At 36.2% G+C, this 144,179-nt stretch overlaps 10 protein-coding genes, 1 long non-coding RNA gene and 2 pseudogenes across 13 annotated transcripts; 9 read left to right on the top strand and 4 right to left on the bottom strand.

Annotated features, from left to right (window-relative positions):
- Window positions 1-2,823: 2,823 nt before the first annotated feature.
- On the bottom strand, window positions 2,824-7,270 carry LOC137708235 (polypyrimidine tract-binding protein homolog 1-like). Of its 2 annotated transcripts, none has more exons than XM_068447268.1 (10): window positions 6,919-7,264; window positions 6,404-6,613; window positions 5,895-5,957; window positions 5,736-5,809; window positions 5,528-5,623; window positions 4,418-4,475; window positions 4,205-4,309; window positions 4,036-4,117; window positions 3,837-3,949; window positions 2,824-3,611 (listed from the first exon to the last, which is right to left on the bottom strand). In XM_068447268.1, exons 1-10 carry the CDS (start codon window positions 7,099-7,101, stop codon window positions 3,141-3,143), a joined length of 1,455 nt encoding a protein of 484 aa, XP_068303369.1. In that variant the 5' UTR covers window positions 7,102-7,264; the 3' UTR covers window positions 2,824-3,140. The 2 variants fall into 2 exon arrangements, with proteins under 2 accessions (XP_068303369.1, XP_068303370.1); XM_068447269.1 differs by having other exon boundaries at window positions 3,304-3,611; window positions 3,884-3,949; window positions 6,919-7,270.
- A 762-nt stretch (window positions 7,271-8,032) lies between these two features.
- On the top strand, window positions 8,033-12,715 carry LOC137707986 (RNA-binding KH domain-containing protein RCF3-like). Of its 2 annotated transcripts, XM_068446947.1 has the most exons (10): window positions 8,033-8,160; window positions 8,273-8,890; window positions 9,337-9,762; window positions 9,850-10,107; window positions 10,260-10,526; window positions 10,644-10,711; window positions 11,104-11,164; window positions 11,325-11,762; window positions 11,943-12,344; window positions 12,434-12,715. In XM_068446947.1, the coding sequence occupies exons 2-7, from the start codon at window positions 8,279-8,281 to the stop codon at window positions 11,147-11,149; spliced, it is 1,677 nt and encodes a 558-aa protein (XP_068303048.1). In that variant the 5' UTR covers window positions 8,033-8,160; window positions 8,273-8,278; the 3' UTR covers window positions 11,150-11,164; window positions 11,325-11,762; window positions 11,943-12,344; window positions 12,434-12,715. The 2 variants fall into 2 exon arrangements, with proteins under 2 accessions (XP_068303048.1, XP_068303047.1); XM_068446946.1 differs by having other exon boundaries at window positions 11,325-12,344.
- An 11,921-nt stretch (window positions 12,716-24,636) lies between these two features.
- LOC137749409 (casparian strip membrane protein 1-like) lies at window positions 24,637-25,404 on the top strand. Its single transcript, XM_068489504.1, has 3 exons — window positions 24,637-24,878; window positions 24,972-25,095; window positions 25,189-25,404. Exons 1-3 carry the CDS (start codon window positions 24,637-24,639, stop codon window positions 25,402-25,404), a joined length of 582 nt encoding a protein of 193 aa, XP_068345605.1.
- Window positions 25,405-41,476: 16,072 nt separating this feature from the next.
- On the top strand, window positions 41,477-43,215 carry LOC137708505 (NAC domain-containing protein 100-like). The gene is made up of 3 exons (XM_068447597.1): window positions 41,477-41,931; window positions 42,033-42,310; window positions 42,406-43,215. Exons 1-3 carry the CDS (start codon window positions 41,745-41,747, stop codon window positions 43,006-43,008), a joined length of 1,068 nt encoding a protein of 355 aa, XP_068303698.1. The 5' UTR covers window positions 41,477-41,744; the 3' UTR covers window positions 43,009-43,215.
- Window positions 43,216-72,582: 29,367 nt separating this feature from the next.
- Window positions 72,583-75,057, top strand: LOC137708465 (transcription factor MYB16-like). Its single transcript, XM_068447547.1, has 3 exons — window positions 72,583-72,838; window positions 72,964-73,093; window positions 73,844-75,057. Exons 1-3 carry the CDS (start codon window positions 72,706-72,708, stop codon window positions 74,748-74,750), a joined length of 1,170 nt encoding a protein of 389 aa, XP_068303648.1. The 5' UTR covers window positions 72,583-72,705; the 3' UTR covers window positions 74,751-75,057.
- A 4,980-nt stretch (window positions 75,058-80,037) lies between these two features.
- LOC137709420 (uncharacterized) lies at window positions 80,038-81,695 on the bottom strand. Its single transcript, XR_011064858.1, has 2 exons — window positions 81,602-81,695; window positions 80,038-80,263 (listed from the first exon to the last, which is right to left on the bottom strand). It is a non-coding gene; the product is annotated as an uncharacterized lncRNA (long non-coding RNA).
- A 3,792-nt stretch (window positions 81,696-85,487) lies between these two features.
- On the top strand, window positions 85,488-89,328 carry LOC137749550 (cystathionine gamma-synthase 1, chloroplastic-like). The gene is made up of 11 exons (XM_068489659.1): window positions 85,488-86,028; window positions 86,182-86,285; window positions 86,532-86,605; window positions 86,712-86,880; window positions 87,016-87,075; window positions 87,173-87,376; window positions 87,476-87,562; window positions 87,770-87,877; window positions 88,038-88,133; window positions 88,213-88,331; window positions 88,884-89,328. Exons 1-11 carry the CDS (start codon window positions 85,602-85,604, stop codon window positions 89,005-89,007), a joined length of 1,572 nt encoding a protein of 523 aa, XP_068345760.1. The 5' UTR covers window positions 85,488-85,601; the 3' UTR covers window positions 89,008-89,328.
- A 562-nt stretch (window positions 89,329-89,890) lies between these two features.
- LOC137709339 (SPX domain-containing protein 4-like) lies at window positions 89,891-92,683 on the top strand. Its single transcript, XM_068448427.1, has 3 exons — window positions 89,891-90,674; window positions 91,679-91,844; window positions 91,971-92,683. The coding sequence occupies exons 1-3, from the start codon at window positions 90,354-90,356 to the stop codon at window positions 92,447-92,449; spliced, it is 966 nt and encodes a 321-aa protein (XP_068304528.1). The 5' UTR covers window positions 89,891-90,353; the 3' UTR covers window positions 92,450-92,683.
- A 3,328-nt stretch (window positions 92,684-96,011) lies between these two features.
- Window positions 96,012-103,342, top strand: LOC137749279 (SPX domain-containing protein 4-like; annotated as a pseudogene).
- A 1,568-nt stretch (window positions 103,343-104,910) lies between these two features.
- LOC137707891 (phosphate transporter PHO1 homolog 9-like) lies at window positions 104,911-108,791 on the bottom strand. Its single transcript, XM_068446827.1, has 12 exons — window positions 108,048-108,791; window positions 107,418-107,751; window positions 107,214-107,334; window positions 106,978-107,107; window positions 106,752-106,872; window positions 106,386-106,644; window positions 106,193-106,297; window positions 106,050-106,094; window positions 105,818-105,967; window positions 105,470-105,748; window positions 105,234-105,373; window positions 104,911-105,140 (listed from the first exon to the last, which is right to left on the bottom strand). Exons 1-12 carry the CDS (start codon window positions 108,604-108,606, stop codon window positions 105,041-105,043), a joined length of 2,343 nt encoding a protein of 780 aa, XP_068302928.1. The 5' UTR covers window positions 108,607-108,791; the 3' UTR covers window positions 104,911-105,040.
- A 4,554-nt stretch (window positions 108,792-113,345) lies between these two features.
- Window positions 113,346-115,818, top strand: LOC137708740 (transmembrane emp24 domain-containing protein p24delta9-like). Its single transcript, XM_068447888.1, has 4 exons — window positions 113,346-113,709; window positions 114,008-114,217; window positions 114,791-114,867; window positions 115,438-115,818. Exons 1-4 carry the CDS (start codon window positions 113,506-113,508, stop codon window positions 115,580-115,582), a joined length of 636 nt encoding a protein of 211 aa, XP_068303989.1. The 5' UTR covers window positions 113,346-113,505; the 3' UTR covers window positions 115,583-115,818.
- Window positions 115,819-116,247: 429 nt separating this feature from the next.
- LOC137749145 (pentatricopeptide repeat-containing protein At5g48910-like) lies at window positions 116,248-118,016 on the top strand (annotated as a pseudogene).
- A 5,310-nt stretch (window positions 118,017-123,326) lies between these two features.
- On the bottom strand, window positions 123,327-124,940 carry LOC137709257 (uncharacterized). Its single transcript, XM_068448349.1, has 4 exons — window positions 124,637-124,940; window positions 124,338-124,421; window positions 123,579-124,052; window positions 123,327-123,481 (listed from the first exon to the last, which is right to left on the bottom strand). The coding sequence occupies exons 1-4, from the start codon at window positions 124,938-124,940 to the stop codon at window positions 123,327-123,329; spliced, it is 1,017 nt and encodes a 338-aa protein (XP_068304450.1).
- Window positions 124,941-144,179: the final 19,239 nt, after the last annotated feature.

Genomic DNA, 144,179 nt, shown 5'->3' with positions numbered 1-144,179 from the left:
ATTATGTAGAGAGAGAGGGAGACAAACCATGATTTGCATGTTAGTAGGTGTATATGATTGTGCATGTATCTTTCTTGAGTGACACATCAAAAACATAATTACGCTTCTTCGTTATTAGTTAATAACGTAAGCATGCTGCATTAGACCCTTGATTACAGTCCTAACTAAGCCATCAAGTTAGACCACATTAGACCATATCATAATTAGTTATTAGTCCAATGCACAGCTAAATACATTCAGAAAATTCATTGCTGCAGTTAATTATTGTTCTAGCTCTGACCGGGCATATGACGTCTGGTTAGCCGGATGAAATCGAGTAATATATAAACACAAAACGTGTATGTTCAATCTCCTTCATTGTCTTTCATTTTCATCACCACAAAGGTAAATTACCACATTCTTTGGAGCTACCATTTCTAACTGATTTCTAAGTTCTGTTAATTCTTAGAATTGGATCCTACTATGAGGTAATTGATCCGATTTTCATTCCTTCCCATTTTTATTAAGTTTTAAGTTTGTTACTCTGTCATTCATGATAAGTAAACATGTCATTAGTCACTTTCTTATTTACTTTCTTACTTACATGCTCAAGCTTATTGTACCCATAACAAGTGCTGGAATTTTGACCAACTCATTCTTGGCCTAATTTATCTAAGCTTTCTAAGTTCGGATTCCTCCTCTCAATCGATATATATATATATATATATTTAATTAACTTTTGATAACAGACTTCTTGCAAACTTTTAACTTGGCATGTGGTACGACATCACCAGCCAACATGGAGGAACCGTTACTTTAGACAATGCTGCATTGTAAATTAGAAGGACCTGAACGTAACATATGTTATAAGTGAAATAACTTTTCTCAATTATTTGGAGTTATTTTGGTGGACCATGTATGAGGTTGCAAAGGACAACCACCACCTAATTGACAGCATATGAATGCTTGACAGATTAAGGAAATGTGGTACTTAGAATTGAAAGCTGTTTGATGTACGACGGAATTGGATCCTCTCTGGATTCACTTTGTAGGGATTTTAAGAATTCTCATGTTCTAATCGTTTATCGTACATCGTGCAGTTAATTTTTATTATATATTATTTATGTTTAATTTTAAATAAAAAAAGTTAAATGATTTCTGACTGCACGATACACAATAAATGGTTAATATGTGAAGATCCTAAGGATCCCCACAAAGTGGATCTATATGGGATCCAATTCCATGTATGACTTCTTCTCAAAACTTTTCACTATTGATTAATTAAACATTTATAATAAGCTTTTTAGTCAAAATGGTTTCGGAGACTAATATAACTTACCATTTGTTCCTTGATATTTAAAATCAATAGAAGTAGTTCTTGAGATTGTCCAACGTCAATCATTTTGGTTCTTTTGTAAAAACTTCCGTTAAATTGAAGAAACCATCAGCTCAAGTGAAGAGGTTGATCTGACAAAAATACCCTCAATTTAACAGAGATTTTTCACGGAATGATCAAAATGATTAACAATGGACAATCTCAAAGACCAAAATGAGTACTTACTCTACTCTCAACGACCATTTTGGCTAAAAAACCTAAAAATGGATGGTGATTTATGCGCTTCATTTTCACTTTCTACACCTTCATTTGTTGTTTTTGACTACTGAATTGAATAATCGAAAAGAAATTTAATAAACAAAATGATAAGAAAAGGTGCAGAATATTATAATATAATTGGATCTCCAATTTAATCACTTCCGTAATAATATAATTGTCTTTCAAATAAAAAGATACACATCACAATACTAAAACAAATTGGATCTCCAACTGTGTCTAGCTACCGATTATATTAGTATGATCATCATCAATGGGGATTGACAGTCTGCAATATACTAATTACTTGTAACTCTACAGAAGCACTAAGTCAAGATTTGCCATGTTCCTGAGATGATAAGCATCTGCTGCCGACATAGACAAAGGCACATGTTTTCTCTTTCTCCCACTTCTCCATGAAAATGCAATGAAAGAAAATGACATCCATGTATATATGAAGATGAAAACACAGACTTCGATTTTTAGTTAAAGGCAAAGACTGACAAAGATTACAACTAATGAAAAAACAACCGTATGAATCTCATACTGTATAGCCACAAAACGAATGCTGGCTGTGTTTGATTAATCTTGGCATATCTCGAGGCATCCGGGAAAGAAACATAGTGGAATGTTTGAGATCCGAGAGCTCTCCAGTCACCATCGCGGCAAAATCTTAGGCACGATCAGCGTATGTCACTTTGTGCTCATCGCTCGGAGAGATAGGCACGAGGCATATGACATCCGGTTGCATTTAAGTTTTTCTCCTCTATCGGGTTTGATTATGTTTGGAGGCGGACAGTTGGCAGCTCTCATACTCCACTGTCTGAATCACATGGTAACTCACATGCCCTACTGGTACAGTGAGAAGGTTGTTCGTGTTGAGTTGAACCAGAAGCCTGCACAGCTCTCTTGTTTTAAACGAAGTAGGCCAACCCTGAAGTCGACCTTTCATTACAGACTTTGCACGAGCGTGGTGCTGTCCATGTCTCTTTTTTTCCTCCTACACACTCTACTCAATTTTAGGCCGTTAGATTGAATAAATTGAAAAAAATCAAACAACATAAATTAACAGAAGGTGTAAGAAATAAAAAGAATGTGTGGATAGCATCACTCTTTGCAGTATACTATTACTTTGGTTGAACTTTCCATATGGTTCGTGAAAATGATTTCCCTGCTCAACAGCACCGGATGTCACCGTTGCAGCCCAAACTAATCGTGCACTAGAGATTAAAAAACACGACAGACAGTGCATGATTGGTTTAAAAAATCGTCACAATAGAATCCCAAGAATAAGCAAGTTTAAGGAACCATCAAATTGTTGTTGAGCATATTAAAACCGTACCAGGACTTACGAGGGTGCGGATACACAAAAATGTATTGGAAAACAATACATATGGCCTATTCAAACTAAAACCACAAGAAGGGGTTCCAATCAAAGCAGGGGCAGTGCTGAGTTTCCAACACTGCAAACTGAATTCGGGGTTTAAAGTTTAACGTCCGGACACATTCCCGACCAAAAAACACAAAAGATGAGACCGGCAAGACCCAGCATTCTTTGAAATACTACATCCTATTGGCCGTAGTAGGATGGTGAGGCACCAGGAGGCCGAACCCCTGGAGATGAAGCACCACCACCAGGTCGCACATTGGGTGGAACGCCTGGCTGAGACATTCCCCTAGAACCCATACCTGAAGAAGTTGGGCCTGATTGGATAGGCGAAGAACCCGCTGGCATTGCTGCAGAGGCATATACAGGACCAGACGATGCTTGGTATGGTTGACCAGGAAAGGTGCTAGGAGACGAACCAAACGTTGATATGCCTCCCTGCATGGCTGGATCCCATGATGGGGATTGTCCTGGAGGACCTGGAGGAGCTTGGGCCTGCACAGAAGTTGCACCACTGTACTCATTGCCATGGTACATCGGAGCAGCCTGAGGATTCTGCCAAGCTCCTGGAGGAGGAGGGTAACCAGCAACTTGTTGTGCCGCAAGTAAACTAGCATCTGGGATTGTGTAGTCCCTACTTTTGTCGCTATACGCCTGCAAGTAAAAATAAATACAAGCAATCAAAATCTCAGGAAAGATATTTTAGTAATGCATTGAGATAATCAGATGGAAAAGTAGGTGTCAAGAAGCATACATTTTAAGGACCAAATCGTTTTTTGACCAAGAATAGATCCACTTATTCCTCCAAAGATATCTTTACATTTTCCTTCTTATTTTTATTCTCATGAACGGTTTTAACTCAAAAACTCATATTTATACCTTTACATTGAGATCAGTATGACGAGAGTATGATAGATGAAGCTTACAATAGCCACCATCATATATGCAGTGTCCCTCTAGAGCTTCTCTGGCAACTGCTGCAGTATTGAGATCTGAAAATAACAACTCACAAGTCAGCCACAGTCGAATTCTCAAAGATCAGTGACAAATCAAAAAGTCGTACTGAAAGAGGAAATACCAGGGTATTGAACTAATGCTTGTGTTTGGCCATTCTTCTCAAATATAGCAATTTTTTGGACAGTGCCAAACGCAGAGAACACCTGTAGCATATAAGAAAGGATCATGATATCTATAAATCCTCTTAGTACTCTGAGCACTAAAAAGGCATGAAAGGTATAAATCCTAACCGTGTGAATAACATCCACAGTGACAGCATACTGCATATTTTCAATTGAAGCAAGAAGCACGTTACTCTCCACCTCTTTCCTCTTTCCATCAGGACCTACAGTAGGCTGGAGATGGAAATAAAGTCAGAGCAATGTTGGCCTTATCGCTTACGTAGTAATACCCAATACTGCATAATACATATTAAAAAGAATGTTCTAAAGCCAAGAAGAAACCTGCATAATTCCCTCTATTGCAGTAGGATTTACAGGAAGGTGCGGATTTGTATAGTCCCTGCAGGATCAATGCAACCAAAATCATACTTATTAAGCCACAACTACATGCACAAACTGATGCGAGAGTCTAAAAAACTGCCTAAGATCAGAAACACATTTAAAAAGCCAATTTGAAACCCAAATAAAAAAGGTATATAGTGTTTCACCAAATAAAAAAAGAAAGGAAGATATCGAATAGAAGAACACTTATCAAGAATGAACTTTGATGAGCTCTGTGGAAGTATTATTTAATCACCTTATTGTCCTTAACATTTAACATATTACTCAATTCATTAAATACTGGAAGGATTAAATCGCCAATTAACCTGCTTTAGTAGAAAAAGAGGGTTCTCTAAAATACAATATAGATAGTTCCAAATTATAGATGTTACGTGCAATGAATAAGAATATTTATGACATGTAAGTTTTTACATTTCTCTTTTGGCATGTAAGTTTTTACATTTCTTTTTTGTAACTGTGCATTAGCCTCTAAACACTTTGTGTTAGAAGCATACTACCAATAAATTTATGTCAAATTTAAATAAAAGTGATTATTTCTAATGATCATGAGAAGAAGGTAAACACATTTTCACCATGCATTAACAGTGTCAGTAATATTTGTTGTCTAGCAGTATCTTATTCCAAATCTAATAATTTAGTATAAAGAAAGTATGTTGCAAATATATGACATTGACAATATGCTGGACAAGAAGCCATCCCACCAAGAAAAATGTGATGACAAAAAAAATAGAAGGTATTGTATAGCGTGTGATAGTGTAAGATGAAGACTGAATACAGTGCTAATTTGGTACATTTCCGCAATAATAAATACATAAAGGGTACTATATAAGATCAAGGAATTACTAAATGGCCATGACAACACATCTGTGTTCTGGCTACCAAGCTTCACTAACCCCTAGATGACAAAAAGCACACACACCAATTAGCAATTGATTTAACATGCAATAAAATCAGCGAAGGAGTGTAGCAATCGTCACAATCTGACACAGAAGAGTGAAGCGAGTATAAAAACCAGAAATAGATTATTGACCTGTTGGGTCTGTTTCTTACCTGCTTCGGTGAGACTGGAACTTGATGTTCAGATCGGTATGTGCAGAATATGAAATACGTAAGTTGCATGAACCGACGTTCTCCGGAAGCAAGTACCTGAATGCAAAGCATTACATGTCAAAATTAGCAACAATATACACTTTCCCAGATGTACTGATATCAATGAGAAAATGACGGTGGGAGGAGGGAACGTATGTAGTGTGCTTGCCTGGGTATACTTCTTCCATCCAACGCATTCCTTGCCATAGATGCGGTGACAGCATCACTGAACTGAATCAATGCCTGCAAAATTAAAATGAGAGAATAAGCATGAAGCATCTGGAGTACAAATCATATGCAATACTAAGAAAGATCATCCAATACACACCTGGAAGCCTGCTGCTTTTTCAAAAGTAGCAATCTTGTGCACAAACCCGAAAGCAGAGAACACCTGAAAAATGATTCAGTTCATCATAAACATATTACATTGATATAACAGGAAACAAGACAACAGCAGAAACCCTCCCAGATGAAAATACCAAGGGCAGCAAAAAAATTCTGAACAGATGAGTTATAAGTGCAGAATGACACCTGTGCATATATGCGTGACCTTACAAAGGAGTATGACGTACATGATAATAATTCCAAACTGCTTCCAACGAAGTAATTTAAATAAGAGACAAAACCTTCTGTAATTCAACTGATTTCAGTAAAAACGAAAAAAGTAACATGTGTTATACAAAAAAAAAAAAATACAATTTGAACGTTTATACAGAATCCCATGACGTAGAAAACACCTCAGCATATCATGATCTCTAGACATGGATCAGGCAGGTTGAAACAAAGTTTTGCAACTTATTAGAAGATATGTCCAAATGTGGGCCAAAAAGCACTTACCAAGTGAATAACATCAATGCTCACATCGCCAGCTTCAACACCCTCAATGGTTACCAACAAGACATTTCCGGGCACATCTCCCGGACTTTTGTTGTTGACAATTTCGTGTCTATTTGAATACTGAATGTAAACGGTTTTACCACGGACCTGCGCAGGCTCCGAGGATGAAGCATAATACGAAACCATATTGATGGCCTGGTTTAGGTCTGACTGTAAAATAAAAAACCACATTCATCAACATATAAACATTGCCAGATGCGAAAGATATAAAAACTAAAATCCTTACAAGAAATAAGCATATTCATACATATTAGGCAGCAAACTGGATAACCCTGAAGCTAGACTTCATTAAAATTCTGAATTTTTTTCGTAAATCTAGTAAAATTCACACAAATTAGGCAGCTAACAATAAAACCCTCAAGCTAAAAGTCATAAATTCTGGAAAATTCAATAAATTTATTAACATCCAATATACAACACTGAAATTAGAAATGAGAAAAGTAAGAGAGGCGTACGAATTCGACGAAGGCCTGATTGCGATTAGCGCCGACATTACATTTGGTGTTGACGATCTTGCCGAAGGGTTTGCAGAGCTCGATGAGCTCCTCCTCGGCGCACTCCCACGGGAGGTTACGGAGGTGGAGCACCTTCGACGGCGTCTGCGTGTACCGGAACTGCGGCGTCCCCGATGTCGACATAGGGCGGAGATTGGGTGGGCCAAGTTGGGGGTTGGGCGTTAGGGTTAGGGGAAGAGAGAGAGATTAGAGAGGGATTGGGGTGTTTTGGCCGTCGAGAAAGTGTGGGAGTCGATTGGATTGGGTAGAAACTGGGGACGTCAGGTGGGAGGATTATAATTGATAAGAGACAACTCACACTGCGTCATCTCCTCACGAAGGATAAATTTTTCGATGTAACCGAAACACAATTTGAAATGTAAAATGTATTATTACAATTAATGTATTGTATTAATTTTTTGACACACTGAATTTTACTTTTTTATGAACGCGATTTTAGTTGGCAGAGGGGTTTAAAAATCATTTTGTTTGGGAGAAAATTGCTAATTATCTTTTTTAATTTGTAAGAGCTGGTGGCTCAGTTGAATACAAGTATTTATCCTAAACTCTCGTCTTGAATTAAATTTTTTATCACAAGGTTCATAAAATACAAGTTGCTTAAATGAAACAAAAGTGACGAAACAAAGGTAGTTTACATTTTATACTGGCTAATTTTTTATCTTGCAATATATTTTTTTATGTGCAAATGACACGTAACACTAAAACTACCGCCACATGAAAAACAAATTTCTTCGATATTGCATAATATTAAATAATACAAAAATGCATGATCGAGATTAAGAATATAAAAAATTACAAAATTTTTAATTTAACGGTTAAATTATTAATAATATTAAATGATACGTAATATTGAGAACACATATTTGTAAGTGGTCATTTACTATAGTGATGGAAAGCAGTTGAGCCGTTAATGGTATGGGTTTGGATCATATAAATAATTAATTTAATATCTAATTTAACAAATTTATCGTTCGGTTAAAAAAAAAAAATGACACATAACTTAAAATTAGTTGTTTTATTTTCCTCACAAGAGGAAGGGTCCAAAGTGTGTATAGTAAGGCTGAGTATATAACAAAAGAAAAAGAAGGGGCGGTCAAAACCCTAGAAATCTAAATCTAAGATTCCAAAACGCAGAGACAGCATAATCTGGCAGTTCGATCGATATCTCTCTCCGTTCAAAAGGTACTCGATTTTCTTCTCCAATTTAGGGTTCCTGTATATCCAATTTTGCTAAATTAGAGTTGAATCAGATTTCGCACTGATTTTGTTTGTTGATTGAATGATTGGGAAATAGATAGCGATGGCAGGTCAGAGAAATAGTTACGGAAAACGTTCTCATTCGCAGTCGGAGTACGCCGACAACGGCGGCGGAGGAGGAAACAAAAGGAGAAATCCCGGCGAGGAAAGGGAGCAATTCATCATCGATGCGGAGGACACGGTGTACCGGTACTTGTGCCCAGTGAAGAAGATTGGGAGCATAATTGGGAGAGGAGGAGAGATTGTGAAGCAGCTGAGGGGGGACACCAAGTCCAAGATTCGAATTGGGGAGACGGTGCCGGGCAGCGAGGAGCGGGTTGTTACTATTTACAGTGCGAGCGATGAGACGAATGGGTTCGAAGATGGCGGGACGTGTGTGGCTCCGGCTCAGGACGCTCTGTTCAGGGTCCATGATAGGGTGATTGCTGAGGACACGCATAATAATAACGAGGAGGAGGCGGACGGTGGCAGTAGTGGTGGCGGGGGGCACCATGTGATTGTGCGGCTTCTTGTGCCGTCTGATCAGATCGGTTGCATTATTGGGAAAGGAGGGCAGATTGTTCAGAACATTCGGAGTGAAACCGGTGCACAGATTCGGATTCTCAAGGATGACCATCTGCCTGCTTGTGCCTTGAACTCTGATGAGCTTGTGCAGGTATATTGAATAAGTTTTTGAACTTTTTAATGAATTTTTGAACTTTTCCTGTTTCTTGCATACGGATATGTCTTAAATTTATGATTCGATTCGGGTTTTTTGGTGCTTTTGTCTTTAATGGGTAAATTTCTAGGTAGCATTTCAACATCTTACCTGAAGAGAGTAATGCTCTGCATGTTCTTATTGGTCTATATCGTACTTTCTGTAATGTTAATTTGCACGATTCCACTCTTTGGACCCTTAACCTTACATGCTTGTAAAATGTGTGATGTTTATTTCTTTTTCCTTAATAAGTGGTCAGGGTTTGATGGAGCATGCTATGTTAGAATGTGAGATGTGGAATTGTTGAGAAATCTTTGGAGTCACTTTGTGCAAATTGTTTGTTTTCTAGGTACTGGAAATTCTTTTCATATGTATGCTTATTAAGTTATTGATCATGGATTCAGATATCTGGGGAAGCTCCACTAGTCAAGAAGGCTCTTTTTCAAATTGCATCTCGCCTTCATGATAATCCATCACGATCTCAGCATTTACTTACTTCTTCGGTGCCTATGTATCCTGGTGGTTCACTCATGGGTCCATCTGGTGGTCCCCCACTAATGGGAATTGCTCCAATGATGGGTCCTTATGGAGGGGGGTACAAAGGTGATGTTGGAGACTGGTCACGCTCCTTGTACTCAGCTCCAAGAGATGAAGCATCCTCGAAAGAATTTTCTATTCGCTTGGTTTGTCCAACTGCGAATATTGGAGGTGTGATTGGAAAGGGTGGTACCATAATTAACCAAATCAGACAGGATTCGGGGGCTGTTATTAAGGTTGATAGTTCAGCTACTGAAGGAGATGATTGCTTAATTAATGTATCAGCAAAAGAGGTGAATTACTGCTCCATTTGTTTTTTGCGTGGAGTTGTATCGGTGGAGGATTTACATCATCGTTTTTTTTAACATGTACCATTACAGTTCTTTGAAGACTCATTCTCAGCAACCATTGAAGCAGCAGTGCGTTTGCAACCCAGATGCAGTGAAAAAGTAGAAAGAGATTCAGGAATTATCTCATTCACAACCCGCCTACTTGTTCCAACGTCACGAATTGGCTGCCTAATTGGGAAAGGTGGGGCTATTGTAACTGAGATGAGGAGACTTACCAAAGCTAATATTCGCATACTTTCTAAGGAAAATCTTCCCAAAATTGCATCTGAAGATGATGAGATGGTGCAGGTAAAGTCTTTTTCATCATGCCTCTGGATTTTCCTGACTGTTGTATTTTCTCTTGTCATTTTGAAATTTTTTCTCTTTGATAATGTGTTTAGAGTTTCCTTGATTTGGCTCGTATCATACAGATATTGACAATTTTGTGTTTCATTTTACAGATTTCTGGAGAACTTGATATTGTTAAGGATGCTCTTATACAAGTAGTTACCAGATTAAGAGCAAACCTTTTCGACAGGGAAGGTGGAGTGCCTGGATTCCTGCCAGTTTTGCCTTATCTTCCTGTGTCAGCAGATGGTCCAGATGGTCCAAATTATGATAGTAGGGATGGTAAAAGACATGGTCGTGGGCATTCTTATTCTGCTGGCTATGGTGGCTCAAGTGATTTTGCTGCTAATGACAGTTATGGAAGTTATGGTGGTTCACAGGTATATTTTTACTGCTATTTTTAGACTTTTCTTCTAAGAATAAGGTGACTAATTTTCACTTTACAAAGTTTTTCTTCTTTTTCACTTGACAACACTTTTTCTTCAAATCATATGTAGATTGGTGGTAGCGGCAGCGCTTATGGAGCCTACGGGGGTTATTCTTCCGGGCGGAGTGGTAGTTCTGGGTAAAACTTTCTTCCATTGTCTTTTCATTCTTGAATTGCCTCTTCTTAGTTTCATATCCTCCCCTCCTTTTTTTTCAAATTTTTTTTGTGTTCTGTTGCTCTTTTTGTGCAAATATATATCAAGTAGCTAGCTGTATCCCCAATTTTAGGTGACAACTTCACAGTTAGTGTAGAACCTCAAGTTGGATATTCATAAAATTCTAAATCTGGGACTTTGTGGTAACACTTAACGGATTTTAGACACAAATATCTCTGAATAGAGTTATCTGGGTTTGTTCATGAGCACAGTAGGCTTCTAATCTCGGGTTTAATAATTAAGTAGCCTGTTTCTTTTTTTCCACAAATGCTGTTCTTGAAACGCATTAATCCTGATTTGAAGCTTATGATATCAGGTTATCTAGCCAGAATCCTGTTTCTCGGAGGAGAAACTATGTTTAATGATGGTACCAGCAGGTAGACTATGGTTGTCTTTTGAGATTTTCACGTCTGTTGTTATAACTGGCATTACCCCTTGGCCAGTCATTTGATAATCATAACCTATCCAATCTCCCTGTATATAAAATTCTGATGCTTATGTTTTCCCTTTTTTGCCTTTCCCATCCCATCGAAACAGCTGAGTTCTATGAAGCCTGAAGCTAGCCTACTGTCTGCCTAAACCGGAAGATGAACCAGCATATGACATAGTCATGGCCCACCTTGACGAATCTACTTATAAGTCCAAGAAACCAAAATTACCAAGCTTCCCTAGAACCTATATACCAGCATGCCCGCCCATGTTGCTGTTTTTCCTGTTACACTTTTACGTTATGAAGCCATGTTTCTTCAATGTTACCTCTGTATTTGTGCTTCTCAGCTATGTAGTTTGATTACTTTGTTGTTTTAATTTTTATGTTGTTGATCTTGAAAACTTAACCACTTACTTTGTGATGTAGCAGATTGTCGTATCATCTGACTGCCGGCATTTATGATCCATCTGTATCATTTTTATTATGATTTTGGTTTACAGCGAATGTTTCTGAAATCCATCTGCATTAAAATAACTTTTTTTGAGGTCTACCAATCCGAAATTAGTTCTGATTTAAAAGTGTGAATTGTTCATATACCATACAAACGCACGCTCACACACAATTTTTCTTTTTGAGGTCTACCAATCCGAAATTAGTTCTGATTTAAAAGTGTGAATTGTTCATATACCATACAAACGCACGCTCACACAATTTTTCTTTTTGAGGTCTACCAATCCGAAATTAGTTACGGGTTTTTAAGTAAGAATTTGTGTATTTTGCATATACCAAACACATATATTAATGCTAATAGAGCAGGATGTGTAATTGAAGCTGAATCTCAACACGACTACGGTAGCTGTGTGCCTGGTGGTGTTCGTGTTGAACACCAAATTTAACTGCCATGCATCAAACACTCTGCCATCCCGGGAAATTTTTGGTTGAACACCAAATTTAACTGCAAGTTTTCTGTTAAGTTCTGCTGCTGCCAGTTTTGTTCATGTTCAGGTAAGTTCGGAGTTTCTTTCAATGTTATGTTAAGTACAAATTTGATGGATGCTGGAGCTTCAGATCTTACTTTTGAAGGGCATGACGGAAATTTGTGGGGTTGAAACTCGATGATTCAAGTGGTAGGTTGATTTACTATGTTGTGCTGCTCATGTCACTGTCTAGCTATGGTTAAAAGTGATCTAAGTCTCTTGTATGGCGCATTTGGCAGGTTCTATTTCTGCCCGTTGGCATGATCGCGATACAAGAATTGATTGTTACAAACACGATTTAAGAAGCATATATACTCAGAGTACATAGTCTGATTGGCAGCTTTTTGCATATTAGTTGTACTTAGTGGCACTGGTTGGAATTAACTTTTGCGTTTGTTTTTCTCTTTGGAGGAAAGGGGATGTGTGCTGGTTGTATACATGTTGGGGCGACGCCCGTCTGCTTTTAACCAGAATGGATTAAGTTTCTTGGAAATGCAGTTTTGATATATTTCCTTTGTTTACACTTTGCTGCTCATGTAGTTCAGTTTATGGGTTGGTGAGATGTGTTTTGAAGCCATTGCTTGCTTTCTGCCCTTTGGGTTTTTATCACAAGTGTCTGAAAGGAAATCAAGAAATTGCCTTATCAGTGTTTATTATTACAACCTCTGGATGTCTCAGTATTTAGAAGGTAAGTACCCATCAGACCGGAAATAGGTACCACTAGATCGAGAGCTAGATGATGACTTTACTTGCACAAAATAAAAATTGCAGGAATGCTGTTGAGTACATATAGTGATGACCCTCTTGCAGAACATGATGGTGACGCTGAGGTAAACGTCCTTCAACTTTAAGGCGTCAATTTGGTGCAAAGTTTGGACTAAAATGTTATATTTGGGTCTAAATATTGTTGAATAAAGCAAAAAGTTCTACATCGACCTTCTCACAAAACATATATCAAATGGTTCAACTTTTCATTGCGCCGAGTTCTTTAGAATAAAACTCCACACCTCTTTGGGTCATATGTGGTTAGTTGGGGATAATATCGGTGTTGGATTATTTGACCCGTCTTTTTGAAATTTTAACATGCTATTAGAGTGGGTATTTAGATTAGATCTGAATTATTGGGTTCACCTACAAACATCACTGATGTAGTTCCACGCATAACTATTCCAAACTGGTCGAACGTGAGGGGCATGTTGAACAAAGCAAATAGTCCCACATTGGCCATCACACGAAACCAAGTTAGAACTTATATCAAATAGTTCAACTTCAATTGCACTAAGGTCTTTCAGGATAAAATCTCACATCTCTTGGAAAACAGGTGGTTAAGTTGAGAACAATATTAGTATTGAAGCCATTTGGCAGATCTTTCTGAAACTTTAACAAATATAATTTCAATTGAATTTTGATGGTCAAAACATGAATAAAACTTCCAAGTTTACATTTACTTTTATGCACTTAAGATCCTGAATTTGATTCTCTCTTCCTAATATTGCATTTATAAAGATAAATTTGGGGCTCACGCAAGTGAAATTTGATCTTTAATATAACATTTGAGTTTTGATTACAATTCTCAGCCAATTTGTTAAAACTTAAATTGGAATTCTTAATTTATAAAAGCCCCAAAAAAAGAAGTTTTCAGTTTTTTTTTTCCAGGGATCTAGACCTAGTGAGTCCTTGAATTCTATAACGCCCTTTAATTCTAGCATTTCATATTGAATACACAAAAATCTAATTTTTGCTTGTTGATATTAATCAAACAAAAACTCAAACAAATCCAAAAACTCAATTTCTAAAAACCCCCCACAAACAAAAAGTCGCTATTGACCCGGAAACTTGTAGGGTTTGACGGAGTGAGAGTTGTGATGTCGTCGCGGCGGTGGCGGAGGAGCTTAGGAGAGGAGATAGGTGGAGGCGTGGAGCATCTGGTGTTGGCCTGGGGGTCGGTTGGGTGGGGTTAGCCAATTTGCCAATTTGGGAATTGGAATTGTAAAAGTGAATGAAATGGGATTGGGAGGTCGGGGTGGGGGAACGAAGATCCTCCAATTACATCTGTTCATCTTATGTCGTACGACTAGAAATTATAGTAAATCTTTTTATTTAAAATTAAATATAAACAGTATTTGATGAAAACTAACCGTACAATGTACATGAATAGATATGATTGAATGATTTCCGAGATCTTCACAAAAAGGATCCAAAAAGATCATTCGGCGAGTGGAAATAGTCATTCCAACATCTCTTCCTTTTTTTGAATTAAAAAGGGTGAGGATCTCGTGGCTTATCAAAAAGGATGAGTTTTTATTTTATTTTTCAAACGGCTTGGCTCAAAAGAGTCAAAACAACGTCGTTTTAATGAAATCATTTAAAATGAAAGTATTCTTCTCTTTAAACTGCAATGCAGCTGTCGCTGCTTTTCTCCTCCAAACTTGAGCGGTCTTAGGAGGTTCTCACAACTATTTATATGTGCTTTCGAGTGGTCCTGATCCTGAAGCCACCTAGACCCTCTAATAGATCCGTCCTGGTTAGGGGTAGATAAGTATTTCTCGACTTGGTCAAAATGGAACCCCAACCGTAAAACTTAGGTCGGGATGTGGCCTTACCCAAATCCAGTAAATTAACGCACCTCACCTAACCGATTCCTAACCAGTAGTACACGTTCTGAAGAGAGCCATACCAATTAATCTGAAAGCATATCAAATCCCTAGAAGTAATGCCATGACTTAAATGGTGTTGTGAGAAAAAGCGGTCAGAGATAGCAAACTTTAAGGGTGATGGGTATGGATCTTTAAGGCTTCAATATCTCTTTGGTTTATGCACCCATGCAAAAGTCACATCCAAAGTCTTAAGAACGGAGATGGATTATCTGCCCTTCCATTTTCATACTTTTTTCATGCTTTTCTGTGATGTGTAATCACAGTTAAGTCACGTCAATATTTTAACTGTGACCACATAAACAGGAAGGGATGTGGAGAGTATAAAAATGAGAAGACAGACAATCCGTCTCCCTTAAGAACCCTCTAAATTACTTATTTTCTTGCTCAGATCCTATTGGACTTTCCTAAGGATCCTAGGGATTCTGTAATCATGTCCGTTTATTGTACATTGTGCGGTCAATTTTCGTTATGTATTATTTATATTTGAATTTTAAAATTTAAATGATTTCTGACAATACGATATATCATGAACGAATACGATTACGGGATCCTAGTTTCTTAGAAAAAGGACCCGGATCGGTCAGTTCTAGGGTTGCTCTGCTTGTGCAACAGCTGACACCATTAATACTTGGGACTGTTTGGATACAGAGAAAAGCACTTTGTCCAATTTCTTAATACGTGCAGCTAGCCAACTACTAGACAGTAGATTCTAGGGTTTGCTCTATATTTATGCTTGGCTCATATCTTATTCGTCCAAACACTGCCAATCGGACTTTGTAGTCCAATCGGCTTCTTCTTCTCTACCTGTTTCTAACAGCTTCCTTGTTTGGGAAATTTGCTTGTTTTCTTGTTGAAATAAGTAGAGGGGTTTTGTTTCCGTTTTCTGCTTGGGAATGTTGTCCTTCTCCTTTGGGAAAAAAACCCTAAATTCCTGCCTCTGTTTCTTGAGTTTCTTGCAGTTAAATCTACTTTGATTGGTTGACTTTTGGGAAAGTCCGCCCCTCTTTCGCTTTGCTGCCAAACATATACTCTTCATTTGTACTGTAAAACTTCATATTATTCTGGGTATATGGTATTTTTCATCTTAAGTCTTGCATGTGGGAATGAGGTATGCAGTGCAGCCAAGGATGACTTGCCGGCAGCAATGTTCAGTTACAATATTATGTATCAACCCAAATCTTGTATACATATATATATATATATATATATCTATATGTACATTGCATATTTATGGGATGTATCATGTATGCTGATATCATCTCATGCATATATACATGATACAGAAAGATACATGATCTTGTGACAATGAGATGATCGGCAAGTCATCTCTGGCTACATTTTTGCCTCCTTTTCTCATGCTAGATTGATACGATGAAGATAACAACCCTGATCTGGACCACCGTATATGCATGAAGTGATGGTAGTTGTAGTCATGAGAGCGTGACCTCAAATTTGAAGGGTTAGTTTATCTATTTTTATGGAAATCTCGTTTATTTCTTTATGTATTTAGCATTATTTTTTTTATTTAGATATTTGGGCATAGTCACATTAACTAGAGTATATACGCTTTCCTTATGCACTCAAGTTCGCATATCTCCATCATAAATTTGATTGAATTTCGGTAGAATATCGCTTGTATTAGGTAAGGGAAAACATCATTCTTTCATCTAATCTTTCCCAAACTTTGCTGATGGAAGTCGCCAGCTTGCATATATCCGATTTCCTGTGAGTTTACTTGAAACTTTCTGCTTCTTATGTTCGATGTTTTAAAACTTTCTACATGATACAGAAGTTGGATAGTATATGGAGCTTTACTGTCCAACTATCCTCTCTTTCTGCATTCACTAGGTATTATCACAGATAACTGCAACTTGAAGGAAATGTCCTTGTCTGCTAAGTTGATGCTTTATTTATTTTAGGGCAATTTCGTGTATATATAAACAGGTCGTGTGTAGCTTATGATAAATGGTGAATGTGAGGTAGTTGGGATTGGTTAACTTTTCTCATAACGTGAACGTGTTACCATATTTTTGCATAATCTATGAAAAAAAGGTCACTTTTGGAGAAATATTGGAGAAATTTGATTCAAAGTATTTAATCAACCGATGATTTGGAGAAATACTGGGGATTCATAATTAGGAGATTATTACATTGGGAGTCGTCGACCAAACCTTGGTATGGCGATTTTTGGGAGAAAACTAATGTATCAGTCCTCACAAAAATGGTGCTAAGGTCCGCTCACACCCACCTGTTGCATAATTTGATCAAAGCGGTACGAAAACAAGGTAGGTTAGGCAAATTAACCTTGTACTATTTAAGTAGGCTTAATTACCAAGTAAATGTAAGCTGGTTGTCTTAATGTGTCGTTCTTGTTATATTCAAGTTCGAATCTCTCATTGTATTAAAGTTCAAATCGCTCTTTTATAAATAACTTGAAATAACGACTTGTTTAAGGGGAAAAAAATATCTTTTAGAAGAACATATATTATTTTCGCCATGGTCTCATGCCATACAATAGTTATGTAATCTATGTTGGCCTCTAAATATGAAGATCTATGGGCCCTTTTTGCACTCGTTCTCTCTTAAATGTATCTTTCTATAGTTTTAAGCTAAATAAATTAAAAGGAAAACTAATAAAAATGACTGGAAAACTTTAAGTTTTAACGATAAGGACAAAATAAAGGGTAAAGTGAATAGTATCAAAATTGATATTAAGTGTAAAAATATGGTTTTTCGTTAAAGTGAATAGTATCGAGATATTTTTGTTAAAGTTCCCTAAATCAAAAGGAAAATTATTTCCTTTAAATAAATTGGAAGCAAGTTATTTTCTCAAAAAAGTATTCCCATTTGCACTTATGCAGCTTTGATTTGCATCATAATTGACATATAGAAAAAAGAAACATACATATTACATATAACAAAAGCCCAATCCAAATAACTACTATGAAACAAACTCTAGATCATACAAATCTCCAAGAAAAATTTGTGTGAACCATATCAATTACAAAACCGTAATGGGAAACGAAGGAAGAAATTAAGACCGATAGATGGGGTTAGCTAAAGAGATATGAGACCTTCCCTGACCAGCAATCCAAACATGAGAACAAAGAGGCCGACTCCGATGCACTGAGTTGGAGAGACGAGAGTCTGAGAATAAGCAGACAAGGTCACTGCTGCACCAACTATTCCAATCAAAAAAGCACTCGACTTCGGATCCATTTTTTTACCTTTTCTGTTAATAACTTGGGAGGAATGAGAGAAGACACTTTTTGATGAACTTCAACGCTGATATAGTTCAAGATTTTGGTGGATGATTAGAGTTTAAGAGCAACTGAGGTCAACTCTTACGGTTTTTGCATCTCAAGGGCAATGCTTGCCCCTTGATGCTCTCTGAGAGTTCCACAAGTCAACCCCTTAGGTGGATCATCGATAACTAATCACACAGGTGGCTAATTTTTAAACATGATATAAAATTTAGCTCATTTTTCAATATTTTTCAGAATTGAGTCCATTTTTTAATGTTATATTCGGTTTGGATAGTGATTTTTCACACTTTTGTTTTTTTTCATTTTGCATTTCTCTTTATTGATGTCTATTGAGTCGTCTATGATTTATTCAAATCAAAGAATATTAATTAAAAAGAGAACCGTGGTAGAGTTACACGAAGGACACGTCGGTACAGCTGCCCTACTAGAGTAGCTCTCAACGATGTGGGAAAGTTGGGTTTGAAGCTAGTAAGGTTGAGTCTTTGTTGGGAATTTTCAAGTGGGTTAGGGGTTGCTTAGAGAAGTTGAATTCTTGCTTTCCACAATGGAAAACAAAGAAATTGTATTGAGTGTTCATGTTCTTAGTGATTTGATTGAAGGGTTTGTTACTTGTGAATCAGAAGGGGCCGTTTGGATGTATGATAGAGTGAGGCAGCAATTAGTCCCTAATTAAGGAAATGAAGAAACCCCAGTTGGCTTTTTCAAGGTTGTTGGTGTTGGAAATTTTGAGTAGAAAAATTTATTGTCCCACATTGGTCATTCCCAAAAGGTTTCCTCACTTTATAAGACTTTGTCTCTTATAAAAAGTGATTGGAGTAATAGGTTTTGGAGATTAAAATTGGGCTCACCCTTGGGATTGGGCTTTAGGGTTTACTAATTAATTAATTAATTAATAAATAATATATATATATATATAATTAATTAATTACCAAAACAATGGCACGAGATATTTGATCATACTTTGTTGACACATGGGTTCAAAATAAATGAATCTGATAAATGTGTCTACATTAAGAGTAATGATAAAACTTTCTTTATTGTCTGCTTGTATGTGGATGGTATGCTCATAATGGGAAACGATAAAGATGTAATAAACGAAAAAAAAGAAAATGTTGAATTCGAATTTTGACATGAAAGACTTAGGTCAAGCCGATGTCATTTTAGGAATTCAAATTAAGAGAAATAGTGAAGGGTATGTCCTTACACAATCCCATTATGCATAAAAAATATTACGAAGGTTTGGTCAAGTTGATTGCAAACTTGTTGCAACTCCTTTTGATGTTGGATGCAAGTTGGAGAAAAATAAAGGCAATGTCATATCTCAACTTGAATATTCTTAAGTAATTGGAAGTCTAATGTACTTGATGAATTCAACTAGGCCCGACTTAGCTTATGCAGTAAGTAGGCTTAGTAGATATACAAGTAATCAGGCATAAGCGCATTGGGATGCTTTAGTAAGAGTGTTAAGGTATTTGAAAAATACACTTAACTACGGATTACACTACACTAAGTATCCACCTGTTGTAGAAGGCTTCGGTGATGCCAATTGGATTTCTGACACTACGGAATCCAAGTCGACAAATGGATATGTTTTTACCTTAGGAGGTGCAGCAATATCTTGGAAATCCTCTAAACGGAAATGTATAGCTCGTTCCACCATGGAGTCCGAGTTTATAGCTTTAGATTTGGCTGACGACGAAGCCGAATGGCTCAAACATTTTCTGGAGGATATTCCAGTGTGGCCAAAGCTTGTAACTGCTATATGTATACATTATGACAGTATGACCGCACAATCAATGGCCAAAAGTCATGTATACAATGGAAAGTCGCAACACATCAGGCGTCGGCATGATACTCTTAAGAAGTTGCTCTCCAATGGAATAATATCCATTGATTATGTAAAGTCAAAGGAACATATAGCTGATCCTTTGACAAAAGGCCTACCAAGAGAGCAAATATTATTTACATCGAGAAGAATGAGTCTCAAGCCAATTCAATGAATCAAACTAGGCGGAAACCTAACCTAGCTAATTGGAGATCCCATGGTCTAGGTTCAATAGGCAAACTAGTTGAGTTTAATTCAAACGTTGAACACACAACTTACCCATTCTTATGATAAAATGTGTGTTGTCTGTTGAGTTTAAGGGGTTATGTTTTATACATTTAATGACATTAATATCTTGTTATCAAGAGGAATATGGTAGACTATTCTTAATTAATGTCACCTATATAGGAGTAAATGGGGCCGCATTTATGAGAAATGAAATGGCTAAATTCTCTAAAACTCCTACAAAATCCGAGATATATTCAGGGCCAAAATGAACACAACCGTATGAATTGACGTGTGGCAGATATGATATGTGTGTAGCATATTGTCTCGGTTTACTATTGCGGTGAACACTTCAAGATCTTCCACATCCACTGCGTCACCAGGTAAACCCGATATGTTTTCACTAGGGAAAGTTCAAGTCCAAAAGACACTTCACCCGATACATATCATGTCTATTCTCTCTCAGTTTTTGGCAGCCTAGTCATACATTTGCATTCAAATGTGGGGTGTTGTTGAAAATTTTGAGTAGAAATTTCATTGTCCCACATTGGCCATTCCCAAAAGGTTTCCTCACTTTATAAGGCTTTGTCCCTTATAGAAAGTGATTGGAGTGATAAGCTTTGGAGAATAAAATTGGGCTCACCGTTGGAGTTGGGTTTTGGGGTGTACTAATTAATTGATAATTAATTAATAATTAATATATATAATTAATTATCAAAAGATGGGTTTTGGGGTGTACTAATTAGTTTATAATTAATTAATAATTAATATATATAATTAATTTGGCTCTTGGGCTCTGAAAATTAAATTCTTTAATTAATTATTTTTTTAATTAATTTCGAATTTAATTAAATTATTTTTTATTTGAATAGACACATCTTTTCAGATGAAGTTTGAAATCAAAAAACACAGAGAGCACAGCACCTTTCTGAAAAGATGTCTCCCAACAGTCACATCTCATTCTCATACCTGTTGCGAACAGGCATAATCCCACTATATATACATCCATCTGCATGACATTTAGAACACAGAAAATACAATTCTTCTTCTATAATCCAAAACTTCTGTACTGAGAGAACCACATAGAAATTCGCCAGAAGTCAAGTTTTCCGGTGTTGGAATTCTGACTTGATCGTTGAATTCTGGTGATTCAGACGTCCGTAGAACTACAAGTACTAAGTAGGGATGAAATTTCTATTTCAAGGACATTGCGGTACGCAAGCCTCGATCTTCAATATTTATGTTCAATATTATTTCATTGTTCATACTCTGTTAATTTCCTATTCGCATTTATTATTTATTAGCATATATAATTATATCACAGATTGTTGACATATATCCAACAGTTGGGTTATGGTGGAATTAGGTGTCGATTTGGGAGGTTTGAAGGTGCGTACAGTTGAGAAAATCATTGGATTGCTTTGCAAGGATGGAAAGATACAGGAAGCAAGAAATCTTGTGAAGAAGGCTATGGCTTTTGAGCTCAGGCCTAGCAACTCAGTTCTTTTATGACATTAGTTGTGGTTATTGTGAGAAGGATTTTGATGATCTGGTTGAGTTTCTATGCCGAAATCAAGTGTGCACCTGATGTTCAGGCTGGGAAAAAGATTATCCGTTCTCTATGTACCAGTTTCGGAACAAGAAGGGCCGAACTATATATGCGAGAATGAGAACATTTAGGCTTCAGTCCTGTTGGGTTAACCTTCGGGTGCTTCTCATGATTATGAATGGAAAATCGCAGGTATACAGCACATCAAGAGATAGCCCGAATTCTTAATGAAATTCAAAAGTTGTTGATTCTGCGTATGTAGTGAGTAGGGCAAGATGCAGTTGTACGTACAACATAGCAAGCACTAGTGTGTGGATGGAGTAGAAAGATAAGCGAGAGCTGGCTTGTTTTTCCAGCATGCAGGCGCAGCTTTCGGGGGGTCAAGGATATTATAAACTAGAAAAGCTTACCAACTCGAGTGAAAAAAACCGACCCAGATATATAACATTGTTGTGGAACACGGTGGGGAATTTGGAAAATTGTTAAATGGAAAAGCGTCAAAGGTTTAGATCCAACATCCAAGATTGTATAATTAGGTTTAATGGAGTAGGGAAACTTTGATGATAAATGGGTTCTTTAGATATAGACCCTTGAAACTCCTATTTTCCAAATAAAAACCCATCTAAATTTAAACATTTAAATAAAACCCAAATTTCAAATAGCCTACCATGTAGACAAATATATGACCAACTATTACAATACAATTACAACTTATGCCATAGAATCCTAATTTGGTCAATAAATGTTATTACTCATCCTAATTATGATGAGCAATTAAATCCATATGGATATTTTACCTTTCTTGTATCATAAATATTAGCAACATATATAAATTAATTTACCAAATTTAAAAGAGAAAGACAATCTTGTACGGAAAAAATAATATTGTTTGAATTATGTAATTACCTACATACAAATTAATTTGCCTACTTATAAAATATTATACTAATAAACCTGCATTTTGAATCATGTAATTACCTACATACAAATATTATACTAATTTACCAACATTTAAATTAATTTACCTACTTATAAAATATTATACTAATTTACCTACATTTAAATTAATTTACCTACTTATTAATATTATACTAATTTACCTACTTATTAATATTATACTAATTTACCTACATTTAAATTAATTTACCTATTCCAAAAAAAAAAATTAGTGATATTAGATAATGTTCGAATGTTGTGGGTTTGTGCTTGTAGGCAATTAAATAAACTTTTAATCTAATGCACATAAATCATGTAGGTAAATTAGACCATTTTGAAAGTAAACTAGACCCTTTAAATTTTGGTTTGATGTAATAGGTAAATTAGACTATTTTGTAGGTAAGAATTGTGCGGAACATATAGCTTTTGTTTTGTGTATTAGGGATTGGAATATTAGCCGAAGCTGTTTTAGGTTTATTGTTGTGTTGGTAGGTAAATTAACTTATATATGTAATGCACAAAATTATGAAATTAGTATTATTATTTTTCAATTGGCACGTTATAACAATTTGAAAGTTAATACATTGAATATACAATGAATGGCATGAATTATTTTGTAAAATATATAAAATTAATTAAATGGATATAACAAGTAACTGATCCAAAAACCCCATCCAAATATTAATAGGGGTAGTTTAGGCATTCAAAAAATACACAATTTGAAAAGTCAAACTGAATTAAAGAATTTGTTTAATTGGAGGGTAGTCAATGGCCTTTATTCAAGAAAACAAAAGGAGATGAGTTTTAGTAGAGGAAAATATAGTTTCAAGGGGTAATATCAAATTTTCAGTAAATCTTATTATGGTTGTAAAAATGTAGTAAAGTATTTATTATTATTGCCTTTTTTTTATATACAAAGTCATGCTCTTCTAAGGTCCTCTTTTGAGGACATTTGAGGACCAAATGAAAAGTATCACAAGATTACATAAATATTTAGTTCTAAAAGCTTAAAATATTTGACAACTTTATAATGTAAAACAAGAAAATGTGTTTTTTTAATGATTTATGAATTTCAAGTTGGTTTTACTTTGTTAAGTTGTCAAATAGTTTAAGCTTTTGGATCTAAACTAATCTAATTTTGTGGCTAATATGTATTAGGTCCTCATAAGTCCTCAAAATGAAGCCTTAGCAGAGCAGGATTGTTTTTATACAAGCGATAGTAGGAAGAGAGAATTGAAATTAGGACTTTGAACACAGAGGTAAATACTCTTAATTCCGAAAAAATGATTAAATTTAATTTATGATGGGTATATGGAGAGTTTTTTCTATGTGTCAGGAACACAATTCACTACAGCAAGTATCGTAATACAAGTGGTTGAAAAAAAAAATTCAAGTATCCAACCACTTGTATTATAACACTAGGTATACTGAACTGTGTTCCCACCACACCGAAATTTCCGCAAGTCAAGTCTCAAAATCTTATATCATATACATGTTTCCAATTTGGTCGTGATTCACTTTGCCAAATTGGGGTCAAAGTTGGTGCAGTTGGAAGTGTGTGGTGACCTCTTTTATTTGGTATATCAGAGCAAGTACGAGAGCAGGTAATACACTTCACAATTCATGGATCCGTCCGCCAAAGAAGAATTTTTGGGAGCTTTAGTACTGTTCACTTTAACGAAAAATCACATTTTTATACTAAAAAATCAATTTTTATATTATTCACCTTACCCTTTATTTTGTCATTATATTAAAACTCAAAGTTTTCAAGCCATTTTCATTAGTTTCCTGAAATTTCTCAATTTTTATGAATCTTTTCAGGTCCTGATGCAAACGTAGAGAGAGACTTTATGTGTTTACTGCATGCATATAAACACCCCTTCGACTCCTGTTCCAAGCACAACAATTAGCTTCCACAACTCGGGTTTCCAAAACCGATTAAAAACCGCGAATTTAATCCAGCACGAAAAACATTTGGAGAAACATGAAGGCAGGAGCAGCTATTGAGCTTGGTCATGGTGAGTCCAACTCCAAAGGGATAGCTTCAACCACTGCAAGCGCAGGGGTGAATCGAGGAGCATCTATCCTCGACTTCATTCTGCGTATAATTGCGTTTCTTGGGACATTGGTGAGCGCAATCGCCATGGGAACCACCCGGGAAAGGCTTCCTTTCTTCACTCAGTTCCTTCAGTTCAGGGCTGAGTACGATGATCTTCCCACATTCACGTATGTTTCCTCACCACCAACTTTTCTGTGCTCATAAAATAGTAGACCTTCTAATGCATAAACTAATGAAGTTTAATCTTCTTACAATAACAGGTTTTTCATGGTTGCGAATTCCATTGTGTGCGCCTATCTGGTGTTTTCTCTAGCCCTTTCCGTCTTCCACATCATACGAAGCAATGCTAAGAAGAGCAGGATTATCTTGATCTTCTTCGACACGGTAATACCTCATTAAGATTTTGCGAGTTTACATCGTACTATCCATTACGCTTAAAGTTCGCTTAACGAAAGTGAGTTTTGTACCGCTGTGCAGGCAATGCTTGCTCTTCTGATGGCAGGTGCTTCTGCAGCAGCAGCTATTGTGTACTTAGCACACAAGGGAAATGCCAAGGCGAATTGGTTTGCTATTTGCCAACAATTCAACGCCTTCTGTGAGCGTATCTCTGGCTCTTTGATCGGATCTTTTGTTGGAGTTGTTGTGTTCATGCTCTTAATCTTGCTGTCAGCTGCGGCCCTCTCTAAGCGCTGAGCGTTTAACACATGCTTCGTGCGTCAGTTTGTTGATTCACTTGACAGAGTGAATTTGCGTGACTCGTGTGTCATCTAAGATGTTTGTTTTTCCATTTGATACAAAATGTATATTGTGTTAATGTATTCCATTTTCTTTCCTTGCTCAATTCGACTGTGAATTCGGGTTTGTGTAACTATTTCAATCTGCTATATTGCATGCAGTCTATCATTTTATTTGGACACAAAATGTTGCTCTTAGAACGAACTAAAATGAATGCAAACGAAGACCGGTAGCCAAGAAGGGTTCAAACTCATTTACAAATCATATCAGAACTTTAAGAAGCAAAACTTTCTATTAGAACTACTATATTGGTCACACTTGTTTAACAATTTCGAATACACTGGGTCAACAATCTGAGGCTTAAATCCACGGTGTTTTTAACGGGATTTCGTGCTATTAACGTCCACTTTGCAGATTTTGTGGAACTACATACCACGACTCCAGCATGAAAAATAAACATGATTAACAACCTAACTATTACTCCTACAACTCAGGGATTCTCCTGTAGACTAGGTAAACAAGTCTCCTAACTACATGCAACCACTTTATTGAAAAATAAATAATCTAAAGATAAATCTTAACACCCTCCCTTAAACTGATTTCTACAGAAAAACAGTTTAGGATTGATCTTCATCTTCACTTTACTCTTGTGCGAGTCCCTCCCTTGAACAATCTCCAAGCATACTTCTAAGCTTCTCGAACACTGATTGTTTGAGAGGTATTGTCATGAGATCAGCAGCTTGATCTTCACTCTTACAGAACTGCAACTCAATCACACCATCTTTGCATAGATCACGCAAGAAATGGTATCTAACATCGATATGTTTGCTTCTTCCATGCATAATTGGATTCCTGGAAAGCTTGATTACTGAAACATTATCACAATAAATTGTTGTTGAATCTTGTTGCTGGTTACCAAGAACTTCTAGCATTCTTCTCAACCAAATAGCTTGGTAGGAACATGAAGCAGCTACCACGAACTCAGCTTCAGTAGTGGATAATGTCACAATTTGCTGCTTCTTCGAGGACTATGAAACTGCACCTGAAGTTATTAAAAACACATTTTCAGAAGTGCTTTTACGATCATCAATATCACATGCGTAATCACTGTCAGTAAAACCAATGAAAACTTGACTTTCTTCCTTTCTTATAAAGAATCTCAGAGTTAGTTGTGTCTTTCAAGTAACGAAAGACTCTTTTGGCGCCCTGAGATGCATCTCAGTGGTATTCTCTATATATATCGACTTATCACGCAAAATGCATGATATCATACCTCGTGGAAGTTAGATACATCAAACTTCCAACTATAGGTTTGAAATAAGTGTTGTCAACTCTCTCCCTATTAGGATCTTTACTCAACTTTAATCCTTACCTCTGCTAGAGTTCCAATTGGATTGCAGTTCAGCATTTGAAACCTTTCCAATACTTCCAAAACATTTTTTTTTTTTGGCAAATAAAAATACCAGTTGCTGATTGTACTACTTCTATGCCAAGAAAGTAGTGCATCAGTCCCAAGTCACTCATATCAAACTCTTTCATCATACACTTCTTAAAATCATCATACATATCAACACCACTTCCATTATAAATTGGATCGTCAACATAAAGGCATACAATGAGCATTTTACCTTCATCACCAACCTTAATGTACAAAGTATGCTCATATGGACACTTTTGGAAGCCTTGTTTGACAAAGTATGCATCTACACGGCTGTACCAAGCTCGTGGTGCTTGTTTCAACCCATAAAGTGCCTTCTTCAACCTTACAACCTTCTTCTCTTTACCTTGCTACATAGCTTGGAGGTTGATCGACAAACACTTGTTCTTGCAATTCACCATGTAAAAAGGCAGATTTCACATCTAATTGAAAAATAGGCCAGGAGTTTTAAGCAGCTAGAGAGATTACCAAATGAATTGTGTCTTGCCTTGCAAATGGGGCAAACACTTCTTTGAAATCAGCACCATATTCTTGCTTGTATCCCTTTGCTAGTAAATAGGCCTTGTGCTTGTCCACCTCGCCTTTCTCATTCAATTTGGTTTTAAGAACCCACTTCACACCAATAGTCTTTTGACCCTTAGGCAAATTAGTAATCTCCCATGTATCATTTTTCACAATTGACTTAATTTCAACATCCATTGCCTTTATCCATTTTTGAGTCCTCAACTGCTTCCTCAAAGGCGAAAGGAGTATAAGCTGCAAACAAAGCAAAGTATACAGTAGTATCATTATCAAAGAGTTCATCTTCACTTACATAATCAATCATCCAAAATGGTCTCTTCCTTGTACGTTGAATTTGAGGTGGTTTTGCATCTGCAGGTTGAGCATTTTCTGGTGGGATTTTGTCAGGCTCAAAAGATTGCTCAATCCTATCGTCTGTTGCATCAAAGTTAGTTGGAATTTAATGCTACTGCTTATCTTTGCAAGACCAAACCCCCGTATTTTCTTCATCAAAAACCACATATCTGATGGTAATTACCTTCTTAGTAGTTGGGTTGAACAATTTGTAGGCTTTGGAGTGTTCACTAACTCTAAGAAAGACACACTTTGCACCCTTGTTGTCGAACTTCTTCATTTCTTCGTCTGGAATATGTGCATATGCTATGCTCGCAAACACTTTAAAGTGATCCATGGAGGGTTTCTGTCCACTCCAAGCTTCCTCAGGTGTCATGTTTTTAATAGAAAAAGTAGGGCACCTGTTCAAAACTTGAATGGACCATAAAACTATTTCAAGCCAAAAACTTTTAGGAACTCCTCCATTAACTAACAAGTTTATGACCATGTTAAGAATGGTTCGATATTTTTCTCTCAGATACACCATTTAGTTGGGGTGTATATGAAGCAGTGAGTTGCCTTCGAATCCTTTGCTCATCACAAAAAACTTCAAACTCTTTTGGGCAATATTTACCACCATGATCAGTTCGAAGGGTTTTGATCATTCTTCCAATTTCATTCTTAACAAGTGTCTTGAAGCTTTTAAATGTATTAAAAGTCTCTAATTTTTCCTATAAAAAATACACCTATGGCTTTCTATTGAAGTCATCAATAAAAAAAATCTTCTTACCATTCGATACTAGATTGATTGGACCACATATGCCTTCATGCACAACTCCAGTAGGTTTTGAGCTTTCTAAGCCTTTCCTTTGGGAAATTGATCACGATGTTGTTTGCTAACAACACACTCTTCACAGACTTCAAATGGAGGTGTGATCATGGGAATGCCATTCACCATTTGCTATTGATGCAGTGTCCTCAAGCCATTGAAATTCAAATGGCTATATCGAAAGTGCCACAGCCATGATGAATCATCTTTCTTAGCCATCAAACAAGTTTGGACAGTCTTGATCTTCAGCGGAAAAAATCTGTTTTGGCTCATTTGAACCATAGTAATGGCACCCCTTACAGGATCATATATCTCATATGCATCGTTCTAAGGAGTTATTATATAACCCTTTTCTTGTAACTGTCCAACGCTTAACAAATTTGTTTTCAAACTAGGCACATAAAACGCATTTGAAATTGTTTCAACAAAATCATTCTTAGTCCTATTCTTAGCCCGTATAAGTCACAGTAATTCGAAAGTTTTCATTCAGAAATGAAAAGGATGACTTACAACCACTCATATGAATGTTGCAACTTGTGTCTACATACCACACTTCTGAATCGATCTCCTCATTGACGTGGAAAGCCATCCAAAGTGTCTCATCATCCTTCTTTTCAGCAAAGTTGGACTTCTCTCCTTTCTCTTTGTCTTTTGGCAACTTTGTGTAGCATTCATTACGATAATGCCCTCCACACCTGTAGCACTCAATGTTAGACTTGTCAACTTGTCCTTTTCCTTTATTCTGAGAGTGATCATCATGTCTCTTAGAACTTTAGTGTTATCTGTGTCCATCTCGATTGCCTCGACCACATCTTCCTCTACCTCTACCTCGACCTCTTCCTCTTGAACTTGAGGATTTAGAAAAGGTAGAAGCTTTCAGAGCTTGTTCTTATGAGTTGACACGTTCTGTGGTGCCACGATTCAGCTGTTGCTCATGACCAACAAGGAGCTTCTGAGCTCATCAATCGACATCTCTGCAGTGTTGTTTGACTCTTTAATATAGCAAACGATGTAGTTGATCTTTGGAGCTATAGGTTTCAGGATCTTATCTACAATGGAGCCATTATCAAGCTTGTCACCATGAATTCATATTTTGTTTGCAATCTCCATGGTCCTTGCGAAATACTCGATGACAGACTCTCCATTCTTCATTTGAAGAGTCTCAAGTATCGTTTTAGGGCCTGAAGCTGTGCACGCTTCACTCTTGCTGACCCTTGGTACTTTTTCTTCATGGATTCCCAAATGTTCTTGGAAGTATCCTCCTGAAGAATAGTCTCCAATATCGCATGATCAATTGATTAGAATAGGTAATTCTTTATCTTCAAATCCTTCAACTTCAACTCTTCAAGCTTCCGTTGCTGTGCAGCCGTAATTGTACTTTCTTTGGGTATAGTATATCACGTTTCCACAAGATCCCAATACTTTTTGGACCTTACAAAATTCTTCATCAACATGCTCCAATGATCGTAGTGACCGTCGAAGCATGGAATCGCTGGCTGAACGAAGTTCTCCGCTCGCTTGTCAGATGCCATGGATGCTTGCTACTGCAAGGACAAAAGCTACTGCTTCTGTGTGAGATTCTCAACACATGCCTAGTAAGGGCTCTAATGTCAAATGTTGGTTAAACTTTTTGAAACTGTAAACTTAAGCTTGCTGATAAAGAGATGGCTTAAGCTTGCTGATAAAGAGATGGCTAAGAAGCTCTGAATTTCATTAATTCAACTTTGAATGAGAAATTACAACTTAAATAAGAAAAACAAGTCTACTGCTGCAACCAACATAATGTCCACTTTGCAGCTTTTGTGGAACTACATACCACGACTCCGACATGAAAAATAAACATGATTAACAACCTAACCATGACTCCTACAACTTAGGAATTCTCTTGTAGACTAGGTAAACAGGTCTCCTAACTACGTGCAACCACTTTATTGAAAAATAAATAATCTAAAGATAAATGTTAACAAAAAGACTCAAAAACATTGTCACTTCATCAGGCTTTTCTCCCAGATTTCTCTCATCTCGTCAAACATGTGCAATGCCTGCTCATTTGAGGCGCAGAGTACATAACCAGCAATCATTGCATTCCAAGTCACGTCTCTTTCGGAACCTCATCAAAGAGCTTCCTTGCACTCTCCATCTTCTTGCATATCCTGCTGTCAAGGGTGACCACGGCACAACCCCCTCTTCGCCGAGTCATCAAAAAGCGCGCTTGCCAACGTGTTCGACTCGAAGCTGAACCTCACAACCTTCCCATGAATCCCCATTCCCATGTTAACCCAAGAAAGCTTAGTGCAGGATTTTCCATCTGGGTATACAGTAAAACCGCATTTAAAGGGTTTTGGCTCTGAGCTGAGCCTCTGATCATGGTGTTCCACATGAAGGTGTCTGGTTCAGACCCATGATCGAATGGCATACTTTACGGTGCCTGAAATCTCCATGGCGCTGCAGAATATGAGTTCTCGTATGGCGGAATAGTTCGAATTGAAGCCGTTGACCACCATGGAGCCGTAGACTTGCTTGAGAGCTCGGAGGTTGGTGCATTTTAGCCATAGGCTTGACCGTTAGTGGCGGTTGGCGCTCCTGTCGTTTGGTCTCCTTCGGATCATTACACGTAGCTCCGCCGCTAGGACTCCTGGGAGGAAGCCCAAACTCAAATTAAAAGGAGAATGGGCTGAAATGGGCTTTAAGCTCAAATTTTCGGCCCATCTAATTTAGAATGGACCATCAAACTATAATTTTAGGCTCAAATTATTGAAACGGAGCAACGCACAATGAGAAAGAGTAAGAGTTTAAATAGTTGGAATAGTTGTGGTAGAAATTTTATGTGCGTTAAAGCATAAATTTTGTATTAGTAGTGTTGATATTTGAAACCGCAGGAGATCAATAACTCGTCAATATGTTTTGCTACTAATATATTATCAATAATTTATGGGCATCATATCAACCATCTACGTAATAACTGGTTTGTGTGTTTGAGCTATATGTTTCATCATCGTAGTTGTCAGCATCACCATGGCAAGACCTAGTTATTTGTATCATTTGTGAGTGTTGTATAATATAGGGTAGAAGTGGAAATGGATTGTCTTAAAGTATACCAATTTATATTTTTGTGTTATGTTCATATCAATCGATGAGTTGATTAACATGCAAAATGATACAAAAGTTTTTTTTTTTTTTTTTTTGGTCCAAATACAAAAATAATAATCTAATAATACGATAATAGTTGGACAATGTTAGCTACGTTCTTAACATGTTCGCATCAAATTTTTCATGCAAGTTTCGAACTATATATTATGTCGTCTAGAATTGTCACTCTTAATATAAACGGTAACGTGCACTTTGTTCATGGTCCTTGTGTGTTTCAAACAATAATTAAATCAAGCACAAATAATTGTGAAAAAAAAAAAATCAACTTAGGTGGTAACAAATCTATGAAATAATAACCCTACAACTGCCTCCTACATAAGAAATTGTTTCAAATCTATCCCCAAGAATCTAACATGATAATTTCGTCAACGATACAGTCATGATCATCCCGATTTCTCAACAAAAACATGTTCTTGATAAATAATTTTAAAAGAAGAAATAATGTTGCATTTTTTAAGAGCAAATAAGAAGAAAGGAAAGAAAAAGAAGATCTGCGGCCTCCCCCGGATACCATATATAATTTGTTCAAATAAAATATAAGGTACTTCTGATAGCTATCACATCTTAAAGAATAGAATAAATATATTTAATTAGCGATGTTTATGTCACAGAAGACTAGTCATTGGTATATAGTTATAAATATTATCTTTCAACAATATTATATGAGGAATATATCTCTCGTTTCAACGTATTTTTAAAAATAACTTAAAGTTTTTTTGTTAAAATTATTTTTTGATTCCAAAAGCATTTTAAGTGTTTTTTTTTCTCATAATTTACTTGTATTTTTGTTAATGATTAGTTCCAAAAACACTTCAAGTATTTTCAGTCATTTTAAAAACACTTCCAAACGAGCATATAGATGCTATAATTCTCAAATAGATAGTTGGAGACGGTCACTACCAAAATGTCCCCTCACTTTATAAGGCTTTGTTCCTTATAGAAAGTGATTCGAGTGATGGATCATGAAGCATAAAATTGGACTCAACCTTGGGGTTGGACTTTGGGGTGTACTAATTAATTGATAATTATTTTTATATCAACATACATCTTTTCAAATAAAGTTTGAAGTGATGAAAGAATGCCAAAGAGCAAAGCACCCCTTTGAGAAGATGGCTTCCAATAGACGCATCTCATTCTCATACTTGTTGAAATAGGCATGAACCTATTATATATACATCCATCTGCATAGTATTTAGTACACATAAATGTAAAATTCTTCTTATACAATCCCAAACATTCATACTTAGAGAACCACAAGGAAATTCTCCAGAAGTCAAGTTTTCCAGTGCTGGAATTCTGACTTAGATCGTTGAATCCTAGTGAAGCAGACGTCTGTAGCACTACAAGCACTGAATAAGGATGAAATTTTTATTTCAAGGACATTGCGGTACGCAAGCCTCGATCTTCAATTTATCTATTTAATATTATTTCATTTTTGTTCTTACTTTGTTAAGATATTTATTCACATTTATTATTTATTAGCATATATAAATTTATCATTGATTGTTGATATTTATCTAACAATAAGTGGGTGGTAAATTTCACTGTAGCATTTGTGTCTCGTCAATGTCGTCACACTGTTGGCAGAGTACGAAACAGTACATCTAATAAAGGTATTTGATAATGTTATAACTTCTAACTGGTGTATTGTCCGCACCACCATAGTTAGTTTAGTGGTTAAAAACGAATTTTGTATTTTTATTCTATATTGTATATTTGGGGTTCAATTAATTTATGACGCTGATGAATCACTCGGTGATAGTCAGAAAGATGTTGAAATGTCTTTATGAATTTTTCCGGTCTTGAAAAATGTAGACAACAGTGATAAAACTATTAGCCGATCCCCTTTTTCGAAAGAAAGAAAGCCGGTTTATTGTCTGATTGTGGACCTGTGGTCCTAACCCTTCTCTTTGTATCCTGCGTTTCCACAACTCTCGCAAAGATAAGCTTTTAGGTTTTTGATGTGCCCCATGCACTCAAAGATAAGTGAGAATTAAGTGGAACAACTTGCTTCAACTTGCTTCCACTTTCGATTAAGCAACTCAAAAGCATCCGATAAGCTTTTGCCGATTTGTTTGTGAATTGCTTGAATTTGGTCTGATTAAGGAGAGGGACTTTGAATCATGTTCCCAATAGTTCTAATTAGTCTGTATAAATATCCCAAATCGTTTGATTTAGGTGCACTAATTCCATCATTAGCCCAAGTTTGATCACCAATAAGCCTATAGTTAGATACCTAAATTAATTAGAGTGCCCTTAATCTAGACAAGATCAATTATCAACAACTAATTAAATCTGACATTTGAGGTCTAGCTAGATGCCATGCCAATTATTCCTCTTTGAAAAGAAAAAAAGAAGCGAATGCATATGGTAACTAGAAATATGTGATGAAAAGAAGCTATTAGTCATATTGCAAAGAAGTTTTCGGCGTCAATACATACATATCTGGCACATTCCGATCGAAATCAAGGCGTGCTGGCCATCACGCGAATGTGACGTAGCCATGTGCACAGTGCGGAAGCAATAATAATATAAAATACGAAGAAATAAAAACCAAACTAACTAGAGCACTAAATAAGATAAGGTGCAAAACGAAATAAGTGTGAATTCACAACCAGAGCACAAGTAGCCTAAGTGCAGTCCAGCAAGACAAATACTAATTATACAACACCCAAAGGTGACCATACAATGGTAGTAATCTGTCAGAGCTGTCGTGGATTCCTCGCAAGCCACCAAAAAGCACTCCTTACTAGAACTTGGAGGGGCGCCAAAACAGAAAGTGTAAGTGAGCAAAAACAAAGCTTTTAAAAACCATTTCAATTATCAAATATTGTAACCCCTCGCCGTAAAACCTGTATAATTTCCTAGAAAATAGAATATATAACTATACCACAACCATGCTCAGAATAGAAAAATTCACAAATATGCCATGTCGAATATCTCAGCAATAAAATATGTAAGCCATGTGATATAAATCAATGCAAATGATATGTCAACCGGAGTCACCTAACGTGACCTGTATGGTTGAATCTAGAGCTTATCCATCTAGCCGGAGTTACCTAACGTGACCTATACGGCTCAAATCCACATCTCATCAAATACACTTGCACACGAGTCAAAACCACCTAAAGTGGTATGTATGATAAGACTGGGTGTAAATAAATACGCTCAAGTGCTACGATCACGTGAAGACTGTGCGAATAATCGTGGTTCACCTACGAGTCGGAACCACCTATACTGATCTGTACGACAAGATTGTGCACCTAACTTGGATCCAAGGTGAGCGTATGGTGCGGGAGGTGAACATCACGTGAAAGACTATGCCCTAACTCTGGGTGGGAGCACTAACACCGAGGTGCAGGTTTATGAACTCTCAACACATCTCACATAATCCTCAATTACTTTAACAATCTACAACTCACCTGGTACTTACCTGAGCGTCCACCACGTCAAATCACAATATGCACACTATATTAATTCAATGATCTACGTATAAATCAATATGCATGGCATTTCTAAAAATAATTTCATTTAAATCGATTTTCTGGGAAAAATCTCAAGTATATAGGTATATACGAAAAACCAAAAGCCCACTCATTGGTATGTGGAAGGGTCATAGCCCCCAAGCCTCGATTGACTACACTCGTCCTAAGGATAGGTCTCACCTATATGCGAAACAATTATATAAATGTTAATTTAAAGCACATAAACGAAACTAGCTAATAACTTCTCATACATTGCTCAAATGAGGTGTTTGAATATACCAACGTGATCTAATCAACACCACAAACATCCCTATATTTTTAAAATAATTTTTGGACCATCCACGTGCCGACAAGGGCACGGCCAGATGCGCCCCCACACACGGCCAACCCTGACGGCAACTTAACTGCCATTAGGAATATTACGTGGAATATTCCGTTAAACATACCTGACGCCGTTAATCGCCGTTAGGAATATTCCGTCAATTGGACCTAATTGGACCTATCTATTTTTCTTCCTAACTTTTTGGACCTAATTGGAAGTAAAATTTTGTTGATTTTGTTTGGTTGCCAACTGGACCACATGCACACACACACATCCAATCTCGTTGCCCCTCTCTCTCTCCTCCCTCTCGATTTTTTTTTCCATTCGTCTGTACACTCGTACGGTCATCTTCTCAACTCTCGTCATCTCTCACAGATCGAGGTGTTTAAGACCACCATTGTTTGGTCACCTTTGGGTGTTGTATAAGTAGCATTTGTCCTGTTGGACTGCACTTAGGCTACTTGTGCTTTGGTTGTGAATTCACACGTACGTGCTCCAGTTAGTTTGGTTTTTATTTATTCGCATTTTTATATTATTATTTCTTCCGCACTGTGCACATGGCTACGTCACCTTCGCGAGACGACCAGCACGCCTTGATTTTGGTCGGGGTGTGTTAGTTTGAAAATAGATGGGTCCAAAAGCTTAGCCCATTTACACACACAACCACACAACGTTCAAGAGCAAAATCGTCATTTCACGTTATTGATAAAAATCATTCGGGACGGGCTGTCACAACCTACCCCCTTTAAGAAAATTTCGTCCCCGAAATTCACACAACAAATACAAACTATTAGTAATCATAAAACAAGCGTGGATACATCTCTTTCATACGCTCCTCTGTCTCCCAAGTAACCTCTTCCACCGAGTGATTTCTCCACAAAACTTTCACTAAACGCACAGTCTAATTTCTCAAAACCTTATCTTTCCAATCTAGAATAGTCACTACATCCTCAACCTTTGGAAATTAATCCAGATTTGACTTATAATGAAGAGCCAATGACTATTTTGGATTGGAAAGATAAGGTTATGAGAAATTAGATCGTGCGTTTAGTGAAAGTTTTGTGGAGAAATCACTCGGTGGAAGAGGCTACTTGGGAGACAGAGGAGCCTTGATTTCGGTCAGGGTGTATCATATCAATCGTGTCGCTCATTCATATTTTAAAACGTAAATTAAAACGTAACAGTATAATTATCGTACTAAAAATTGTATGTTAAAGGTAGAAAGTTGTATTTATGTCATTTTAGTCAATGTAGAAAGTTGTATAATTTCACTCAACATATCATTAATATTTCATCTTACCTTTAGTAGACTAATCTTATTGGTGGTGAGGAGTACTTAGAATAAATTGAACTGTGTGTTATAATTTTTTTAATAAAAAAACTCCCAAATTATATAGCTCGTTTGAAAGTGTTTTTAAAATAATCGAAAGCGTTATAGAGAAAATATTTTTGAGTTTCAAAAGCACATGAAGTGCTTCCTGAAAGTACTTCAAGTGCTTTTGAAACATTTTCGTTTTTGCTGATAATTGGTTTTAAAAATTATTTTTACCAAAAGTATTTTTAATCACTTTAAAAGTACTTCCAAACGAGTCCAAAGGTTATGATTAACACCCAAAAAAAAAAAAAAAAAAAACCATTTTGAGGTAATGATTTGGCACACAAATATTACCCCAATGATTGAAACCCAAATTTCTATGCCTCCATCCAAAGTCTTAGTCAATGGAAGAATAAAATGAATTAATAAACAATAAGAGAGCAGTTAGGCAGCTGTAGCCTCCTCTTATTTATTATTTTTTATTGCCTAACCTACTTTTTTTAAATTTAATAAAAAATAATTAATAATGTAATCACATTATCATAAACGGATTTGGATCGGCTTCGGACCTTAATGTCCGGAGCCTAAGAAGCAATTCATCTGGGCCGTATAAATTGAATCTAACGGTTTTTTTTTAACTCATTTTCTTGGCCCACCACACAAAACCAACGACTTTGATTTCTTTTACACACCAATTAACAGTCCAAATGAATTGATATCTAGCATTCAGACACTAAGGTCCGTAGCGGATCCAATTCCATAAAATACCATACCTTCACTTGGTCAACATTTTCTGCGAACCGCATTAACCCACGTGTCAATCTCAGTCGTGGCCTCTTGTCGGAGTGGAGGAAGCAGGACCCACAAATGCCAACACAGCACCTATGGTCAACGTAGCTTAATTTAGGTTTGGCACAAACTTTTCCTCTCAGCCAATCAGAACTTGCCAAGTTTATGAGTTTGGTTGCTTTTCAGTGGGCAACGGCGGCACAGTCAAATTTTTTTTTTTTCTGGACGGCGGATGGTAGATATTAATATTGACCGGACGATCAAACATGAGCCGTCCGATCATGAAGGTTGCCGAGATGATTGGAAACCCTAAGTTATACTACTATGTCCCACGCACTTTGTTAATTTTTGTCAATTAATTTTCTGCAATTTATTCGATTTTATAAGCAAAAATTGAGAAGAGTGTTTGAGAGATAAAAAACCAGTGTTTGGATAGTACCATCCAAAAAAAAGCTATTTGTTAACTAAAAACTAATGAAAATACCGTTATACCCTTCCATTCATAATTAGAAGAAGTATAGTGATATTGACACACTCCTTTTTGCTTCTCACACACCCTTGTTAATTTTTGTCTATTGATCTTCTTCGATTAATTCGATCTGACAATCAAAAATTAACAAAGATGTATGAAAGGTAAAATGAGTGTGTGAATAACATCATCCTAAAAGAAAATATTAGAAAAAAAATCATAGCCAATAAGTAATTTCGCATAAAAAATTTTGCTCTTTTGTTTTCTTTTACAAACATGTCATCAAAACACGCCTCTAAATTTTAAAAATAAAAATAAAATTATCTCACTCTCATGTTCTCTTTTTCTTCCCGTCTCTCTTTTACATTTCTTTTCAACTTCTTTCTCTTTCAGATATATATATTTTTTTCTTTTTAAATCTTTAATAGATGAAGTCCCTACCCCTACGCTTTCAACTACATTATTAAAATATTTCCTGAAAAGGAAAGCGTTTAATTTCTTATCAAGATTAATCAAGAACGTAAAAGGTTAATTAATTATATAGTTATTGAAAACCAGGCACGGGATGGAAATCAACGCAGCTGCTAATGATGCCAAATTTTGCTGCTTTGTTTGTTGGCATTGAGGATGTAACAAAATGCACGTGCATGTTTGATTTCCATATGATAATAACCTGACTAAATCAAACACTATTAATTAAAAGGGTAGTTTGGATTAGGTATTTGCAAATTAGATGAGGAATCGTTTTTTTTTTCCAAACCTAAGTACTAAACAATACATAGTACAGAAAAATTTGACGAAAAACACACGAGCTAGTACCACAATGCATTATTACGTGTGAACGTGGGTTTCTGATACGCTTGTAGTCAAGATATTGAAAGTGGATTTGTTATTATGATCTATGTGTTTTCAACCTTATTAATTGTATGACCTTGGTGTTTACACCTGCACCACATAAAAACGGTTATAAGCTATTACCAATGTTGAATTATGTTAGCATCAATCTCGGACGCTCCATTCGTTTCAGGAAAATGTTGAGCCCATGGTCGTATATGCCCCATCCATGTGCCTTAGGTGAACCCAGAAATAATTGATAACTATGAAACCCACACTTAAATTTCTGTGAAACCAGCTAGCTGGCTAGTTGGGACCCTATACACTACATATAGTTTCTCAAGGCAAAGCCATAGGTCCTTTTTTTTTAGCTTATTTATTTGTTGGAGGCTTTTTAATCAAAATGATCATTCAAACTGACATAATTCCTTATTCTGATGTCTAACAATGAAAATCGTTAAAAGTGATCCTTGAATTTGTCCAGTGTAAATCATTTTGGTCATTCTGTGAAATATCTGTCAGTATCCTCATTAAATGAAGGTGTTGGTTTGACAATAATACCCTTGAAAAATAGTCATATGATCATTCACGTGACAATTTAATGAGAATCAGAAACTATTTTGACTTAAAAGCCTTTGCTCAATGACAATAGATCTTGTTGGCAGAAGTTAATCTTTGGATGGGTGCATTTGAGGTAATAGCATAATTACTAAAACTAGTTTGAAAAGTTCAGTGGTTTGATGCACCACCCTTTTTTTTCTTTTTTCTTTTTTTTCTTTTTAAATTGACTGCCTATTTCACGAATTGAATGTGACTTTGTCGGTTTTTGGTTGATGGAATTGGACCGTAAATTGCAACATTTGTTATGGAATTGTTCTTGTCTTCAATGTTAGTAATTTGGTTTTAGTTGTAGTTACGTGTGATATTACATGAGTAATTTGACTGTGAAAGGAATTCATGCGCTTCATATTTAAGTTAATTCTAAGTTACGTCAGCATTAAACAGTTGACTAGATGTAAAAATTGAGAGAATAGTTAAATTAGCATAATTATGAACGCAATATGAGAAAATTTGCGTGTTCTCATTTTGGAAAATGACTCCAAACCTTAAGTTGTAAAATGAGGTTAGTCCTAATGTATTTGGTAATTCATCTTTACAAGCGATTCATTACTTACCCGTTTGGGGTGATATTCCTTATATTTTCATGTAATTTTTTTCAATCAACGAAAACTTTTAGTTTGGAGCCCCAAATATAAGGCAAAAGAAGTGCACGCAAGGGCTATAACTTCATGATTTTTGGCTAATTCAAGTTGGAGCAAGTTCCTCGATGCATCATCGTTATATATACAACCAAACACATGAGTCGACTATATACCTACCTGAAATATGCATTACCACACTGAGAGATGGTCACCGTTCACACCTAGCTCGCATATATTGGTAAAGAAGTTTTGTCTACTTGTCCAACAGACCGTCCCCTTTATTGCCAAAAACAAAAATGTTGCAAATAGAAAATAATTATTTTGTTTTTTTAGTACTTTAATGTTCGTTTTGATAATTGTTTTGTTTTTCGCTTTTATTTATATTGTGTTAAGAGTTATAAGAGGAATATGTGGGAGAAATGAGAGATGAAAAAAGTAGATTAAAGAATAAAGACTAAATTACGTAGCGCTGGAGTGCAGAGATTGTCCTACATTACTCAGTAGGAGTCTCTTGGGTGAAATAGTGAAAGCAAAAAGTTAGTGTACGTTTTTGCCAACCAACGAGTGCTCAAACCAACCAAGCAACTTTTACTTTTATAGGACGTGACTCGGATTTTTGACATATTGTACCTTTGAGACTACGAACAGAGTTTTGAATGACTTATTTTGAAAATTACCGTTAAATACCGAACTTTATAAGCATTTGCACTATATTGCAGCCCCCAAGTTTAATGGGTTGTTTTGCCTGTGGCAAGGGCGGTGAGAGTCCATGCAAAAGAAGTGAAAAATAAACTGAATTGGTTCTCAAATGACCTTGAATTAATTACTTTTTTTTTAGTGATAAAATTCTAATCCATCGGCCGGAAGGCATGCTCAAGCGAGGGCTATTTGGTCAATTTGACAAAAAGAGAGTTCATGAAGCGTTTCATCTTCTCAAGTGTCTTCTTATGCTGAGATCTTAATGTGTCATTTACATGCCAAAGAGAAATAGAACTCTTGCACCATTTAGATGACTTTAGTTAAACAAAAATAACTAACACAGTGACTTTGGTCTCTGAATCTTTCCCCACCTATAGTCAATTAATTACATGTTCAAAAGTCAATTAATTACGGATTACAGATTAGAGTTGAATTTAAGGAAATAATTCTTAATCATATTTTTGATATGCAAACCATCTCCAAAGTCAAGAACCAGGGAAGGATTACAGAAGAGTTAAAAAGGGAGAGCTGAATGTTTGAAACTATCCACCAAGTTGCCTTACAACCCACGCTTCCTCTCCCTCTCTCTCTCTCTCTCTCTCTCTCTCTCTCTCTTTCCCCACCAGTATTTAAGGAGGTTCTGAACCTTTCCACACATTTTTTTTTCAAACATCTTTCAATCTCTCTCAGTGAAATCAGAAGCTTTTCAGTTTCACATCTTTTTCCTCCCTTCTTTATCTCATATAATATCTAGTATTCAAGCTTTTGGTAGCTATAAATCCGTTTGTGATTCATAGTTCGGTAGGATTTTCGTGTCGATTTCTCGAATTTAGAGCTTGTTGGTGAAAACCCAATTGAGATTCAGAAAGGGGTTTTCAGGTTATTAGTTGATTTCAGTGTCAGAAATAGGGTTTTAGTGGAAATTTGAAGAAATGGAAAATACTTCTGGGTTTATTATGGAAGATGAGAAGATGGAACTTCCTCCGGGGTTCCGATTTCATCCAACGGATGAAGAGCTCGTAAGTCACTACCTATCCCCCAAAGTTCTTGACAACTTCTTCTGTGCTAGAGCAATTGGCGAGGTGGATTTGAACAAGTGTGAGCCTTGGGATTTGCCTTGTAAGTCCTTTGATTACACCAAACCATATGGTCCTCTGTTTTTCTCTCTTTATTTTTCAATCTTTATCCAATTTTTTTTTCTTGTTTTTTGTTTTATAAAGGGAAGGCAAAAATGGGAGAAAAGGAATGGTACTTCTTCTGTGTGAAAGACAGAAAATACCCAACTGGTCTGAGAACAAACCGGGCAACGGAGGCCGGGTACTGGAAAGCCACAGGCAAAGATAAGGAGATTTACAAGGCCAAAACCCTGGTTGGAATGAAGAAAACTCTGGTTTTCTACACAGGAAGAGCCCCAAAAGGTGTGAAGACCAATTGGGTCATGCATGAATACAGATTGGAGGGCGAAAGCTCTACCCATAATCTCCCCAAAACTGCGAAGGTATCAATCAAAATCTTGCTCTACTTTCCTCTGTTTTTCAATCGATTTTTTCTCGGATTATTTGTTAATGATATCTGTTTGTGTTTGGTTTTCAGAATGAGTGGGTGATTTGCAGAATTTTCCAAAAGAGTAGCGGTGGGAAGAAGACTCATATTTCAGGGTTGCTGAGGCCGAGCCCCTTCGGGAACGAATTGCGCCCTTCTTTACTCCCGCCATTAATGGATTCCCCAGCCTACAACAGCGACGCTAGAACAACAGCCACCGCCTGCGAAACCTCGCACGTGTCCTGCTTTTCTGATCCAGCGGAGGATCAGAAGACTGAGGACGACATTATGGACAGCTTCAACAACAGCTACAACCACCAACACCACCACCACCACCACAACAACATTCATTTCGCTTCTTCATCACGTTCGAATCCCTCTGCTCATTTGAACTCTTTTTATTCCAACCAAATCCCACCAAACATTGGACTATTGCACCACCAAAACTCAGTTTTGATGCAGGACCCGTCCTTATTGACGATGTTAGTTGAAAACCATGCACCAAACTTGAGGCGTAGTGCAAAAATAGAGTTCTCACCGGACACAGGGCTGAGCATCGATGCTTCCTCAGTGGTTTCAAACAGAGAAATGGTACAGGACGATCCATCGTACTCGTCCGCTCCGATAGAACTCGATGGCCTCTGGAATTATTGAACTCGAAGGTCGAATATAATGACGAATTAAGAGAAGATTTTTCAGGGATGCATAATTAATTGGTACTTAATTATTGTGTAATTTGTATAGGAGCTCTCCATTGAATTATTGAAGAACCAAGGAAGTGCAACTCGTTGTAATTTGCAGGGATTGTAAAGATGTTCATAAGGAATTTTACATAAGAACAAACATTGACGGGCTTGGAAATTGATATTCCGATTGAATTGTTCATGCGGATTACTTTATTAATTTTGATTTTTTTCTAGATGATAACAAAGAAAAACAATTCATGGAGTGAATACGACGGATTTGTGATAGTGGCCGCGATATCTTAAGTTGATCTGTCATCCCCGGTTGTGGCATTCCAAGTCACATATCGTCACCAATTGCCTCTGTTTTGTGTGATAAATTTCTCTGTTTGTGCTAGATATGATATTTGGTAGATTAGTTACATAGTAGCAAGTTGGCAAGTGTGACATGCATTGTGTTCTCTATTTTCAAGTTCATTGGTTAGGCTTAGGCCACCAACCAAGAGTTCTACTCGATGAAATAACAAATGAAAACTTACAGGATAATGCTAGAAAGATAAAAAATTTAAACTAAATTTGCAAACTAGCTGATGTGACACCAATTAAAAATAAGCACGGATCCAAAACTATCAGATAATGCATCAAAAGCAATAACATCTTTCTGAGCTTTTCAACAAAAAAATTTGCATGCGGTACAATATCCTAGTAGATAGTGTGTAGGGTTCCTGCCATATGTCTCGGGTTCAAAACTTTGTCATCTTCTTAATTATTGCAATAGTTTCGAATCATCCCCTCCTCTTAATAATAATAAAATTGAAAAGAAAAAAGCATAAAGAAATTCAGTTAAGCTTATTTTTCTTTTACTCTATTTTCATTTGTGGATGTATACTGTATAGATTCATTTTTTTCTCAACATTTAAAAAACATTTAATTAAAATAAAGGTAAATTACATAAAACTACTTCAATTATGGGTCGAACCACAATCTCATACCTCATATTTTAAACATTGCAATGTTACACCTCAACTTATGAATTCGTTGCAATGTCTGACCTTCGTTAAATTTTCTGTCCATTTGGCTGTTAGCTGCTGATGTGGCAGGCAGCGGACCCACTCACTCACTCATCCAATTGGAATAAAAAAATTAATAATTTATTAGATTAAAATTAATTTTAAAAAAATAAAATAAACTTTATCTCCTTCGTGTTCGTCCCCTTCATTTCTTCGTGTTCGTCCCCTTCATTTCCTCATCTTCATCCTCCTATTTCCTAACCCTAACCCTAGTTGCAGAACCCATTTCTTCTTCCGAGCCCAAACCCCTAAACAACAGTAGCAACCCGAATACGATTTCGAAAATTTCCTCCTCCGCGACGCCGCGCTAGCAAGCGGTGGATCCTATGTCAACCTTACGCGGCCGTTCGTCTCAAGCTCCGATCTTTTCCTCTGCAGAAAACCCTTTAAATTTGTCAATGGGAATCTCAGCAACTCACCCGTCATTTTCCACCGAATTCGCACTCTTGATGATGCCTGGCAGCGGCGACGACCTCTTGGTCGTCTTTGCTCCCGGAGATTTCGGGTCTAGATTATCGGGTAAGGGTCCATTGGGATTAACAGTGAGAATCGGTTTGTGGGTTTTGAATTTGATACTGAGATTGAGTGAAGGTAGGAAGAGGAGATGAGAATGAAGGGACGAACAAGGAGAAAGAGGTTTTTTTTCCCTTAATTAATTATTTTTTAAAGGAAATGGTTATTGACATTTTAAAAAACTCATTCTACAGTACTGATAAATGTATTTTTCTTTCTAAATATAGAAAGTTTGCAGTGTAGAATGAGAAATTTGAAGTGCCAATAATAATTCCGTTTTTAAATACAAAATTAATAATTTATTATTCCAGTTGATGAAGGAGTGGGTCTCGTTCTTACTACGTTATTATTTAAAAACCAAATTGACAGAAAATTTAACAGAGGTTTGATATTGCAACGAATTCGTAAATTAAGGTATGAGATTGTAATGTTTAAAATATAAGGTATGCAATTGTAGTTCGATGTAAAATTGAGTTGGTTTTGTGTAATTTACCCTAAAAATAATTAAGGACCTTAATGATATGGTGTCCCATCAAATTACTTTTTTTGGTGTCCCATCAAATTACTTGAATCCAATTACAAAAGCCAAAATTTGATATAAATGACCTGTAAGACTAAATACATGTGACCCACCTTTTATTATTATTTTTTATTTATCTTTGGACCAGAGGATTTTGGTATATATGATTTGCAGAGTATTACATGTACGACCCACCTTTTATTATTATTATTTTTGTTTATCTTTTGAGGAGGGAATTTGAATTTGGGATTAATCTCTTCCAACATTGTAAATACGAAAAACCAAGAGATTATCAATAAGACTCATGTACCTGAATAGGTTATGATCAGCAACTTTGGCGGCAAATCCACATAGGAGTCAGCGTATGCAATCGCATCCACTCTTTATAATTGCAATTGATGACAGAGGCAGATTCTCTGCCTTCTCATTTCTCGTGTCTTCCTATTTTGTGTAGTCACGGTTAAATCACGTCAACATTTTATTTTTATTTTTATAGAGATAATAAGATAAAAAGAAATAGTAATATAGAATGTTGATGTGACTTAATTGTGATCAAACAGGAGGGCACAGGAAGTTGGAGGACAGACAATCTACCGCCATTGATGACATTGTTCAAGATTTTTTATTATTCTTTTTAAAATAACTTGATTTAAGTCATATTATGAGGACAAGATGTTTTACAAAACGTCTAAAAGAGGTTGTAATGATTAGAGACATTGTTGGTAGCCGCAGGCGACTAACAACAGTGACACGCGAATCTCATCTTGTATTTGAGAAGAGAAATTCACGAATCTATCGTTGATCAATTATGTGATTAATAAATATATCATGCACAAAACGTTTACATATTATATTGGAAGGTAGTATATGAAATTTAAATATTTTGTTCATGCGTAGTTGCATACGTATAGAGAGCTACAAGCTTAGCATTATAATCTTTTAGATTATATATTAAAGTATGAATATATATTTATAATATGTGTATTTTATAGCAGTTAAACATTGAAGTCTTGAAATATGCATGTAGGCAATTTATATTGCTCGACCTCCACATCATAACGTGTATGACCTTAATATTCCCAGTTGATCAAGTTGATATGAACACTTTTTGTCATATTTGAGACTCATTTTTTTTGAGGAGTGACATAAGACATAACTGTTTCTTTATACCATGACACGAGGAGGACGGCATCATCACGTCAGCGTGTGATACTTTCATTTAAAATTCGACACATGAACAATTTTCACAGTTGGATTTAAAATTTCTTTTACTCTTTGAAAAGAAAATAAAATAAAATAAACAATGCCGAGCATACACTTCCTTCCACGGCAAAGCTCCACCCCTCACTCCCACTGCCTGTCATGGCTGCTGCCCCTCCCTAATTCTGTAAGAGGCCCAAATTTTTTCCGCTTATTTTCTTATCTGATCGCAGCAATTTATTGGGTGTTCTCCATTTTACTTTTTGGGAATGAGAGAGATTGTTTATGGTATTCAAAAAGAAAGAAAGTGATCTGGAGTTTAAACCAGATGAACCTTACAAATTTTCTAGTTAAACCAGATGGCACATGGTAAATTTTGAATGGAAGTATCACGGCTAATGTGGTGCTACCGTATTACCAAATAGTTGTCATCCCTAAAACATCCACATACGAAATTAGATATATATCATAATTTGGTATCCAACAGTAATTATGTATATAGAAATAGGTCTCTTTCTTTATTCTGATAATCTGCTATATCTTTATAGAAAGTTCATTCCCTTTCAGTTTCTCTTTTTTTTTTTTTTTTTCCTTTAATTAATTTGTTTTAGATTTCATAGGCTGCATAAAGGAATTATAATAATATGATAGGAAATGAGTTAGGAATATGTAAATTGTATTAAGGGTTTGAATTCCTTGAAGACATTATGTTATAATAAGGAGCATATGTGATTTACCAGTTGTACAACTGCTGGATGATAGGATAGGAAAATGAGTTAGGAATTATGTAAATTGTGTTAAGGGTTTGAATTCCTTCAAGATAGTGTGTTAGACCCTTAATTTCTAATGTATGTATTTCTAAATGATTCATTACCATTATCTCATAATATCTTAGCGTAGGTAGCAAATGCATGCCCGAACTCTTAACGGGTAACTTGGCTTACGTATTTCTAACTCATGCATGTCCAAAACTCATAACATTTGAACGATGCTAGTTAGCAAAGTAGGAGAGTTGTACAAGTTTTTAAGGTTCATAAACCTTGTAATTTAGTTATTAGCTCCCACATGATTATGGTCCTAATCTTGCAACCCTTGCACGTACGAAATGGTCCATACTACATTTTGAGCATGTGAAATAATATATTTGATGCTATCTAACTAAGTCCTTTTCTCATACAAGTTTTTCAGGTATTTAAAAAAAGAGAAAAGTTTTAAGTATAAAAGTTTGGAAGTATATGTATTGTGTAGAGCTCTCGACCTCACGCCGGGTATGAATTTGGTGTGTTGATAAGTAGTGCTATTTCGTCGGTTACTGTTGATCATAATTAGCTGTTGAATTACGCCAAACAGAAAGATCCAAATACTTTTGCATCCTCCCCTCGGCCTTATTTGCAAGAATATATATACTTATTCTTCTCTGGCAAGCTAGCTGCATCCCTTATCGAACGTTAGAGATTTTGTGTGGGATAATATTCAGCTAATAAAAAAATAGTAATAACTGGGTATTTGGCAAAAGGAATAAACCCTATTTAGTTTGCAACCATTGTGGTCTAAAACATGGCTTTAAGATGTCACTTAGAAATGATAGTTTAATGATATTTTTCTTTATTTGTAAATAAGATATTAAGTTTAATTCTCGTCAAATGCGAATTTAAATCACATTATTGATAATCTATTGTAAGACTTGCCCTACTATTTTACCTTTTCAGTGGATAATATCATTTTTTTTCCAAAAAATGATATTGAAAAAAAAAAAAAAAAAAAAAAAAAGAAGGAAGCCAGCCTCAGAACCAGTGTGGACAAAGAGGGAGTTAGGCCGAAGCCGCCATGCTAAAAAGGAGGTTTGGAGGCCCGTCTCTATTCCCAACGGTCCAGATCACATCACCTACGACTTAGGTCCCGCACACCACCTCTACTACTCGACACGTTGTTCAGGAGCTTACGTCATCCTTCTTTGCCCTAATCCATCCACCATTCACGTGGCACATCGTCATTCTGGTATCTTCAGTCACAGCACTTTTGCTATGCGTTGTTAACTGCTCTTCAAGTATGAACGTGTGCAAAATTAATTACGTAAATTACTTAATTGGTATTTATTTTGACGATATGGTCCTGCATGAGATCACTCACTGCTGGAACGATTGATGATGAGAGTTTCAATATTGCGGTAAACAATATCAATATGTTAATATAAAAAGAGTCGTCAATAAATCGTTAACAACATTAGTAGATAACATGTCAATAAACAAATGTATTTATATATTGTGGAGCCAACTATTAACATTACAAATCCATCTTTGTATACAAACGTCTTGCACAAACATATATCTCTAATAATTACCTTTATCATTTATTAGATTGCAACATTTAACTAATCCCAAGAATTACAAGTTAATAATGACAATAATGAATAAGCTGGTGATTAATCAACTTACCCAAATAGAAAACTAGCAATATAAGATAAGGCCGTTACTCAAGATGATAAAATTTGTTAAGATTGTAGTAATGTAATAATATGATATGAGTCACTCATAATGAGTGGATAAAAATTGCGTGGAAAATATATAATTACTTTGGGATAAGGGTTATACCTAATAGTACATACACAACTCAAGCTTATCAACTCGTTTCTTCTTTTATGTGCATGGAGGAAGCTACTTCGTGAATTTTCGACAAGGACTGAAAGTTTTACCAATTTGGGAAAGGCTCCTTGCTAAATTCACTGAACTCTCTCCCTATGCGTCCTTTCTAGTTAAGTAATAGATTGGGTTGCAGTCTGACATGAAGGCCGATAAGGCCTTCCCGCATGCATCGTGATGTGAAAGACAAACTACGCTTCGACTCTATCCATCCAGGAGGATCCTCTTTATAAAGATTCTGGAAATCTTCATATTATGTTTGTTCATTGTATATCATACGATTAATTTTTATTAGGAATTATTTATATTTAATTTAAAATAATTTCTGACCGCATAATATATGATAAACAGACACAATTTAAAGATTATCAGAATCCTTACAAAAAAGATCCGGAGAGGATACTCATTCTCTATCCATTCACATTAGCTAGTGAATAATCAGAACATGTAAATATCAAATTTGAATGGGGGAAAGTCATTGTAGTTAGTGGACCCACATGGTGAAGGGTACGATGTAGGGTAATCTGATGAGAATAACTTTCTACTGCAAGGATATCATCGCAAAAGTATTTTAAGTCAATTATGCATTTTAATATAGAAAAGTTAAAGTGCATAACGAGAAGTAATTAATTTGAAATATCGATACAGTAACATCTCATGTATGAGAGAATCTTTAAAGGAGTTAGTAAAAATTTCTTTAAAAGTGTCATTTGTTAACATATTTGGCACTTTTATACTACTTTAAAAAGAATAATACATGCATTCCACTATTAGGGGATGAGCTCATTCCTCTAATTACAAATAATGTTCTTTATCGTAAAATTTGTATAATCGAAACTGTACAATTTCTTAATCTTCATTTAAAGATCATCTCTACAAAATATCATTTGAATCCGAGATTGTTTAGTCATCCAAGTGTATCAAATGAATCAATGATATAGGTACCACGTCACTATTAATAATAAGCCGTTCATTAATTTATTTGATACATTTGAATGACTAGCTAAACGATCTCGGGCTCGAATGATTTTTTGTAAGGGCAATATTAAAGTGAAGATTTATGAGTTGAACAATTCTGATTATGAAATTTTTACATTGAAATTACGTTATTTGTATTACGTTATTTGTAAGTGGAGGTATAACCCTAAGAGGGAGGGGGGGAGGGGAGGGGGAATGCAAGTATTATCCTATTAAAAGTTTGTCACTACAACCCACTCTTCATCAAACTCTTCAAATTTGATCTTTTACTATAAACTATTAATATCTTAATTTTTATTATATCTTGTGAGGCCCAATTTGTATTTTCAACCTGTTTACCACAAAATACTTTCAAAATACTTCTGAATAAAATATTTTATGGTACCAAATTTGCTAACTTGAATAAAATATTAGAGTATCTCCAATAGAATTGCTAAATTATCTTTTTAACTATTATTAGAGCCATATAGAATTTCCTTGTTCCAAGAGAGTTGCTATAAACTCATCTTCAAATTTAGGACTTTTACTACACTCTCTGGATTTAGAGAGTTTCTAACCAAGCCTTCAAACATTATTTTTATTATCATTAAAAAAACATATTTATTATTATAAAATGTGTTTCTTCTTACCATCTCCATTAATTACTTCAATAACAACATAAAACATGTGACATGTGAGAATGTGAGGACAAAGTCTCACACCAGTGAGAGATTAAACTATGCAAGAGCTTATAAGAAGTTATGCTACTTCTCATACTACTAATTAGTTTTATGATAGAATCTCAACTTTCTTCAGAACCAACTTATTTTATTTTAGATAGTATATAATATATATTAAAATTTATAGATCTGTTGAAGAAAAAAAAATTGACAAGTATCAAGCTTTACCCTACAAATTGCCACATACGTAGGCCAACAAACTTGTATTTGAAAAGTTACATTTGTGGAGGCTGTTGAAGATGCTCTTACAAAGTCACTTGCAAATTGAAGTTGTATTTGAAAAGTTACATTTGTGGAGGCTATTGGAGATGCTCTTACAAGGTCAGTTGCTAATTTTTCAATTTGCTAATTGGATTGCTACCTCCGTTCGAGATGCTCTAAGTAATCAAGGGTTTGTTTGAAAGTGATTTCAAAATAACAAAAAGCATTTTCAAATCACCAACAACCTTTATGATAATGTTTGACAAAAGAAGTTTGAAGTATTTCTAGGTTATCAAAAAGCATTTGAAAGAAGCGCCTGTTTGTGTACATCTTTTAGAAAACACTTTAAATACTTTCCACACTTGCATTTCTGTTGAAAATTGTTGATGCCCTTCCAATTGAAACGTATTTACTGTAAACTTTCTTTAAGCATAAGTGCTTTTTAAAGAAGCATTTGCAATGCAACCCTAAGTTTTTTTTTTTTTTTTTCCTAACAAAAGATATGTCAGAAATTATTTCGATTCCGAAAAATGAGAAAAATTGATTAGAAAACTAATGGAGGAGTGATCAAGGGAAACACTCATGGAATAATTATGATTCCATGGGTTTTAGCTTTTATGAAAAATGAAGAGGTTATAGTCAGTGATGAATATATAAATTAATATGTGTCTGACTACGACCTTATAAATTTGGTGCAAAAGATTATTATTACATATGAAAGCTCTTGCTCTAAAGGTTGACATGCATCATATGCTACAAGAAAAACTAAAGAACAAGCAGCATACATAAAAAATAAAGTCTACTTTCATACTAGTAGGGTTAGAAATATGTTCGTAGACTTCACCACAAAGAGAAAAAAGGCCTGGACAACAAATCAAATTAGCCTTTAAGCCTGTTAAAGAAAAATAAAAATTCGGTTCTGGGCATGCTTGAATACACACTTCTCAAAGCGTTAAAAGTTAAAACCCTTTTCGGACAATCAAAAGTGTTTTTCTCAAAATGCTTATGAATTTTCTTGTTATTCGAGTAATATTCTTAATTAATTTAAACTTTAGGAGATAAAATTTGTAGGGTTTTTATCATAAATGGTTTTTGAAATTGACCCTCATCAGATAGTTTCTGAAATTAAAAATCAATCAATGTAGTCCTTGAAAATAAGTGTCACAAATCTATGTGGTCATTCCGTCACAATTCTGTTAAAAATATCATTAAGTGCTGATATGACACATAAATGGGCCCCACAAGCTTTATGGGTTTTTATCACAAATGATCCTTGAAATTGACTCACACCATCAAGATGGTCTTTGAAATTGACCTATATCATCAATATGGTCCCTGAAATTGAAAATCAATCAATGTAATCCTTGAAAATGCATGTCGTAAATCAATATGATCATTTCACCACAATTCTGTAAAAAAATTTGTTAAGTGCTGATGTGGGTTTAATAATTAATTTAAAAAGTTGTCTAAATACCTTTTTGCACAATGATTTTTTTTCTTCTTATAGTAGGGCCTACTCTGAAGATAGATCTCTTCCATAAATTCTCAAAGGCACAAGGCTTAATCAAGGCCTAAGAGGGAGTGTGGAAATAGTTTTCAACCAACAAGGGACGCACCTCAGTTATAACCTCATTAGCTCAAGGCAGACCTCATTGTTCTTTACATTACCAGACCACCATGGAAGTGTTGAATAAGCTCTCCAAGATTAAGGTTGTGAGGATGTTAATCACCTAAATGTTAACGGTTATGTCCCAGTAATCGTTCCTAATGGACCAAGTCATCACCAAAGGTGATCTCAATTCAGGTTTAATTCGGTGAAGGGTATCAAAGTGTGTAAAGGGTGTGTTGAGATTTTTTTTTAGAGAATAAAGAGCGAATGAGGTAGAGAAATGTGGACTGGGATCGGAGGTGATTGCAGGACTGGGTTTTTGGGTTGACAATTTTTTTGTTAACTATTAAATTATTAAGCCTATTTGTAATTTTTTAAATTTAATTAGACTTGTGTGACCCATTTATGTGTCACATCAGCATATAACAGAATGATTTTTGTCACAAATGGTCCCTGAAATTGATTCACCCCATCATGATAGTCCCTGAAATTGAAAATCAATCAATGTAGTCCCTGAAAATAGGTGTCACAAATCAATGTGGTCATTCCGTCAAAATTTCGTAAAAAAAATCTATTATGTGCTGAATTTAAAATATTTAAATAATAAAAAAAATAAATTTTATTTGTATAAATCAATTAAATATTACCATGTGAATTTAAAATATTTAAATAAAAAAAATTTATTTATATAATTAAAAACTATATATATAAAAAAAAAAAAAACAGTACTGTTCATCTTATTCTTCTCCATCATTAACTTGTTTTTCAACTTTTTTTTTCTTCAGATTTTTGCTGGGAATTTCTAAATTTTTGGGGATAATTAAGGGGTAGGTCTCATGGGTCTTTGTCCTACGCTTTTCATGGCCAATGGGAGCAAATGGGACCTGGATTTTGTTTCACAGCCACCTCTCATTCCAGTGTTAGAATTCCTCTGTCCCACATTGGCTATAAGGCTTGAGAACAAGCACTTTATATAGAATTGCCCCACTCTAACTATCATCGAGGCTTTTTGGATTAAAACCCCACACCTGATGGATTAAGCAAGTGGCCAAGTGGGGGCAGTATTGATGTTGTTGGAGTGGGCCTATGGCCTGTCTACCTGAAATTTAACATGGTATCAGAGCCAGGGGGCGGGCCCATACTGCCACGTGAATGAGTGGGTCCCCTTTGACCCCTCGTGAACGGGTGAGTCCCGACTTAGCTCCACGTAAGCTAAGAGATGCCATGTGAATAGATGGGTCCCCATTCGCCCTGCGCGAATGGGTGAGCCCCGATTTGGCTGCACATGGTTGCCGCCGTGTGGAACTTCACATGTGACCCATAAAATGGGCTTTCACGTGCGGGGGAGTGTTAGAATTTCTCTGTTCCACATTGGCCATAAGGCTTGAGAACAAGCCCTTTATATATTTGTGACCTATAAAACGAGGTATCACATGTAGAGGAGTGTTAGAACCTTAATGCCTTTTGTATTAAAACCCCACACTTGATGGATTGAGCAGATGGCCAAGTGAGGACAGTATCGGTGTTGTTGGAGTAGGCCCATGACCCGTCTACCTGAAATTTAACATTTAGATTCGAGGCCAATAAACAAACTAAAACCAATAACTCAAAAAAATTCAATCTTGGGAAGAATGGTTGATGAAGCCAACAGAGCTTCGTTCTTGGAGATTCAAGGACGCATGATTAAGCTCACTACGAAATTGAAGCATGTACATATGCACATGCAAAACAAGGAAGGAGAAAAGAAGTGTGCTTTTCTAATCATGGAGGAGTTGTGAGCTTCATCTGATAATTCAAATGGGAATTGTTATTAGCACTCCAAAAATCTTATTTTGCACTCTAAACTTTCTATAATTAGAAAGAAAAATACACTTGTGAGAAGTGTAAAATGAGATTTTTGGAGTACTAATAACAGTTTCCATTCAAATACTTACACATCTATTGGGAGAACGTTTGTGTTAGAGCAGATCGATGGTAGAGAAGAGGGACAGGGTTAGTTTAGTAGATCAATGAGGATGGGAGTCGAGGAGGAACATTATTGTTCATCTTCCTTTTCCCCACAATTAATTTTTTTAAAACCCTTTTTTCGTATTTAATTATACAAATAAAATTTATTTTTATTATTTAAATATTCTTAATTCACATGACAATATTTAATTGATTTGTGAGATCCAGTTATGTGCCACATCAGCACATAATATATTTTTTAACGGAATTATAACGAAAGGACTACATTGATATGTAACATCTATTTTCAGGGACTACTTTGATCGATTTTCAATTTCAGGACCATCTTGATAGGGTGGGTCTCAATTGCAATTTGCGATAAAAACTCTATAACATAATTTTTTTACATAATTGTGACATAATGACTACATTGATTTGAGACACTTACTTTAGGGACTATGTTGATCAATTTTCAATTTTAGGGACCATTTTGATGTCGCGAGTCAATTTCAGGGATCATTTTAATGTTGTCGGTCAATTTCAAAGACCATTTGTAAGACAAAAGGACTTATGGGGCCCATTTATGTGCCACATCAGCACTTAACAAAATTTTTAACAAAATTGTGACGGAAGGACCACATTGATTTGCGACACCTATTTTCAGGGATTACTTTGATTGATTTTCAATTTCAGGAATCATTTTGATGGTGAGGATCAATTTCAGGGACAATTTTTGATAAAAATTTAAATTTGTATTTGGATGCAGAGGAAGAGTGTATTTGCTTGCTAACTCGGCTACGCCCAAGCTCTTATAAATTAAAAAACACCTTTAGTGTTTTCTAGAGAAGCTTTGCTACGAGCTTCCTTATGTAGTGGTTCCAAGTGCTTTTTTTTAACGAGTGTTTAAATTTTACCTAAGTTCTTGAATGTGCTCCTAACGAAAAAGCTTATTATGAACACATCAAGTCCATGATTGGCAATTGCTTTTCTAGTTTTTAAAGGTATTTTTGGACACTAAAATTTCAGTTGAAATCCACGTCGAGACTCTGTAATATGGATTGAGATTAGGGCTATAGCAGTATCTGAACTCTGAATTTACTGGATACTACCTCCTGTGGAGAAATTAGTCTCACAACCCTGCACCTATACTGAGTATTGATCTGGACAATATGTTCTATTTTCTGACTGTCTTTCTTATCGTTGTAGCAGGGACGATCACACATGAATCCCTCTTGTAATGGACCTATCTCATTGTGATATCGTGTGGTGGGAGGAAGAGCAACCAATTATGGGGTGCAGAATAAAACTATGTCATTATGCGCCGCCGCCACCACTGGCACTCGTTTCAATTTATGAAAACACGTGAGTCTTTGGAATAAAGGAGCCAGCGGCTTGGATGACGACAGCAACATTCTGCCAAGAAATTTATCGTAGTACGTGTCATCGGGGTTTGCTTATGATACTAAATTTGGACAGATTGAAACCGGGCAGCAAGCAAGGACTGGAGATGAGAGTGCACCACCACTTGGACAATTGAAAAGTCGACAAAGAATGGGAGATCGTCGCTATTATTGGCAAGATCCTAAGCTAGCGGCCCAGCACTGCTCCAAGGGACGATTGAGTTTAATTAGGGTTATGCTTACAGATTAACCAAATTACTCGGGACAAGATAGATATAGCTAGAATCCCAATACAATTAGATCGCAAAGTAAACAATTATTACTATTTTGCTTGTGATGCAAGCCTTTGCTTTTCTATATATACTATTATTTATTGACCTAGTTTACCTGATAGGGTATATAGATCGATTCCTGTTCTCTTATGAAAGCTTTATTCTGTGAGCCGCCATAAGAGGTGCTACCAAAGGATGTATTTTAGAAAGTCATCTCCTCATTCACAACGATCATCATCAAAAAGAGTAAAACCATCGCAAAGGGTGATGAATAATATTAATACCATTGACGATCTCACGGATGTTGTATTGGTTGAAATTCTTTGTCGACTTCCTTCTTCTAAGTTCGTTTTTCAATGCAAGTGTGTGTCTAAGCGCTGGTGCACTCTCATCTCTGATTCTTATTTTGTTGACCGCTTTGCAAGTCTGCAAATTGAATATCATGCGCAAACGCTGATCACTCTAATAAACAGCAGAGGGGAGGAATTCCTTGATAAAATGTCCAAACCCCTAAATCTTTTTCTCAAAAAACTCAAGGATTTTCATGGTTTGGATAAACAGCCAGTTGTGTCGGTGCGTATAACGATTTACTTTTGTGTTGTGTAGGCACGTATTATCAACGCCTTTACTACATCTGCAATCCATACATCCAACAATGGATTGCTCTCCCTGCCCCACCTCCATGTTACAAAAAGATTAAAACGTTACCGGAGGGATTCATGTGTGATCTTCCCTACTACAAGTATGCGAAAGAGGACGCGAAAGGACATACTGTCCAGCTTAATCCGCAGTATGGGTGCAGGGTTGTGAGATTGATCTCTGACCATTCTAAGCTATCATCCAACCAGTTCAAAGTGCAAATCTTCTCTTCTGAGACTGTTGAATGGAGGGAATCTGTTGTATCATCCCCACGAGATATTAGTCTCGATCATATCGATTACGATACTTGCTATGTTCATGCTTCCAACAGAATGCTGTATTGGATGGGTTATCATAATTTTGTTCTCAGTTTTGATCCCTTCCTGATCAACAAATCTGTTAGAACTAGTAGCAGGGATGGTGATGAAGATATTATTGATCAGAGTTATAAATGTCATCTCGTTGATATTAAGTTTAATTCAGACAGCTTGTCGGTCGAGTGCCTAGGTGTGCACGGAAGGTGTCTCAAGATTTACGCGTACGACGAAGATACCAATACTTTATTAGTTTTGGACTTGAATGGCGACGAAGAATTCATCAATGGAGGATTTGAAATTTTTTTTCTGGAAAACAGTAAACGCATGGAGATGGAGATGATAAATCCGGAAGAAGACCCGATGGAAAGTATAATTTTGGATCCAAATAACGATGAAATTTGTTATCTAACAACTACAGATGGAGAGCCTTTCATGTTCAACCTTGGCACAAAAATTTCGTCAAGAATGGATGACAAGATTACTGAAGACTTATGCTCGTACTGCTTCCCATATGTGCTGACTTGCTGGCCGACGCCAGTTCCTAGATTACCACAACACATATAGAGGAGGAGGAAGGGAGAAGATTTATCTAATAGTGGCAGCAACAAGTTAAAGTTGTTCTTGTGTTTAATCCATTTATTAATCAAATGTTTTTTTTTTTTTGAAGGGTTTACAAAAGATAATCGGATGAGCCGTACCATTTGGTGGCTTCATGTTTTGCTTGATACAAATCCAATTGTTTTTCTTGATTATGTATGAAAGTTGAAACTGGTATTTAGTTTCAAGGTTTTTGATTGTTTGCATTACAAGGCAAATATTTTAGTTTGTTTTAATTGTATTTGGATTAATTCTAGCTGGAATATCTCGGTTTTGGTCTCCTTACATAGCTCCAAGACAACTACATTTTTATTTATTTTTGCTTGTGATGCAAGTATCCCGATACAACTAGTCACAAAGGGTGTGTTTGTTTCCCTTCACTAGCCCTCACTAGACTGGACTAGACAAACAGTTAGTCCAGTCCCATGTTTGTTAGCAACCAAGACTGCGTTTAATGGAATTAACCGGGACTCGCGTCGACTAAAACCTTCGCTAAAAGGTCTTAGCACCTTCGCCCTCTCGTCTTCTTCTTCCCCGCCTTCTCCTTCCTCGTCGCACCTTTGCCCTCTCGATCGTCTTCAGCTCCCTTGTCGGTTTCCAGTCGCATACTCTGCGTTCGCTACCAAAGGCCTCCTCAAGGGGGCGGTCATCTGTTTGGTTGCTCAGGGCCTCACCGTTAGCGGCTCCAACTACACCTCCAGGCACCGGTCAAATTCGTACTCCCACCATCTCAGTTACGCTTACCTTCCTATCTCTCTCTCCCATCTCTTTCTCTCTCTACTCTCTAAACTTTTTTTATCTATCAAATTCTCAAAATTCAACCTGCCTGATAAATTGATTGATGGTAATTTTGATTCAATTTCAAACTCGTGAAGTTGCAGCTCCAAAAAGGGCAGCAACGCCTTGCCCTGCTGCTCCAGCTCCATCACTGACCACCTTCTTCAGCCCCCACCAACTTGTTCATCAGGTTTATGTTAATTGGGTTTATAGAATTATGTTAATCAAGAATTTATTAATTTTTGGATTAAAATTTGGCACTTGGAGTGGATTATGGAGGTAATTTTTGGTTCTTTGTTCAATGTACTTCAAAAGCGTGTCGTCACTTTTGAAAGATGCTCTGGTTTAGTGTTCTGGTCTTGATCTTAATGCATCATGCGTGTGCTGCTATTGCCCCAACTCTTTGAACTTCAACTCACTTAACTAGTATGCAGTAAGTTTGGTCATAGACCAATGGATTCACGATTCATCTCTTATATATTGCATAAGAATATCTGGGTCTCGTTTTCTGTGAGGTTTTAAACAATCTAGCTTATGTTTATGTCATGCGAAATATATTTTTCTTAATTGAAGCTTGCTGAATGCTTGATTGCGTTGTTGACTGCAGAACTCGCCGTGTGACCCATGCTTGACACACTGCTGCTTGCACTGGTGCCCCCTGTGCCATGAGTATAACACTGGTCAATTGAAGGCAAGATGCCTTAAATAAGTTATTTGAGTATTATACGATCATACTTCTTCAGGTTTTTGTTATATGGAAACATTACATATTTATGGCATCAACTTGTGTTCACCGGTATTCTTTTTCTCAGCCGAGGAAAATTGTTAGAAATTGCAAAACTGTTGGGATCTTTTGCTTGAGTTCCCACAAATGAATCCCATCTTCTTGAATCTTGCTCATTGAGTGTTTGCAGCCAACCCTGTAATTGTCAATCTCTATTTATATTCAAACTTGTACTTCTATTCTTAGTACGTTCAATTTATCCTCGTAAACTATTGCGGGAATTATAGTTCCCAGTGATTGATATTGTGAAACAACTCTGCTGCTGTACTAGTTTTGTTTTCCTTCTCTTTTTTGTTTTTAAAGTTCACAATTTTTCAAAAGATACAACCCCTCGTTTAAAGCCACTACTGCTTAATGTCAATCATGTTTTTTCTAGAGGCCACAATTGGTGAAAGGAAATTTGCAACCGTTGTCCGTGGATTAAATTTTTTTTTCTTTTCTTGCTGCAGCTGCTGTTCCACTGTTATTGTTGAATAAGTGGCCAAGTGGCCATACTTTAGAATAAACAAATTCAAAGGTGGCAAACACCTTCCTTGTTTTGGGGAGGAAAAATGGGAAAAGTTTGGTTGCTTTTGAAAAAGGTTTTGTTCTCTTAAACACCCGTGGGTGTTGGTTCAAAGAGGAGAGCTATTTCATTTCGGTTTTGGGAGGAAACAATTGAGAAGAAAAAAGAAAGAGGGAGCTCATTTTTCTGCAGAGATAAGGAGAGTTGCAGAGAGCCCAAAAGGAAGAAGAAGCTGCTGCTTTATTGGTTAGTAATCATCCACCAAAGTAGTTGTTGTTGTAATAGCTTTGAGCTATATGTATAGAGAAGAAATTATTCTTTATATTTCTTCCTCTATTTGTTTCTTTGGTGTGAGAGAGCTATTGGGTGTATTGGGTTATTTGGGCTGTGAGATTGCCAACACTTTGTAAACTCCCATTTGGTTGATAGTGGATTATTGGGTGAGCTCCTACTGCTCCGAGGACGTACTCCAGTTACACTGACTGTTGAGGAACCTCGTTAAAATCTTGGTGTCTGTATATTTTTGTTCTTGCATTTTCATTTGATAAATTTCCTGTGGGTTAGCTTGAGTTGGTTCCGCTTGGTTTGGTGCTATCCTAGCACAACAATTGGTATCAGAGCACTGGTTGCTCTTGGGTACTGTCTAGTTGCCAAAGATGTCAGACGGGCAAGATGAGAATCCTTTTGGAAGCAGCTCCGGGTTTGCAAGAACTACGGTGCAAAATGCAAAGTTCGAAGTTGAAAAGTTTGATGGCACAAACAACTTCGGGATGTGGCAATGTGAGGTCAAAGATGTGTTGGCTCAACAAGATCTACTTGCCGCTTTGGGAGAGAAGCCGGAAGCTATGTCGAAGCCGGAATGGGAGAAATTAAATTTGTGGGCTTGCTCTTCAATTCGGTTGTGCCTTGCAAAAACTCAGAAGTATTTTGTGATGCGGGAGACATTGGCAAGTGTGTTGTGGCAAAAATTGGAAGACAAGTATATGACGAAGAGTGCAGAGAACCGGCTACACTTGAAGAAAAAGCTCTACCGCTTCCAATACAAAGAAGGTACAAAAATGATTAGACACCTTGATGCTTTTAATAAGTTGATTGCCGACTTGTTAAATTTAGATGAGGATATTAAGGATGAAGATAAGGCCTTAATATTGTTGAATTCCTTGCCGGACTCTTATGAGCATTTTGTTACCACTATTATGCATGGTAAAGAAACTGTGAAATTTGAAGATGTGTCAAATGCCTTGATGAATTATGAAATGAGGCATAGAGATAAAAATCATGATAGTACCTCTGAAGCTTTATTTGTTAGAGGTAGATCATCGGAGAGGAGATCCTCTTCTAGCAGGAAAAAATCACAGTCTCGACCTAGAGGAAACTCTAAAGGTAGAAAACCTTTGGAAAGGGATGAATGTGCCTTTTGTCGTAATAAGGGCCATTGGAAGAAAGATTGTCCTAGATTGAAGACCAAAGGCAAAGAAAGTTCTGAAGCTAATGTTGCTGAGGTTGAAACAGATTTTTCTGATTTTGCTTTAACCACTTCCTCATCATTTGATTGTGCTACTAAGTGGGTGTTGGATACGGGTTGTACTCATCATATGACTCCTCACAAGGATTGGTTTTCAAGCTTGAAAGAGTTTGATGGCGGTGTTGTGTTCATGGGAGATGACAATCCTTGCACAACAAAAGGGATTGGTACAGTTCGTTTGAAGTTGCATGATGATATGGTTAAAGAGTTGACAGGTGTTCGGTATGTACCGAATTTGAAGAAAAATCTTATTTCTTTGGGAACTTTGGAAGCCAAGGGCTTCAGGTTTCATTCAGATGGGCAGACATTGAAGGTGACTTATGGTGCACTTGTTGTGATGAAAGCTCCTCGATGTGGCCATTTGTATTTATTGCAAGGAAGCACTGTGACAGGTGAAGCATCTGTAGTCTCAGAAAATATGGGCACATCCGATTCTGATACTACTAGACTATGGCATATGAGATTAGGCCATGCCGGTGAGAAAGCTCTACAAGGGCTTGTGAAACAAGGTCTTCTAAAAGGTGCCACGACTTGTAAGCTTGATTTCTGTGAGCATTGTGTCTTGGGGAAGCAAACTAGAGTGAAGTTTGGTACTGCTGTACATCAGACGAAGGGCATTCTTGATTATGTGCATTCGGATGTTTGGGGTCCTACAAAGACTCCCTCTTTGAGTGGTAGACATTGGTTCGTGACCTTTGTTGATGATTATTCAAGAAGGTCTTGGGTCTACACTATGAAGCACAAGAGTGAGGTGTTGAGCATTTTCTTGGGTTGGAAGAAAATGGTTGAGAACCAGACTGGGAGAAAGATTAAGATTTTGAGATCGGATAATGGTGGTGAATACACATCCGACCCTTTCTTTAAAGTTTGCAAAGAGGAAGGGATTGTGAGACATTTTAGTGTCCGTGGAACTCCACAACAAAATGGAGTTGCAGAAAGATTGAATCGAACCTTGCTTGAGAAGGTTAGATGCATGTTGTCTCAGTCGGGTTTGAGCAAGTCGTTTTGGGCAGAGGCAGTTACTTATGCATGTCACATCATCAACCGATTACCCTCAGCTGCTGTTCAGGGTAAGACGCCAATGGAGGTATGGACTGGAAAACCTTCTAATGATTATAATTATATTCGTATTTTTGGTTCACCTGCTTATTTTCATGTAACTGAAAATAAACTTGATCCTAGAGCCAAAAAGGCTATCTTTCTTGGTTTTAGTAGTGGTGTTAAAGGTTACAGGTTATGGTGCCCGGAGATGAAGAAACTTGTAATCAGCAGAGATGTGACATTTGATGAAGAAAATATGTTCAGAGACTCTGAAAAGAATGTGAAAGATGTCCAACAGGTGGAGCTTGAGAAAGTTGCCTCTAGTACTTCAAATCCTATTTCCGCTGATGTCGAAGCCACTACAAGTGAAGAAGTGGGAGACCATGAGGATGTTGAAGAAGTTGAACTTGAAGATTCTATTCAAGTTGAAGAGCAAGTTTCACCTCAAGAGTCTATTGCTAAGAACAGAGGAAAGAGAAATATTACCAAGCCAGCTCGGTATAGTGACTATGTTGCTTTTGCTCTTCCTATTATCACTGATGAGATTCCATCCAATTTTGAGGAAGCCATTGACAGTGAGGAAAAAGAGAAGTGGTGCAATGCCATGGGTGATGAGATGAATTCTCTCTTGAAGAACAAGACTTGGGAGTTAGCTAAATTGCCTAAGGGTAAGAAAGCTATTGGTTGCAAATGGGTGTATGCCAAGAAGGAAGATGCTGATGAGAAAAGCAATGTGAGATTCAAAGCAAGATTAGTTGCTAAAGGGTATGCACAAAAGGAGGGCATTGACTACAACGAAATATTTTCTCCAGTTGTGAAGCACTCCTCAATTCGTATTATGTTAGCTCTTGTTGCACAATATGATCTTGAACTTGTGCAACTCGATGTGAAGACGGCTTTCCTACATGGTGATTTGAATGAAGAGATCTATATGTGTCAACCGGATGGGTATAAAGTGAAAGGGAAAGAGAATTTGTTTTGCAAGTTGAAGAAATCACTTTATGGCTTGAAGCAATCTCCAAGACAATGGTATTTGAGGTTTGATAAATTTATGAGAGGCCAAAATTATTCTAGAAGTCAATATGATCATTGTGTGTACTTCAAGAAGTTGCAAGATGGGTCTTTCATTTATTTGTTGATATATGTTGATGATATGTTGATTGCCTCAAAGAATGTTAAAGAGATTGAGAAATTGAAGAAGCAAATGAAGAATGAATTCGAGATGAAGGATCTTGGTGAAGCAAAGAAGATCCTTGGCATGGAGATCACTAGAGACAGAGAGAAGGGTTTGGTTTGTTTGAATCAAAGACAATACCTTGAGAAGTTGATTCGGAAGTTTGGAGTTCATGATTCAACTAAACCGGTTAGTACCCCTTTGGCTCCTCATTTTAAATTAAGTTCTCTACAGTGTCCTAAAACTGATAAAGAGAAGCTGCAAATGAAAGATATACCATATGCAAATTTGGTTGGTAGTTTGATGTATGCAATGGTATGCTCTAGACCGGATATTGCTCATGCAGTTGGCATGGTGAGTCGATATATGCATAATCCAGGTAAAGAGCATTGGCAAGCAGCTAAATGGATATTGAGATATCTCCATGGTACTCGAGACGTTGGTTTATGCTTTGAGAGAGATGACTCTGGTATTGGTCATTTTGCAGTTGGTTATGTTGATTCAGATTATGCAGGTGATCTGGATGGAAGGAAGTCTACTACAGGCTATGTGTTTACTATGGCTAAAGGGCCAGTTTGTTGGAGGTCCATTTTGCAGTCGTCTGTTGCTTTGTCTACTACAGAGGCTGAATATATGGCAGTTGCTGAAGCTATAAAGGAGGCCATTTGGATACATGGGCTGATTAGAGATTTGGGGGTTGATCAGAAGCAGGTGGAGGTGCATTGTGATAGTCAGAGTGCCATTTATTTGGCTAAGTATCAGGTTCATCATGCGAGGACCAAGCACATAGATGTGCGTTATCACTTTGTTCGTGAAGTTGTTGGTGAAGGAGAAATCATTCTCCAGAAGATTCCAACTAAAGACAACCCCGCTGATATGTTGACTAAGGTTGTTGGTGTAGCCAAGTTTGTTCATTGCTTGAACTTGGCTCACATTTTGCCTATATAAAGAAGGCGTTGAGCAGTAGGAGTTTTGGAGAATTGGCTCGGCATGAGTTGTTCTCTTGCTAGTGATTGGGAGTGATGTTGTGTGTTAATTGTGTTGTTTGGCTTATCATGGCGTTTTTCGGAACTTGGCCAAGGTGGAGATTGTTGAATAAGTGGCCAAGTGGCCATACTTTAGAATAAACAAATTCAAAGGTGGCAAACACCTTCCTTGTTTTGGGGAGGAAAAATGGGAAAAGTTTGGTTGCTTTTGAAAAAGGTTTTGTTCTCTTAAACACCCGAGGGTGTTGGTTCAAAGAGGAGAGCTATTTCATTTCGGTTTTGGGAGGAAACAATTGAGAAGAAAAAAGAAAGAGGGAGCTCATTTTTCTGCAGAGATAAGGAGAGTTGCAGAGAGCCCAAAAGGAAGAAGAAGCTGCTGCTTTATTGGTTAGTAATCATCCACCAAAGTAGTTGTTGTTGTAATAGCTTTGAGCTATATGTATAGAGAAGAAATTATTCTTTATATTTCTTCCTCTATTTGTTTCTTTGGTGTGAGAGAGCTATTGGGTGTATTGGGTTATTTGGGCTGTGAGATTGCCAACACTTTGTAAACTCCCATTTGGTTGATAGTGGATTATTGGGTGAGCTCCTACTGCTCCGAGGACGTACTCCAGTTACACTGACTGTTGAGGAACCTCGTTAAAATCTTGGTGTCTGTATATTTTTGTTCTTGCATTTTCATTTGATAAATTTCCTGTGGGTTAGCTTGAGTTGGTTCCGCTTGGTTTGGTGCTATCCTAGCACAACAGTTATTAACAGCCGTTAGCGGCGATTGTTGGTCGTTGGGAAAAGGTGAAATGTATTGCTGAGCTACCTCAACTCTCTTCAGAACACAAGGCAGCCAGCAACCACTGAAAGCCAATTGCCGTATCCACTCAAAATGTTGCAGAGTGCAGGAAGTTATGGATTTTCTGATTCTGAAAGCGAATTGAGAGTGCTGCAAATCGGAAATGATGTTACACGAGGATGTGTCTTCGGGGCTAAGGAAGCGAAGGACTACACATTTTGTTGTATAGTTCCGAAGTAGTAATTATGTAAAGGCTGGTAGTATTGCATTCGTTTATTATTTTTGATCATTATTGCAATAAGAAGCCCAAGCTGAAGAGAAATAAGAGTGACATGAATTAGGATTTGTTGTTGTAGGTTCTTCTTGGTTGTGTCTCCTTTTTTGTCCTCCATTTCAAATGAGCCCAAGAAGAAAGGACAAGAAATGGGAGTGTAAAGGAAAACTAGAACACGAAAGAACACGTTCTAGTTTGGTTTTGTTGTTTCTTTGTTTTAGTTTGTAGTTAGAAGTTGAAATCTGATAAGAATTGTGAGTGGAAAGGATAAGTGGCTCAAATTCACCTGTTATATTTCGTTGGAATTGTTTCATTGATTTCTCAATTTTTTTCCAAGAATTGCTTATATTTAGCTTTATACCTCGGTCGATTGGGGTTCTGCTACTTTGGTGTTGGAATGAAGCAAATAACATTTAATATTTTTCATACATCATGGTTTTTTTTTTTCTTTTTCTTTTCATTATCCTGTTTTTTAGTTCAACACTGCACTAAATACTTCACTAAATCAATCCAACTTAGTCTATTCTAAGCCAATCCAGCTTAGTCTCAGAAGTTAGTCCAGTTCGAGATAGTCCGGTGCAACAAACCCATCCAAAGTGAACAATTATATTCTATTTAAAAACAATTAATATTATTCTTTTTTCTTGTGATGCAAGCTTTTTATTTTTTATACTTACTAATATTATTGTTTATAATTTACACGACAGCAATTGTTAGGAGAGGGTTCTAATGACAGGTGTTGACATTCAAATGGTGTGCTGATTCATCAGAACCCAAGTATCAGAGAGATTTTTTAGTGTGATCGGTACATGGGATAGTACACCACGTGTTACTAAACAAATGGTGGGATATGTGTACTAAAAAATTAATAACTTAAAAAATAAAATTTCTCACCATTCCTATTAAAACATATGGTATACCACTTGTATTTCCGTCATAACTAAACATTTCTCTAAACATTGTTAGTGTGGTGACGAGTCAATACCAAGTATTGTCGTTTTTACTACAACATTTGCTTCTTTTTTTCTTTTGTTTTTAATTTTTAATCACACTTTTTGATTCATTTGAAATTCACATCTTCAATGTAACCCAAGAAACAGATATATCTTTTAGCCACAAAATGACACAAATCAAATAAGTGGTGTCAAAACTCGCCTAGTTACAGAGACGGAGAATTTTGGTACATATTAAAACTCTACATTGATTTGGAATCGGCCTAAAACATTTACAAGTGAGCAAATAAACAAGATTTCAGGCTTGTTTGAGATTTTTTGTTTAGGAAATATTTTTCCTATAAGTGTTTTTATTAGAAACACGTTGAAACTTTTATTGAAAACTCAAGTTTTTTTAAAAAAAAAAAAAAAAAAAAAAAAAAAGACTTGAAAGTAATTCATAAAGAAGCACATGTCAAATGCTTATCCATAAAGCATTTATATGACCTAGAAGAAACACTCATAAATTTTATGTCCAATACATACAAAAGTGCTTTTAGTATTTTTTAACCCTTTCAAGAATTGGTTAGGATCTGGAAATATCTATTTTTTGACATACATTTTTTAGGGCCCACTATATAATTTTTTTCAACAGTTCAAACTTTTTATCTTTTAAGTCTTCCATAAAAAATCATATCTACAAAAAATCACAAATATCTGAATCATATAACCATTAGATTAAATGGTAGTCATTCTAGTGTTTCTTTATGAAACTGTATTGTCCCGGCCCGGGGCGGATCACTTCCCGGGCCCGCTCCACCACCGTAGCACGATATTGTCCGCTTTGGGCTTACCATTCCCTCACGGTTTTGTTTTTGGGAACTCACGAACAACTTCTTAGTGGGTCACCCATCATGGGATTGCTTTAGCCCCCTTCTCGCTTAACTTCGGAGTTCCTACGGAATCCGAAGCCAGTGAACTCTCAAAAGGCCTCGTGCTAAGTAGAGTTGAGAATATGCATTTAAGGATCACTCCCCTGGGCGATGTGGGATGTCACAATCCACCCCCCTTAGGGGCCCAACGTCCTCGTCGGCACACACGCAACCAGGGGCGGAACACTTCCCAGGCCTGCTCCAATGGAACCCGAAGCTATTGAGCTCCCAAAAGGCCTCGTGCTAGGTAGGGATGAGAATATACATATAAGGATCACTCCCCTGGGCGATGTGGGATGTCACATGTATTCATCTATTTTTTTCACTATAAATGAATGTCTTAGTAATTTTGGTTTTGTCTAATTTTTTGTAAGTATGATCTATAAATAATAGCTTGAAATATAAACGGTTCATATCATTGAAAAAAGTTATGAAATGATCCCTAAAAAAGTGTGTAAAAAAGAGTGACGTGTGATCCAAACCCTTCAAAAATAGTCTCAAACACGCGGCTACATGTTATAAGTCCTATCCATGGTGTGAATGGACCATATGCTCCTAACCTTTGTTTTCGTATATCTCTGTATAATTTTACTACATATACACAAGTTTTTGAACTGTTATTAACACTTTAAAATAATCATGGTAAACTCGCACTGAGTGTATAACAAACTGATATTGCAATGCTGAATAATATTTTTGAGACAAACTTCTTTTCATCTTTTGTTTTGATGTGCCATTATATATGCACGTTGAGGTGTGATACTTTGACAAGCGTAAAATGGGACTAAATTTAAGGAGAAATTATTCAATGTGCCAAGAACAATTTTGATACACAAAATATCAAAATACAAATGCTTAAAATTTTCTTTTTTCAAATATCCAATCATTTTATTCTAACATTTGATATATCAAATCGTAATCCTACCATTCTCAAATTTAAGAGGGTCATAAAGAACTTGTTGGACCATATACAGTGGCTAGAGCTGGCACTCATCAAGTAGAATTTAAGATGGTGTCCCCAATTGTCCTCTTTTTCTTCCCCACCCCAGCGAATATCATATTTTCCTTCACATTTTTTTGCTTCTGCAGTTTTGCACTTCCACGCCACACACAAACAGGTATTTTAATTATAAGGGTTTCTCTATTTTAGCCCCTCCATGGGACCCCTTTTTTGTCTTTTCATGCATCCACATCATTCAAGATATTAACCCCACGGAGCCGTAGAGGCCATCTCAATAACTTAGTTTAGTCCTGCTTTGTTCTGGAATTACCAAGCTGCCCTCTTAGATTCCTTTGCTTTCAAATTTGTATTTGTTAATTAATTTAAAGCAGGAGCGGCCTCTACAGGTCTCCATCACCGTTCACCACCTTCGAGTGTCTGCCTCTTTCGGCAGGGCAACTTTTGGACCTGATTCAGTAATGGCTTCAGACCCACTGACCCACACCAATGTTTATCCTTGAAATTTTTACTTTCTTATATGCAATGCCAAATTTTAAATATAAGCAGTGTTATTTAAATTCTCATAACGATGTTGTAGCTGTTCATTTTTTTTTGTCAATCACAGTTTCACCTATATTGTTTAGTGTGATCAGATTATGGGTGTATAAGAAGAAGAAGAAAATTATGTACACGAGTACTTTGAGCTACAATAATTAGGCGATTGATCTATGCCTTGCTAATTAAGGTGCTAGATCCATATGTAGGAGAGGGACTACAGATTCATGAAGTTGAATGTGACACTTACGAAAGCATTATAAAGACACTTTGTCCTCCGTTTTAATAGCAACAAGGACTTGGCTTAACTAGCTAACCCTAACTAGCTAGGGCAAGAGATATATGCATGTTGCTAGTGTTATTCCAAGATCAGCTATAACCTGACCCAATTATGCAAACTTCCATGCTAGGCTAGTTCGAGCATGGTGTGACTTGAATGAGTTGAGGGGTTCCATGTGGATACCCTAACCAATTAAGTTAACTTCACCGAGGATGGCTAGTTAGTATGCATCATCACGTATCTAAATGGAGTTAATCTATTTATCTTAGCAGCAACAACAACAACAAAGTATTATTCCACTAAGTGGGGTTGTTTGTATAAATCTTAGAACACCAATGCGTTAGGTTTTGACCTAAGTCTTTCGTTCACTTCAAGTACTTCATGTTTTTTCTTAAAGTTGCTTAGCAACTAGAGAGAAATTTCAGTAGGTTTATCTAACCAGGACAACTCTCATACTGAATGAGACTAGCTGGCATGAGGATGAGTGTGATCGAGTTACAAAAGATCTCATGTATGAAAACTTGCCTAGGAATGACGTGATCGGATAACGCACTCAAGTTTTTCTCTTGTAGTAGAGGAAAAAAGTAAGATTGAAAGTTGTGAATTGATTTTTCTTTTCTTTTTTTGTTACTAATATTATGCACCTACCAAGCAATACTAAAGGTGACTAGGTCACACTTAAATAAGACTTGGACCACCGGTATGTGCTTATGCTTACATTAAATCTTTACCTCTTTTAGTGTTGAAACCCACGGCAGATTTGAGCAGATTCTGAAATTCTAGGAGTAGCATTTTGTGTAGAATAATTACTTGCTAGAGGCGGCCAATGATCTTGTTCTAGGAGTTCTATCCAGTTGCCCCTCTCTGGTGAATGGCTTCAATTAATATTTGATGGACTGCATAGCATAAAGCAATAGGATTTGTATTGATACATTCAGCTAGCTAGCTATATCAAATTACCCACCAAAAAACAAGGCATTATCTTTGTGGAAAGTGGGTTGATCATCCTATCCAAGACCTAACGTTTGAAATCTAGACTATGTCTTCAATTTATCGAAAAACATATTTCCAATCCTAGGTCTGTATGGATGAGAAAGTCTAAGGTGTTATTTGTATTAGAAATGGATATGTAAATTAGTTATGCATGTAGAACTTGAAAATTTCAGAAATGGAGCATCAATTTAAAATAATTTTAGAATTATTGGAACTCATCTTAAAGAAAACACAATTCTTAATCTTTAAGAATAAAATAATCAACTTTAAACAATTCAACCAAAGACATTTAATATTTTTAAAAAAAATGAAAATACTTGTGTCCACTTCGCGGTTGCGCGTGTTTTTACATCCCTTTGTGTACAACAGTTTAAATATTTCTCTTTACTTGTAAGTAAAATGTCTTTTAAGTTCGAATCTTTTAAATCTCTCACCATGTCATTAAATATATCGTTAGACAAAAAAATTAAAATCAAAACGTCTTTTAAGTTCGAATCTTTTAAATCTCTCACCATGTCATTAAATATATCGTTAGACAAAAAAATTAAAATTAGAATTGTTAAGTGGACACTACAACAAAATGTAAATTCTTATCGAAATCATTGATTTACGAGATAGAATTGGTGACCAATCAAGAAAAAAAAAAAGGGTCACCCCAAGTCACAAATACTTCACTTGTTAGTGAGAGGTTTTTTGTACACAGTCTTATTCTTACTTTACAAAAATGTTGTTTTTATGACTCGAATCCGTAATCAATATCTATTTAAATTAATTTTATAGAATGGATCTTTACATTGGTAACTAATAAAATATAAATAATCAAATTGAAGATTTAATTATCCATATGTAGCCACTTAGTACTACGGTATAATGATATTCTTCTTCACTTGTTAGTGAGAGGTTTTACGTTCAATTAATTCTCGCTAAAGTGAATTTGAACCACATTATTGTTAGCTCATTGTGAGGCTCAACCCACCTCTTCTCCTTTAATATAGAAAATATCGTTTATTAAAAAAAAAAAATATATATATATATATATATATATCCATATGTATGAGATAAGTGGATACTACACCAAAATGTAAATTCTTATCGAAGTCATTGATTTATGAGATTAATTAAATTTTTTTTTATAGAATAATCTTTATATAATCATTAAAAAATTATTTATTTAAGAAAATATTTGCTAAAAAGTTACCCTCACATTTTCAAAAGTAAAAGTCAAGAAGAAGAAGAAAATAAGTGAAGAACATTGAGGATCAATATTTTGAAATTTAAGTCACTTAGTATTACGGTCTAGTAATATTCTTTTTTACTTGTAAGTGAGAGGTTTTAGGTTCGATTCTTGCCAAAGACAAATTTGAACCACATTATTACTAACCTATTGTGAGGCTTAATCAACTCTCCATCCCTTTAGTGGAGATAATAACGTTTGTTAAAAATATTATACATATATATATATATTGTCACAAGATAGATTTTGTTAGATTAAATGTTATATTAGTTACCGATGGAATTTATCCATGCCGTTATGCAATAGATCAACTCTTTTCCATCATTGTGATGTAGGTTACTTGCAAAAATAAAAATAAAAACACATGTTTTGGAATTTAATAGGTTTGTTGATTAATGGAGGAGAACTATTCTCGTCATAAATGGGTCTACTACAAAGTCTGCAGGACATGGGGAATGCATATTACAAGACATTGACATACATTTCAAAGTTATATATAAAATTAGTGGAGCATAAAATTTCATGGAAAAGAAAGAAGGGTGTAAAGAAAAACAAATCATCTTGAAAACGAGGACTGATCCATTATTCTTGATAATATCTGCCAAGAGATCCTTCCTTTAAATTTTTAAGTTGAAGGACGATATAATAAAAGATAAACCATTAATAAACTTTCCTGATAGAGCAAACAATTCTCTTAGAAATTAATATAAAGCAAATTAAAGAACGTGGCATATTATATACTAGATTTTGAAGTCCGGAGCTAATGTATTCAGAAATCTGGACCGTTCAAGATTGAGAGATACAAATCTTTGGTTTGTGTGAAGTGGATCAATGAAATGCACTAATAAGTACATGTTTAGTATTTAAGTATAGATATCAACTACAAACTCATAGTTTTCTGATTTCACACGTGGTAATACACATAGTGAAAACTTAAGAAGTGGAATGATTCTCAGACTCATATTTAGTTAACATGATTTGAATTTATATTTCTTGTACTAAATAAACATGTCCAACTCGAATATACTGTAGGAGCACATCCGCTCTAATCAATATTTATGTGAATATTTACAAAGTGATGGAAGGTTAAGAGGGTAGTTTTGTCATGAGAAATGTACCACGCTATTACTCTCTGATAAAAAAATTATTTCTTTATCCCATTTATGTCGCTGACCTTTCTCATCCTCAATGCATATGCCCATTTCTTCCCTTTCTCTATTTAATTTCCTCCATCCATATCATCTTCTTTTTCTCTTGCAGAAGGTAAGTCTAGCCGTATAAACAAGAGCAGAACCTACTACTTTGCTTTGCGGGTTCAGAATATTCTGATGGGTCGATCACCGTGCTGTGACAAGGTGGGTTTGAAGAAAGGACCTTGGACTCCAGAAGAAGACCAGAAGCTCTTGGCTTACATTGAAGAACACGGCCATGGAAGTTGGCGTGCCCTCCCAACAAAAGCTGGTGAGACTTCCACTTGCATTTCCCCACATATTATACTATAAGACTGTACGTAATTACATAACATGTGTAATTTAAGTACTTAATTATTTGCTAATTTCACGGTTTAATTAACTAAATGTGTGTAGGTCTTCAGAGATGTGGAAAAAGCTGTAGGCTTAGATGGACTAACTATCTTCGACCTGATATTAAGAGGGGAAAGTTCAGTTTGCAAGAAGAACAAACCATAATTCAACTTCATGCCCTATTAGGGAACAGGTACAATTGTTTATATTGTCGCTCAATTTGTTGTCCCTGCAATTTGAACACTGTAACTCCCCTATCAGTGTAGCTAGACCAAATGGTCATAAGCAATTTTGTTGTTATCAACTGTCTTAGTCTGATTAGTTCTGGACCTCTGGTAGACATTGTTTCCAAATGTTAATTAGTGGTCTTATTTTTCATGGCTGTTAATCCTTTCTCTCAAATATGTTCTTATTTTTCTTTACCTTGACAATGTAGAAGCTAGAATTTGTTAAGAAGTCGACATTCTTTGTAATCAAGTTCCATCACTGTTCTACATTTGTTTAAATTTTTCGACGTTTTGAATGTGAAAGCCTTGATCTCGCAATTACTTTCAACCACTCAACTCCGACCTGTCACTTATTCACAATTTTGACTTGTGCAACCATTTTCCATAACATGATAATTCACTGTTGTTCTAAATTCTAAGTCATGAATCTCCTGACTGCGAGTTAATTATTTATGGGTCACAGTCTTTAAATGAAAATGGTCCTCTTCAAATTTTCTTATCATGCAAACTCCTAATCATTTCTGATTTTTTAAAATTCAACTGATCAAAGAAGAATCAACGAATAAAGTAAATAGAATGTTAAATTGCCCATTAAATCAATTTTTTATATTATATTGCTTACAACAGATAAATGAAATAAAAATACTTATAAGATCAATGTAGTTTATGTTGTTTTTTATAGTATTTTGGTGCTAATATTTGTCTTTGATGATCAGGTGGTCGGCCATAGCAACTCACTTGCCAAAGAGAACAGACAATGAGATAAAAAACTACTGGAATACGCATCTTAAGAAGAGGCTAGCCAAAATGGGCATCGACCCCGTCACGCACAAGCCAAAGAACGACGCCCTACTCTCTAGCGCCTACGGTCACTCCAAGAACGTCTCCAACCTCAGCCACATGGCTCAGTGGGAAAGCGCCCGGCTCGAAGCCGAGGCTCGCCTCGTCAGAGAATCAAAGCTCCGCTCCCACAACTCCTCATTACTCCATCAGCTCACCACCACAAACCCCAATACCTATGTTCTGGTGAATTCTTCGTCTTCGTGTTCGACTTCAGCTCAACTTCAGATTAAGTGGCCGTCATCAAACCCTTCTAATAATAATATTGATCTCGAGTCTTCGACATCTACGCTCAATTACAATTCCGATCAGACTAACGTTAATAACGCATCGTCCTCCACAGTAGGGTCCGCGATTATGCAGCCGGCGATGATCGAATTTGTTGGGTGTTCAGGTTCTTCTGAGACCAAGGAAGAATGTGGGGATAAAGAAGAAGATTGGAAGTCCCATTTGTCTTTCACTTCATTAGGGTTAGTTCATGATCATCAGACCATCACAATGTCCATGGACGCTGGAGGGGCATGGACTACTGCTACTGATCATCAAGTTGGCAATGTGGTTGCTGACATGGCAGCTGCTGATCAAGAAGGGTTCACTAATCTCTTGCTTAACAACTCTGATGAGGTGCACAGTTTGCCAGACGGGGATCACGGCGGGGATTCTGATAACGGTGGTGGAAGCGGCAGCGGTAGCGGTACTGACTACAACGAAGATCATAAGCATTACTGGAATAGTATTCTCAATTTGGTGAACTCTTCTCCCTCAGAATCTCCACTGTTTTGATGATGAACTCTGTAGCCACTGCCATGTCCTCTATGTGATCATTTCGGATTAATTGGTGTTCTGATTGGGAATTAAATCAAAGTGTGCAACAAATTTAGCTCCTCTCATGATCAAATTACCAAAAGCAAATAATTTGCTTAATTTCTGTTCATGAATTCATGCTATTGCCGAAGCAGTTTTTGGTTGCTTATGCAATTTTCATAGGATCGGTACCAGAAAAATGTAATAAAATATGCAATTTTCAACTTGTTAGAGAGTCGTTCATCTAGGTGCAAACTATGTATTAGTCTCGTATAGTTTTCTTCAATATATTCACCATTCTTCATCTGTACTTTGATTTTTTTATGGTTATGAGTGAATGTATCCGTTAACCCAGAATTTCTTTGGATTTTTTCCCTTTATATTATTGTCTATTATAAACTAGAAAATAGAAGATTCATTCGGACGTGAATGCAAATAGCCAAAGAAATTATTGTCTAATATAAACTAGAAAATACAAGATTCATTCGGACATGAATGCAAATAGCCGAAGAAATTACACTCTGCTCTAGTAAACTTGATTATGCCAAGGTCTTGTTTATTTGAAATTGGATTTTCTGTTTGGTTAGTTTTATGCTATTTAAAACTACACAGGACATTTATATGGACATGTCCAATACAAGATATTTTTATGACCGACTTTACTGATGGTTGGTGCTATGTCAATTTGTTCTTTTGAGGTAGAATTAAAAGAGGTTTTAATTTCTGAGTCCTTTTTTTCCACTTTCCTGTCTCTCTATGCTTTAGTTGTATTGCAAATAGCAGGAAACACAAATCATAAACGAAATGAAGGCTAATGCCAAGTGGGGTAAATTATAGAGATAAAAGAAGTTGACCAAGAAGAAAAAATCCTACATTCTTGTCAATTTCCCAAGTCTAGTACTCTTCCTCTTCCCATCTAACATGGCGGTGGCATTAAAAACTTAATGCTTTTGTGACGGCCACTATACATTAATATTGTTCTACGTGAAAAAGTTTGGAAGTATTTTTAACATAAACGAAAGCGTTTTTAATGAAAGTGTTTTTAGAACCAATCCTTAGTAAATGTAAATAAATCTTGAAAAAACACTTGAAGTGCTTCCTATAAGAATCATATCCAATTAAATTTCACCAAATACATACGCATTCAGACATTTTAAAAACACTTCCAAATAAGCCCTATTATGCATGCATATGGCTGTTTAATTAATTTACTAGTAGTCCCTCACGTTCATGTTTTGTGTAACTTGTTTAAGGTCTACATAACTTCTGTTTGCAGTTGCTTATTCTCGTAACCTTTTTCGGCTTCTTAGTTTAGGTTTTCATAAACGTAATTTTGGTTTTTTAAGTTGTATATTGTTTTGTTTGTTAAAAGGGTATTGGTTTTATGTTACGCATGACTAGTTGTAAGGGTTTTTTTTTTTTGTTTTTTTATTCTAATCAGGGACGGTGGCCCTCAATGCCTTCGGGACACTGCATCTCGCATCATTTCACTCAGAAGAACTAATATTGCATAATTCTCTATTTTATTTGAAAGAAAGATTCTACTCATTTTCATTTTAATTACTTTCTTTTTCTATTCTCTGTTTTTTCTGGTCGACCCTTTTTCTATTTTCTATATATGAAACCATTTGGTGTGTTCAACTTGGTAGCTTTCTTAATGTCTATAGTGATAATTTCCTTTTCAGTAGTACTAGTACAGTACTTTGCTGAAGGCTATATCGAAAAATAGTCTGGTGTAGTATGGTAATTAAGCTGTAGATATGATATTATTGTCAACTATGACCCAGATCAATTGATGTAGAATGTGATGTAAGTTGGTGGTATTTGATTTTGTTGTTCTTATGTACGCTTAAATGAAAAATAACTTCCATTAATTTTCATGCATAATTATATAATTACAATATTTAGGCATTGTTGTAAGTATCTTTTCAAGGGCTAATTTATCTTCCACTTTAACATAAACCTCTATATTACTCATCAAATGATAGCATTTGACGTTAAACAAAATATGAAATTCGTTGGCACTTCGAAAAGTCATTTTATTCAACTAACTTAATGATCAAAGCTGTGTAATATATATATATATATATATATATATATATATATATATAGCTATATATATTATGAACTTAAAATGAACAATGTAGGACTAGACTAACTAGTGTTTGTCACTTTAATAAGTATTGAGAAATTGGTTAAAATAATAATGTAATCTCAATTGTAGAGTTGATCAAAATCAAATATATATCAAAAAATATTGAAGACATAAAGATTAATAGATCGAAATATGGTCCATATTTTGGGTTGGGTTTAATATTTGGTCTGCAAGCTAAAAAATCTGAGAAAATAAACTGGACATATTGGCTAATCAAATGGATGATTGATTGATACAACTTCAACGTGTCCAGTTCTGAACACAGAAATTTTATGCTATAGTTGGTCACACAAATACTCATTGCTAGCAATAACAATGCATATTGCTAATTGCGTTCAAAGTGACCCAGTGAATAAAGACCAGAACCAGAATGTATATGGAGAAAAAGCTAGGATTTACTTCATTTAACAGCCAATTTATCTTTCAAGTGCATTTTCACCAACATAGGAGAGAACTCAGACCATGCATTTAACATTGGACATGACAGACAATATATGCAAAATCCTTTTCCTTTACACCCCATAATTTAACCCCCCCTAAATAGTTCTCTTTTCTCTGTGTTGTCGGTCCCCCCACCCAGTTGTGCCGACGACCTCTCTAAAGTTGTGGAATACATGCTAACAGTCTTGGTGGTGTGAGAAAACTAATCCAATTGCCAATTATACCACCTTCAAACCTCCACCACCCAGTCGTGCCAACGACCTCTCTAAACTTGTGGAATTCATTCCAACAGTCTTGGTTTTGTGAGAAAATTAAGAAAAAGAAGAAATGGGTACGTATATATGTTGTATTTATTGATAACATTATAAATGACCAGAACGAGTTCGGTTATATGTCAGAGACGACGTATGGAGGGTGGAGCAACGGTGATTTTTAGCCACATATGTCAGAGACGACGTATCCTCCAACGTTCAATATATATATATATATATATCAGCATCCTTCTTCTCTCTTTTTTTTCAGATTTTTTGGACATGAACATTTATTTCAGTGTATAATAATAATAATAATAATAATAATAATAATAATAATAATGCAACTTCATCCTCCCAATTTAATCGCCTCGACTGCGACCAACCTTGCGTATTCAATGAGCTCCTGTCGCATTTTTTCAGCGTGTGGTTTGCATCAACTCGTATAAACTGGAAAATGAATTATTTAGTTTCACTCAGTTATGCAACACTTCACCACTGCAGCTCTATCACTTTGTACTGCTCTTTCTGCTTCCAAACTCCACACCAGTGCAATGTAATAAATGAAATGAATAAGGATCTTTACGATGAATGCCTTACTTCATCTGTTTAAGTTCAAATTCGAGTTAAATGAAATCGACTTCTATTTTCGACCGGTGCTAGCATCACTCGTTAAGACTCCCGTCTTTGAGGTATGTGGATATCATAATGCATCAACAGCTACACACGAGTATTTATAATTCTCTTTGAAACCTAGCTCTACACTAAAATGTGTGTCGCAATGCTCTCTAGCATACCTATAGGGTTTCTTTTGGGGTCTAGTATTGAACTGAATTGCATAATTCACTAGATTTATTATATGTTAATTTTTAAATTTTGTCCAAATTGAAATTGATATCTGATTTTGAGCGGAGGCTAGTTGTGAACACATTTTAGATCGTTGAGGCATGTGTGTATTAGATTGCATTAATGGTGCACAATTAGTTTAGCGTGTTTACGAACGATATTATAAGCTTTTGTACTATTGATGTATGTGAGATTCTAACAGTCCACTGTTACACACTCATATATAGATGACTGATGCTAGCATATACAATTATGTGTGAGCTGAGACTTATCTTTGCACTAAAATGTGTGTCATAATGCCCTAAACCCTACACGTAGTGTGAATTTGAAATATCATCCTCCCTTGCATCAAATTTGAGTGGGAACTTTGATAAATGATGAAGGGTCCACAGTGTAAGGTACTGAAAAGTCACTGCACTTGAATATAAAGTGGGTTGCAGATAAAAATAAATATGTTACAAGAATGGAGTGGCACCAATTATTATTCTACTCATCAAAAGCATTGAGATCATCATCATACATACATACTATAGAATACATCTTGCAAATCATTTCTCAAGCATATTTGGTGTCTCACAAGGAAAAGTCATAGATTTCTGTGGCCATGATCGAATTTGCGGTTTTGAAGTTTGGTAAAATGATAAGAGGGTCCATATCTTTAAATGAGTTCCCCAATCAAGAAGGATGCAATGACCTTACATATGTCTAAACTTCAAAGACTTACTCAACCATCTATTCAACTTTGCAGCCAGACTTTCTCGGCTCTTTTTCTCATCTTGTAATGCTTTACGAGCTACTGCTTTGATTGATGCAAATGATACTTTGGATGTTTAGGATAATGTTTTTTATTAGGTCAATTATGTTAAAAATAAATCAGATTAGAAATCATTTAAATGTTTAATTAATGTGTAAAAATTTCATAACTAAAGAACATGGTTGGTCTATTTATTTGATTCCTTTTAAATGACTAAAAAAATTCATATTTGATTTAGGGCATGGCCAATCTTTACGGGGGTGACCTAGAAAATTGATTGTTGTGATCATTGTACAACAGTGCAGGATATGAGAATGAGAGCCTAGGAGGTAGAATGAGAATGCATAAGTACTATGAATACTAGTCCCAGGGGTACATATCATTTTCGGGGTGTGATATCGGCACACCCATTTTTACTTCTCATACACTCTTCTAATTTTCGACTGTCAAATCGAATAAATTGAAAAAGATTAAAGAACAAAATTTAACAAAAGGTGTGTGAAAAGTAAAAATGAGTATGTGGATAGCACACCCCATCATTTTCTAAGTACTCTTCTTCTGTCAAGGCTCATCTCAGTTTTCTAAATACTCTTCTTCTGTCAATACCCATCGGTAAGATGGGAGACAAAAGTTGCAGGAATGCAGCGATGAAGTAGTGAAGTGATGAAGCAATACAGGGGTTTAGGGTAATGCCGCAAAGGGTTGCCCAACAGCCCAAACTTTCCAGCCAGTGCCAGTATTGCATTCCTTGCAAAATTAAAACTACCAAAGAAGAGAAAGAAAATACAAAGCTAGAGAGGGAGAGACGATATTGACAAGTTTAAGATAAAACAATTCCGTTTCTTATTCATCACAAACAATCGAGTCCAACAACGTAGCTGCAAGTAATAGCTTAATTCTAAATACACAGGGTAAGAACTGTAATAAGTGACACTGCAGCTATCCACATCTCAAGCACACTTCCTGTCAACGATTTGGTTTCTTCACAATGAGAATGAGGTGATCAGATTCCCGAATTCAGCGCCCTACAGTCTTCGTAAGAAACCTGCGTAGACAAACTGATATTAATAACAAGAAACAAGATCAGATGCATGCACTGCAGAAACCTTATAAACAAAAGCTTCTTGGGAACAAAATCTGGGTCAGAGTTGAAAACTCAGTTTTGTAGATTAACTTATTTAACTTTCGGGGAGGATTCATTGTTTTCATTCCAAACTATAAGTTCCACATTCAAACAACAAAATGGGACTATGATCGTCTCTTTTCCTTCATCTTAACCTATTCTCAACGTGATTGCAGAGCCTAACTAAGCACAAATATTACTTAAGCATGTGAAGGCATTACTGGCAACAGAAACATTAAAAGTTTAAGCAGCAAAGCGGATCCCAAAAGTCTATCTTTGCTCATTCAAATTAGGCAACCAAAAATTCTGATAGTCATGGTGCCTAGGTAATAGAGCAACAATCAAACATAACGCAAGTTGGCACCATTGAGAAACTACTACAAAATACCAGCTACTGAGTACTAACTTAGATTGCGAGTGGCAACTAAATCGAAACATGAACATTTCTAGTGTTCTAGTGAGCTTAACGGATTTCATAACTCAGAATTATCAATGTGTGGGCATTTATGGCAGCAGAAACATTACACGCTTAAGCTGCAAAGTGAATCCCAAAGTCTATTTTTGCACCTGAGACTAGGCAACCAATAATTTGATGGTCATGGAGCCTTGCTCTAGTGCAATATCAAAACTAATGCTAGTTCACAAGACTGACACGACGAACTACAAACCGCTGACTTAGATTGCTAGTGGCAACTACATCTAGGCCATTGCTCTATGACCGAGCTCCGAGCGTGCGATCTTCTTCTCTAGTAAAGGGATTGAATATTCATTCATAAACAAGATTTATTGAACAATGTATGGGTTTTTACTGGCAGCAGAACACTCGAAATTTAAGCTGCAAAGCGGCTCCCAACGTCGATTTTTGCACATTGAAATTAGGCACCCAATAATTCCATATGGTAATGGAGCCTAGGTAATAGTGCAGCAATCAAACCTAATAACAATTTACAATTGAGTTAAACTGGATTGGGGAACCAACAGAAACAACAGTCCAGTAGCAATTCCCCAAAAACCAACCAAATCAACTTTCAATTTTCTGATCCATAAATTGAAAATCTTCTTTAAAAGTTAAAACTACAGCAGCATTCATTCATTTGATTGACATTTGAACCACAAATTAGGGCTAGACATGCAATATGATTAAGAATTTTGGAATTTTTGCTTCAAATTAAAATTTTGGGGCCACAAACAAATTCAAACCAAACAATAATTCTGTAAATTCAACAAAGATTGAAACTTTATAGATTGATAATACGATACCTTTGCAATCTGAATTTGGGAAGTAGTCCCAAACCCTAATTTGAGCCGCCAACAGAGCAGAGGACTGAGAGGGGAGAGGACCGTTGGGTTATTTATACAGGTTTCTGAAATTAGGGCGTTGGCTGGAAAAGCCGCTTTATCCAACGGCTGGAGGTAGAAGCCGCGTAATCGTACGGTTAGTATTGAATTTCGTCGAGGGCCAACAGTTAATGGTGGGCTCTCTTATGTTATTGGATTTCTTGCTCATGCTAATTCAGTAGAGAATTGGGCCTTTTGCTAAGTGGGTAACTCATGGTTTTGGGCTAAGAAATGGGCTTTAATTTGAATCGGTAATGTAGCCCATTTTGACTTGAGGAGATAAGTTTCTGTCATGAACTCACGGTTGTGCCTCTCTCGACTTTTCTCTATCTCTTCACGTAATTTTACATTTCTTTGTTCATGTCAGGAAATAACTTCTATGTTGCGAGTGCAATGCACTCTCTTGAGTTTTCTCGGTCTTTATCTTCATTCTCCAAAAATATTTTTCTTCTCACCTGACCGATTATTCGAGGGCTTCATCAATCTTAACAGTCTTAGCTCAAGCAGCATGATATTTGAGGGTTAAGGAGGGCGATTTTCTTTGTTGCCTACAAGCCCTGAGTGTCGTTGCACAATGATCTTTGTATTCGATCGATTCAACGCATCAAAACTGGTGAGCGATAGCCATTAGGTTTGATCCAACAACTTAGAAAATGTTGACACTCAATGCTTGTAGATACCAGAGAAAAATTGTAAGAACAGTAGAGATTTTAATCTACGAAAATAAAAATTCAAACTTAAGTACAAAAGAGTAAGTACACTCTTAAATGACTAATCTTGTCTGCATCTGCTCCACCATTATAATAATTGATTTGCTTAATTAATTATATATATATTAAATGAGCATGTAGACGATAATGCATGCATGCAGCATGCAGACATATATTATTGTGAATTTTAAGGCATCATTTTGGTCATATTTTCATTTTTTTTAATATTCATATCTAATAATTGCTCTCTTCTACTAATTTAGTACGTGGAAACTGTGAGACCTTCCAACAAAAATAATAAGCTCTATATGGTCTATCTATGTAAGAGACAAACCGAACCACGAATGAGGATTCTCTCTTGATCCTCTTTGTGAGGATCTCGAACATCTTTAAATCGTGTCCGTTTATCGTATATCGTGCAATTAGTTTTTATCAGATACTATTCATATTTAATTTTAAACAAAAGTATTTAAAATAATTTATAACACATGATGTACGATGAACAGACACGATTTGAGAATCCACATGATCCTTACAAAGAGGATCCGGAGAAGATCATCATTCCCGAACCACCATGGGGTGATATGGTAGTTAGAGATGAATTTCAAACTCGTATTTCACACGGTATGTTCTGGGTTAGATTTCTAGCATTGTGTGAATTGCTCAATGATAGTTATGAAATGCCGAAATGCCTCTATGAGTCTTCACAACTCTCCAAAAAGGCAGATTGTCATGAAAACAACCACGAGTTGATCCCTTTTTAGAAAGAAAAAAAATAAGAGACAAACCGACCATCCAAAGTTGGCTACAAGATAAGATTCCTTTGTCTACCCATATGAGTGTACTTCAGTTGCAAAAATGGTTTAAGCAAGGTTTTAGGCTCGTAGCTTCAAAGATCAAGAACGTTTATCTTTGCACTCGAGTTTCATGTTGAACCTTCTTTTCTTTTTATTAAGTGTTGGTGTAAAAATAGAAAAAGTAAAAAGATAAACTATGTACGGTTCTATTTCTCTAACGATCAGATATATTCTTTACAAAAATACAACATAGTAGATGCAAATATATTTTGACAATAATTTGTTGTCACAACCGTACCTTATTGATTTCATTTTCTTTAGGAGTAAGTTTAAATTAGGTCCCAAGTTCTTCTTGTCAATAGCACAAACAATAGAAGGGATAATATAGAATACAATAACAACAAAGTCTTATTCTATTAATTAAGGTCAGCTATATAAATCTTAGAACGCTGTTGCGCTCGGTTTTGCGTTAAGTCTTCCGTTAGCTTCAAATACACTATATTTTTTCTTAAAGTCTCTTTACAAGTATTTGGTATGGTTTGGGGTTGAGGTGATTTTAAAAAAAGCTGGGGGCATTTTTGTGTTTGGCAAACTTCCAATTTCAACTTTTTTCACAGTTTTGAGTGAAAAAAAAGCTAAAAAACAAAAGTAGCAAAAGGCAGCTTTGAAAAACTATCTTTTCAGCTTCTGCGCAAACCTCTAAAACACAGGTGAACAGTAACCCTTTAATGAAAGTTTCTGGCAATCCTACCCTCCTTCATCTCTATCACCCCCTTTTTACTCCTCCTAGCTTCATCCCTACCAAAGATCTTTGAAGATTTGTGTCGTCCCCACTGTGAATCTACCTCGTCCCTCCTCGTGAAAATCTGAATCGTCACCACCAGAGACACACAAGGGTCGCCAAGAGGAGAGCCTTAGACTGCTACCATCACAAATTAACCAAAGTTGTTATACTCAAATGTGCTTGAAACTAAATCAGAATTAGCAGAGGAAGATTGCGTGTTATGAGAAACCACGAATTCGCAGAGGAAGATTGTGGTGGGGAGGTCTTTCCTACAACCTTGCGGCGAGTGAAAGAGGAGTGGAATCCGGTTTCTGGGTTGCAGGGAGCAGAGTGAGGGAGGACTGGAATCGAGTTTTTGGGTTTTCTTCTTCTTGATCTTCCTTGGGGTCCCATGGATAAGCTTGGTTTTGGGGAACGAAGAAAAGAATATGATAGAGAAGCAGCAGAGGAAACGAAGAGGGAAAGGAAGACACGGGGATAAGGGAAAGTGCAGAGAGAAAGAGCTGAGACTTTTCAAGATAGTTCTGCAATGTAGAGGGAAAGAAAGACACGGAGATAAGGGAAATGGGGTGTAGGCCCCACGACCACACAAAATCCTCACATAAAAATAGTAATATTAAATAAAATATCATAATAATAATAATATAGTATTATACTCTTTTTTGTCATTTCATATAGTCAGAGTTATTTTACATAAAAGTTTACCAAACATTATCATACTACTTTTTTTTTTTCTTTTCCAAAAGCACTTTTACAAAAAAGTTTACCAAACACTCTACTGCTTTATTTCACAGCTGCTTATTCTCACAGCACAGCAGAAGTAATTTTTTTTCAAAGCACAACAATACCAAACCAAGCCTTCCTCTACCTCTTTTGCAGTGAATCTCTGTCTCATAATTGTATTTTCTAACCAAAACATGTATAGAATATATGTGACCAAAAAAACTAGTCACACACAGAATACGTGTTTGTGTGGCTCTTACTGTTGCTCTCCACTACCTTTTGTGTGGTTTTTTCTTGTTTGGATTGTTTCTAGCCCCATTTGCTACCCAGCATGTTTAGGGTGTAAAGTGTTAAAGTTGAACGAACACCAGGTAGGATTTGATAACATCTTTCTATTAGGATCGATAGACACCCATGTGACCAGGCGGCTCTCAAGTTTCACCATTGATATAGAAGAGTTCGTATGTACATGAACGATTGAGAGTTGCACACAAGTATATGAATGATTGCGCTGCTGATAAAATTAATTATATACAAAAGTAAATACTCTTAATAACTTCAACTATAATGTAAAAATATCACAAATTTTCTTTCATAAAATGAAATAATGTAGCACATCGAACAATGTAAAATATATCTTTAAAAAAAAAAAAAGTAGATTCGAACTCAGTGATTAAAAAGTTTTATTTATACATGGATGGTTGGTAGAGATACGTGTTGCTAGTCGGATTCCACGTCGGCATCAACCCAACTGGACCAAGTCGGTAAATAAAACCAAAAAATTCTCCCAGAAAAGAAAAGGCGCGTATTAAAGCGGTCAACACATTACTCACTCTCCTCCATTTCTTCGCAACCTCGTTTCCTGGCAAATCCCAAATCCTCCCAGAAGCTCGATCCATCACTCACTCATGGCCGTCTGCACGTATCCTCCTAGGGTTTTCGCTTCCTCCCAACCCGGCGCCCGCCCCAGGCTTTCGGGTCGGGTCGACCCCACAGCGCCGGTTTACCGCCTCTCCTCTCCCATCCTCAGATTTCCCCCCAACTTCGTCCGCCAGCTCAGCACCAAGGCCCGGAGGAACTGCAGCAACATCGGCGTCGCGCAGATCGTCGCCGCCTCTTGGTCGAACAACACCCCCAACTCTGGCGTGCCGGCGGCGCCGTCGGCTACTGCCGTCGATGCCGCCGCCACTTCCGCCATTCCCGTCGATCCGGCCCAGATTTCGGGCGGTGACGAGGTGGCGGTGTTTGGAAATGGTGTACAGTTAGGGGAGGCCTTGCCTGATTTGAAGGAGGCCTCGTTCTTGAGCTCCGATGGGAGCCTCGCGATTCATGCTGGTAACTTAATTACAATTTGTGGGTTTTTTTTTAATTATAATTTGCTTGGACTATTGGCTTATTGTTCCAATTAAGAAGCTCATATCTTGATAATTATGTGGTGATTAGCGTGTGAGTAAAAATTGGGGTTTTTTATGTTTTGGTTTTGTGAAGGTGAAAGATTGGGACGCGGCATAGTAACTGATGCAATTACAACCCCAGTGGTTAATACTTCTGCCTACTTCTTTAAGAAAACGGCTGACCTCATTGATTTCAAGGTATGCAATCATGCATTTCATATATATACGCATATATACATATACACACACATATATTATATCTAAGTTTTAACTTTTTTACGATTTTGTGCATATTTTGGGTGTAACCTTTTTTGTAATAGCTGCAAAAGTTTGAAACTTTAAGAGATAAGACCAAAAAGAATTTTGTTTTATGTATTGGGTTGCTGGTGTGGTGATTGATGTTCTGTGATGGTTTTGACTTATTGTCCTTTTACCATGTTGCAGGAGAAACGCGCAACAAGCTTTGAATACGGGCGGTATGGAAATCCAACGACAGTGGTTGTCGAGGAGAAGATCAGGTTTGCATTTTCTTTCATTCTCTTTTGTATTTAAAGCCTGCCCTTTTGTGTTGGAATCTATACGTTGAATGCTTATTGAGGCCATGTTGTTGTGGTGATGATACAGTGCACTTGAGGGAGCGGAATCGACAATGATATTGGCATCTGGAATGTGTGCTAGCACTGTCATGTTGATGGCATTGGTTCCAGCTGGTGGGCATATTGTGACCACCACGGACTGCTATAGGAAGACTAGAATTTTCATTGAGACCATTCTTCCAAAAATGGGGATCACGGTAAATTATCCTGTTCTCATTTTTTTGGAATGATTTGTTATTCGAAATCTATAGTAACAGGATATAGGTGTTACTTTTCAAATTTCAGGTGAGGCTTTGATAGTGTTATACTTATATTTATCACTCTCTATGCAGGCCACAATCATTGATCCTGCTGACGTGGGAGCCCTGGAAACTGCATTGGAAGAGCACAAAGTCAGTAAGAAAAAAGTCTTTAGCTTGCTTTTTTTAAGTTCACTATAACTCAACAAATAACTGACCCTGATTGTTTGTGGAATTTACTTTGGTGCAGGTGTCTCTTTTCTTCACAGAGTCTCCTACTAATCCATTCCTCAGATGTGTTGACATTAAGCTGGTTTCAGAGCTTTGCCACAAAAAAGGGACGTTGGTCTGTATAGATGGCACTTTTGCCACACCACTCAACCAGAAAGCCCTTGCCCTTGGGGCAGATCTTGTTGTGCATTCTGCAACGAAATATATCGGTGGCCACAATGATGTAAGTCAGCACATGTTGAACCTAATCATATGAAGGAGTGTGAATACTCAGGTTGTCAATTATTGTAAATACTAAGCAAGTATCAATATCTTATTTCAGGTCCTTGCTGGTTGCATTAGTGGTTCTATGAAATTGGTTTCAGAAATTCGTATTTTGCATCACATTTTGGGTGGTGCTCTCAACCCGGTGAGTCATGTTTGTGGGTTATATATGTTTCTTGTCTCTTATTATTGTTGACTGTCATTTTGAGTAGATTGGTGATGTTAATTTGTAAACCCATGAAGAATGTAGAACAAATGATTCCAAGCCCACTTATTACTTCTAATGATTTAAGTCTGACATGAATTTTAAGCTTACATGATAATAATATTTGTTTTTTTTCTTAATCAATAGAATGCTGCATACCTGATCATTCGAGGCATGAAGACCTTGCATCTTCGTGTACAGCAACAGAATTCAACAGCATTGAGGATGGCCAAAATTTTAGAGGCGCATCCTAAGGTATGCGTTTTGTAAGCTTAAGTAGCATTAAATAATGGGAGGCTAACTAATTAGGCCACTGGTGTGTGATTATTGTTGGAAAGATTATAGTACAAAATTTTATGTTGGCATTCACCACTTTCTATTTGAAAACTGATGTTATTGAAAATGTTATTGGCAGGTGGCGCATGTCTATTATCCTGGCTTGCCTAGTCATCCTGAACATCAGCTTGCCAAGAGGCAGATGACTGGTTTCGGTGGTGTTGTCAGTTTTGAGGTGACCATTCTCGGCGCTGTCCCTTGTTGGTTTGCTGTTATTATGTACATTTGGTTACTAATATTCCTTGATTATGCAGATTGATGGAGACTTGACGAGAACCATTAATTTCGTGGATGCACTGAAAATCCCATATATTGCCCCATCCTTTGGTGGCTGTGAGAGCATTGTGGATCAGCCAGCCATAATGTCTTACTGGTATTCCCTCTAATCCTTTATCTTCTAATTCCTTATCTTATGGTGGCTGAATAAATTTGACGTTGTTATGCTATGTGGTTGAGTCTGATAAATTGGTTAGATCTGTGATCTTGACATATCACCATATCGAGTCAATCCAGGTAATGTGTGTAGATCCCTAGTTTCGGGGTTTTAGTCGGAAAGTCAATTTCGTAACCAAATATCAGGTGCTGCATGGAAGTGCATTAATTGGTTAAAAATATGTTTCTGGTAAAAGAAAAATTGTTATTACCAAAAAAAAATTGTTACTATGGAAACATGATGTAGCCTGGATAGATGTCTACATGTTGTATTCGTGTAGCAACATTTAAAGCATGTTATGCGAAGCTTAACCAACTAACGTAGCCGAAATTATTTAAGTTGAACTGTTGAAGTTTACGGTAATGGATGTTTAGTTGAGCACTGTTTGGTCCTTTATGCATCGATATTGCTTGATTAATGTAGGCGGGCTGTAGCCACGGCTAAAAGCCAATGATTTCTTCTGATTGCGGTGTTTTGATGCTCTTGAAACAGGGATCTCAGCCAGTCAGATAGGATCAAGTACGGGATCAAGGATAACTTGGTCCGTTTCAGCTTCGGAGTCGAAGACTTTGAAGATCTCAAGGCTGACATACTGCAGGCCCTGGAGACCATATAGAGCGTGGCCCGCCTAATAGTAATATGCGGTTTTCTGTTTTATTTCTCTTTTCCATTGTCGTTGGTGCTTGAATTGATTTTGATCACCAAATGCTCTGTTCGGATCCAGTCGTTGGGTCGTTGTCGACTCCATCCGGACCCTAAGCTTTGTCTGGTTTTCTTTTGCAACTATCTTTTCCCAATACCTTATCATTCCAATATGACTGCTAGCTTTGTTTTTTCGTGTTTGGATGATTTGAAGTTGAATGACAATTTTAGAATTGTTCGAAATGTTTTTCGACGATTGTGAAGTTATAAACCATGGTTGATTTTGTATTGTGACCCTAGCGACACGAGTAAACAAGATATACGCAAGAGTCAAGGATGGCACTTATTTTAGGGCGCATAATGTTGGGCGGTCACACCACGTGTAAAAATTGAGTGTAGCGAAGATAAGAATGTTTCGTTGGATGTGTGGGCACATGTTAAGAGGGAGGATATCTAAGGGAAAGTAAAAGTGTCAGCAATTGAAGATAAGATGAGAGAAAAACGATTAAGATGGTTGGGAGATGGAGAATTGTGGCAAATGAGGTAGAAAAAGACCTAGGAAGACTTGTAAAGAGACTTGAAGAGAAGATATAAAGTACTTGAAGCTAATAGAAGACACGACATAACATTTAACGGCTGCAAATTTCGATACCCAAGGTGCATCGAAGCATGCTAGAATTTTTGAGATACGATTTGGAAAATCCCAAAGTTGTCATAAGTTAGAGAATTGTGTTAAATTATCAGAGAAACGGGCCAAATGCACATTTTTATAAACATCGATATTGTCTTGTAAATTACCACTGCATAGTACGACGTGTGTGTAATTTTATAACAAAAGACCTCGTGTTGGTTGGAGCCTTCATTCAAAGTTGTCATGGTGACGGATTTATCAAATTGAATGTTGAAACATTCTTTGCAGACTCTGGAGGATAAGAATATGCGGCAGAGGAGTATCCAAAATTCAGTGCAAACAAATAGTTTGATTGGATTTTCCAAACAAAATCTAACATAAAAAACAATCAGATTAAAACACATGGAGAATATTCTGATACGAAGAAAATGCGAACCCAAATACTAGGAAAAGAAAGAACAATCCAAATCCATATCAACAAGAAATGCACTTAGAAAACTTCCCACCACCTTTCCTTCTCACTTTCCAAATATTCCTAAAATATTCCTACCACTTGGAGAAATATTCTCGGATTATCTAAATTAAAAATTGCTCTCTCTTAATATAAATTAAGTCAAATTATGAATCATTTGATTCAGAAACAGCAAAATCCTGTGAGAATTTAATCCACCAGTGTTTGTTGAAAAGCGATGAAATTCGGGAAGGAGTTCAGGACCCACCTGGAAGAGACACTCCCGGAGTGGAGGGACAAGTTCCTTTGCTACAAGCTCTTGAAGAAGCTCCTCAAGGGCTTCCTCACCACCACGGCCGTTATTGCCGCGGTGGATTCCCTCCATCGCCACCTCGAGTTTCAGCCGGCATATGCGCATCCGGCCGCTGCTGATGAAGGTGGCGGGTTCCATCCTTTAGCGGGACTCCAATATTGGTTCGTTGCGATTTTGAATAAGGAGCTGTATAAGTTAAACGATTTCTATATGGATAAGGAGGAGGATTTCGTTATACGATTCCAGGTTCTTATGGTTGACCTTTTTCTTCTTATTTTCTTGAATTTGCATGTGTATATACATATATATGCGCTTTAATTTTGTTGGGTAGTCCATAGATTTGGCCTTCATGTTATGGATGCTACAAAAATTCAATCTTTCGCTTTTTGTTAACGGATTGGATTGGATAACTCACTATATTTATGTATTTAGTATGTCAAATAAAGAAATGGAAATTTTGTCCGAGTTGAAGGTAGGATTCGGAGGGAGAAGTTTCACTTATGACGGGAATTCGAAATATGCATCCATTTAGTGAGTTATCCAATTTAATGTTAGACACCAAATGAGAGCTTAGGATCTTAAGATGACTGATAGGTACAAGTAGGAGGAGAAGGATGGCATCTGCAAACAAGTGCATTTTAGCTAAAACAAAAATGAGACATTCATGTCCGAGGGACACCGGAAAGTGAAACTATTGAAGTTAGGAGGTGAACTGTTAGTTAATTCGGGCGGTCTTGTGAATGTGAAGATGGTTATGAGTGAAATTACAGCGATACGAGACATGCCATTGTTATCTGTATTCGTTTTTAGGCTAAGGATTTTTGAATATTTTGTGAAAAGATATAGATAATGCAGGAAAACAAAGGAAGTTTTAACTATTTTGTCATGACCAGGTCAAGTTTCGAGTCTCAACTAGTTGAATTTTTCTTTTGATCATTAAAGTCGAGTACTAAGATATCTATCATGGATCAACGAACAATGTGTAAATCGAAGTCTGTATTTTGTGGTGCTTGTTTCACTTCTTTTTTCTTTCCTGGTTCGCTGCTTATGTTGGTTGAAAATTGTAGAGTTTTTTGGTGTACTGGTTAAGTGTCTGGTAGGAAAATCATTATGATGGGAGCAATGTTCTGGTCGGTGCAGAGTCATCTGCACAGCACGAATGTTGCAATGTGATATTTTGAATGAGTAGGCTACAAGTACCAACTATCGTTTCTCTTTTCTCATCTGCAAACGGCAATATATAATGACAGGAGCTGAAAGGAAGAATCGAGATCGTCAGGGAAAGGAGCAGCAGGGGTGGAGGTTTTACATCAGAGACCGAGTTCAGCAAAGAAGTGATGGACATCCGTAAGGACTTTGTCACCATTCACGGGGAGATGGTGCTTCTCAAAAATTATAGCTCGTTGAATTTTGCGGGTACAGCAGCTACTTTTCACCTTCAATATTTAACCTGTATTGTACAACTGTTACCATCAGTGAATTTCTTCATTCTATATCTGCGTTATCTATTGCTAAAATCAGCTGTGTCTTCTGTCTCAACAGGGGTTGTCAAAATTCTAAAGAAGTACGATAAACGAACTGGAGGAGTATTGCGTTTACGTTTCACGCAAACGCAACTAGCTCACCAGCCTTTCTTTACAACAGAACTTCTGACGGGGCTAGTCCGTGAATGCGAGGCAAATCTCGAGCTTCTCTTCCCACTGGAAGCAGAAGTCATTCAAGGTACACCAACCACAGAAGATGAAACCACCCCAGACACAAGTCATCCAAACCCACAATCGAATCATTCGGCAAATATTGCATGTGAGACACCTTCAAACATGGAGGCAAACATGGATATATATCGTGGAACCGTTGCTGCAATGAAGGCCATTCAAGGCCTTCAAAAACCAAGCTCCACTTCCGGTCCATGCTTGCTTTCAAATCACTTTAGAAGCCAGGATGAGGAGAGCACTGGTGCTGTCACTGAAAACTCTACTTCAAACTCTGTAGCGAGCTGGCAAAGCGAAGAGGAGGGATGACCAGTTATAGCAGCGCTTATCCTGTCGATTTCTGCAGTACGTCCTCCGTGCGTAGTTTTCTAAATAGCATTTGCTTGAAATTTGTAATGTTGTACTAAATTCTGCTCTTCTTTGTTATCTTCCTTTTTGGTGTATGCGTAGCAGGTTTTTTTTTTTTTTTTTGAAAACTATGCGTAGCGACTTTGGCACACCTTATTATACATAAAAAGAAAAGAAGTGCGTAGATTATTTTTATTTATTATTGCCGTTTTGTAGCATAGCACAGTAAAAATGACAACTTTTTTTAATACCCTATAACTCCAACCACAATCCGAGAAATTTTTCAGTGTCACACGATCCGTATACCAAGTGTTATAATACTAGTTAAATTTTTTTTTTCAAGTATCCAAACACTTATATTATAGAAAGTTTTAACGAAACATTCCCGATACTGTTTACTTTTAACAAAAAACCACATTTTTACCTTTCATTGATACTATTCACTACACCTTCGTTTGTCATTTTTCATTAAAACAAATTTTTTTTTTTTTTTTTACTTTTTGTTAGTTTTCTTTATATTATAATATTTGACGTAACCAGGCCGTGTTTCTGAGATATTAAAAAATCTCTCCTATTAAAGAAGTCTCGTCCCTCATAGTTATCAATTGACTAAAGAATGTCTTCATAGTTATCAGGTGACTAAAGGATGCCTTATCACCTAGCATTAAGTTTGATCAAAATTTGCGACGCATCCCCTAATATCAATTCAACTGTTTGATTAAAATTTGGTTATCTGGTGACCAAGAAAATATTTATGCCACTGGAACCCAACTACCAAGGAGACAAATTTGAAAAGATAATCAAAGTCCCTAGCCATTCAAAATTTGCACTTCTTTGTTGGGTCCTGTCCAAATTTATTGATGTTCTTTTTTGGAAGACAAATTAAAGGCTTCGGACCACTTGGTGGCCTCCTCCATTCTTATATATTTTTGGATACCAGTCCACAGGTTTTTTGGCCCCCAAATTAACTGCAGCGATTGAATGGGGGTTCAAGTTGGGTGCTGAGCTTTCAAAAACTCTGCTTCAAGACATGGACATAGTCGCGTTAGTTAGAGCGGGATGTGTTATCGTTATGCACCTGAATCCTTTTTTGCAGTTTAGATTAGTGTAAAATAGAATATCGCTGGTATGAGAAAAAAGTTGGAAACAAAAACGAAGCAAGATAAGGTATGTTCACTTTCCTTTTTGTTCACTCTTCTAAACAAAAATGAAGAGAACAATCACAACTTTGAAGCTAATATGTGATGAGACATGTTCAGCTGCTCCTGGTGTAATCACGGTCACAGTTGAAGGGTAGGGGTGAAGACTTGAACACGCGATACGTTCCGACATTGTTCATTGAATGGTTAGCAGCAAGGCCGGCTTTGAGAATTTGGGGTCCTAGGCAAGCCTTCGAAGTGGGGCCCTAAAATTTTCTGATCTCCGGTTGTATATAAAAAAAAATTGCTAAATACATAAAAAGTTCTATTTTCACATCAAATATCATTAAAAATTAATATCAAAACAAGATAAATACACAAACATTATTTAAACATTACATGATTCACGTTTTTAGACACAAATATACTAAATGTTTGCAGTCAAGAGTTTAAGATTGAGAGTGAAGAAGAATAAAACTTGATGATCAAGAGAGTAAATAATAATAAACTTGATTGACGAGTATAATAAATTCAACGCCAATTGTTTCTCTTGTGTTTTTTTTTTCCCTTCTAAAATCAACATCACACCAACGAATTGAATATTAAAATAATCCATTGAATAAAAAGTTATTGAAAAGAAAAATATATAATTCAAAGTTTTTATTACCTTAAAGTATAATCTTTAAGACCATATGATAGTTGGTTTAAACATTCAATATAAATTGAGAGAATGGAAAGTTAGTTCAAACATTCGATAGAAATGGAGAGAATGAGAAGTTGAAAGAAAAAAGAAAGATTGCAAAGAGACTTGAGTTTTATAACTTTATATGCATTTGGACATATGGATTGGGAGTTGACAGATGGATTGGTAGTAAATTTGAAAAACAAGAAAAATCTAGTGACTAAAAAAGGCAGCTTCGTGTTTCGAACTCAACACCCCAAAGAAAAATGTAGCCAACATTTCCACTACACTAACAAATGACTTATGATATTTTGTACTTTTTTTTGTATTTATATGTTAATTACAGGATATAAATTTTTTTTGGGGGCCCTTCCGAAGTGGAGGCACTAGGCGGGCGCCTACTTGGACTACCCTCAGGGCTGGCCCTGGTTAGCAGTCAATACCATTTCAAGTTGTTCGATTTTGGAGAATTTCTAAGGAGGAGTAGAACATACCGAAAGAAATTCCATATGCCACGACGAATGATCTCTAAGCAGGCAACTATCGCAATCAAGGCTGTTCTATGGACGAAAAGCCAGGAATATTCGAGGTAAGATGTGTGGACACACGTGAAAGGATAAGAATAAGAATGAGATACCCGAGGTAAAGTAGAAGTGGCAGCAATTGAAGATAAGATGAGAGAAAATCGGTTAAGGTGGTTCGGAGATGGAGACTCATGGCAAAATGGGTAGAAGAAGATCTATGAAGACTTGAAAAGGACTTGAAGAAAAGATATAAGACACTTATAGCTAACGGAAGACATAGCACAAAATTTAACGCCTGCAAATTCCGATACCTAGGGTGCATCGAAGCATGCTAGAATTTCGAGATACGAGTTGGAAACTTCCAAAGCTATCATAAGTTAGAGAATTGTGTCAAATTGTCACAGATACCGGCCGAAGGTCCACTTCCCTTATGATTTTGTCTTGTCAATTACAACTTGTGGTCAATTACCACCTGTGCAGTGCTGAAATTGAGGTTCAACCATAAAACCAATTGGCAATATGGGGAGTAGCTCAAGATCATATAAGCACATAGCAAACCTTGTCCTTTACCGATGTGGGACAACTCTCAACACGCCCCCGCATGTGTGGCGAATTTTCAAGTCTACACATGGACAACAACTGGATGACGTAGAGTGTGTGTGGCCATTTGGCTTCACACGAGGTTAACTTGCTCTGATACCATGATGAAATTGAGATTTCACCATAAAACCAATTGGCAATATGGGGAATAGCCCAAGATCATATAAGCACATAGCAAACCTTATCATGTGGGACAACTCTTAACATGCAGTACGTGTGAGGTTTTATAACAAAAACCCCAGTGTTAGTTGGAGTGAGACTAACAACTTGTGATATTTTAACTTCATTTTCTCATGGAGACGGCCGACGTGGGATAACACATGCCATTTTTGAGCCTTCATTCAAAGTTTGTCAATGGTGACGGATTTATCAAATCGAATGTTGAAACAATCTATGCAGATTCTGGAGGACGAGAATATGCGTCAGACGATTTCCTAAAAAAATCACTGCAAACAAATGGTTTGATTGGAATCTCCAAACAAAATCTAACAACACAACAATCTAGCAGATAAATCTTAAAAATTTGGAGAATATTCTGACAGAAGAAAATGCCAAAATTCAACACTTACCAGGAAAAGATGCAAAGTCCGAATCCACGGCAACAAGAAATGCACTTGAGAAAACACACCCACCACCTTTCCTTCCTCAAATATTCCCACCACTTGAGAAATATTCTCACATTCTCTAAATTAAAAATTCCTCTCTCGTAATATAAATTAAGTCAAACTATGAATCATTTGATTCACAAACAGCAAAATCCTGTGAGATTTTGTCTCCCAGAGTCTGTTGAAAAGCAATGATACTCGCGAAGTTCAGGAGGACCCACCTTGAGGAGACACTCCCGGAGTGGAGGGACAAGTTCCTCTGCTACAAGCTCTTGAAGAAGCTCCTCAAGCGCTTGCCCGCCACCGCGGCAACCATCACCGCGGTGGATTCTCTCCCTCGCCACCTCGAGTTTCAGCCGGCAAATGCACATTTGGCCATTGCTGATGGAGGTGGCGAGTTCCATCCCTTGGGGGGACTGTTCGTTCCGATTCTGAATGAGGAGCTAAAGAAGTTAAACGATTTCTATGTTGATAAGAAGGAGGAGTTCGTTATACGATTCCAGGTTCTTATGGTTGACTTTTTTTTCTTCTTATTTTCTTGAATTTGCATGTGTGTGTGTGTGTGTGTATGGGCTTTAATTTGGATGGGTAGTTGATGGATTTGGCATGCCCGTTATGGATGCTACAAAAATTCTATCTTTTTCTTTTTGTTAACGGATTGGATTAGATAACTCACCATATTTAGCTTATGTTGAGTAAAGAAAGGGAAATTTTGTCCGGGTTGATGGTAGGATTCGGAGGGAGAAGTTTCCTTGATGGGGGAATTTGGAATTTGCATCCATTTCTACTTTAAATCTAGTGAGTTATCCAATTCAATCATGGACACCAAAGGAGACCTTAGGATCTCAAGATAACTGATAGGCACGAGTAGCAGGAGGATGGCATCTGTAAATTTTAGCTAAAACAAATATGAGAATATTCATGTCCGAGGGACACCTAAATTAAAGCTAGGCGGTGAACTGTTAGTTAATTCGGGCGGTCATGTGAATGTGAAGATGGTTAGGAGTGAAATTACAGCGGTACGAGACATGCCGCTGTTATCTGTATGCGTTTTTGGGCAATTGAGAAACAATATGACTGTAAGGATTGTGTGTGGCTGGAGCGATTTGTTGAGATAGAGTGGTGCCATCGATAATGAAGGAAAACTAGGGAAGTTTTAACTATTTCGTCATGAACAGGGCGAGTCTCGAGTCTCAGCTATTTGAATTTCTCTTTTGATCATTAAAGTCGAGTACTTTTTTCTCTGAACTAAGATATCTATTGTGGATGAACGAACATTGTGTAAATCGAAGACTGTATTTGTGTTTTGCTTGTTTCGCTTAATAATACGCCTTTTTCTTTTTCCTGGTTATCTGCTTATGTTTGGTTGAAAATTGTAGAGTTTATTGGTGCATTAGTTTAGTGTCTGGTAGGAAAATCTTTATGATGGGAGCAATTTTCTGGTCAGTGCAGAGTCATCTGCACAGCATGAATGTTGCAATGCGATATTTTGAATGCGAAGGCAACCATCGTTTCTCTTTTCTCTTTTCTCATCTGCAAACGGCAATAATGACAGGAGCTGAAAGGAAGAATCGAGAGCATCGGGGAAAGGAGCAGCAGTGGAGGAGTTTTTACATCAGAGACCTTCAGGAAAGAAGTGATGGACATCCGTAAGGACTTTGTCACCATTCATGGGGAGATGGTGCTTCTCGAAAAACATAGCTGGTGGAATTTTAGAGGTACAGCAGCTATTTCTTTTCACCTTCCATATCTAACCTGTATTGTACAACCGTTAGCATCAGTGAATTTCTTCATTCTATATCTGCGTTATCTATTGCTAAAATCAGCTGTGTCTTCTGGCTAAATAGCGCTTGTCAAAATTCTAAAGAAGTACAATAAACGAACTGGAGGAGTGTTGCGTTTACGTTTCACGCAACTAGATCACCAGCCCCTCTTTACAACAGAAACTCTCACGAGGCTAGTCCGTGAAAACGAGGCAACTCTCGAGCTTCCTTTCCCATTGGAAGCAGAAGTCATTGAAGGTACACCAACCACACAAGTGAAACCACTGTTGAATAGTAAGTTGTGAGCAGATTAGCATTAGAGAAATAAAGCCTTGTGTTTTTTAATTGTGTATTCACTAGTGTCAAAGAATGACAAGTGTAAGGCTCTCAATGTAAGACTATGATTGTCATGTGTTAGAATCCTAGACTACAGAAAGATGAATAGCTGAGATCACTTTGATGAATGTGTGAGCTCCAGCTGCATAACCAACCGTTGTAGTGCTCGAGTTGTGTGCAAGAGAGAAAAAATATGAAATTCTCCTCTGTGACTTGCAAGGGCTGAAGCATTCCAAAATCTTGTGTGAAATTCCTTATGTTCTTCTTCATTTTTTGTAGTGAATTCCTCAATCAAACTTACAAATATCAAATACACTAACATGGCCTCAGAGCCAGGTTCAATCAATCTAAGCTAAGTGTGAACTGTGAATTTAAGCTTCACCGATGTTACGTTTTCTGAGCTACATCTGGGCTGGCTGAAGGTTAGGTGAAGTTTGCTGGGTGTTCAGTTGTGGTTTGAAAATACATTTGAGCTCACAATGGCTGGATCTGAAAGTTCAAAAGTTAGGACTCCGATCTTCTCCGGTGAGAACTATGAGTTCTGGAGAATCAAAATGGTAACCATATTCAAGTCACATGGGCTATGAAAATTGGTGGAGAAAGGGATTACTTTCCTTGACTCGGAGAAGAAAAAGAAGGTAGAAGGTATCGAAGAAGAGATTGATGATGAGCTAACCATTGCAATGTTTATGAAGGATGCGAAAGCTTTGGGCATCATTCAAAACGCAGTTTCTAATCATATTTTCTCTCAAATCGCCAACACAGATTCATTAAAATGGCTTGGGATTTGTTGTATGGAGAATACCATGGTGGTGATCAGGTACGATTGGCGAAACCCAAAATCTCATACCTGAATTTGAATATACTAGAATGCGTGATGATGAGTCTTTACTTGGGTATCTTACTCGATTAAATGAACTGCTTAATCAAATGAAGACATTTAGAGAGATTCTCTCAAATGAGAGATTAATGTAGAAGGTCTTAATTAGTCTCACTAAGGTGTGATCCTATATGCCTAGTGATAGAAAACACTAAGTGTCTAGAATCTGTTGAACTACAAGAAGTTGTAGCCATTTTGAAAAGTCAAGAACAAAGGTTTGATACGCATTCCACTGATGCAACTAAGAAGGCATTTGCCTCATCCTCTATTAGTCCAAAAAGGCAGAATAGAGGTAATGCTCCATCTAATACTTTCAAGCCACAGAAAAATTGGAACCAAAAAGTTAAGAAATGGGACTTAAAACCCAGCTTTCAACATAAGTTATTTGCTAGTCCTGCACAAAATTGAACCTTTCTCAAACTATAGATTAAGAGAGTGTAAAACCTTAGTGTAAAGTATGTTCAAAGTTTCACTTTGGTGAATGTAGGTAAATCCAAATGTCACAACAGTGATAGGTGTGGACATTGGGCTAGATACTGCACTGCAGGTAAAATTGTCTAGAGATCAAATTGTGCAAATCAAATGGAGGTGACTGGAAATCTCTTTTATGCAAACAATGTTGTTACTTAGCCAAAGGTCGATGGGGACTGGTATATAGATAGGTTGTAGCAATCACATGATAGGGAATGTAATGTTCTTGTGGATGTGAAAACAAATGTTGCATAAAAGTTCAAATGCCAACTGGTGTGCTAGTGAATGTAGCATAAATGGGATCATTGGTAATTGAGACCAATGGAGGCATGAAATATGTTAGAGGAGTCATGTATTTACCTGGTTTAAAAAAGAACTTGCCGAGTGTTGGGCAAATAGATAAACATAGGTACCATCTTGTGTTTGGAGGAAGGATGTGCAGTGTCTTTGACAGCCTTTCACTTGACAGTCTCATTATCAGTGTAAAAATGAAAAGGAATATGTGTTATCCTTTATCTCTAATGCTTGAGTTATTCTGAAAACAAGCATCACTCATTGCACTTGGACCTGACATAGAAGATTAGGTCACTTGTACTTTGAAGGACTCAAATAACTAAAAGATAAAGACATGGTTCAAGATCTACCACATTTGAAAGAGTATGATGGAGTATGTGAAGGCTATCAATTTGGTAAACAACACAAAGAAAGTTTTCCAAGTGATCAAGCCTAGAGAACTAATGCTCCACTTGAATTGATTCTTGTTGACGATATGGGTATACTTCTTCAAGTATAAATGTGATATTTTCAATTGTTTCAGAAAATTCAAAGCTATGATTGAGTTACAAAGTGGGTTCAAAGTGAAATGTTTGAAAAGTGACAGATGAGGGGAATTCTCTGTCAACTGAGTTTAAGCAGTTTTGTGATACTGAGGGAATCTAGAGACAACTTTCGTTAGCCTACACTCCTCAACAAAATGGAGTGGCAGAGAGGAAGAATAGAACAGTGGTTGAAATGGCCAAATCAATGTTACATGATAAAGGAATGCCATATTATTTACGGGAAGAAGTTGAACATATAGTAGTTTACATCCTGAATCGATGCCCTACCAATTCTCTAGATAACATAACTTCTTTTGAAGCCTACAGTGGAAGAAAACCAGGTATTGCTCACTTAAAGGTCTTTGGCTCCCTATGTTATGTTCATATACCATCTGAGTTAAAACATAAGCTTAAAGCAAAGAGTACTAAATGTGTGTTTATTGGATATGCAACATGTGAGAAAGGATATAAAATCTTTGATCCAATCTCTTAGAAGTTAATTCTATCAAGAGATATTGTAGTAGATGAAAATGCAGCTTGAAACTAGCAAGAAAGCACAGAGAAGTATGTGTCATTGCCTGATTGTGAGTGGAAAACTATTGATGCACCAAGAACCGGAACTGTGGAAGATGAGTTTATTACTTCAAGTAGCTTGTCACCAACTATACAAAGGGAAATCCCTTGTAGTCATGATGTTGTTCATACTTCTTCACAACCACTTTCAAGTGAATCATCCAGCAACATAAGTGGGAATGTGAGAGACAATCAAGCTTTTGAGCACACTCCTTTAAAATGGAGAAACTGAATGATGTGCTTACTCAATGCAATCTGTGCATTATGGAACTAGAAAAATATGAAGATGCTGCTCAAGATGAATCTTGGATGAAAGCTATGAAAGATGAGCTATCAATGATTGAAAATAATGCAACTTGGGTGTTAGTAGACAAACCAACATATAAGCCTATTATTGGAGTTAAATAGGTTTTCAAGACCAAACTTAATATTGATGGATATGTGTAAAAGAACAAAGAAAGGCTTGTTGCAAAGGGATATGATCGAAAACCAAGAGTAGACTATAATTAAACATTTGCACCTGTGACTAGATTGGACACAATTAGAACTCTTGTTGCTTTGGCTACCGAAAAGAGTTGGAAACTTTAGCAACTTGATGTTAAATCTGCTTTCCTAAATGGTCTCTTTGAGGAGGAGGTTTATGTGGATCAACCTGATGGTTTTGTGATCAAGGAAAGAAAAGACGAGGTGTATAAACTTCACAAAGCACACTATGGATTGAAATAGGCACCTAGAGCCTGGTATGGAGAAATTGACACCTACTTTGCACAGTGTGGATTTGAGAAAAGTCAAAGTGAAGCAACTATCTATATCAAGACAAAGGGAGAAGAAGAAATATTGATTGTATCTATCTATGTGGATGACATAGTATATACTGGTAACAGTAATGAGATGTTGGAAGAATTCAAATGAGATATGATAGTTAAGTATGGAATAGCATATTTGGGCCTTTTTCACCATTTTCTTGGTATGTGAAGCATTCAAACTCACTCAAGTATCTTTATTCACCAAAGAAAGTATGTTGCTTCTTTGCTGAGTAAATTTGGTTTAAATGAGTGCAAATCTGTCTTCACTCCTCTTGTTTCATCTGAAAAACTTTGCAAGGATGATGGAAGTAGGCCTACAAGTGAAGAACAATACAGAAGAATTGTGAGAAGTCCACTATATCTCACTGCACCAGACCAAATATAATGTATACAGTTAGTCTTCTTGTTAGGTTCATCCTACACACAAGTACTATGAGACTGCCAAAAGAGTACTAAGATACATCAAGGGAACTCTAGATTATGGTTTGGATGATGTGAAAGGAAATAATGCTGTGTTAATAGGATTTTGTGACATTGATTGGGATGGATCTCTTGATGACAGCAAGAGTACCTCTGGTAATGCATTTTCCTTTAGGAGTGTGGGGTATTTTCTTGGGCTTCTATAAAACAAAATTGTGTGGCACTTTCCACTGCAGAGGTGGAATACCTCAAAGGCATAAGCCACTGCACATGCAATATGGCTTAGTTTTGTGCTTGAAGATTTTGAAGAGTTTTAAATTGAAGCAACTCCATTGCAATGTGACAACACAACTGCAATTGCAATTACTAAAAATCCTGTGTTTCATCAGAAGACAAAGCATATTGATAGAAGATATCACTTCATCAAGGAAGCTTTACAGGAAGGGATAATTAACTTGGTGTATTGTCCTACAAATGAACATATGGCAGATATATTCACTAAGGCTTTAACCAAGGATCGGTTCAACTACCTTAAGGACATGATTCGTGTGGAATCAGCTCAAAACTTAGAGGGGAGTGTTGAATTGTAAGTTGTGAGCTGATTAGTATTGATGAAATAAGCCTTGTGTTTTAATTGTGCATTCACTTGTGTCAAAGCATGACAAGTGTAAGGCTCTCAATGTAAGGCTATGAATGTCTTGTGTTAGAATCCTAAACTATAAGAAGATGAATGGCTGAGATCACCTTGATGAACATGTGAACTCCAGTTGCATGACTAACCGTTGTAGTACTCGAGTTGTTTTCAACAGAGAGAAAATATGAAATACTCCTCTGTGACTTACAGAGGCCGAAGCATTCCAAAATCTTGTGTGAAATTCCTTTTGTTCTTCTTCATTTTCCATAGTGATTTCCTCAATCAAAACTTACAAATATCAAATAAACTAATAACCACCCCAGACAGAAGTCATTCAAACCCACAATCGAATGATTCCGCAAATATTGCATCTGAGACACCTTCAAACATGGAGGCAAACATAAATATATACATCGTGGAACCGTTGCTGCAATGAAGGCCATTCAAGGCCTTCAAAAACCAAGCTCCACTTCCGGTCCATGGTCACTTTCAAATCACTTTAGAAGCTAGGACGAGGAGAGCACTGGCGCTGTCAAAGTTGAAATCTCTACTTCAAACTCTGTAGCGAGCTGGCAAAGCGAAGAGGAGGATGACCAGTTATAGTATTATCCATCGGTTTCTGTAGTACATCCTCCGTTTCTGATCAAGAGAACGACAGTGTACGTAACAGCGTTCATCTTATTAGTTTCAGCGTTGTCTCGTACGTTCTTGTTTTCGATTCTTGTAGCAACTGGAATCGTAAAAAGGCTCTGAATTGTAAACTTAGCACATCAAATAAGCTGTGAGCCGATGGAGAAATTTATCATTGCATAATGTTGTGCAGTTTTCTAAATAGCATCTGCTTGAAATTTATAATGTTGCACTAGATTCTGCTCTCTCTGTTACCTTTCTTTATGGTCCATTTATTATGTGTAGCAATTTTGGCACACGTTATTATGCATATAAAGAAACAAGTGCGGAAATTATTTTCCTTTGTTGTTGCATTTTTGTAGCATAGCAGTAGCACAGTAAGAATGACAATTGTTTTTAATACCCTATAACTCCAACCACAATTAAAGGAGAAAATTTTCAGTGTGCTGAGAATAAGATCCATATACCAAGTGTCATAATACTAGTTGAATTTTTTTTTTCAAGTATCCAAACACTTGTATTATAACACTTGACGTACTGGTACACACTAAGAAATCTCCTATTAGAGGAGTCTCGTCCCTCATAGTTATCAAGTGACTAAAGAATGTTCTCGTAGTTATTAGGTGACTAAAGAATGTGTGATCACTACCATTAAATTTGATTAAAATTTGCAATTAAAACACTAGGAATGCATCCCTTAATATCAAATTCAACTGCGAATGTGCATTTTTTTGGTTATCTTGTGACCAAGAAAATATTTATGCTACTAGAGAGTGGAGAGTAAACCCAACTAAAAAAAATTTCCACTTCTTTGTTAGGTCCTTATCAAATTTATTGGTCTTCTTTTTGGAAGACAAAGGTAAGGTTGGGACCAATTGGTGGCCTCCTCCATTCTTGTCTATTATTGGATACCAATCTCTGGCTGCTCTACTATTTAAGAGCATCTCTAAAAAAAATGTCAAATATAATATGTTAAAATTTTATTTGATGGCTGCTGTGGCAAATTGAATACAAGTGCTAAATTCTCTTCTTTTCTCATGGATGTGTCAAATATTTATTTTATTGGACCTAAAGTTACATTAATTATTAAAAATAATCAAAATTAGTTTTTATTCTATTGGTTATTAATGGGACCCATGTATTAAAAAATTCAATTAAATATATTTGACTCCTTATTTGTTTGCTGTAAAAAAATGCAGCTAGAAAGTAAGGAGTCAAATGACTTACATGCCACATCATATATGACATATCCATTGGAGAACACCTAAATGTCTTTTAATCATATTTAGCATATTTGACATCTCCTTTGAAGATGGTCTAAGTGGCATCAACTTCAATTATATCCACAGGTTTTTTGGCCCCCAAATTAACTGCAGCTACTGAATGGGGGCATCAAGTTGGGTGCTGATCTTTCAAGCCTCTGCTTCTACACGTGGACACAGCCATGTTGGTTGGAGCATGATGTGTTATCGTCATGCACCTAAATTCTCTCCCGCAATTTAGATTAGTTTAAAATAGAATATTGCTGGTACGAGAAAAAAGTCAGAAAACGCTTTTAACACTTGATAACAAAGCAAGATAGAGTATGTTCACTTTCCTTTTTGTTCACTCTTCTAAACAAAATTGAAGAGAACAATCACAATTTTGAAACTAATATGTGATGATACATGTTCAGCTGCTCCTGGTGTAATCACGTTCATAGTTGAAGGGTAGCGGTACAGACTTGAACGCTCGATACTTTCCGACATTGTTCAAGTGCTCATTCTCCAACCTGCTCAGAAAAAAACATTGAATGGTTAGTAGTCGATACAAGTTCAAGTTGTTCGGTTTTAGAGGATTAAGTACTGAGACGAGTAGAACATACCGAAAGAAGTTCCATATGCCACGACGAATGATTTCTAAGCAGGCAACTATCGCAGTCAAGGCTGTTCTATGGACGAAAGGCACTCCTCTAATTCCCAGTACTGACTGCATCCAAGCGAGTCTTAGTACAACATTCAACACCTGCATGTCGCATTATTCAAAATTAATGTTAAACGAGAAGGAACGAATGGCACTCCATAAGGGCTGAAGAAGTCAGTTTGTAAGTTGTAATCCTACCATGGCTACGAAATAAACACTCTGGTTTGATACGAGGAGTTTGTCTCTCAGCCAAGGATTTTTAGAATTTCGTTGCAGAAGACCCCAATCGATGACAATGTCCCAATATGTACCAACAGCAGTTGCCACAACTGAACTAACAATAGCGAGGATTTTCGATGTCATCCCTGCTTTCAGATCATAACTTGTTCTCATGGCTACTGCAACGATTGTTGAGAAGTATTTCAGCGCATTTAACCCTTGCATTCCATCTTTCTCCTCTATCAAGCGTCGCACACACTGCAAACAAAGAACGGTTAAAACCATACTTTCATGAGGAGGAATTAAAGAGTTTCGAGCGCAGAATACCTGAAGCGAACGGATCCAATAAGGAATAATTGCTACAACGAAGTAGAAGGATTTAAAAACATGGCTGTCGAGGCAGTTGTGTGATCTTTTTTTGAAGTCCCCCCAACCGTAATAGCAAACATAGAATTCCAAACTCCTGAAAGCTTGAACCTGAATGAAAATGTATAATGTTACTCGATCATAAGCGACACAAGTATGAATACACTAAACGAATCATAGGTAGTGTCAATACCTGGCTAGTAAGCTGATCTGCCAAGAAAAAATCCGGCAGGGTAACCTACCGAAAAAACAAACAAAATTTTAATGTCTCTTTTACTTAAAAGTTAAAACGTATTTGAATAGTATGTCCACAGGAAGAAGTTCGGCTCTGGTTACCTTATAAAGAGGAGCAAGAAGACAATGGGATAGGCATAGAAGGAGGAAATATCGACTGGAACGATATATAACGTTGAAAGGACAAAACATTATAAGAAGCAAAACCTGCAAATGTAATATTTCCATGAAAGAGATTCATGAGCAAACTGTTTTAACAAAGGAAATCCGTCTTATTGAAGAATCTAACTCTTACAATGACTAGGCCCAGGGGGACTAATTCTTTCAAGGCTACGAAGCTTTTTGTTCTTGGATCCAACTCCATATCCAAAGTTGAGACGACACCAGCCAATGCGAGAATTGCAATACCTGAACTGAGAAGGAAAAGCTGTCTGTAACCAATCTCTGACCCTTGCTTGAAGCCAAAGATAAATGGATAATTTACACGATAGCGCCTCCAAAAGAATATGTTCGCTGAGAACATGATCAGATGTAGGACGACGAATCCAAACAGGCTGCAAATGTGGGGAAATGAATGACTGTCATGAAACAAATAGCTATGCAGGTTTAAATTTCTCCACAGATGTAGATATGATGAGATAACTATTATGCAAAACCTTGCCTGTACAGGGGAAATATGTTTTCCATGTACAGAACACGCCCGTCACTCTCAAGGATATTTCTTGCATGCATAAGCACAATGATGGCTACTACAAGTGCTATGGAGCCCCCGGAGAGCAACCCTGTAGGTACACAACAAATGATCATCGATATCTTGCATAAGGTCCACTTGATATGGAAACTAAGAGAGAACAAAGAACTTTTCATTCCGACAGCACAAATCTTACCGAAGAAATATGTACTTCTATGCTTTTCCCTTCTAGCTTTCGGTCTTAATGTCTTCATTCCTTTTCTTCGATTTCCATTTGCGAAGTGCTTTATGAAGGTAGCCTCCACCCTTTCCATAAGCCTAGTAACCTGCGAAGCCAAAAGATGTATCATAAAAATAAATAAAAAAGCTTTATACGGGCAATGGTTTGGATTCATAGTAATCGTTTGGATCATAAGACAAAGATTTACTCACTTCATCGCTGCTACCGAGATAAGAATTATCCACCATATTCAAGTAAACCTTCGACGCATTCCTCGAAGAGACCTTGTCATATTTCTTCATGATCTTCGAGAAAGCCAATTGATTAAGGAAACTGCACCGTCCATTAGCAATATAATCAATCACACACAACACTAATTTTAGTTCTATTAATGTAATCAGGAACTGCAATGTTACCAGTAGCTTTTTAAAAGCCGGAGCTTTTGGTAAAACTCGCTAAAAGCCTGTCTCATTTGCTCTTCTACTTTTCTCAGCTCATTCTTGCTGAATGACAAGTAATTCTGCTGGAATATGCTCTTAATTGTTGACACTGGAGTTTCAGGTATCACGTTGATCCTTATATGATCTAGAACCTCTAGTTGTAGTGGTTTAAACCCCTGAATATCCACCGTCCCTCTGTTGGTTTTCCGGTCATCGGTTTCCGATTCTTTGCTTCCCCTCTCTTCATCATCTTCCATTTCTTCTTCATCGCTCATCTCAACTTCGTTAATCACATCCATATCTTCTCCCCCTTCGCAATCATGACCAGTACTTCAAAATATTAGGCAAAAAAAAGAAAAACATATCATATATTTTACTAATTAAAAATCTTATGCGCCTCTTTTCACCTTCTGCACTTCTCTTAATTATGTTATTGATTCTCCTTGATCAATTACAGCTCCGTAAAGAGACGGGAGTGCAGAAGGTGAAAAGGGGAATTCGGAATATCACTTTCCTCCCCAAGTGAACAAAAAAACTACTTCACAGAAAATTTCAAACTCTCAATCACGGAATCTACTAAGAAAACAAGAGAATCAGAAAACCTACCTGTTTTTCTACCACTTGTGGGATGAACTGCTGAGACTGAAGAAATCCCATTGCTTGCCAAATCACTCCCTCCAATATCCACCTCTGGATTATCAACCTTTAACCTAAGAGCAATCAAAGCATCCATCTGCCTACTCAACTCCTCAGCCTCTTCCACGACTTCCCCAACTTTCTTCTTGTAAAAGCAATTCACCTTGTTAAACTCATCGTCCAGGCTCCTAAAAAACGCAACCTCAAACTTTCCTCCCTCGTCGGACGGCATCAAAAACCTTGTCTGCCACTGCCCTTCCTCACCTTCTTCACCCACAAGTATGTCCTCGTCCTCCTTCTTCCTCAGCGAGCCGCGTTGCCGGCTTGTCAGCCCGCTGAATGCTCTGTAGAGTGACACCCTCCTCTTTAGTGTCGACCCTGCCGAAGTTGCCGCCATTGGCGTCGATGATGCATTTTTCTTGCGGAAACGCAGGATGTCTTTTATGATAAGCTTGAGAGAGTTGTAGTCCATGTATGCCTCTTGCCATTCCGGCACCATTTGCGAGACAAACTCTTTTCCGAACTTCATCTTCTTCCTCCTCCAATGAAGCCCTCAATGAGTATGTAGCTCACTCGATTACAAACATTCACTCCTGCACCCGAGGTCTTGAGTTCGCTTTTATAAAACCAAAAATGAAAAGAAGCTCAAAGATGGTGATGTTGGAGCTTTGGTTTATTTAGGCAAGCGCGTTGCGTTCTTGCTTTTTTGTACATTGCTTCTGGTCAAATGTCAGATTGGAGGAAGAAGACGTGCCATACATATAAGGAAGGTTGTCACGTATCATCTAACATAATTAATTTTTTTATATTTGGTAAAATCACATGTAGAATTCTTTATTTTTGGAAGCTTCCCTACCTTAAGTTGTCTAACCTAACTCATGTCCGTCCATATTAAAGGTCGGTCACTATCTTGCTCCTCTGTTATTTACTGTTGCAACCACACCTCACACCTGTGGTCCTGCTTTTTGTTGTCTTCAATGGATGGATTTTTGCAACAGAAAAAGGTTCAATAAAGTGAAAATAGTGTTTGATTGGCAAGAAAATGATGCATATGATATGAAGGCAACTTTACCTGTAGTCATGGATTTATGCTGTTACCAAATGTTATTTCAGTGGATGACAAATGACAAATTTGCACACGTTATGCCCTTAATTGTGCGCAAGACGAATGTTGTCAATGATATTGGCAAGAAAATGATGCATATGATATGAACGCAACTTTACCTGTAGTCACGGATTTATGCTGTTACCAAATGCTATTTCAGTGGATGACAAATGACAGATTTGCACACATTATGCCTTTAATTGTGCATAAGACGAATGTTGTCAATGATGTAACAGGAGTAAGTTTACTTGATTAAGACTGGATTAGATTTAATTAGTTGTCTTTTCAACGTTTCCTTCCAAGTTTTGATCTTTAATTTGATTCGTTTCTTTACGAGTTGTTTTCTCTTGTGAACACTTGAGTTACACAAAAATGAACGCAAATGGTCCAACTCTCGAACAGGGATAATTATTGTTAGTCATTTGAGTTCAAATAAAAATAAAAAAAATAGTGAACGAACGTAACATAATTAGATAATATATACACGATATGATGAACATTTGTTGTAATAATTTGGTTAGGTAATATACACACACATTGATGACTGCCACCAAATCTTTCTGTGTATTGCTTCTTTTGCCTGAAACAAATTCACCATCAATTTTATGTCAAAAAATACGTGGAGTAACTCCTTACTTGTTTTTCTTCATATTTGGTGAGCATATGAAATAAACTAATTTTTCTCAATCTTTTCGTCCTTGATTCCAATAATATATTTACAATAAATGGTAAAGATATCAAACTCACAATCTAAAAAATTCGAACTTGGAACTTTTCACTTAAAATTTCTACTCTTGTTCAGTAGCTATTGTCTTCGTTTTAAAAAGAAAATTGTTAATTTAGTTGCCTAATCAATAATTAAGTATGGTCGTTGTACGGTGTTTTGACGGAGGGCACGACTATAAACAGTCAGATAAGCATTAGGATTTAAATAATGTGATTTGGTAATTAGGTTTAATTAATGTAATTTGGTAAGACAAGTTGTAGACTTTTGCACCAAATGTGAGTGTATATAATTATAGGTGGGACATGCACATTTACATTGCCAACTGTAAATGCAATCTTATCCGTCCATCTAATAATCATAATCAAAATCAACCTTCCAAAATTAACGACTATAAACAGTCAGATAAGCATTAGGATTTAAATAATGTGATTTGGTAATTAGGTTTAATTAATGTAATTTGGTAAGACAAGTTGTAGACTTTTGCACCAAATGTGATTGTATATAATTATAGGTGGGACATGCACATTTACATTGCCAACTGTAAATGCAATCTTATCCGTCCATCTAATAATCATAATCAAAATCAACCTTCCAAAATTAATATACCAATTTGAAAATTCTGTGGTAGGCCAACGCAAACAATCATAATGTCGCCACAAAAAAGCATCTTTGAGGGTTTTTTTTTTTTTTTTTTGGAGGGGATTCTTTACCATTCTAATATTTTTACCCTTTTATGTCCTCCTATTTGAACGATCACGGTTAAATCACGTCAACATCTTATATTGATTTTTTTATAGAGATAATAAGATAAAAAGCAATGTGTGAGATGAGGGGATGAAATGGGATGAGAATAAAAGAGTAGAAAATCCTCCTCCTTTTTTTTTTTGGGAACTTTAAAGAAAAACTCTCGGTATTGTTTACTTTAACAAAAAACCTAAAAAGTCAATAATGCTACTATTCATTTAACCCTTTATTTTGTCCTTATTGTTAAAACTCAAAGTTTTCAAGCAATTTTCATTATTTTTTTTTCCTACCCGATATTTTAATTAATATATTATGGAAAATCCTAAGAAGGCAGGGATGTGTACATATCATGTTAATTAATAAATTTATTTTATTGGAAATTAATTGTATTGTCACATCCCAGACTCCAACCTCTCGGATATTGTCCGCTTTGGCATTCTGGGCCTGGACTATGTCACAGCCACCCAGCTACCGCACGGTTTTGTTTTTGCAGGCCGTAGCCCCAAAAGGCCTCCTCTGAAGTTAAAGCTCTGGGCATGGATATATAAGGTCCAAAGACCACGCCCTCACGGGCGATGTGGGATCTTACATGTATGATCACTTGCCGCATATAATGATACATAAATGTGATATAAATATGTTTTTTCCTTAACATTACTGTTCTAATTTGCAAAGATCAGAATTTGAGTATGAATGTTAGGCGTTCGCATGTTGTATTTCTTGTTTTTTTTTTTTTTTTTTTTTTTTAAAAATCTAGGATCGATGAACAAGGCCATCCAACATTAATGAATTGGTTAAGTTAGCTAGATAAGTATGCTCTTCTTTTATGTACTATGTTCGATTGGCTCGCCGTTATTTAGATATAAATTATGATATCATTTGCCAAAGAAGTAAGCTGACATTTGTGATCTGATTTTAACAAATGACCTTTTGTTGGGGGACGATAAAGCAAAATTAGGATGTATGGAAATGGAACATAAAATTCATTGGTAAACATAAATATCTTTTAATCAATTTAAATTACATACTTTTATGAGTTTAATCGGATTCTAAATTTCGACATCATATGTGTTACACTAGTACAAAAATATCAAGTGGGTTTACTTTACTTAGCTTTTCTACATGGTTAGGTTGACATAGTGTGAACAAGAAGTTTCATTAACATATTTTGTTCTTGCCCAAAAAAGACATTAGCAATACATGAAGGGTTTTATACACACACCAATTTTATGAAGACACCCTACATCCAAAAATCCTAACTTTGTCCCTCATTCTTCTAAAGACACCCCCACATCTCCTCCTAAAAAACAAAAGAGCATTCCAAACGGCCCCAATTCGACGACCAAGCATCTCTGGTTAGCTTGGCCGTCGACATTGGTATGGTTGATAATTCCCATTTCTAGTACAATAACACTTCAACTCACCCACATGGATACCCATTCACCTTTATCACCTCTGTCGTTGAAGTCGTCAGCCTACACTTGCCATCACGTCTCATCCCCTTTCTGTCTTCACCTCTATCAACAATCACGTCATACGATCTATAAAATATAATTTAGGATAAATTACATTTTAGCCCTTTAGGTTTGAGGTGGATTTCAATTCCTTATAATATCTTTAAAACATTTCAATTTCATACATTAACTTATCATTTTATTTCAATTTCATACATCCGTTAAAAAATCTGTTAAGTAAACCGTTACGTGATGACGTGGCTGCCAAATGTGTGCCACGTGGCAATTTTTTTTTTTTATGCATTAAAAATATTATAATAATTTACCCTTAAAAAAAATATATTGAAAACCCAGAAACCCATTCCCCCGACCACCTCTTTCTCCTCCACTGTCTTCACCTCCCCTCCCATCCAAAAACCCACCTCATCCCACCCCACCCCCACCCCTACCTCCCCCACAAACCCCAACCCCACCCCCACAACCCCCCATTCCACCCTCACGTCCCCTGCAACCCTAGTACTTCGACGGCGCCTCTAAGTTCTCCACCAGGCCCCACCACACCTCCATGACCACGCCTTCCACTCTGCCCTTCAACGACTCAACCATGGCCTTGGGCCTCCGGCTTGCGCCCCGTGACCCCACGAAATCCACAAGTAACGTGATGAACACTGGCAATCCTCTCCAGCGACGCTACTGTAAGAAGCCGTGGAAGAGCTCGTACTAGAGGTCGTCGTTGTCCGGTGAGACCGAGCCGCCGGTAGGGGAATATTTGGACGAGTTGAGCTGAGCAGAAAGCGTGAGCCGGTGAGTTAGGGGTGAGGTTTGGGTTAGGGGGAATGGGTTTCTGGGTTTTCAAGTATTTTTTTTTTTTTCAGGGTAAATCACTATAATATTTCTAATGCATAAAATTTTTTTTTTTTGCCACGTGGCATAAATTTGGCAACCACGTGGCACAAATGTGGCAGCCACGCCAGCTTTAAACGAACCAATGGATGAAAAATGTAACGGATGTATTATATTGAAATAAAATAGTACGTGAGATATGAAAGTAAATTTTTTTGAACATGCTGCATAAGGTTATAATAAACCTCAAATCTAAGATAGTAAAATATAATTTAGCCTATAATTTAATTAGATAGTATCTCTAACATTATCTTTCATAAAACTCAATTTAATTTTGGAACCACCAAAAGGGAACCAAAATGAGCTGACATGTCGGCACCTGATTGGTTCCATAATACCAAAGGAGCGTTTTACTCTCAGAAACCCATGACGTTAACAAACAAAACGGATCTCCACCACCGTTTGGAGAGTGGCTAAAAAATTCCGACCAAAAATCTTCCAAATTCCTCCATCGGAGCCACCACCCACCGCTGGGGATTCTCTTTCTCGCACAAAATGTCCCGACTCAATTTTCGTATAATTCTTATTGTGGGGTTGATGTCGACGGTGGCGCATTCCATGCGGTTCGACCTCCAATCGGGCGCCACCAAGTGCATCTCCGACGACATTAAAAGCAGCTCCATGACCGTCGGCAAGTACGCCGTTGTCAACCCCAAGGAGGGATTTCCTATACCTGATTCGCATAAGCTGACTATCAGGGTAATCTCCAAACCATTTCTGTATCCGGGTCTGTTTCCATATCTGAAAATATGATCTGGGTTTTCTTTACTTACGAATTTTACAATTGGGTTTTGTGTTTAACCTTGTTTCGAATCTGTTTCGGAGTCGAATGTGGCGAAAAGATTGAATTTTTCAGATTGAAGTTTTAATGGTTAGGCAAAGCATTGATTTCGAATTTGGATTTCTGTAAATTGGGTTTGATGATTTGTGATGTAAAGTTGGATTTTTTGGAAGCAGTTTGGAGATTTGATCTGGTGGTGTTGTTGGTTTGTAACAGGTGACCTCACCTTATGGAAGTAACTATCACTACGGGGATCATGTGGAGTCGGGTAATTTTGCGTTTACTGCTGCAGAGACTGGTGATTATTCAGCTTGCTTTTGGGTGTCGGATCATAAGCCCTCGACGACGGTGACGATTGATTTTGACTGGAAAACTGGTGTTGCTGCTAAGGACTGGTCCAAGGTTGCCAAGAAAGGGCAAATTGAAGTAAGCACTATTTTGATTGCACCTTGATGCATTTTTTGTGCGTTTATTCCTCTTTTGTGAATTCCGGCATGAGCGTAAACTTGACTCTTTCATGATTGATGCTTATATGAGGAAATGTGATGTTAGAGAACCTAAAATAGGAATACAGATGCTTGTTGATTACGAATGTATAATACGAAGAATGTAGGACTTCTAAAACTTGTTAGATTCACAAGAAGTACCAAGGAATTAAGAATAAACTTTAGAACTCTTCTTTTAATGTAAAAACAATCAGCCTGTCTCTTGTGGGCTTCAAAGGCTCGTATTTATGGAGTTGGCATCCTTAAAGCATTATGAATGGATATCGAAATATGAAAATCACGCAACATCCAAAACTTACCGTACATACTAAGTTCTGTTATTGGACAAAAAATAAGTAGCAGCCTAATCATATTTGAACAATGATATGTCATATATCCTTGTTCTTATGATTCTCATTAATTGGTATTTTATTTTTTTTGTCGATTAGAGTATATTGATCAAAAGATATGGTTTTATGTCTTGTGCTGATATTATTTTTGTTCCTTGTGCTAGACGATGGAACTTGAGCTGAAAAAATTGTACGATACTGTGTCATCCATTCATGATGAGATGTTTTATCTTCGTGAAAGGTACCAAATCAATACATCTTGTGCTTAAATAGTTTCTGTACATGTGGCTCGGTTTCACAATTTGATATGATGCCGCATTATACTCCACATGCATGCTTGAGTTAAAACTTTCTCTGCAAAAGTATGAAACGTGCTGCTTTACTCTATGTATGTAATTTTAAATAGTGCTGGGGATGTTCAGTTTAGTATTCCTTTTCTTGACAGATTACTAATTATTTGTCTTAATTTGTTTACCCCTTTTGACTTTTGCCATATCTTTATGTATGAGATGATTCTTATTTTGATTCCGATATGAGTACGATATTTGAGGTTTTAGTATTATTTTTTCGTAGTGAAGACTTTAGTTGGGATCTTTTGTGTTTTGTTTATTGTCTTTGCTCCGTATTCCTCTTTCTTTTGTTAATCGTCTTCCTTTGCCTTTAAAGTGATACCGTTTGAAATCTGAGGACATATTAAGTTGGAGGCATATTAAAATGTAAACTCGTATGCAGCTTTCTGCCAAAATATTGAACCTTATTTGTTCCCTCCCTTATCTCTTATATCCTACTTTTGGCCGTTCCCGTACTTCAGGGAGGAAGGAATGCAACAACTTAATCGATCAACTAACTCCAAGATGGCGGTTTTTAGCGGGCTTTCGCTTTTTGTATGCCTGTCAGTGGCTGGTTTGCAACTATGGCATCTCAAGATGTTCTTTGAGAGGAAGAAGCTCCTCTAGTTCCACTTTGTACTTATTTTTTCAAATTTATTTCTGCAGTTACATACGCACACTATTTTTTGTTCCCTGTATTTTGATGCCTAATTATACTTTGGGCATTGATTTGTTCTGCCGAGAGGTTAGCTTCTAGGAAGGAATCCTATCAAAGTTTTTGTTTGTTTTGTTGAAACTGGTTTCTGTACTTTTTCCAGAGCCAGGAAACTGACTGACTTCATCAACATCATTGGGAAATTTTATATATCGTTGTATAAAAAACATTAGTTTATGTCACTTCGATTCTCGTACGTAGGAAGTATGTTGTCGAGTTTGATTTCTATAACATTGTTTATGACTTTATGTATGAACGTGAGCTCTATAGTTGTGAGAGTAATATGATACGAGAATCAACTCATGAGATTCATATGTTAAACTCAATAAATGAACTCAACTCTATACGTCTTATATATTCTGGCTCGCTGCATGAGTTTGATTCCAATTTATAAAGATCGAAGTCGTTTTACCAGGAGTTGCTATTGACCCTTTCAAAATGTTATTGTGCACTTATTAAGTAAATTTCTTGATTATGGTTTTACAAGTGCATGATAAAAGCATCAATCTTTAAGTTATACGGTACATTTTCGAGCGTCAATAGCAACTCACTCTGTCAAATTGAAGTAACGAAGATATAAAAAATTCGGTTCCAATTTCCACACTACAAAGTTCAAAATACCGTTAATAAAACTGGACCAATGTGTCAGTGACCAACGAACCTATGCCGCTGCCAGGGCAGCAACAATGGCAAGCAAGACTGAGCTTCAGCCTGGCCTACATGGCCCAGAACTGCCTCTCCATGACACACCTCAAGCAAATACACGGCCACGCGGTCGTCACAAACCTCCAGCACCACGCCATCGTCCTCGCCAAGATGTTCCGCTTCGCCGCCATCTCGCCCTCCGGTGACTTAAGCTACGCTCACCGCCTGTTCGATCAAATGCCCCAACCAAACACTTTCTTCTACAACACCCTCATCCGGGGCTACTCTAAAAGCTCGTCTCCGTCGCAATCGGTGGTTCTTTTCAACCAGATGAGGATGAACTGCGTCGACCCAGATGAGTTTACCTTCACGTTTGTGCTGAAATCGCCGTCAAGAATGAAAATTGATGCGGCTCCGATGAGATTCATGGGATTGCGTTGAAGTTTGGGTTTTGCGCGCATTTGTTTGTACAGAACGCATTGATTCACATATATGGGGCGAGAGGGATACCGGTTGCGGTGAGGCGAGTTTTCGATGAAGCAGTGGCTCATGACGTCGTTTCGTGGTCGGGTTTGGTTATTGCGCATGTGAGAGCGGGGGAATTGGAGTTTGCACGGCAGGTGTTTGATGAGATGCCTGAGAGGGATGTGGTTTCTTGGACTGCTATGATCTCTGCGTATTCCCAAGCAAAGTATTCGAGAGAAGCGCTTGATTTGTTTTGGGAGATGAATCGTGAGGGAGTGATGCCCGATGAAGTCACGATGGTGAGTGTAATCTCAGCTTGTGCGGCTTCCGGAGATGTGGAAACGGGGGTATGCATCCACCAATATATTGATGACAATGGGTTTTTGTGGATGGTTTTGCTCTGCAATGCGCTGATTGACATGTACGCGAAGTGTGGATGCATGGAGCGAGCGTGGCAAGTGTTTGATAAGATGAGCCGGAAGAGCTTGGTCACTTGGAATTCGATGATTTCAGCATGTGCAAACCATGGCAATGCCGACGATGCGTTTGATTTGTTTGAGTGCATGACTGCTGCTGGTGTTGCACCGGATGGGGTCACATTTTTAGCCCTTTTAGTTTCGTATACACGAAAGGGATTGGTAGATGAAGGGCTCAGACTATTCGAGAGAATACAAACAGACTATAGAATCGAGGCACGAATTGAGCATTACGGTTGCATGGTTGATATTTTAGGGAAGGCAGGACGGTTGGAGGAAGCATACGGACTGATTAGTAATATGCCAATCCCGGGCAACGATGTTGTTTGGGGAACACTGCTTGTAGCTTGCAGAACTTATGGGGATGCTGGTATGGGCGAGAGGGTCGTGAATAGGCTGTTAGAGTTGAAATACTACATTCTCCTTCGTGATATTTATGTCACGGCCGGAAGGACAATGGAAGCAAATGCGATGGGGCGACGCATGAATGTTAACGATGCTAGTAAGACTCCCGGATGCAGCTGGGTGGGAGCATAAGGTTTCCGTTGAATGCTCTATCAGCGTTCGGAATTGCTCAGTCATGCTTTTATGTAATTGTCACATCTTAATGTCTAGTTACCAATAGGATGTTTAGACAAGTGATTGGATGCAATTTATGTTGGTTGCCACCCTGAAATTGGTCAATGCTTCTTGTGCTTGAGAATTGTATGTTAAGCATGGTATTCACAAAACTTCATGAGCCTTGCATATTTATATTTGATCTGAATGTAACATACGGATTGTATGTTAGATATACGTTCTAACTTGAATGCCATAAGTAGAAAATGTATTAGGAAGACTAAATCTTCAAAATTGCATGTGTTAATTCATAAGTAATTAGTAGGGTTACGTAAGATTGTTAACGGTGACGGCTAAATACTTGTGTTTCTTAACATTGATTCTCTAAAACCGGTTATTGTTTGCGTGTTTTCATTATTGTTGATCTCACTACATTTACTTATTCGCATTTGGTATTTTAATTCACAATTTCAACTTTCTTAAATTTTGTATTGAATAGTTGATTAAGAATTTTTTTTAGCAAAAATTATTTATATCAGTTATTGAGAAGAATGACATTACTTGAGGAGTTTATACTACATTAACATTGTCTTCTTGCAAGTATTTCTATGTGATTTTAACCTAATTATGCAGGTGCTAAAAATCCTATCACCTTACATTGTTTCGCTCACTTCTACCTCACCTATTGTTATTTTCAAGACCTTAAAACTCATAAGATAATTGGTCATGTTGAAAGAATTTAAGGTTTGTATATTTTGACTATGGAGGATATAGTTCTTTCAGATTCAAGTAATCATCAAGTTCTAAGTGTAAAATAAATAAATAACTTATTTCGGGATGAAATTATCACACAAACAAACATTGTTGTGCGTTTCCTCCTTTTGGCTTGCTTCAATGAATTCATTTTACCGACAGAAAAATTGAGCCTATATAGAGAGCTTGTCTTAGTAACTAACTCAAAATATAAATTCACCCAAAAACAAAACTCAAAAATATAAATTGAACTTGGAATTTTCTTTTAGGATCAAAAGAGATACATAATGACCAACTAGAAAGCCCAAACATAATTAGCTAAATAGAAAGCGCATACATTGGACATTGGCTTCTCTTTACATGTTTCTTAAAATGTAGAAAATCCAAACCTAACTAAAGATCACATAGGAATCTAAACCACGTTGTTTTGTTCTCACCAAACATTCTTGGTCCATACGTAGAAATAAATATGTCAACAAGTAACGGAAATTGTATCCAGATGAAGGAGGTAACTGGAACACTAGCAATCAAAATGCTTGCGATAACAATTGATAGTTTCCCGTCAAGCATAATGTAAAGGGCACAAGAAAAAACAATCATCATGGAGGCAATAGATAAAAGTAGGGTGAAAAGGCCTATCATCATTTTTGTGGGCAAAGATTTGTAAAAATCATCTTGAGAATAACGTGATGTGAGAATCCCCAAAAACATAATAATCGAGGTTGTGGAAGAAAAAAGTGAGATTGCATCTGAAAATACAAATGCTATGAATACCTTTTTAGTTAAGAATGTCGGAAGACCTGTATCTCCATTATTTCCACCAGGAACTGTGAATACTGCAGCAAACATTATGGTGACAATAAGAGCACCTACAACTGTACAAGAAGTTGTTGTTTCCTTCATTGAATTTTCTGCCTCTTTCCACATTTCTTTGTGATTCTCTATAAATATTTCTCGTGGTGTCATATTCTTTTTGTTTACAGCTTCACAATCTTTGGGGTTTGCAACACTCTCCACCTCCTGCATTTTTTGCAACAAATAATTTATGATGTAACTATGAAACCCGTATCTCTTCATATAAAATCCTTACACATTTGTCGTTTGAAACACCACATGACCCAAAATCATTAGTTAAAAATACATAGGATGATAGTATAGTACGTAGTTAATAATAATGTTTTCTTTTTGTTTTTATTTTTTTATATTTAAAGAGAGTAATTTCTGTATTTTTTTTTAAATTGAATAAGTAACAAAAATATGTGAAGGAGTAGGAGAAAATGAGACTAAACTTATAGCCATATATATATATAAACAACGTATAAGCAAAATATTTCATAAATACAGGCATATAGATAGATAGATAAATAGTCACCTTGAACCATTGTAGTTCTCTTTGCATTTGTAAAGCTGCACCCTGAATGTGATAAATTTGTGACAATGGGGTAATACTTGCTACCGTATGTAGCATATTATTGCCAAACTTATCTTTCGTCCCCACTATTTCCTGTATTCTATCAGAGTGAGAGAGGGCATATATAAGATTATAAACTTTGTGGTGACGGCATTCAGCGGCAATTTGGTACAGGCTTTGGCGTTTATCATTCGTGTAATGTACGGGATATGAGAAATCTTCAAAGAAATGAGTAATATACTTCACATGCCCTTGTTCTACTGCCACTAACAGTGCTTCTTCCAATTTCTTTCTTTTATAATAACCCATACTTCCTTTCTTCGCTGTTAGAATTTCTTTACTTGCTTTACACATGAGAGGTAAAACTGTTGAACCTGCTCATGCATCAGTTTCATCTTATATATACGATTGATTCCTAGGTTCACCAGAAAACAAATACAAATTACAATTATATTAAAATATAATTTATTATTGAAAAAACAATCATAAAAATAAATCAATTAACGATATGAATATATATATGTGGCCTACCTGAACACAAACATGTTGGGAGTTTCGTCGCAAGTCCTTGGAATAAACCCATTCCTGCATTACAACTTACAAGTCAAATTTGATGACAAAAATAAAAACCATTTTATTTACCATAAATGGTCCTTCTTCGTACTATGTTGGTTTTTGTCATAGTATGTGTATTGTGTATTGCTTTGTTTTTTTTTTATTTTCTTACGAACATGTTAATTTTATTATATTTTATATATCACATTTGTACTATCTTTCTAATTAAAATGAGTTAAATTTGTATCAATGAGCCTACCTCTATTAAAAATCAAATTGAATTACAGACATGTAAAATACCTGAGGAAATGAGATGCCCTTGATTCTCTTTTTGGTCTGAGAGAGGCCCTTGATTCTCTTCTTTGTTTGAGAGCATTTGATTACTGATAAGAGGAAGAGGTTTTATGCATATACCTATTAAGATAAGAATACAAGTCCAATCATTAATTCAATGAACTATTTGTTTAAGAAATATTTTTATGTTAAGTTGTGTTTGTGTCATTTTCTTGTCAAACCCGTTCTTTTAGTGAATTGTGTCATGGAACCCAACCTATTTGCACCCATTGAGACCTCTGTCGGAGTGACAACCTTTCTAACCTTAGATTAAATGTCTAACATTTTTTGAAAACTAATCTTTTATTATTTTTTGGTCCTCATGCTTACAATTCAAGATAAGTGGGGTCTCACGCATTTCATGCCAACATTTTTTACAGATATGTTAACGGATTTTGATGGCCTGGCGTAAAGTGTCTCACTAAATTTGAGTTTCAATGAGTTACGTGACATGATTTTAAACTTCCTAAAGCAAAGTGAACCTGCCTTTGAGTTTCAAGAGTAGTTGTCGTAAATAAGCCTTTAATGTTTATTACTGCACATCGTACACTGTCACAAACCAAACATATAACCCTTAAGAGTGATTACTTTAACCATTCCAGCAGTGTTAAACATTTCCAAAGAACTCAGCCCTCAAACCAAACATATAACAATGAATTTTCTTAATTAGCTATCGGTTGTTATTTAGTGTTACTATCTAGTGATTTTTTTTTTTTCGCTTGTATGTAAAAAGTTTTAGGTTCAAATTTTATAAATGGTGGGTTCATAACCAATTTATTCACCCCGCTCCTTAGTGTAAATATATCATGTATATATATATAGCTATGCATTCTACAGTACCTTTAAAAAAAAGGGGTAAGATTATAGAAAAATTTCTTAAACAGTTCTGGATTCAACGGAGATATTAAAGAAAGAATAAATGGTAAGTTGTATTACTTAATTAAGTTAAATTATTTTTCTTTACCATGATGAGAGAGAATCAATTAACAACAACATCACACTTAATTATCTTTTTCTTTTCACCTCAACCATTTGTTACTTAGGCATGCATCTATTACATTTTTTCTTGGGGATGAGCTCATTTTCACACTTGAAAATAACATATTTTTATTGTAGAAATTTCATAATCAAAACTGTTCAAATTTTTAATTTTTAATTTTTATTTGAAGATTATCTCTACAAAAAAACATTCAAATGGGAGATCGTGGCGTCTTACAAATGTATCAAATAAATTAACGGTATAGGTACTAAGTAACATATCAATGATATACCATCTATTTATTTAATATATTTAGATGACTAAACAATCTTCAATTTGAATGATTTTTTGTAAAGATGATTTTCAAATAAAGATTAAGAAATAGAACGGTTTCGATTATAAAATTTCTACGGTGAAGATATGTTATTTGCAAGTGGAAAAATGAGCTCATGTCCTTAATGGAGAATGCAAGTATTATTCTTTTCATATATAACTTCTTAAATACAAAATGACTAGGAATTGTTTTTGAAGACCATGTTGCTTGATGTTAATCTTTCTTTAGAATTTTATTCTGGCTTTAATATGGATTAGAGCATTTCCAACGTTGATAGCCACCTTGATTATAGGCAACTCAATCCCTTTAGTGAATAGTAACTGCCTGTAGTGAACAGTAAATGTTCAAGTGCATCTCCAGTCTCCACCCCTAAACTAAATAGCCCAGACAATTCGTACTAAAATATTAGTATTTTTATTTTATAAAATAATAATAAATAATTTTATTTTTAATTTCAGATAATAATAAAAGATTGTTTGAAAGTATTTGAGGTGGAAGAACATGGTAAGTGTTTATAGAAAAAATAGTGGCTGACATCCCCATGATGTCAACCTTGTGTCACTGCCCCTGGGGCTGGGGCTGTCGATTTCTGCCTGGATGACCAACTGGGCTCCGAGCCCCATTGGATTGAATTGGGCTAGAGGAGTTTTTTGGGTGGGGGAGGGGACTTTACAACCAATCCCCTAGGGGATTCGAACATGCTAGAAGTGCTCTTACTAAAAAAACATGTGATATAAGGAGATAAAGTACAATTAGTCTGTAATACAATTAAAAAAGGGTAAATTAAATTTTGCATTCTTAAATTTGAGTGCAATTACAACCTCATACATCATCTTTAAAGCATCATCATTTAACGGTCAAATTAACGGTTTGACAAACAGATGCATGAAATTGCAACTAATACACAAGTTTGTGTATGACATTGTAGTGTTTTAAAGATTATGTGCATTTACATATTTATAACTATTTACAATCTTAGGGGTACTTTGGTATAAAAATAAAAGTATGATGATGTGTCATCTTAGTCATTGGACCAATGTCACGTAAAGTGGACTAATCCTAATAGTGACTCACAAAATTGGACTTATATCAAGTTTTATCTTTTAGAAAGAAAAAAAATATAAAGAGAAAATAAAAAGAAAATTGACTAACCAAAATAGATCAATTTTTCCCATAGACTGAGGCGGCTTCCACTTTGGAACGCAAGACGTTTATTGGCCAATGTTACTAAGGGGATATTCCCATTGCAGTCTATAGCCATGGCCAATTTTGGATAATGTTGAATTAAATCCAACGCAATATCTACATATCATAAAAGTGTGAAAAAAGAACACTATAAGTATACTGATAAAATTTGTAACCAAAAAAAAAAAAAAATCACATAGGGGAAAAGTTGTACCAGGTCTGTTGAAATTAAAACCGAGAGTAATAAGTCGAGCGGCATAGGGAACTTCTAGTGCTTCGTCTGGAGTGAGGGAATAGAGAGAGCGAGCCATCATTTCCCCATTTGGCTTCTCTTGGGCCTCTACCACAAAAGGCACCAGGAACAACGGAGGTGAATTGGTAACAAATCGGTTGTTCTTTTGAACCATGCTTTCAGCTATTTCAAACCTTTCTGGATAATCTCTTATTAAAAGATGAAGAGCTGTTAAACCATCATCGTCTGTTATATCCAAGTGTTCCTCTTCCATTTTCTCCATCAACTGTTGTATAATGCGCACGCTGCAGTTCTTCTGGACTGCGTAGTGAAGAACTGTACCACTTCGCACAAATGGAAGTGTTTCACTTCCTGCCTGGCTATTTTTGCGAAGACAGTTGATCACATTACCCCAATCATCAGACTTCACATATTCGGCGAAAGTTGGGTCACGTTCTGCATGCCATGTTTGTTAATTGCTAAATTTCCCATACTTGTATAAAAATAATTTAATACAATTTGACAGGTGGAAAATTCTACGAAAAATATAACAAAATAATCCTACAATTGGAAATATAATAAAATAATATACAATATATAAATATACAAAGGAGATTCCAATCCTTATTAACATCACCGAGATCTATTGGAGATGTTAGTGATTAGTCATAGTGGACTTAAAAGTTTATCATCAATTACTATTAAATAGAATTATATAGGAGTCTGAATTTGTGAGGATACCTTCAGTCCAACTTTTCCTTGCCAACGGTGGCGTAGTACCATGATCAATCGGAGGTGGATACGCATGAAGAACTGACTTCTTTTCTGAAAATGAAAACTTTGATGTTAAGATGATAGATGTTATCGTTCAATTCTGAATATTTTTTTTTTCTTTTCCCTTCATATAAATGCTTATGAGTGTGAAAATAATTGCAAAATATTCCTTATTTAAATTAAAATATATAGAATCATAGATCACCAACAACTGTACAACCATTGCCGTATATTTATTTCCTTCAAATTTTCATGGATATACGTACCATTTTCATCTGATGGTTCACTTGGCTTCTTCAATTCATCTGACAAAGCATCCCATGCTTGTTTGGCCGTGGTTGCTCTCTTGATAAGACTATAAGTATCATCCCCGCAAGAATTCCAGATTGCGTATAAGGCCTTGGCATCCTTCTTCTTCCAAACCTTACTAACTTCTTCATTTTCTGTAATAGGAGGTACTTGATGTAAAACATCCAAAAGATCTTTGGCCAACATGTAGGTCTCAATTTGATAACTCCAATCATCATAGTTCTTACGGTTAAGAACTGTATGAACAACTGTAGTTGCCATGTTCAATCTGCCTATTTATCCAACGATATTTTATGTCAATAATCGAGCATATGTGTGAAAAAAGCAACGAAAAAGAAAAAAAACAAAGTCCAACTACTACACTCACAATTTGAGTTGGGGAAATCTTCAAAAGAGGAGGCGGAAGCAGCTAGCGCTATGAGCTTTCTAATTGGTAATTCCTTTGCATGTGTGCATAGAAAGTAGCCAAACTTTTCATTTATAGATACAAATGAGCAATTAAAAAAGACTTGGAAACATAGAATTGATTAAAGAAAAAAGACTTCGTAAATTACCAAGAAAGATGCAAATGAGCATTAAAAAAAGACTTGGCGAAACATACACTTGAGAGCAATTAAAAAAGACTTCGGCAAATGGATGAATTTTTTACTTAAAGCTTAAATGCGACTGATGGAGGGGAGAACGTCATAGAATTGACGAAAGCAACGTCATTTCATCATCATCATCATCATCATCAATGCTATATTAGTTTGTAAGAGGGAGAGAAAGAGATGTCATTTGTAAGAGTCGATCAATTTGGCAATGTCCGTGTCAGTTTCCAGCTAGGATTAGGACTTAATGAAGAGGCCAATCAGTACTAAATCGGGAAAGAAAATCTTCCTGATCTTGATTGTATCTTGCCTTTCACTCCAAGGCTCTTGTAAATATTGTTCTTTGGCTACGGTTCATGCCAACAGAACACTAGACACTCTCGTAAACTTTGTCGCTATGCTACAATCTCATTCTGATGGTACATGATTTCCACAAACTCCCAAGGTTTTGTTGCTTTAATTAAGCTCAAACATTTTAGTCTCAGTATTCTTCATGCTTTTCTAAAATGAAAAATCCCGAAACTCCTCAAACTTTATTTACGCTGTGGCTTGTTGATTTTACATTACTCACTTCTCAGTTGTTTGGAATTATAGCAATGAAGTTCATTGTGGAAGATATAAAATGTTACAAGTTTATTTCTTAACGTGAAATAGCACTACTTGATGATGATTGTAGATTACACAGGAAAATTGGTAAACAAATTTTGTTTTCTTCCTTTTACTAAATCGGCTGTAGTATATGCGGGGAAAGCAAGTGAATGTGTGCCGAAAAGCAGAAGGAAAAACACCTAAATTCTGTCATAGAAAATTAATCCAATCAGGCTTCCAAGTGTATTATCTTGCAATATAGACCACTATCACCAGATAATACAATTGAAGAATTGAGATTTGGTTCCCAATTCGAACCTGCACCAGAATTACGTAGTCCCACAAAACTTGGCTTAAATGAAAACTTACAAGTGCCTCTAATGGGATCACATGGGAACCATATTAAGAAATATTGATATATATCTCAAATAGTCTAGGTCAATCCCATTTAAAGTGGATCACGGTTTTTGTCTTTGATGTAAGCTTGATTAGTTGAGTTATTGTACAACATTTTGTCAATGTAATATACAAAAAGCATCCAACCAGCCACTCTCCATAGACTTTCCATTTAGCCATTTTAATAAACCAAGATGGTGGTTAGGAAATGCTGAAATGCCTCTATGAGTTTTTCCGACATTCCTAAGGGTGGACTGTCGTGGCAAAGCCACCAACTAGTCCACACTTATGATGAACAGTTTTGAAGCCTCAATGGGTGTTGGTGTAATTTTTGAAATTGGAGGCATTTTGTGAAATCTAATAAATCTCATGAGGTGTTGTGAATATTGAATTAAAATACCAAATTATTAAATGAGCATTTAGGTACTTTTATATTAGGTCTTAGGTTGACAAATTTTAACGTACATGTAAGATGATGTCATGGAATAGAAACTATACAAATAAAACCCGAGGATGAACATTTGATAGCTGTCATTTTATATGTATATGGTTACAATTAAACCTCATGAGGTGTTCGTGATTATTAAATTAAAATTACAGCTATCAAATGTTTAATTGTAATTTAAAATGACAGCTATCAAATGTTTAATTGTATTATCAAATCTTTTAGATTTTGATCGAAGTCCCTAGCATTTATGTATTAGTGAATTACATGTCAGTTACATAATTTTTTAAAATAAAAATTAGTAATTGATTTAGTGTAATAATACTCACACCCTTATTAAACTCCTAATTAATTTTCAATTCAAAACATTTCCAAAATATAAAAAATAAAATTAGAATAAGTTTTCAATTTTTTAATCCCATTCATATAATTTTTCAATTTTTTCTAATCTTAGATTTACCCGTTCTTAAATATACAAATTTGTTATATGTAAAATGTACCCATTTTTTATATAAAATTCATTCAATCTTTTTTGTAATCCATTTTTTAAACTTATATGGGTACATTATATTTCGTTGATTTAAGAATGTATCAATGTCAAGTTTAATAGAAGAAATTTAATAATGTTATTAAGCCTAATATTATTTATTTATTTTTGTGTTTTTGAAAGGTATCCATGTTTTGGTACAATAATTTTTTGGTTCGTTTTGATGAATGTACCCATGCATATATATACAATATATTAGAGAGTATAATTTATTTTTGATATTTTGAATCTCATAAATTACGGGTTTTATTTAAAATCTCATTAATATAAATAACTACAAATTTCATTTTTAATTTAAAATATAATAACTTACATAGAAATACAACATTTCATTAATGTCAGGAATTTCAATAAAAAACTGAAAATCACAAAGGTTTCAATTAAAGAACATTGCTAGTTAGGGATCGCATCCAAAATCTCCCGATAAAGGAAAATTTAGGTACTTAAATATATAATAATCTGATGTACCAAAATTGTTTTAAATCACCTAAAAATACTAAAACAAATTACTATAAATGAATTATGTACTTAAATATATATTCATTTAGATGCAATATGTCAACATACAAAGTATCTAATAAGGGTGAAGCCACCTTTTGTGCTTGGGTGTTTTATTAACACCCCAAAAATTGTGCAGTTTAGAAGATATTTACCATGGGTTGTTTTATTAACATCCCACAAATTGTTAACTAAACCTCATATACTAAATACACCCCATACTTACTTTTTAAAAGAAAAATTGTCTTAATACACCCATATTAATTTCCTAAAATACCCGCATACTCCACTCCCACATAAATATGAAAAATAATAAAGCAAAAATAAAAATTTTCTCTACAACGCAACCTGCAGAACTGCCATAACCCTTCTTCCACGACTCTGCTTCAAAACTATAGTAGTGGATATAAGTACATATCCATGTTCATTCATATATAAGAGTAAAAGTCCTGGGAAAAGTCCGGCCCTATAAATCTGCCATGAATACATATTATCTTTCTCTAATGAGCAGATATTTTGCAGTGGATGTGGCAAACATTTAACCCATCAAACTTTCTATTGTTAATATTTACATGGTAGTAATTGGTAATCCTAGCACCAAATTTAATGTTTCGTGTCAAAGTGCGAATCAGTTACAGTTAGAGAAAAAAAAAAAAAAAGCCTGAGAGTAAAGTTAATTTAAGAGCTCCAAGAAAAATATTTTGGCGTGTAAGTTCGATCTCACGTTGGATTTGTGGGGTTGTTAAGAAATCAAAGTCTTAAATTTTAGGCCTAAATAGTCATTTCATTTCTACATTTTATTAATTCAGTATTAAAATTTTAAATAGGGTGTAATCAACAATTTATGAGGTGTCAATAAAAAAACCTTTTACTACCTGAGTTTTAATTTTAGCCAATTACCCTTCAGAATTTTTATTTTTTATTTATTATTATTTTTGGACAAACAAAGTAAAATCCATTAAAGAGAAAGCTAATACAAGGTAAGGACAACTCCAAAAGAGAGTACATAAAAGCCAAGCAAAAGCCCAACACCATAAACGAAAATTACAATGAGAAGGGCCCAAGGTGAGCAGCCCATAGCAGCAACCAAATCGAAAACAATAGACATCCACCTCCACCAACATAGCCGCATCACCACCGCGGATCCATCACCACCACCCATAAAAGGGCCAAAGAACCAAAAGGATGAATGGAAAATGAGGGTAGGCAAGCTACCCGCATTGGAAGCGCTCCCATAATCCTACCAAATAGTGCAAAAAACACTTTAAATTCTGTGAAGTAGCAAGGGTAGATGGTAGGAGATTCACAGTAAGGAGTGATGATTGGAAAGGAACAAGGCAAAGAAAACAGATTTGAGATAAACTCAGGGAATGCTGAGACCAAGCTTAGAGCAACCTGAGACACAAAATGCTCAGATAGAAAGCAAACAAAAGCTAAAAGCATAAATAGATAAACTAAATCTCTAACCATGGTGGCTTGGAGAGGGAAAAATTGTGGTGGAGCTGGAGAAGAAAGGGATGATGGGGGAAATCGGGATGACAGAGAAGTAAAGAAGGGGAGAAAGAAAGGAAACAAGGGTGGAGAAAAGGGAAGAGGAAGAAGAGCAAAAAAAAGAGAGGAAGAGATAGACAAAAGGGATGAAAATATAGGGTGGACGAAGAAGGAAGATAGAGGAGGATGAGGAGGGGAAGGCTAGGTTGTTGCCGACCTCAAGCCTGAGCAAAAAGGCTGATGACAGAGGAGGTTTCAGAGGTTAAGCGCTTTACTTTGGGGGAAGGAGATGGCACAGAGTCATAGGTGAAAAGCTTATGCAATAAAATCAAACATTTATCCTTCAGAACTTTTATAATTGGTCAATTTCCCTTTGAACGTTAATTTTAGCCGATTAACCCCCTAAAATTTTATAAATAGCCAATTTTTCCCCTAGCATTAAATCTTAAAAATTTTCATTCATCCAATTTTTCATTCTTTTTGCCCCCATACAGTTGACATATGTTGTCTCTGTATCAAAATGGATGAAAAATTAGATTAAATGTTTTAAAATCTAGCGTTAGTGGGAGAATTGACTATTTATAAAAGTTAAGGCGGATAATTAATGGCAGCTCCAGGATTTTAACATATGGTGGTCCTAATATAAAAGCTTAAAAAAAAAAAAAAAAGACGAAAATAAGATTGAAAAATAAATGGCAAACTACAACTTTTCATTTATAATCTTTGTCCGAACTAATCGATGATGATTTTCGCTTGTAATATCGTTTAATACTTCTAATTTCTACACATATCAATTAATAATAAAATATATATATCAATTGATGAAACTAAAAAAATATGTATGAACTAACACTGTAACACAATCTTTGACCCAAAAAAAAAAAAAAAAAAAAACAACACTGTAACACAATCCAAGTAATATCAGAAAATCCTAACAAATCAACAATAAATATGTATGAACTAACACTAAAATAAATATGAAAAAAATCCTAAGAATTAACAATGAATAAGGCTGAACTTAGTTTAAAACTCATTAATGTGTGATTGTTTGACTTTTTATCAAAGACCCTTACATATATGTATTCATTATTCAGCCTTTTGTTTTTAATTAGTATTCTTAAAAGAAAATTAAAAAAAAAAAAAAAAAAAAAACTAAAAATCCTAACAAATTAACAATAAATAAGTATGAACTAACACTAAAAATAAGTATGAACTAACACTAAACTAGAAAACTTACAGAAATTCTGAAATTGCTCTCCATAATTAGTCAACATGATATACTCTGATAAAGAATACTTGGTAGATGGTCTTCGACTTCTGCTGGATCTTCTAACCTAGTCTTCATTCTCTTGCGGGGCTGAAGGCTCCCCTTGATTGGTTCCCCTTGAATCTGCTTTTCAGGTTCCCCCTGATCAGCAATTTCATGGTCTGGCTCACCTTGATCAGGCTCCCCCTGATCAGCATTATCTGGTTCTGCAGGCACTTCATTGGCAGCTGCTTCAAGGATGTCACCGTGACTTTCTTAATCTGAAGCTAATGGATCAACTTCTCTGACTGCGTCATCTGGTTGTGCCTCTTTATCCGAATCCCCAATTGTTTGGTCTTCATAAAAGACCACATCTCTGCTTCTGATAAACTTCTTCTGGTATGGTCCCATAATCTGTAACCAAAATCCTCACCACCATAACCAAGAAAGATGCACGGTGTAGCTTTGTAGTTTAACTTCGATCTCTGCTCTTTGGGCACATGCACAAAAGCTTTGCAACCAAACACCATCAGCATACACCTGACTTTCTCCATGATGGTTCGGTTCATTCTTTCAGCAACACCATTATGTTGTAGAGTTCTAGGAACTGTCTTATCATGACGTATGCCATGTTTCGCACAATACTCTCTAAACTGGTGAGATGTGTACTCGCCTCCGTTGTCGCTACAAAGGAACTTGAGAGGTTTCCTAGTTTCCCTCTCCACCATAGCATGGAACTCCTGGAATGTCTGAAACACTTGGTCTTTGGATTTCAACAAAAACACCCAGACCTTTCTTGAAGCATCATCAATATAAGTAACAAAATATTTATTTCTTCCAAGTGACTCGACTTTTATGGGACCACATATATCTGAATAAACAAGATCTAACAAACTTCTCTTCTTTGTAAATGGAACAGAAAAACTAACTCTTCTTTGTTTACCGAATAAACAATGCTCACAAGAGTTTAACGACGTACTTTGGCAAAGGGAATGTGAGACTTCTTTGCCTAAACTTGTAGGCCTTTCTCGCTCATATGGCCTAGCCTCTTATGCCACAAGTCTATAGATGAGTCTTCCACAACATTCAGCTCACCTTTCAAAACCTTGGCATTTGATCGGTACAACGTACAACAAAGTCGTACTCTTGCTACCACCATTAAGCCTTTAATAAGCTTCAATTTTCCTTCGCCAATATGGTGATAATAACCTTGTCAATCAAGGGTACCGATGGATATCAAATTGAGACGTATATTAGGAATATGTCTCACATCTTTCAACATCAACTGCCAGCCAAGATTAGTTCTTAGGCAAATATCACTAATTCCAAGAATTTTAGAATAGCTTTCATTCCTCATCTTCACTATGCCAAAGTCACCTTCTTTGTATGTATTGAATAACTCCCATTTGGATGTAGCGTGGAAGGAAGCTCCATTGTCAAAGATCCATTCAATGTCTCTGTCAGAATCACTCATATGCAGACATTCACCAACAGATAATATTTCTGGTACGTCAATTTGATAGGTGCCTTGAACAAAAGAATAGTGTATGCCCAAAAGCATAGGTACCAAATGAAAATTCATAGGTTCCTTGAACAGGTACCACATGCGAACCAAGATCATCATCTCTAGATTTACAGTGAACGGTCAACTCTGCACCCAAATCATTAGTCATTGTGACAGTGGAGTCGACTCCAGCGTCGCACATAGTTAAGAACAACACTAGAATCACAACTAGAAAAACATTTTTGATAAACGAGGCCATGGTGATAATGTTTGGTTGAAGTTTAGTATAACACTAAATTTCTTTGTGGAAGAACGCTTGGATGCATCCTTCTTTTACAGAACGCATTAATTCATATATATGGGGCGAGAGGGAAACCAGTTATGGCGAGGCGAGTTTTCGATGAAGCTGTGGCTCCTGACGTCGTTTCATGGTCGGGTTTGGTTATTGTGCATGCGAGAGCGGGGGAATTGGAGTTTGCACGGTAGGTGTTTGATGAGATGCCTGAGAGGGATGTGGTTTCTTGGACTGCTATGATCTCTGCGTATTCACAAGCAAAGTATTCAAGAGAAACACTTGATTTGTTTTGGGAGATGAATCGTGATGGAGTGATGCTCGATGAAGTCACAATGGTGAGTGTAATCTCTGTTGGAGCAATATTAGAAAATATGAAAAATAACAATATAATTCCAATGATAATAATCAAAAAGAAATTCACAACATCAATTATATATGAGATTAATATAAACAACTAGAGAGAAAGTTAGAATAACTAACAAACTTGGAGATTGAGGCTTGCATAAATGCAATGTCCTAAAGATAGACTTTTGCCCCTGCTCTTGTGCTTGCAGTTCGGTAGGCGTCCATCTCCCAGGATTCAACAATTTATAATCCGAAGTCAAAGCACTTCAATCTTCGGACTTCAATCTTCGGACTCTGGCGAACTTTATATATTCAGTACTCTCAAGACACGACTCGGAATTTGACTCACAAAGCATGAGAGAAACAAAGTGGGGAAACCCTATTTCTCAAGAGTAAAAATTAACTCTAATTTTCTATATTTAATACCAATGGTTTCATGGGTTTAAATAGAATCCAATTTCTACTTATTAAATAAATGTAACTTTTCATCTATAAGTATACATCACTTATCAAGGAATACACCTAAACAACATAACCTTTCCAAGAAATTGGTTAACAATATTTTTCATTCAATTATTAAAATTATATATTACAATCTATAATTTCCAACAATCCCCCACATGAATGAAAAATTAGGAAGAATTGAGAGTACAGACGAACAAGAGATGCATCGGGAGAGGTGTCTTTTGGACTTGAACCTATCCTAGTGAATACTTATCGGATTTACTTGGTGACGCAGTGAATATAGAATCTTGAACTGTTCACCGCAGTAGTAAACCGAGACAATAAGCAACACACATCACTAATCCTAATATATTCTGGTTCATACGGTTGTGTTCATTTTGGTCCTAAACAGATCCCGGATTCATGAGAGCTTTAGAGAATTTAGCCATCTCATACTCATAGAAGCGACCCACTTCTACTCTCACATAGGTGACCACTGATTAAGAATAATCTGCTTTATTCCTCTTATTTATAAGATATCACTATCATTAAGTACAAATATACATCCTAAAACTTCTGCAGACAACACACTTCTTCCACCATAGGAATAAGGTATATAGTGTGTTAACTTCTTTGAATCATGCCCAACCAGTTTGCCTATTGAACTTAGACCATGGGATCTCCAATCAACTAAGTTAGGTTTCCGCTCGGCTAATTCATTAGTTATGTTGGTTTTAGCCTTATTCCCTTCGATGATCAACTTACTCTCTAGTCTAACCTTTAATGATTGGATCCACCACTAGGTTGACTATCATTAATGGTGTGCACAATCCATCTTATGAAATTATATTTCATATGAGAGTAGTTGTTTGACATTGTTTGAAAAGTCAAGTCCTCAAATTTTATATTAGGACTCAATTACTAAGTAATTTGCTAACAATAAGCACTTGGGTAAACTCCCTCACATTTAAGGTATTTGTAAGAAGATCTCTAACCTTGCCATACCTTAAACAATTACTCATTACAAGAGATGACATCTTAAATGTCGTTCAATTAGCAAACTACTTTTAACCAACCCCTACAATTCTTTCATAATTGTAGTTTCTTTTAATCCTATCATTAAATCGATCACATTTTCCACTTTAAGAAGTAAGGAACAACTAAGATAGGCTCTATCTATCTTTTTAGGCCTTCATGCCTCACTAGAAATTATGAGAAAATCACTTCTTTGTTTTTATTCTTTCCTTGCTATGACTAGTAACAAGAGAAAGCAAAACTCTTATCATTGCAAGGTATTCCCAAACTTCCAGTGTCTAATTCTTCTCAAGGGAATTGGCTTTGGTTTCATACATGACTAACATGAAAATATCCAAGTCCACGCTTGCTTATTATAAAGCCATATTGGGTCTAATGCATTTTGCAAAATGCTCCCGCACTTTTAGTGTCTTGTCATTTCTTTCAAAAAGACCCCCACACTTTTAATCCAGTCATCGTCTTTTCAAGATGATAATAACTCATCTAAAATGAGTTCAAAGATTTAATTTGAATATAGTATCTTCTTTTGTTATCACAAAAGCTTTATTACCATGAGTAACCATTGATAAAAACACACTCATTGGTTGCCATTGCTTACTAAATAAGCAACATAATGTCTTTCTGCAAATTTAGAAAAGACCCCTACACTTTTGGTGTATATTGTTCTCAAAGGACTTGGCTTTTAGTCTGGACCATTCCCGATTTATGGCAAACCCAGTTTTGTGGTTTCCATTAGACATAGTTTCCATTTTTACGGAACTATCCTGTACAACTCAAAGATCATATTAACTCACTTAAAACTCTGAGATAATTCACTATGGCCTTGAAGCCTTCGCGCATCTGCCTAGTAGGGATTAACTGCATCAATTGTACAGATGCAATTCTTTTTTGCAAAAAGAACTTTTCCAAAAACTGCTACGAGTTGGTAGAACCACATCTAACATCCAATCTAAACCCAGTACACCACAATGGTCGGTCTGCACTTACTATAGATGATACAAATGTTTAAACTATAAAATTTCACTTGGTGACAAACAATTCTCTTCTAGAAAGAGTCAACGTCAAACATGGATTTTAGACGGATCTCTATGATATGCCTAACATAAGTAAAATCTTACTGGTAGGGATATGCATGTGCATATGCGGTGTCAACAAACAGTCATATCGTTTCCTCCATCTATGTGCAAACATAACCGATTGACACAAAGATAACTCAGATATTACATAAAGGTCTTTAAGCCTAAAAGCATACAAAGAATATTATATCATGGAATTTTCATCATTCCTAATTATGCCATTAGCAACAGTTTTGCAATATATCTTCATGCTTCAGTATCTCAATTAATTACTTATGAATGAACAGTCATACATATAACATATTATAAATCATGCCAACAAATTCTTGGCCACATACTAATATAAATAGATGATTAATGCATATTGAATTCAAACGATTCTTCTTCTTCTTCTTCTTTTTTATTTTCTTTTCCAGAAGAAATTTAAAACACCACAATTAGTTATTTTAAACTAACTGCACATTTTTATATAATTGATCATGTATTTCACAGAAACATGTATCTAGAATCATACTTCAGTGATCTAGATTAATGCATAAACTAACTGTATAATGCCAAAGTATGTAAGAAATGCATGATCCTTGCGGCCTGCATAAATGCATGCCAAGTCAATGAACAACTGATGGACAATTCTACACGTACGTACGTCTTACGGTGTGAAGGGTCAAATTGTAAGGGACCCCAAAAAGGATGTTGGGACACCTCTTTTGTTTGAATCAAAATCATTCAAAACAAAAGGCACAAATCGAACTCCAATACTATACATTCTCTTTTTACTTAACAAACTGCCCATGTCGTTCTTAATGAAGATCAAGAACAGTACATTCACAGCAATATCCATGTGTCTCAAAAGTCTAATTTTTAAATGGCAGTTTCACTAACATATATTCAGATGATTCTTTCCTACTTTCTCAATATAATTATTTCTTAAATCCATATTTTTCTAATTATTGCATAAAGATATTCTATCTTTAGATTGTTGGAGCAATATTAGAAAATATGAACAATAACAATATAATTCCAATGATAATAATCATAAAGAAATTCACAACATCAATTATATATGAGATTAATATAAACAACTAGAGAGAAAGTTAGAATAACTAACAAACTTGGAGATTGAGGCTTGCATAAATGCAATGTCCTAAAGATAGAATTTCGCCCCTGCTCTTGTGCTTGCAGTTCGGTAGGCGTCCATCTCCTAGGATTCAACAATCTATAATCCGAAGTCAAAGCACTTCAATCTTCGGACTTTGGCAAACTTTATATATTCCGTACTCTCAAGACACGACTCGGAATTTGACTCACAAAGCATGAGAGAAACAAAGTGGGGAAATCCTATTTCTCAAGAGTAAAAATTAACTCTAATTTTCTATATTTAATACCAATGGTTTCATGGGTTTAAATAGAATCCAATTTCTACTTATTAAATAGATGTAACTTTTCATCTATAAGTATACATCACTTATCAAGGAATACACCTAAACAACATAACCTTTCCAAGAAATTGGTTAACAATATTTTTCGTTCAATTATTAAAATTATATATTACAATATATAATTTCCAACAATCTCAGCTTGTGCAGATTCCGGAGATGTGGAAACGGGGATATGCATCCACCAATATGTTGATGACAATGGGTTTTCGTGGATGTTGTCTCTTTACGATGCCCTGATTGACATGTATGCGAAGTGTGGATGCATGGATCGAGCATGGCAAGTGTTTGATAATATGAGCCGGAAGAGCTTAGTCACTTAGAATTCGATGATTTCAGCATGCGCAAACCATGGCAATGCTGATGATGCGTTTGGATTGTTTGAGTGCATGACTACTGCTGGTGTTGCACCGGATGGGGTCATATTTTTGGCCCTTTTAGTTGCGTATACACACAAGGGATTGGTAGACGAAGGGATCAGACTATTCGAGAGAATGTAAACAAACTACAGAATCAAGGCATGAATTGAGTATTACGGGTGCATGGTTGATATGTTAGGGAAGGCAGGACGGTTGGAGGAAACATACTGATTGATTAGTAGTATGCCAATTCCGGGCAACGATGTTGTTTGGGGAACACTGCTTGCAGCTTGCAGAACTTACGAGGATGCTGATATGGGCGAGAGGGTCGTGAATAGGCTGTTAGAGTTGAAACCAGATGAAGGCGGGTACTACATTCTCCTTCGTGATATTTAAGTCGCAGCCGAAAGGACAATGGAAGCAAATGCGATGAGGCAGAGCATGAAAGGGCAAATGCGATGAGTCAGTGCATGAAAGTTAACAGTGCTAGTAAAACTCCCGGATGCAGCTGGGTGGGAGAATATGGTTTCCGTTGAATGTTCTATTGGAGTTCGGAATGCTCTGAGTCACGCTTTTATGTTGTCATAGAAAATGAATCCAATCAGGCTTCTAATTGTATTATCTTATGGGAAGGTGTTATATGTGAAACAAATTTGAAGCCTCAAGGGGTATTCGTGTAATTTTTGAAACTTGAGGGCATTTTGTGAAACCTCATAAACCTCAGGGTAAACCTGGCATTTTGGACCCAACCTGTTAACCCATCTGACCTGACCCGTTAATATTAGTATTTGGGTGGATGCTTAACGGGTCGGGTCGCTAACGGGTGAACCCGTTAAATAACGGGTCACTTTGGGTCAACCTGTTAGCACCCGTTAGTTGAAGATATTTTAGTAATTTCAATAAAGTCTTAACAACAAAAAATAAACTCTATGCAAAATAATAATAATAATTGTTAGCGGGTGACCTGTTAGCTTAACGGGTTGGGTTCGGGTGACCTGTTAACTTAATGGGTCGGATTGAACCCGACCCAAATCCAATAAACCCTACTTGTTTACAGGTCTACCTTAGGGTGTTTGTCAATAGGGAATTAAAATACCAAATTATTAAATGACCATTTTGGTGCTTTTTTTAGTTCATACGATTCATTAATTTTTTTGCAGAAACAGGTGTTTTTTATTTTTTTAAATTTAGGAAAATCAATTATACATTAATGATAAAAGAGACTACAACCGAAAGGGAGAAAAAAGTGTCTAAAACATAGAGAATTGGGCGAGATAGGGCTCGTTTGGAATGATTTTTTTAAAATGATTGGAAACACGTTTTTAGTGAAGATGTTTTTGAAACAAATTCTTAGTAAAAATCGAAGTGAATCCCTAAAAAGCACTTTAATTATTTCTTACAAGAAGCACATTATCTTTCGTCAAGACTACAAAACTCATCAACTTGACACAAATACTAGTAGGCGGTTTTGTCTTCATGCTTTGTTACTCAATCTCTCGTCAGTTTTCGAGTCGAAGTGTCACGACACTGACACGATCGTCAATCACATTCTTCTCAAATTTTGCAGATATTAATGTGATTATGCAAAATGTATGAAAGAATTTCGGGTAAACCCTAGTATTTCTTAACCTTGATTCTCTAAAACCGATTGTTATATCATTGTTTGCTTGGTTTCATTATTGTTGATCTCAATACTTTAACTTATTCGCATTTGGTATTCCAACTTTTCTTAAATTTTGTATTTAGTAGTTAGTGATTATTCATATCAGTTATTAAGAAGAACGACCTTACTTGGTCTGTTTATTCTACAACAAATTTTTTCTCTTGCAAGTATTTCTATGTGAGTTTAACCTAATTATGCAGGTGCTAAAAATCATATCATCATACATTGTTCCGCTCACTTCTACCCCACGTATTTGAAGACCTTAAAACTCATAAGATAATTGGTCGCAGTGAAAGAATTTAGTGTTTGTATATTTTGACTATGGAGAATATATTTCTTTCAAATTCAAGTAATCATCAAGTTCTAGGTGTGAAATAAATAAATTATAAATTGTGAGACGGAATTATCACATAAACAAATATTGTTGTTCGTTTCCTTCTCTTGGGCTTGCTTTAGTGAATTTATTTTATCGACCAAAAGATTGAGCCTATATACAGAGCTTGTATTAGAAACTAGCTAAAATTAGAAATTCACCAAAATACAAAAATAAAAAATATAAATAGAACTTGGAATTTCTTTTGGGATTGAAAGCGAATACATAATTGACCAAATAAAAAGCGCATACATAATTAGCCAAATAGAAAGAGCATACATTGGCTTCTTTTTACAAAGTTTATTAAAAAAGTATCAAATTCAAACCCAACTAAAGATAACATAGGAATTCAAAAACAATTTTTTCTAGATCCTATCAAATATTCCCCCTCCAAAAGTAGAAATGTATAACTCAACAAACAACGGAAATTGCATCCCAATGAATGAGGTAACTGGAACACCAGCAAGCAAAATGCTTGGAATAACAATCGATGATTTTCCGTCAAGCATAATGTAAAGGCCACAAGAAAAGACAATCATCAAGGTGGCGATAGATAAAAAGAGGGTGACAAGGCCTATCATCATTTTTATGGGCAAAGATTTGTAGAAATCATCTTCAGAATAACGTGACGTGAGAATGCCCAAAAACATGATAACCGAAGTTGTTGAAGAAAAGAGTGAGATTACATCCGAAACTATAAAAGTTGTGAATACCTTATTAGTTAAGAATGTAGGATGACTTGTCGTTCCTTTATTTTCACCAGGAACTGTGAATGCTGCAGCAAACATTATGGTGACAATAAGAGCACCTACAACTGTACAAGAAGTTGCTGTTCCCCTTATTGATTTTTCTGCCGCTTTCGCCAATTCTTTGTGATTCTCCGTAAATAATTTTCGTGGTGTCTTATTATTTTTGTTTTCAGATTCACAATCCTTGGGATCTGCAACTTTCTCCACCTCCTGCATTTTTGGCGACAAAATTATTTATGGATGTGACTCTAAAATCATTATCTCTTCATATAAATCCTCGAACTTTTGTCGTTTGAGACACCACAAAATCCAAAATCAATAGTTAAATATGTTTAATTTCAAATTTTTTCCCATTATGCTTGTGCATGTCGACAAACTTTTTGTTTTGATTTTTGTATTTTTAAAGAGTAATTTCTACATTCTCTTTTTTTTTTTTTCTTTTCTATGAAATTCAATAAATAAAATAACATAAATATGTTAAGAAGTTGGAGAAAATGTGAGTAAAATTATAGCCACAAAATATACATAAACAACATATAGGAAAAATATTTCATAAATATAAGCATATATAGATAGATAGGTAAATAGTCACCTTGAACCATTGTACTTCTCTTTGCATTTGTGAAACTGTGCCTTGAATGTGATCGATCTGTGACAATGGGGTAATACTTGCAACCGTACGTATGTAGCATATTATTGCCGAAGTGATCTTTATTCCCCACTATTTCCTGTATTTTAGATTGATCAAGGTCATTTATAAGCTTATAAAATTTATGGTGACGGGATTCAGCAGCAATTTGGAATAGGCTCTGGCCTTTTTCGTTCCTAACTGCCAATATTGGAGATAAGGAATCTTTAAGAAAATGAGTAATATACTCCACATGTCCTCGTTCTGCTGCCACACACAATGCTACTTCCAATTTCTTTCTTTTATAATAACTCAAACTTCTTTCACTCGTTAGAATTTCTTCACTCGCTTTACACATGAGAGGTAAAAACTGTTGAACCGACTCATGGGTCAATTTCATTTGATATATACGATTGATTCCTAGGTTCATTAAAAACAAATACAAATTACAATCATATTAAAATAAATTTTAATATTAATAAAACACTCATAAAAGAAATCAATGAATGATACAAATGTATATGTGGCCTACCCAAACATGTTTGGAGTTTCGTCACTAGTCCTCTGAATCGGAGTATATCCATTCCTGCATTACAAGTCAAATTTGATGACCAAAATAAATATGTCATTCTTCATATTGTGTTAGTTTTTTTTTTTTTTTTTTTTTTTTTTTTTTTTTTTGTAATACCCACCTATCTGTATTTAGGAAATTGGGATTAAGAAAATAAAATTTTGGTTTTTGGGGGAGGGAATGGCAAGCGGTAAGAGTGGGCATAATGCAGATTAGGGTATGTGCGGGTGGAGGAAAAGGAAGGCCTGCATCCCTAGGTCGTTTTTCATTTGTTTAGTTTTTTAAAATTTTTAAACTTTTTTAAATCTTTTGGTTTTTTTTTTTTAATTTTTAATTTCCACATGGACTCCTGTATGACACGTGGTGCCCATTCATTATTTACATGGGCGCCACATCATCAGTTAACGGAAGACTTAACAATCAGACTAACAGATGTATGAGACTATCCCAAAATTAACACTTTAGGTATGACTCTAGGACGAAAAAAAATTCATGTACTAAATGTTGAAAACCACGAAAGTTGAGGGTAGTAAACTGATATTTACCCTATTTATTACTACACATTGTACACAATGTCACAAACCAAACATGTAACTCTTAAAGAGTGATTACTTTAACCATTCCAGCATGTCAAACATTTCCAAAGAACTCAGCCCTCAAACCAAACATATATATATATCAATGAATTTTTTTTTAATTAGCTATGGATTGTCATTTAGTGTTATGACCTAATGGTATTCCTCGTCTCATCACTTGTAAGTAAAAAGTTTTATATTTGAATTTCGTAAATGACTAGTTCTTAACCAATTTATTCACCCAACTTCGTATATAGTGTAAATATATTTTGAATATATAAAAGTAGCTATGCATTCTACAGTATCTTTAAGAAAAAAGGAGTTAGATTATAGAAAATTTTCTGAAACAGCTCTGAATTCTGTGGGGATATTAAAGAAAGAATAAATGGTAAGTTCTTTTTTGACAAAAAGAAAAAAAGAAAAAAAGAAAAAAAAAAGGGTAAATTGTTTTACTTAATTAAGGTAAATTATCTTTCTTTACCATGATGAGAGAGAATCTATTAACAAGAACATCACACTTAATTATCTTCCAAATAATAAATAATATTACCTCAATTTTTTCTTTTCACCTCAACCATTTGTTATTCAGCCATTGTTCAAATTCTTAATCATTATTTGAAGATCGTCCCTATAATAAAAATCATTCAAATTCGAAATTTTTGCATCATTCAAATGTATTCTATAAATAAACAGTGCAGGTACCAAGTAACATATTAATTATAAACCGTTTATTTATTTGATACATTTGGATGATCAAACAATCTCCATTTTGAATGATTTTTTGTAAAGATGACGTCCAAGTGAAGATTAAGAAATATAACGATTTCAATTATGAAATTTCTACGATAAAGATATGTTATTTGCAAGTGGAAAAAAGAGGTCATGTTCCTAATGGGGAATGCAAGTATTATTCTTTTCATGTGTAACTTCTTAAATATGAAATAACAAGAATTTGTTTTTTAAGACCATGTTGCTTGATGTTTTCTTTGTTTAGCATTTTTTTCTGGCCTTAATATAGATTATTAAAAAAAAACATGTGATATAAGGAAATAAAGTAAAATTAATTTGTAATACAATAAAAAGGGGTAAATTACATTTTGCACTCTTAAGTTTGAGTGAAATTACAATCTCATACATTATCTTTAAAACATCATCACTTAGCGGACAAATTGCTGGCAGCGGACGTGTGAAATTGCAACTAATACACAAATTTGTGTATGACATTGTAGTGTTGTAAAAATTGTGTATGAGCAAATGGTGTCAAGCGAGGGAGCTATGGAAGAAGATAGAGAGACCATATTTTCTACGGGAAAGTTGAAGTTATTAAGGGATTATGTTCATTTACATATTTATGAATATTTATAGATTTAGGGGTATTTTGGTATGAAAATAAAAATACGATAATGTGTAATCTTAGTCACCAATTTCATGTAAGTGGACTAATCCTAATAGTGACCCACAAACTTAGACTTATATCAAATTTTATTTTTTAGAAAAAAGGAAAATATAAGGAGAAATAAAAAAGCAATAATTTACTAACCATAATAGATCAAATTTTCCCATAAATCCAGTCGGCTTCCACTTTTGAATGCCAAACGGTTACTGGCCAATGTTACAAGGGGGATATTCCCATTGCAGTCTACATCCATGGCTAATTTTGGATAACGTTGAATTAAATCTCACGCAATATCTATGTAATAAAAGCATGAAAAAAGAACATTGTAAGTATACTGACAACGATTGTAACAAAAACAAAAAAACAAAAAAAAAGCACATAGGGGAAGAAGTGTACCAAATCTATTGTAATCAAAACCGAGAGAAATAAGTTGAGCGGCATAGGGAACTTCTAGTTCTTTGTGTGGAGTGCGGGAATAGAGAGTGCGAGCCATTATTTCCCCTTTTGTCTTCTCTTGGGCCTCTACAACAAGAGGCACCGGGAACAAAGGAGGTGAATTAGTAACAAATCTGGCGTTCTTTGTAACCATGCATTCAGCTATTTCAAACTCTTCCGGATATTCTCTTATTAAAAGATGAAGAGCTGTTAGTGATTACTCATACTGGACTTAAAAGTTTATCATAGTTTACTATTAAATAGAATTATATAGAAGTCTGAATTTGTGAGGATACCTTCAGTGCGGCCTTCTTCCTTTGCCAACAGTGGCTTCGTAGCATGATCAATCGGAGGTGGATAAGCTTGAAGAACTGACTTCTTTTCTGAAATTGAAAACTTTGATGTTAAGATGACAGATGTTATCGTTCAATTCTGAATTTTTTTTCTTTTCTTTTTCCTTCATACAAATGCCTATGCGTGTGAAAATAATTACAAAATATTCTTCATCAAATCAGAATATATAGAATCATAGACCACCTACAAGGTACAACCGTATAACCATTGCCGTATATTTATTTCCTTCAACTTTTCATGTATGTACGTACCATTTTCATCTAATGGTTCATTTGGCTTCTTCAATTTATCTGATAAAGCATCCCATGCTTGTTTGGCCGTGGTTGCTCTCTTGATAAGTCCATCAGTATCATCCCCGCAAGAATTCCAGATCGCATATAAGGCCTTGGCATCCTTCTTCTTCCAAGCCCTACTAATTTCTTCATCTTCTGTAATAGGGCGTACTTGATGTAAAACGTCCA

The sequence above is a fragment of the Pyrus communis genome, chromosome 11 (assembly GCF_963583255.1).
Source record: "Pyrus communis chromosome 11, drPyrComm1.1, whole genome shotgun sequence".
Taxonomy (NCBI): Eukaryota; Viridiplantae; Streptophyta; class Magnoliopsida; order Rosales; family Rosaceae; genus Pyrus; species Pyrus communis.
The sequence above is the reverse complement of the archived record's forward strand: the minus strand, read 5'-3'. Positions and strand labels throughout refer to the sequence as shown.

Coding starts and splice junctions, on each gene's coding strand:
- LOC137708740 (XM_068447888.1), top strand. CDS start 113,506: ATGTCCCGACTCAATTTTCGTATAATTCTTATTGTGGGGTTGATGTCG. Junction 113,710..114,007: donor CGCATAAGCTGACTATCAGG/GTAATCTCCAAA, acceptor GGTTTGTAACAG/GTGACCTCACCTTATGGAAG. Junction 114,218..114,790: donor CCAAGAAAGGGCAAATTGAA/GTAAGCACTATT, acceptor TCCTTGTGCTAG/ACGATGGAACTTGAGCTGAA.
- LOC137707891 (XM_068446827.1), bottom strand. CDS start 108,606: ATGAAGTTCGGAAAAGAGTTTGTCTCGCAAATGGTGCCGGAATGGCAA. Junction 107,752..108,047: donor CACAAGTGGTAGAAAAACAG/GTAGGTTTTCTG, acceptor ATGATTGCGAAG/GGGGAGAAGATATGGATGTG. Junction 105,968..106,049: donor CAGATCAGCTTACTAGCCAG/GTATTGACACTA, acceptor ATTTTCATTCAG/GTTCAAGCTTTCAGGAGTTT.
- LOC137708235 (XM_068447268.1), bottom strand. CDS start 7,101: ATGTCGACATCGGGGACGCCGCAGTTCCGGTACACGCAGACGCCGTCG. Junction 5,624..5,735: donor GATGGAAGAAGTATACCCAG/GCAAGCACACTA, acceptor CTTTGCATTCAG/GTACTTGCTTCCGGAGAACG. Junction 3,612..3,836: donor ATACTGATCTCAATGTAAAG/GTATAAATATGA, acceptor TTTTACTTGCAG/GCGTATAGCGACAAAAGTAG.
- LOC137708505 (XM_068447597.1), top strand. CDS start 41,745: ATGGAAAATACTTCTGGGTTTATTATGGAAGATGAGAAGATGGAACTT. Junction 41,932..42,032: donor TGAGCCTTGGGATTTGCCTT/GTAAGTCCTTTG, acceptor TGTTTTATAAAG/GGAAGGCAAAAATGGGAGAA. Junction 42,311..42,405: donor ATCTCCCCAAAACTGCGAAG/GTATCAATCAAA, acceptor TTTGGTTTTCAG/AATGAGTGGGTGATTTGCAG.
- LOC137709339 (XM_068448427.1), top strand. CDS start 90,354: ATGAAATTCGGGAAGGAGTTCAGGACCCACCTGGAAGAGACACTCCCG. Junction 90,675..91,678: donor ATTTCGTTATACGATTCCAG/GTTCTTATGGTT, acceptor ATATAATGACAG/GAGCTGAAAGGAAGAATCGA. Junction 91,845..91,970: donor TAGCTCGTTGAATTTTGCGG/GTACAGCAGCTA, acceptor CTGTCTCAACAG/GGGTTGTCAAAATTCTAAAG.
- LOC137709257 (XM_068448349.1), bottom strand. CDS start 124,940: ATGGCAACTACAGTTGTTCATACAGTTCTTAACCGTAAGAACTATGAT. Junction 124,422..124,636: donor TGAACCATCAGATGAAAATG/GTACGTATATCC, acceptor TTTCATTTTCAG/AAAAGAAGTCAGTTCTTCAT. Junction 123,482..123,578: donor TTTTAATTTCAACAGACCTG/GTACAACTTTTC, acceptor TATGATATGTAG/ATATTGCGTTGGATTTAATT.
- LOC137749550 (XM_068489659.1), top strand. CDS start 85,602: ATGGCCGTCTGCACGTATCCTCCTAGGGTTTTCGCTTCCTCCCAACCC. Junction 87,377..87,475: donor ATATCGGTGGCCACAATGAT/GTAAGTCAGCAC, acceptor ATCTTATTTCAG/GTCCTTGCTGGTTGCATTAG. Junction 88,134..88,212: donor GTGGTGTTGTCAGTTTTGAG/GTGACCATTCTC, acceptor TTGATTATGCAG/ATTGATGGAGACTTGACGAG.
- LOC137708465 (XM_068447547.1), top strand. CDS start 72,706: ATGGGTCGATCACCGTGCTGTGACAAGGTGGGTTTGAAGAAAGGACCT. Junction 72,839..72,963: donor TGCCCTCCCAACAAAAGCTG/GTGAGACTTCCA, acceptor AAATGTGTGTAG/GTCTTCAGAGATGTGGAAAA. Junction 73,094..73,843: donor CATGCCCTATTAGGGAACAG/GTACAATTGTTT, acceptor TTTGATGATCAG/GTGGTCGGCCATAGCAACTC.
- LOC137749409 (XM_068489504.1), top strand. CDS start 24,637: ATGAAGGCAGGAGCAGCTATTGAGCTTGGTCATGGTGAGTCCAACTCC. Junction 24,879..24,971: donor GATGATCTTCCCACATTCAC/GTATGTTTCCTC, acceptor TTACAATAACAG/GTTTTTCATGGTTGCGAATT. Junction 25,096..25,188: donor TCTTGATCTTCTTCGACACG/GTAATACCTCAT, acceptor ACCGCTGTGCAG/GCAATGCTTGCTCTTCTGAT.
- LOC137707986 (XM_068446947.1), top strand. CDS start 8,279: ATGGCAGGTCAGAGAAATAGTTACGGAAAACGTTCTCATTCGCAGTCG. Junction 10,527..10,643: donor GAAGTTATGGTGGTTCACAG/GTATATTTTTAC, acceptor AATCATATGTAG/ATTGGTGGTAGCGGCAGCGC. Junction 10,712..11,103: donor GGGCGGAGTGGTAGTTCTGG/GTAAAACTTTCT, acceptor TTATGATATCAG/GTTATCTAGCCAGAATCCTG.